Genomic DNA, 135,505 nt, shown 5'->3' on the forward strand with positions numbered 1-135,505 from the left:
ACAGTTTCTTCTTTCGTCTCGCTAAGGCTCCAACCTCATCAACCTAGCTAACTACACTAGCAATTTGATCAATTTTGTTTTTCGGCTTATTAGAGGATCTCGAACTCTAAACCCAATGCACTCCTACCCATCACACTTTCCGCCCTAATTCCACTAACCAAAAAAAGCATTTAAGTCGTTTAGTTTTCATTATGATTAAACGCGTAAGATAACCTTTCTGCTCATTTGAGTTGAAAGTTAAAATGTTCACTTCTATTATTTCCATTATACCTTGTTCTATCGGTTATGTTCATAGACAGATTGATTTGCAGTTAGATTTTTGCATGATTTGGGGTTTGTTTAATTCATCAAATATCCCTATTAGAAGCAAGCAAAAAAATTCATATTTGATATTTATTTTCTTGTTAATTTTGGTCAACGGCAAAAAAGTTTGGGTTTTTGACATTTTGTGTGTGTGGCAATGTTGGGGGAGCTGAAGGAATGATTGCCTTTTGGATGGGGGATACAGCTAGACTTGGTAAATGGATGTGTTTGTGTTGTTTTCGTGTCATATCCGTTATTTAATAGATCGTGCTGTGTCAAGCTTATTAACTTAACAAGTTTTTAATAATTGATCCGATAACGACTTGGCATTCTTAAATAATTCTAAAAGAAATAAAGCAAAAGCCACCCACCAAAAAGAACAAAAACAAAAGGAATTTAACTTCTATGTATTTTTTTTTTTTTTGGTGAACAGATTCATTCATTCGAGCCCAAACCATTTGCCTTCCACACAAACGGCTTAGAAATGTCTTAAATATTGAATCAATCACAAAAGCAATTACCGATTTTTTTTTTCTGCCAGTTTTTTTGGTTAAATATATAAAAAGGAACTTAGAGAAGGGGCAAAAACCAACTTATGTAAGCATTCGTATGATAAATGGTCCAAAGCTAGTTTACCTATAGAAAAACTCGACAGCTTCTCTCTTCCAATGCCTAAACCCAAACATAAACTAGCAAAGTCAGTACATTCAACGAAATCGTGGAAGAGATACCATCTTTCCAATTTGCCCTCCTCGACGGTCGTACCTTGCGGTGCAAGTGTCCCCTGATATTCAAGCCTCTGCACTTCTTTCCAGCAGAAGTGAGTCCGACAAGTCCCCTGTGGTTGTGAACCGATTGCAGATCCAGTTCGTACGTCCTTGTGTCGTTGTGGATTGCATTGTGGGCAGCTTCAACCAAGATTGCCTCTCATAGTATTTGTATGTTGAATCCTGCAAGGAAGACAGTTAAAAGGGGTAATTTTTGTGTTTATGTGTGCCATCCCCATGTTTTACTATTTCACTCAAATTATTAATATATTCTAGAAGTGTGACATATCAACTATGTCGGTCACTTATATAATAACACATGAATTAGTAGCATCACGTGATAGTGTTTCAATTATACACAAAATTCTTTAGTAAAAGATATCATATAACATCAAATGGTTGATAGTGATAAACGAGAGACTTCTCAGTTCTCAAAACTACATATGTGCATGTCCAAAAACTCAAATTCAATGCAAACAATTTTCTAGGTTAAACAATTACCCTAACTTATGTCATTCAGAAGTCAAGGGTACCAAGCACTCACATTAAGTTTCTAATTTTCTGTATTTAATATATAAAATGGAAAATGTGGTCTCATGGCCTATCCCAAACTGTAAAGGCTGCTCCAGAAGACGATAGGATGTGAAGATTAATCGATATGCGATGTTAACATTTGAAATGTACAAGCATTGGTTGCCTGCTCCGTTCAGTTTAGGGACTGATCAATGTCCCCCGTCACATATATCACAACAAGCCATCATAATTTTGTCGACAAACCTTAAAATTAGAAGATAATACAGCATGTATATAATTAATATATGAATGCAATCAAGTTAATCAGCTTGTTGTGATTACCTCGTTAACCCAGTAAGAACCTTGAGACCGCCTAGTTTCCGGCCAGCCAGCTACTCTGCAACCGTGCACTTGCTCCGTTGTTATTTCAATTGAGTGACGCCCTGGTTTGAGGGTTTACTATACACAATACCCTTAAAAACTGGTCTCTTACGTCCACCGCGTCTCACACGCACACGGTAAACAACATAGCCTGCAAAGAGGTAAACTTTAGTCACAAAGTCTGAAGCACATCGGGTATAATTCCCAACCGAGCAGTTGGGGGATAAAGAATACCGTTATCTTCCACCATTAACATGCAAAATAATGGACCATCTATCCTATTTCTTGATTTTTCGTATAACTGTGTCTGTATTACAGAAGAAGAATACCCTAAATACTCAAGAACGCTTAACCAATCTTATAAGTTCAATTAAACAAAACACTTAAGAGTAATTGGAGAAAAAAAAACACTTGTTCGATAATTGACTGTGAAATAGTTTTGGTACCCTTCTTCTATTGAAAAAAAGGAATGGTGCTTTTCAAAAGCATATATGAGGTTTGAAGCGTCTTTAAGTGTAATATTATCGAGGGCAAAAACTCTAATTATTTCCGACGACTTCTACCAAAAACGAAAATAAAATAATTCTAACGACAACAATATCCAGCAAAATCAGTCCATACATGGACTAAAACGCTAAAACACTAAAACACATCACATTCGAAACTAAAGCAACAGGAAACAAAATAAAATATTCCACACAAAACGAGCAAAAATAACATCTTCAAATCTTACTTTTCACTTTCATGGGTTGGGGAGAAATGCAACGGAAAGCAAAAGATTCATATATTTTGTTAGGAAATATTTTTGTTCGTCACTCTCAAGTGATGTTGATGCTCACCACATTTATTACTATTAAATAAGTTTAAATTTTGAGATCTGTGTTGTGGATGGACACAAATCTCAAAATTTAAACTCATTCAACGTAATAAATAAGGTGGTGAGCAAAAATGCACCCATTTTCTTAACTTTGCCGAGTTTTTCTCATTAGCCACAACCAGTAACATCATTAATTAACCATATACAACCTTCAGATTGAAAATCAACAAGTTTGTCAATTGTCAGTCATTTTGATCATTCCGTAAAAAATCTCCATTAAATTGAGGGTCATTTTGTCAATCAACCCCTCTACTTGCTTTTTCATTTAACGGAGATTTTTCACGGAATGACTAAAATGATTAATGGTGGACAAACTCAGGGATTACCTCCACCGATTTCAATGTTAAAGATCAAAATAAATAGTTATGTCAATCTCATGAACTATTTTGACAAAAAAAAAAAAAAAACTTTTATTTTTAAAACCAATAGAAAACTATTACGACACCTAAACAATCTCAAGCGATATTCTAAACTATTGAAATCTAATAGAGAACTCGGATAAAGAGTGATGAGATGTACGTGGCTTTTCAAGTGAAAATTGCATAGTTGGACCTCAACTATTTGGTAATTACCGTTCGAGTTGTGTTTTCGGTTCTACTTGTTGCCAAAAGATTCGGGTGGTAATGAAAAAAGTAATTACTAAAATTAAACAAAAATCATAGGTAAAGCAAGGGTAAAGTTGTGTAGTTACTTATTCGACTCTCGCAATGTGGGGGGTCTTGTTGTCTTGGATTCCCCCTTTAAACAAAAAACATAGGTCGTATCCATAAATCCCCATTTGCAGGCAACCTGAAAATGTACCAGCACTGGAAGACCATAACAAAGCACGGTTTGAAACATAAAATGCCTAACAATGCAGAGGATTGGAAAACTTCACCAGCCAGTCATCCAATGGGGATATACAACGTGATGTCGTCGGATTTAGGGTGAAGCCTTGTGGGTTCGAATAACCACCACACTCAAGAGGACCACAACGGAGAGCATGAACGATGTTTTCAGCTTGTCCACAAAGCGATTGCTGGCTTCTGCTTTCACATTTCCACTGCTTGGAGGTTGAAATAAATCGCCCATGACCTTCGTAATTTTCTCGATTGCTTCCATGACTTTTGCCATAGTGTTTTGAAAGATCCACTTCACAATGTTTGTTGCTTTATCGTTGTTATCATCGGAATTCTCTTGTGGACTATCAGAGCTATTGTCTTTATCTGCGTCTATGATGAAAAATTCACGTCGAAACCAGCATTAGTCATGACTACATTCATCCAACTTGTGAAACACGTATGAACATACATTCATAAGAAACAGATGCAACGAACACCAGGAAAACAACACGTAAAAGAGGCATCTACGAATAACAAAAGACGCTCGTGAACACAATATGAGACTCGTGGAATCTTATTGTAATGTTAGAATGTTATAATTACAACCCTAAATTCAATTACTGATACTCGTTACTGAAATTCATATCACACCAACCTGCATAGGAAGACTCCCGGAGCTCCCACACCACCTCATTGTTCATCACAGCATCCCAAACCGCTGTATCAGATGACAATGCGATCACCATTCTCTGCACAAGAAAATACCCTTATGACATAATTCTAAAAAGAGGAAATTTCCATATTATGGCTTGTCTAATTTAATACCATACCAAACATACCCCTATGACCAAATTGCCACCAGAGTTATTTAACTTTTCAAAAAAGCCAAAAGCCAAAAGCCGGATAATCTCTTTATTTTTTATTTTAAACAAAAAATAACCCAATAATTAAAAAGATAACAAATGAATTACTAACTCACGTACTAAAAACAAGAAATTGTTTAAGCAAGAAAATGCAAAAATAAATAAATAAATAAATTACGGACAGCAATAAAGAAAGAAAACAAAGTTGAAAGCTGAAGGCTGAGAGAGCTTACATTGTACTCACTCAGCAGAGTCTGCGCCCGACGAGTTTCTTGACCGTCATCGTCGTCGCCGCCGACGCCGCTGCACCGATTCGCAGCTCAAAAATGTCAAATGAAAAACTAATAATGATATCAACTTTGACAAAAAATGAAATCAAATGGGAATTGGAGGGTGAAATTATGAGAGTTACGGAGTGGAGCAGTTGGTTCGCTGTTCTTGCGAGGTTGGGCTTTGGGAATGAACCCATGCTGGAAAGAAGAAGAGCAATTATTTCAGGTCTGGATGGAGTTACGGTGGAATTGAACAAGAAATTTGATGAGAGAGAAAGTGCTGGATGTTACCTTTCTGCGACGGGCGGAAGGATCGTTGCTATCCATGGCTTTTTCGACGGAGAAGAAGGACGAAAAAAATAAGGCGGGTGTCGAACCGAGTTCGTTTTCGAAGATGATAGACGAAATTTACCACGCTGCCATCCGGCAACGTTTCTGGAGATAGATAATTACATATATACGTGCTCCTAATGCTTGAATAACTTAACTAAATTTGGTAGGAATCCACTAATAAAATTGGATAAAGAGACTTGAAAATGTTTTATTCGTGTCTTTGTAGCGTTATGTTTGTAACGCTAATAAAAAGTCCTTAATGCATCAGTATACTACTCAATTCGTCAAATTTCGCCCAATATACTTGTAATAACAGGCTTTGTGACATTATTTTTTATTTTTGAACAAACGATATTATCTACATGGGAGGGGTGGACTTAGTCTTACAATAGACTAACAATAAAGTGAGTCCAATTTGTTTTTGACAAGAATCGAACCAAAGAAATAAGACCTCTCACTTACAAGTGAAAGTAATACTACTAGACCATAGTACTAAGTGACGGCTTTGTGACACTATTAATAATCAACTAATCTTAGGATTGGTTATAATCCTAAATGGATAGCGTATTAATATCAGATGGTCTTAAGTTCGGTAGACATCCAAATGAACAAGCTTATCATGATAGTCTTACGTTCGATTAACACCCCAATGAATAAGTGCATTAAATACAAGAATTTCCCAAGTTCCTTATAAACGTCACTTTCGTTAAGGAAAGCATTACAGCTGCCTCTCTTATGGGTTGGTTTTACAGACCCTTCACAGTTCAAGCAGATCCAGTTGATCCTGCAAGGAACACAGTTAAAAGGGGTAATATTCCCGTTTATATATATATATATATATCTCGATGTTACTATTTCACTCAAAATGATTAATATATCTAAAAAGTGTGGCATATCAACTATATCGCCTACTTATATAATAATACATGAATTAGTTGCATCACGTGATAACGTTTCAGGTACACGCAAAATTCTTTAGTAAAAGATATCGTATAACATCAACCACTTGAACGGTGATAAATCAGAGATACTTCTCAATTCTCAAAACTATGTGGATGTCCAAAAACTCAAATTCAATGCAAAAATTTTTCTAGGTTAAACAATTGCCCTAATGAAAGTTCTTGGATGGTACCAATCTAACTTAGGGGTGAATACGTTCAAGCTTATAGTGTGACAGCCCGTCCCAAAAATATTACAACGTACGTGTGAAAAGACAAAATTGCCCCTAGTTTGATTTCTTTACGTTTATTGGTTGTTTTTGAGTTTGGTTGGCATGTTGTAGGCCACACACACCTTCCCACACACCACAACCTTTCCTCCTGTTTCTCTGCGCCTGTCCCGAGCCCCATTCCCTTCCCATTTCCTTTGAAACGTACGGACACACCCACACACCCATCGAACCTTCACAGATCGTGGAATCTAAGCACATATTCAGACTCGTGAGGCTGGTAGGAGTCCAACCATGCCCATTTCAGGTAAGAACACCTTCGTTTTCACGTCGATTACACGATGTCCGATTTGAGGTACTGTTCATGCACACGTGATTTCTCACGTTTTAGGGAATTTCAAGCTTGTAGGTAGCTTGGTGAGGTCCCTAGGAGGCTCGGGGTGGTTCGTTTGATGGTTTTGGACGTCGGGATCACTAGTTTCGAAGTTGGCCGGAGTTGGGTTGATTTTTCAGGTGAGATTTTGTGGATTTTAGCCCTTGAAAGTGGTATGATTGTGTTCCTCTAGTTCTAAGCTTCATTTTGGTACCAATTTTGGGAAATTTGGATGAAAAACGAAGAAGATATTAACGTTTGAAAAATTCCCGATTTTCCGGCGTCGGCGACGGCGCCGGAGGCTCGCCGGAGAAGACGACGGAATATTTCGTCCAGTCTGACGGAATATTCCTGACCCCGTTGACGGAAACCGTTAGGGATAACGAAATATTCCCTCACGGCGTCAGTTGATGCCGTTAGCGTGCCAGGCACGTGCCTGCGCGTGGCCGGCGCGTGGAGCGCGTGCGGGGTGAAAAATTATTTTAAAAATATGGGGATGTTCCTGAGGTTGAGTAGATCACGTTGGTGTATTCATACACCCCATTTGAGCATTGTATGAGAAGTTATTTATAAAGGTTGGTTATGTGCTTTAAAATTAACGTTTCTATAGTTGTTTCGCATATAGGTGAGACGTATCCCGAGGACGAGCGTGGTCACTCGAGGCAGGGGGGTTACGACCCTTCCACTTACTGGTGAGTGGGCTTTTGGTTTTCCGTATATACCTATATACTTATATTTTCCCAGAAAATTGATTTGAATTGTCATTTGCCATATGCCATGCATTAGATTATCGTTATTTATGCATTGTTAGTTGCATTATTAGTTATATATATACATATGCATATTGGGTGCTGCGGACGCACAGGTAAGTGCCAGGTAAGTGTTATTCATGTTTACATTTAGTAGCGATTCGAGATGCTTAGAGAGCTCATAACCTGCACCCCCGGTGTTAGTGCTCCCGCCCAGAGTAGGGCACAGTCCTTCACGTGTTGTTCACCTCCCGCACCACACGCTCAGCTTGGATCCAAGTTAGGTGCACAGTCCTGTCGTACAGACCACTTTAGGTGGTTCCGACTCGTAGGTGACCCGCGATTATTCGCACAGCCTTTACGTGATCGTAGCACTAGAGCGTTTATATGTATTACACCCAGGCCTGTCGTACAGACCACTTTAGGTGGTTCCGACTCGTGGGCAGGTTTAGTTAGTTATTGAGATTCGAGCTCTAGATTCAGCCGTACAGGTCACGTTAGGTGACTCCGGCTGCCAGACTATATGATATTGATATGATTTTTACCTGAGCACTTGCATTTCATTGTGAGATTTGACATGACATATTCTTAAGCATGATTGGTATATATATATATATGTACATATGTTTATTTTCTGGGAAGTATACAGGTTTTACGCCGAGGGGTTAGAACTTATTTGTTAAATGGTTTTTGAAAAGCTTTGTTTTTGCCCACTCACGCTTTTGTTTTGCGCCCCTCCAGGTTCTAGCTGTCTAGTAGGTTTGGTGGTTTCCCAGAGGGCTTTCCCGGCATTTCTGACAGACGATCACCAGCGTAGGGCCACCTTCGGGTGTACTGTTGTCGCGTCATTTTCATTTGGACTGCTTAGGCGTTATGCTCTGAACTTGTGTCTCACTTACGCTAGCACTTATTTCTTTTACCTTTTGTATGCTAGTTTTTATTTATTCGTACTTGTTACCTTACTATTTTTATTAGCTTCCGCACTGTGCACATGGTTACGTCACTTCCACGTGACGGCCAGCGTGCCCTGATCTCGATCGGGGTGTGTCATATAGTCTAATTCAAAATGTAGTTTAAATTAACCAGTTATGTAGACTAAATCCTACACATTAATATTTAGTAGAAACATAGAGAGTGGACATACATGTAAAATTCAACGAGGCAAAACTCACCACTGAGAAAATCTTAGGCTACCAAGCCTTGATACACTAAGATGAATGAATGCAAAAAAAAAAAACTTATAAAACTCATCTTAATACATCCATAACTAGAAGGTAGTTTTGTCTCCACGCCTTGGCTACTCGATTTTTCCAGTCTTTGAGTGAAAGTGGAACGACATTAATGCGGTCGTCGATCAGATTCTCCTCGAACTTTCCAGGATACTACCGCCCCCATCATACATAATGAATACAACCAAATAAAAACTCCCCCTAGCTAAAATAACCTCTCCCCCTTATTGTCTCAGGAAGGGCCAAAGAAGGAACAAACACTAGTCATCTTTGTCGACTGAATCTTCATTTTGGTTGTATTCATAACATCGGACGGCTTCCTCCTCCCTAACGCTGACCGGTAGTATCCTATTATATTTCAAAACACTAAAACACATCACATTCAAAACTAAAGCAATGACGAAACAAAAATAATAATTCCATGAACACGAGCAAAATAACATCTTCATTTCTTAGGTTTCACTTTCATGGGTTGGGGAGAAATGCAACGGAAAGCACAAAATTCATATGTTTTCTTAACTTTGCCAAGTTTTTCTCATCAGCAAAAACCAGTAGCATCATTAATCAATCAAGTACAGTACCCATTGTCTGTGGAGAGACCGATCTCCTCCGTCCTCTCCCGTTTCTTCTACTAAAACTTGGACGTTTATTTAGGTTTTCGGAACAAGCTAGGGTTTTATAATATTTTCCATTGGTTCTGCCGTTTTCTGTACATGCATTGCCAACTTGGGCCTCCCTAGTGGTGAATTTTAGGCCGAACTTGTGCAAAATTTTCTGGGTTCTAATTGGTTGGGCCATTGGGAACAAAAAGTTTTCACAACCAAAAAAAAGTCAGAAAATTAGGGTTAGAGAAGATAAAGAGAGAGGAGAGTGAGAGAGAGATGGAGAATAGAGTCGGAGAGAGAGTGAGAAGAGAAAGAAGACGAACAGTGAAGATGAAAGTTAATGAATTTATGACTATTTGATTTTCGGTTGAACGTACATGATGTAAGGAATCTGGATGGAAGAAATTCGGAGAGAATCTTATTCTAAGAATTTGAAACCAAGATATAGTAAAATGAAGAAGATGTCTTAACTAACAAAATAATCCACCACTTGGTTCAATATTTCTAGGGACTCTATTTGTTCCGATATAATAAAGACTAGAACTTTGAGTTCATTGTTCACTACCCTAATCGACCGGCCAGGTTCACACATGTTATAAATAAAGTATTTTTATTTGGGTTAACGTTAAGTACATAACAACAGAAAATAATGAATGATATACATCCAAGCAAAGGAATAAACTTTCGCCAAAAATAAAAGCAAACGAATAAACAACAGAAAGATAAGGGGAAGCCACCTCCCTCAAGGAACCAACGTGGAGCCTTCTTTTGTTAACAAGAAGTTTGTGACGCCAATGGAACACCGGACCATTTTATATACCTATCCACATCCTGGCCTCGAGAATATCAACAGAACAGGAGTCAGAGGCAGACAAGCAAAGGAATCCACTGAATCCTGGCTCCCCCTAGGTTTACGTAACGTAGAAGGAAGACACAGATACATAGTCTGAGAACTAAAAAAGGAGAAGAAAAAAAACCTAAAAGTTGTGTGTCAATGATGTTTGGTGGGAGAAGCATGGGCGGAGGAGGTGGAGGAGGAAGCATGTTTAAGGCTGTGAGTAGGGCAGCAGTCACCAGAACTATTGCTGGTGGCCCACCAATTCAAGAACCCCTATCTTCTTCTTCCAGTTCTACTGCTGCTAATACCACCACCACAAATACTACCGCCACCTCCACTTCCAGGCACAACCAGAAGCCCAGTTCTTCCCACAACCTCTCTCTCTCCTCACCCACTTCTCCTTTTTCCTCATGCAATATTCCTCTGGCTTCCAATTGTGGGACACCCAGTTGGCCTTCTTCCCCTCGCTTTGATGATTTTGATTGGGTGACTGTGGATAATGGGGTTAGCAGTGAGGATGATGAGAGGCTTTCACATGGGTTTATGGATGATTTTGTTCTTGGACCTGTTCCTTCCAAGCATGAAGTTCACAATGCTGTCTCTGCCCTTCAACAGTAAGCAACTCAATACTCTTTGTCTCTGATAAATAAAACCCTTTGTGTATGTGTTTTATACAGTATACGCGAGTTAGGCCAGTTCGTTAAGGAAGTCTTTATTGCCTGGGGCACTCGAATTCAAATTTTCCTGCCCGTGCTTGTAAATTAGTTTAATTTATCATCGCGTCATAAAAAAACTTATGGCGGCAGCTGTGGGTCAGGCTTGTTGGCGAGGGCAGGTGTGCATGACCTATCGCATTCGAATTTAAATCCGTAATTTAGATTAGTTTATCAACTTGTCAAATAAAAAAATGATTAATTAGCTGCCTAGTGTTGTAGTTTACACTAATCATGCCCTGTTTGATGAAATGGTTTAGGGTTCTCAGTCCTTTCATCAGGGATAAGTTTGGTTCTGAGTCAGACAGAGATGTGGATGATCAAATTACAAGTCCTTCTGCTGGGTTTGTGCACCCAGCACCTTCAGCTGGGTCAGAATTAGATTGGATGGAGCCGTCTGCCTATCTTTGTAATAATTCAAAAATGTTGCAGTCTCACGGTGTTGAGAGAGTTTATGATGCTTTCCATCTCTTGCAGACTGAGTCTTCTGTGCAGGTTCTTTCTTTAATATCTTTCGTTTTTGTTTCTCATAAATTTCTGAATTTTGGTTTGAAGAGTGCATGTAAACTAAAGGAATTAAGACCGTTGATTCTGTTTGATAAATTATTTTCACATTTTATCTTGCCGAGGATGAAATTTTTAGAATTATGTCATAAGGGTATTTTCTTGTGCAGAGAATGGTGATGGCATTGTCATCTGATACAGCGGTTTGGGATGCTGTGATGAACAATGAGGTGGTGCGCGAGCTCCGGGAGTCCTTCTATGCAGGTTGGTGTGATATGAATATAAGGAGTATCATTGATTGACTTATAGGTTCTAATTATAACAGTTTAATATTCCAATAGGATTTCACAAGTGCCAGATTGTCTTCACAAACGTCATTTGTTAATCGTAGATGCCTCTTTTACGTGTTGTTTTCCTGGCGTTAGTTGCCTCTGTTTCTTATGAATGTATGTTCGTGCGTGTTTCAGTGATGAAATAAGGTGAAGTTTATAAGCTTAAGAGCAATAAGCTTGAAATTTATAGCTTGTAATAGTTGAGAGATGAAATACCTTGTCAATGCTCACAAGTTCGATGAACGCAGTCATGACTAATGCTGGTTTCGACATGAATTTTTCATCATATACGCAGATGAAGACAATAGCTCCGAGAGTCCACAAGAGAATTCCAATGATAACAACGATAAAGCTACAAACATTGTGAAGTGGATCTTTCAAAATACTATGGCAAAAGTCATGGAAGCAATCGAGAAAATTACAAAGGTCATGGGCGGCTTCTTTCAACCTCCAAGCAGTAAAAACGCGAAAGCAGAAGCCAGCAATCGCTTTGAGGACAAGCTGAAAACATCATTCATGCTCTCCGTTGTGGTCCTGTTGATTGTGGTGGTTACTCGAACCCACAAGGCTTAACCCTAAATCCGACGACATCACGTTGTACATCCCCATTGGATGACTTGCTGCTGAAGTTTTCCAATCCTCTGCATTGTTAGGCAGTTTATGTTTCAAACTGTGCTTTGTTATGGTCTTCCAGTGCTGGTACATTTGCAGGTTGCCTGTAATATGGGGATTTATGGATATTACCTATGATTTTTGTTTAATATTGTTAAATTTACCCTTTTTTCAGAGATTCAGTTGATTTTTTCATTGCCACCCCAATCTCTTGGCAACAATTACAACCGAAAACACAACTCGAATGGTAATTACCAAATGGTTGAGGTCCAACCACGCAATTTTCACTTCAAAGGCCAAGAACATCTGATCACTCTTTATCTGAGTTCGAATTTCCTACCCGGTAAAATTTTAGAATACCGTTTGGGAATTGTTATTCGCACTCTGCAAATCTAACTGTGCACTCCAAACTTTCTATATTAAAAAATATACTCTTATGATGAGTGCACAACAACTGTGTGAGTTTATTTTACACAGCTGGTCCCAAGCCAGGATGAGGAGAGGACGTTAGGTAGTCGATAAGCGGCCCTCCGTTTTCACGTCAAATCTCTATGACACTAAAAGACTTTGTTGTTGTTGTTGTTGTTGTTGTTGTAACCACATGGATTCAGTTAAAAAAAAGATAGTTATCCTTGAAAGAGATGGATTAACTAAAAAAAATTGCGAAGATAAAAACAGTTTAACCACATGGATTCAGTAAAATTGTTTAACCAGATGAATTTTCTAGCTACAACCGCTTACACAACCTCAGTAACTCTAGCATCATATTTACTCTCAAGATTTTCCTCTACATATCTACCATTTCAGCTTTCTCATGTGCATAATTCCCCCATTTCCACCTCAATATGCACATGATTTTGGTGACATCCCTGCATTCAATCGATGCTAATCACATTTAGGAGGGAATCCACATCAGGAGTTACAACAGCTCGCTGGCGCAGCTCTCCAAGAACGATGCATTTCTTCTCTGCAGTGTTGGCTACCACAACATCTTGAGCAGACACGCTGTCTGAACCAGGTGAAACCTGCGTATCGTAAGCACATAAATGAACATTATGTTCTCATAGTACTTGAATCTAGCTTGGACTCAGTTGGAGGTGAAATCTAATGACAAACTACTCTGTGCCGGACAGATGACACGAAATCATCATTCTATGGATTGTGAAACAGTAAGAGTAAGTGGTAAGTAAACCGAACGTCATTGAACTTGATAACGAAATGATTTAACATATATATAACCAACAAAAATGATAAGAAGTTTCTATAATCGTGCTTTCTTTCAGTTTAAGGAAAGTTAATGGCTGTGACTTACATCATAGAGGGTATCTCCTAGCCTCAACTTGATTGCTCCGCTCTTATAAACCAGCATTTTACCCATAAATCCGGCTGGCAACTCTTCGAAACTACCTTCCTTCTTTGGAGCACCTGAGCTCTCCAGCGATGTTGAGCTTCCAACTTTCTCTTTGCCCCTTGCAGTAGCTGATGGCTTTGACGTCAATGGCAAAATGGAAGGAAGTTGAACGAATAACAACTTCGCTTTCACTTTTTCCTCCTGTCAAGTAAAATTTAGCAACATCCCATCAAATATATCACTCTGTTTAGTGTTTAACATTGTTGCGTCAGAAATAAGTTACTAATCTAATACGCACCAGCAGCCCTAGTTTTGAAGCAGGATTTATCGTGCTCTCATCATACTCTTTTTCAGCATCCTCCCCGAATTCGTTCGCATTAAGGATTTCTAAAAGCAAAACAAAAGGTCTATGAATTACAAGACGACTATAAACAAAAAGTGCCATCAATTGCGTAAGGAAAACCCTCGGTTTTCCAGCTTTCAGAAAGAATACCTGGGTCTCCAGAGTTGGGTTGCCTGAGAGGGAGAGTAGTAGGATAGTATGTATTCTCATAATCCTGTAGAAGCACCAGAGACGCGTTTGTGAGAGAGCGATACAGAGAGATAGAATGACATAGAGACAGATATATGGCGCACGTTCTTACCCAACATTCTCTATCATTTTTCTTGACAATCTGAAATGGTTCTGCATCAATAGCATCTTCCATAGTTATATCCGTTTCAGCTTCATTAGAGGCTGAAGGAAAAGTAAAGAGACTTTGCTCATCATCAGAGCCTTTGAGAACTAAGCTGCCGCTTTTGCTACTATCGGCATCCTTTGCAGCTCCAAATGTTCTGATAGAAGTTGAGGATGCATCCGCTGCTCCAGGACCAAACGCAACTTGCACGGAGGCTGAAGATTGAACAGCAAACATGAACGGAAAGCAAACCCAGGATAATCTAAAGAAAACAAGTAACGTGCAAGCAAAGTTAACGAGAAATTACATTTCTTTTCGAGTTTACCTCCCCGTCTTCTCTCCTGTAAATGCAACAACAGAAATCAATCATCTGAGCAGCTAATGCTTATACAAAACTGATAGAAATCAATCATCTGCGCGTGTTCTTACACTAAGCCCATAACCCTTTTGAAAACAGACACCATACGAAAGAGTAATTCCAGGTTATACACTTGAGAACCACATTTCAGCTGTGCACAAATTGGCAAAACAGACATTGTGAATTATGTTCCGTTTCTAAACTACTCCATATACGGGGGACGGTGACTCAAACTTGAGAGTAAGGAGGATTCGAACTTAAGATGCAAAGAGGACGGGCACACTTTTTTCGCTAATTTGCCGAACCCACATGTGCAATCCATCGCATTTTCCGACAAATGAAAAATGAAACTTTGAAAGTCTAAACTCTAAACCGCAAACCCCAAAAGAGGAAATTTCAGCATTATGGATTTGTCTAATTTAATACCATACCAAACACACCCTATGATCAAATTGTTAGGACTTCACCTAACTTTTCAAAAAAGCCAAAAGCCGCTTAATCGGTTTTTTATTTAATTAATAAAAAACCCCCAATACTTAAAAAGAAATAACAAATGAATAAATAATTCACATACAAAAAACATAAGAAATTGTTTAAGCAAGAAAATGAAAGAAAAAAAAAAGGGACTGCAATAAAGAGAGGAAAAAAAAGTTGAAAGACGAGAGAGATTTACTTTGTACTCACTTAGCAGAGTCTGGGCCCGACGAGTTTCTTGACCGTCATCGTCGTCGGCGTCGGCGTCGCTGCATCGATTCGCAGCACAAAAATGTCAAATGAAAACTAATAATCTTATGAATTTTGACGGAAAACGAAATTAAAAGGGAATTGGATGGTGAAATTATGAGAGTTACGGAGTGGGAACAGTTGGTTCACGGTTCTTGCGAGGTTGGGCTTTGGGAATGAACCTACGCTGGAAAGAAGAAGAGCAAGAATTTCAGATCTGGATAGAGTTATGGTGAAATTGAACAAGAAATTTGATGAGAGAGAAAAAGCTGGATGTTACCTTTCTGCGACGGGCGGAGGGATCGTCGTTATCCATGGCTTTCTCGACGGAGAAGAAGAACGGAAAAAATGAAAATTGGGGAAAAAAAATTGCAGACAGCTGGTGTCGAACCGAGGTCGCTTGCGAGGAGGAAGCCAGATGGAATTTACAACGCTGCTATCCGGAAGAGTTTATAGGAGCACTAAAATAATGAGATATACCACGTTCCCAATGCTTGGACAACTCAAGTCTCTTCTAGTAACAGGGTTTGCAATGTTTAATACATTAGCTTTTGATGTAAACATCTCTGCTCGAATTTAATAAAATTCTTACCTTGAAAAAAAAAAAAAAAAAAAATCTTCAATTTGGTTATAATCCAAAATAGATAAGCACATTACGATTAGATGGTTTCAAATCCGACAAACATTCAATTAGATATGCGTATTACGATTAGAGGGTCTTAAGTTACGCAGAAATCCAAATAAATATGCATATCACGATTAGATGGTCTTAAATTCGATAGCACACTTCCCAAATGGATAAGGGAGTTTTAACGAAAAACTCATGATACTGTTCACTTTAACGAAAAACCACATTTTTACATTAAAAAGTCAATCTTGGTATTATTCACTTTACCCTTTATTTTGTCATTATCATTAAAATTCAAAATTTTCAAATCATTTTCATTAGCTTTCTTAATAGATAATAGTATCACGATCATCAAATCCTCAGTTCAATTAACAACCAAATGAAAAAATGCATCAAATACCATAATTCCCCAATTTCCCCATGCACCGAATACTAATCGGAAATCTCCCACGCCATAAATTGGAATAGTTTTAGAATATCACATGTACCAAAAATCGTCTCATATGTTATGCAACCATACGTACCAATGGTAATCGCATTGATTAAAATTAAATTCCAATTGCAACTAGCTATTTAATTTTAACGGTTGTATCGTTAACACATCGTGTCCAATCTCAATCGTCATATCGATAAGAGCTTTCAAGTTTTTGCACATATCAATGAACTAGTTCTTGAACGGCCCGTCCAATATCAGTTAGGTCTTTTAGATTTCAATTTTTGTGCTCGAGATAGAGGCATCCTACACTGAGCGTATACCGCTTCCGACTAACCGGCACTTCATTCACATACCGTTTCCTGCAAAACCTATCTACATTACCAATATAGGAAGGCCTAAACATAGCATCAGTCAAAAATGGGAGGGCCAATTCAACAGAGCACGCAATGAAATAACGAAACGAGGTCCGAACGAACAAGTAAAAGCCACAAACTGTTAGAAACTGGTTAAAATTGGTGCAATTGTAAAATATCTGCATACACAATCACAATTGGACTATTCAGTGACAGCCCTAAACCAGCAACAAGAGAGAACACAGGTTCTTCTCCTCTTTCCCAAATCAAAGCTCAAACCTAGGAAGAACGATTTGAACTCGAAATCTAGCGGCTTCATCCATGAGGATCCGTCAAACCTAGTAACACCAACCACTTTGAAGAAATTAGATAACGAAATACCTCTGTAAGTCGTAAAAAGTAAATGCTCACCACCTAGTATATATACACAATTGCGTTTGCATAGAGAACAAGGGCCTACACGATCCTTACTTTTCTTGTGCCGCGAGTACATACTATATAGTGAAAGGAAAGGTTGCTACTACTACTGTGTTCGCATTGAGCACAACTGAACTTCAATGCATAAATTAGCCTGAAAAACAACCAAGTCCGAGCTCATCTGCAGACAGGGTTAGTGAATTGCCGCTGACGGGAGATGTGGTCGCTACAATAAAATGGATTAGCAGTATCTCATACCAAATTACCAACAAAACAACTCTCCAAACAACGAAAGAATAAAACCTTCTTCCCACTCCCTCTAGGCTCTAACCAACAAACTAGGACTCCAGGCAAAAGTTCGGGACCAAAATTTCTGCATGCTGCTGGTTAGTTGAAATGTACCAAAAACCAATTTAAAGACCAACACACGCATTCTGGCACATATACATACAAATGTGTAATTGCTGTCACTCTTGAGACAAAAATTACACATGTGTAGATGAGAAGGGCAAGCCTTGTATAGAGAAAAACTCGAAAGCAATAAAAAAAAATACCCAGCAATCCAAAAACACAAAAATTAAGGGAACACCTCATGCCTTAAAACTGCTGAGTAAAAGAAATAATTAAGAATCTAACCCACCATAGAAATAGAGTTATTTTCTCATCCAACGCCTGCAAATAGCCAATCATGTTCACGGGTTATAACGTTAGGCAATGGTCAACAACTCTCTCCAGCCCAAGTGCACCCTTGTATTCAAACTTAATACAAAATATACAATCCAACTTATGCCCAAATCCTCATCGAGATAGTTCAATAAGATTGTTTTTACAAACAGCTGCTACCATCAACTATTCTATCCGCCAACATTCATCCCAAAACCAACACAATTTCATTTTTTCCTGAAACTCTCTTCTACTTGCAACAATTTGTACCATATTCGTACTCGCCCAAATGGTCCACTTTCTACCTCAACAAATCATTGCAACACTCAAGATTTCATAATTTAGGTTATGACCAGGGGTTAGTTTTACTAAGATGCCAATACAAGTGTAAAATTTATGGAAGTGGCCAAATACACCACCAAAACTCTGGATATTCAAAAAAAAAAAAAAAAAGAGATAACCAATACATGAATGATTTCTTTTACCTGCCAAAGGAAAACTAGAAAAGGACATCAATATCCCATTGTATTATACAGAAACACAGATAAGCAAAAACATAACAACATTATCTTCCACCTACCAAGAATGCCTCGAGTTGCAAGGCATGATTACCTTTTTAAAATGGAACGATAACGCATCACTGAAGCAGCGTCAGAACCATGGCAGGCAGAAAAGCTTAGGGTCCTTAAGGTTAAAACTTGTTTACAATAAAAACTAGAAAGGCAAAACAGTTAGGCCAATCAACAAAACTAGTTATGCAACCCAATATAACATCACAAAACATTAGTACCAAATAGCGTACGTTCAGAAGAAATTTGAACAAGGAGAAATTAGTAACTAGAATTTGTAGGAGAGATAAGTAACAAGAAAAATAAAAAAATTAAGTCCAACATAAGCACCCAAAATAATATGAATAATACTGTTTAAGATGACTTCTCCAACATGAAACGATCAACGGAAGTTCCAGCCCACGTCTCTGCAAAGGTCATAACATTACAGCAAGGTTAAAGATGTGAGTCCCAAACTTCAACAAAGTCATGGCAAGAGGTAAGAAATCAGTTCACAAGAGCTCCAAGAAACATCAGTCCTGTCAAAAATTTTACATAATGGCAATGAAGAAGGGTCAAGTACTGCAAAAACCAGATATAAATGACTTATGCAGCACAATATATAGAAAAATCAGATATGAGTGTCCCTCAAGCATAAGAATGGAAACTATAAATGTAATCCTAGCCATGTGACTTTGAAGACCATCCCTGCACAACAAGCTTTTTGGGTGATTCAATTAAACACAGAAATGCACAATCTGCTTCATTTCCATCCAGAGGGGATGGAAGCAAGGGCTTGTGTTAGTGTCCATCACGCCTTATAGTACAAACCAGTGCCATAATTCCAGAAAAAGAGAACCATAGGAAAAATTGTACAAGAGCCAGGATAGATATCCAGAACTTTCCTGGGGAATCATATACTTACAACAATGGTATGATCATCTGTTGCTGTAATCAACCTTCATAAATACAAAAGACCGAGTGAAGTCCCAGCGTAAAATAAAAAGTGGAAATTTATAAAGTAAATTAATAAACAGTACCCATCATTCACCCACCCCAATAAAAAGTGAGAAACTCAAAGCTCACTCACATAACCAGGAGGGAGCAAGAGAGACTAATTGAGTTAAAATTCTTGTAAGTAATGGACTCTATAGTTGAAGTGCTGGATATTTATTTCTATATTTTGACACAGGTTAGTATTTTTGTACATATGAAAAACCCCGGCCAGTTCAAATGGATAAAAAATCAAAGCAACACAACAACTAGGCATCCAAAAATACCAAAACATAATTTGTATAACCAGGACTAAAGCAAAAATGTGCAATGCATACCTATCAGCTTGGATTTTCATTTCATTTCTGCCATGAACTTCTCATACTCTGCATCTGCACCATAAGTTGTCTTTTCCGCAGAAGAAGCAGGAGGGTGAACTGGAGCACTCGTGGCCCATGGAACGTTACCAATGTTCTGAGATTGGTCTGCAGTTGATCCAGGTACAGGGCCGGGGGGAGGTGGAGGTGGTGGAACTGCATTGTAGTAAGATGAGTAACCATATGAAGCAGCAGGATAAGTGTGTTGGCCGTTTGGTGGCATTGGTGCTGAGGAGCCACCATACAGATTAGTTTGTAGAGATTGGGTAGAGACATTGTGTTCAGATTGAACTCCTGGAGGGGGATAACTGTGTTGTGCTTCACTTGAAGTCATTGGTTGAGGTGGTGCACCAGGGGGAGGAGGGTATCGTGCACCATAAGGAGACATATGTTGACCCGGCATGGGAGGAGGATACATGGTTGAACCCGGGGGAGGTGGTGGCGGCGGAGCATAAGGAGCATAAGGAGGAGGAACAGGGGGTCCCCATGGAACAGGAGTACCCGCATAGCTAGTAGGTGGTGCATTCCCAAGAGGACCACTGGGGGTAAACTGCTGGGATGGAAAGGAAGCAACAGGCTGGGGAACGGGGTATGTGGGCATTGCCGATGCTGGAGGTCCAACAGGCTGCGGAGGCTTGCCGGCAACTCTGACAGCAATGGTTCGCTGCTCTAGGCGATAACCATTCATGCTTGCAATTGCATTATTAGCCATTTGAACATCTCCATACTTCACAAAACCATAACCCTTACTCGCTCCGGTAACCCGGTCCCTGATAACTTTGGCCATCACAATATCACCAAACGCTGAAAACAATCGGATTAAACCATCGTCATCAAGGGTAGGCGGCAAGTATCCAATGTACAAGTTTGTCTCGTCATAGTCCTTGACCGGCTTGACTCCAGTTGATCCCAAGCCTGGATGTGATGATGCACTGCTAGTGCTGCTAGTACTGTTAGCCCAAGGAGGATTGCTTGATGTACTATTGCCAGGGCCAAGTGCCAACGTAGCGGTCTGCTTAGTTGCGGATTCAGGAACTGTCCCCCCCAACTCAGCCAAGAAGTTCTGATACTCATCATCCATTTTCTTCCCAGTTGTACCCTTCACTGGGCAATCAATGGTTGGATGCCCACCATCACCACATATCTTACAAAGAACATCGCTCTTGAAGGTCGAAGTACGTGATGGACAAGCATACTGACGGTGCCCCGGCTCACCACACAACCTACAATACTCCTCATCCCTTATTGTCCCATTCAATGCCGCAAGTTCCCTAAGTTGTTGCCTCTTATGCTCATTCAACACCTCATCAACAGGCTGCAAGAGTTTCTCCACCATCCCAGCCGCAGCATCAAGAGCGTCTTGTGTATCTGCCTCAACCAAAACATGCAAGTCCTCGTTCTCGGAAGGGTCAGGTTTCAAATCCCTCTTCTGTTGCGACCTGCCTTCTTTCACCGAACCTTTACCCCTAATGACAATTTTTGCACCAGTTTCTTTCTCCATCCTCTTCTGCGTATTACCTCTTGGCCCAATGATAAGTCCGATAAAATTGTATCCGGGATATTCCTTCATCGGTATGTAAAGCTTCTTATGAAGCTTGGGTGGCCTGTAATCGGCCGGGGGCTTAAATGCCGGGTTCCTCTTAATAATCTGAGCAATAATTTCCTGCCTCTCTTTGTTCAACCTTTCACGGGCACGGAACTCTCTAGTATTAATCCTAATTCCCATGTTATCATATATAGGTTCCGGCGAAGGAGACCTAGCCCCTTCGGGACGATCATCTAAGGGCAAACCCGAAGACAGCATTCGACTAATCTCAAGCAACCTACTATTCAAAGCTTGAATTTCTGGATCAAACTCAATACCTCCCATGAAATCCGGCAGCTGAATCGCCTTCGGCTCCTCATCCGCCCACCGCGACTTCCTCTTCCTCGTCCCACAGCCCGTCTCCCCACCACCACTCTGATTCTCCGACTCGGGCTGAGGATCCCACCGGCTGCGGCGGCGTCGCCTGCTGGTCGTCTCCTCCTCCCCGCCCGAGCCATCCCTTTCGTTGCCGCTATTGGTGTTGGTCAATCCGTTTTCCGACAACAGCGGCTTCGTAATAGCAAGCTTCTTGCAGGCGTCAGTCGAATTACCGTTCTCAGTAGCGGCCTGGGGATTTAGGAAGGGGTTTTGAGCATCGGAAGGTGGGGTTTCAGTGGGCGGCGGTTGAGGCGGGCCATTCGAATCTGAGGCTAGGGTTTCAGCAGGAGGAGGGGAATGAGGATCTAGGGATTCGATTGGAGGAGGAGGGTTAGGGTTTGATGGAAGAGCAGCCTCCATGGATTTGAGATTGGAGAAGCTTCGAGTGCTAGAGGGAGTCCAGAGAGAGATGCGTGTTTGCTCCCGAAGACGAAAAGTTTTTGTTTGGTAAAAAGAAAGCGGGACGACGAGTCTCCGAATATTTATAGTAGGATGGGCCCATAGCAAATGGTGGCAAAACTAACGACCTAGGCCCAGCCCAACTCTATATACACACCTATCCAATTAAAAGTTTAAAATCAAACTTATAAAATAACTAAATAATTTTATAATTTTCATGTACAAAACGAAGTTGACAAATAAAGGACTTCTAACTCAAGTAATTAAACGTCTTCGCTTCTGAACTCGATATCCTTTGTTCAAGTTCCTCGCTTTCGATATTGCTTGATAAATAGGATCGAAAATGTTGCAGTAACGCATTAGGTAAGCAAGAGAAATTCTTCTACACAGGTGAGACCATGGATGGACTTAAGTGATGCAAAAATATAGTTAGTGTCTTACTTTTGTTAGTATGCGTGGGCGAACACACATGTTGAACACCATAATTTAGAGGAACCATACTAAAGAATTCGTCGCAATCAAAAAAATGGTTATTTGTCAAAAAAGGCTATGAAGTTACATTGTGACAATAAATCTGCAAGGAAGATAGCAGATAACCTGGTAAACATAATCGAACAAACCATGAAAGTTGATCGATATTTTGTTAAGGAAAATCTTGACATGAAGGTTGCGTATATACCGTTTGTTAATTCAGAGGGGCAGCTAGCTGATGTTCTTTCTCATGGAGTATCTAGTAAAGTTTTCAAAGAATCAATTATCAAGTTGGGCATGTATGATATGTATGCACCAATTTGATGGGTGTTGATTTTAGCCTCAATTTCTAAATATTCTAAGAGTCCTATTTTAGGTAGGATTTCGATTTATGTACCTATATATTGTAAACCCTAAAAAATAAATAAAATAACAAAGTATTCAACGTGTTTATTTTCTTATGTGGTTTCCTTGTTTCTGCTGGTGCGCGGTCGCGCAGAGAAGAAATGAGGGCTCTTTTACTCTCTCTCTTCCACCGAGCAGCCAGAAACAGTAACCCTTCTTTCTCTTTCTTTTGCATGTGAGGGTCTACAAGAGCATCAAATTGGTACAAATAAAAGGTACCTGTAGTATTTTTGTTTATATTTTCTTTATTTGCCGCAGCCTGGCCAAAGGGCATCTTTTCCTTTTTGTTTCCTTTCTTTTTCCATTTTTTTTTTTTAGTCTTTTGGCCCCTTCAAAAGTCAAAAAGGAGAGAACTCAACTACCTTATTTTTCTTTTTCTTTTCCTTTATTGATGGTGTTCTGACACACAAAAACAAGTCATGACTTTTTTTTTGGAAAGAAGCTCGTTACAAATGTATTCCTTCTAATTCATCAAATTTGAAAATCTGAATCATTAAAATTTGATTCAATGAGTACAAACAGAATTTTACTTTAAAAATTATAATAACTTTAACCGTTAGATCAAATTTCAATAATAACTTTAACCGTTAGATCTAATTCATCAAATTTAACCGTTGAATACAAAATCACAACAAACTTATCTTTGAACTATTCAAACTAAAACCCGACCTAGCAATCTTATCCTATGAAGAATTTGTTTTGGAGCTGAGTTTCTGATAAGATTGACTCGGTCTAACAACTGGTTCAGTGGTGCATGATTGAGTTTGTGTTATGATGTTGACTAAAGGTAGAAGAAGACGTGTGGGCGCCACTTAAGTCTTCATCTCTGCGTTGCGAAATAGTTTGGTTTGTTGACAGTGACAGACACCACACCGAGCTTCCCCTCAGCTTCGTAGAAAATACTAAACATTGTCCTGCCTTGCAACCAAGAATGTTAAGAGCTTAAAGGAAAATGGGTTGAAGCCAAACCATCTCAGTAAGCTGCAATTCTAATTAGCTTCTATGATTTTGCAGAAGCTGTTGTTATGCTTGAGCCACCAAAATCAAACTCACATAACAGAATTAACAAAATTAGGGCAAATATGGAACGAATTATGAGTTTTATAGAGTAAAATGACAAATTTTGAGCTTCAACGGACAAAATAGGATCAAAATCAAGTTCAAGTGGAGCGAATCTGCGAGTAAAGTGACGACTTCTGATAGTGAAGATAAAATCTAGTTTTAAGGAGCGTAGCTAAAAATAAGCCTAAGGTTATCCTTGATTTATGAAGTAAACGAAAATGACCTATACAAATACAAATGAAAGAATTTGGAATGTTTAATGAACAAAATCGACGTTGTGAATCTTTCTCAGTTTTTACGGAAGCATTTCTACCAAATTTCTTTCCGTTTATTAGCTTGGCCGGCAAGTCAAATTGTCGGTTTATACTTGCTGGTTTCCTTGGCCTTTCCTGTGTGGTAACTGGTTCCGTGTGGGGCATGATTCAGTTTAGGTTATGACGTTGACAAAGGTAGAAGAAGACTTGTGGGCACCATTTAGGTCCATCTCCGCGTTGCGAAATAGTTTGGCTTGTTGACAGTGACAGAAACCGCACCAAGCTTCTCCTAAGCTTCGTAGAAAAAACTAAACACTGTCCTGCCTTGCAACCAAGAAAGTTAAGAGCTTAAAAAAAAAAGGGTTGAAGCCAAACCATCCCAAGAAGCTGCAATTCTAATTAGCTTCTCTGATTTTCTGTCGAAGGTAACATGGCAGAAGCTGTTGTTATTTTCGTTCTGGGAAGGGTTGCTGATGTACTTGCTGAAATCCAACTTCCCAAAGATGTTCGCCCGGAAATCCTGCGGTTGAGAGATGAGCTGAAGCGGATGTTGTGCTTTTTAAAAGATGCAGATGCAAAGCAAGAAGACGATTTGCAGGTGCGCAATTGGGTTTCTGATGTCAGAAATCTTGCTTATGATGCTGAAGACCTCATTGACACATACATCCTCAAAGTTGAGTCCTACAAGTACAAGAAATGGAACTTTGTTAAGAGATATGCTTCCACTCTCAAGGCCCGTTCCAAGATTGGGAAAGACCTTGTATTTCTCCGCACAAGAATCTCTGACATTTCCATCAGCCACGAAGCATACGGCATAAGAAGTACTGGTGAAGGAACGAGTCATGCCAATGAAGGACTACTGAAGCTGCGGCGATCAACTCCTCGTGGCCAGGATAAGGATATTGTTGGTCTGGAGGAAGATATAGCAACTCTGGTGGCACTACTTGTCTCGGAGGATCAGTGGCGTGCAATTTCAATAGTAGGCATGGGTGGTATCGGTAAGACCACTTGTGCTAAGGAAGTTTATAATCATGCTGACATTCAAACTTGTTTTGATTGCCGTGCTTGGGTCTATATATCCCAACAGTTCAGAACAAGAGACGTACTGCAGAGCATTATAAAACAAGTTTCAACAAGAACAGAAGACACGGCGAAGTTGGGAGAAGACGAGTTGGAAGAAATGCTCTATAAACTTTTGGAAGGGAGACGCTATCTGATTGTTTTAGATGATATATGGAGCACCAGCGCTTTTGACAGTCTTGCAAAGGCCTTCCCAAACAATCACAGTGGAAGTAAATTATTTCTTACAACTCGCAACAACAATGTCGCTTTGCATGCCGATGCCCAGAGCCCTCCCCATGAACTGCGATTTCGTAGCAAAGAGGACAGTTGGAAGTTGTTATGCCGGAAAGCATTCACTGAAAGTATTGAGAGAATGTGTCCTCCACAATTGGAGGAAATTGGAAAGGAAATTGTGGCGAAATGTGCTGGTCTACCGCTAGCCATCGTTGTATTGGGGGGCATGCTTTCAAGGAAAAGAAGGTTGAGTGAATGGCAAAGGGTTCTGAACTCCATCCGCGCACTGTTAGCCCGTGGTCCTAATGCTGTATCGGCAATACTAGCTTTAAGCTATTATGACTTGCCTTATTACCTTAAATTTTGTTTTCTCTACTTGGGGTTATTTCCTGAAGACTACTTATTCTCTGCACGTAAACTTTTTCGGCTATGGATTGCAGAGGGCTTGATCCCATATTACGATGGAAGGATGGAGGACCTTGCAGAGGAATATCTGAATGAGCTGATTGATAGAAACATGGTTCAAGCAGCAAGGTTGAGTGCAAATGATAGGGTGAAACACTGCCGATTGCACGACTTAATGCGAGACCTCTGTATCTCAAGGGCTAAGTCAGTGGAATTTCTTTACATTCATTCGAATCTGAAGTACAGTATCTTTAGGCCATTACATTGCTCTGACTCTCGAGCCCGTCATCATGCTATCTACTCCGGCTTTTGTTCCTCCCTGGATGAGTCAACTCCAAACCTCCGATCGCTCCTCTTCTTTAAGGTTGGACAAATTGGATGTGAAATTTCACTTTCCCCTGTCTGCAGAAGTTTTAAACTCCTTAGAGTCCTGGAATTAGAAGATGTGAAGTCATGGGGAATTCCAAGAGCAATCGGAGAAATGATCCATTTGAAGTACTTGGGGTTAAGGCATTGCTCTATAGAGTCACTTCCAGAAGAAATAGGATGGTTGTCCAACTTGCAGACTCTTGATATTCTTGAAAATGTTAAGATTAGTATGGTTCCTGATGTGTTATGGAAGATGAAAAGCTTACGCCATCTCTACATGTATCTTCATGCATTCACTGGCAAGTTGCGAATTGACACTCTCCAACACCTCCAGACTTTGGCAGGCATAAATGTTGATAGTTTGAGAGGAATAAACTCCGCCAATTTAATTAGTCTTCGGAAGTTGAGCTTGACTGGAAGCTTCATCACAAACAGGGCAGAGATTTTTGGTTCCTTAGCCAATCTTCTGAACCTCCACTCCTTGTCCTTAGAGTCTATAGATAATTTTTTTCCATCACTCTCTGCACTTTCTTGTCTTCGCTGTGTCATTAAGTTGCATCTGAGCGGAGGGATAAGAAAGCTACCTAACACACATGAATTCCCTCCAAATCTCAACCAGTTGATCTTGCATCAATCCCGTCTTGAAAACAATCCTTTGGAGATACTTGAGAAGCTGCCTTATCTATTTGTTCTTAGACTAAAACATTCTTCTTACCGTGGAAAAAAACTGAAATTTTCTGCCAACGGCTTTCCTCAACTCGAGTATCTAGAGCTTGAATTCTTGGATTCTTTGGAAGAGTTGGAAGTTGTAGAAAGTGCAATGCCGAAGCTGAGGAGTTTGCAAATCACCTACTGCCAGAAGTTACGGATGCTCCCTGAAGAAATTAAGTCCTTAACTACTCTCCAAGAGTTGGTGTTCGAAGGAATGCCAAGAAGATTCATAGATAGGCTGCAAGGAGAAGACCATCACAAAGTCCAGCATGTTCCCTCTATCATAAAGTCATAATCGTGCTATATGTCGACACCAGGTTCATCTTCATCATCTTTTATCTTTCTGCAGAAGACTAATAACTTATGACTAGTGAACAAATTTTCTGACCTTTAAACAAATTTCCTGACCTTTATTTTTTCGTCAGGTTAAAAAAAGTTCTGATTATGTTCTGCATAGGTTTCTCCCAGAAAGAGCTTCGATCATGTGTTCCACTCATTCTATTTTGCGGCGGATTAGGGGAGGGGTGACACGGTAATGTTGATTGTACAACAGAAGATAATCTAGTGCATGCTGCGTCTGTCTGCAACAAGAAGCTGCAGGAGTCCAAATATGGTCACGTATAGCTTGCTTTAAGCTCAAGAAACATTCAAGATTGATTGTAATTCTAGCCATAACTAATTTCATTTTCTGATTTTTATTCAATTTGAATATCCATATATGCCTTGTATAATGCACATATCAAGATATCGTAGTGTTTGTCACGAAATTAGATGCCAATGAATTTTCCAATAATTTTATATGCTTATCAAAGTAGCCTCTTTTTTCTTAGAAAGATGTTGAAACTGTAACAAAAGAAAGAAAGTGACAGTTTTCTAGAAAAGTTCACTGTATTATCTTGATGCCGTGTGAAACTATTTTCGTGGCCTTTCCGTGTCCTTTCGTTGCTCTTTCATTAGTTCATATTTTGATGTCGACAAAGAAGAAAGCAAGTTGACAGTGATAGACTACACCAAGCTTCCTCTAAGTTTTCTGGAAAAGAAAAAAAAACCTAGACCTGCAATGCCAAGACTTTGTGGGAACTGGGTTGAAGCAAAATCATCCGAATAATTAGTTGTCGGTTTTGTTTTAGCTTTGTTATGATTTTTCTGTTAGAATATGAGTGTGATTCACACGGTGTAGTTATTTCAAATTAGTACAAAGAAGTCTAAGTTTGTTATGAGAGTGAATCCAGTTTTGGTTTGAATTAGAATTCTGCTTGGGACTTGAGTTTAGTACTCATGATTGTATAAGGATTTAGTTTCATATTCCTTGTAGGATTGTTATAGGTGGTCCGGAACTTGTAGTATAAAGCCACAACCCCTACTCTCACAGAGGATACGCTCTTCTTGTTCCAATTGCCTATAATTTGGAAAGTATTGTGGGAGAATTTTGTGTGCAGATTTACATGGCTTCTACATCCATGACCATGTCTGCACGTATGTATTGATTAGTATGTTTCATGTTTTACTTGATCATTGTTTATATAGTTCGAGATATGTGGTTTACTTGATTGATCCTTGTGTTCTTGGTGGTTGTGTCAAATCTTTTATTCAAGTTTATACTAATATTTTCTGTTGAACCTAACACGGCAGAAACTGCTGTTGGTTTTGTTTTAGAAAGGGTAGCTGATGTACTTGCCAAAATCGAACTTCCCAAGGATGTTCGCCCCCAAATGCAGCGGTTGAGAGACAAGCTCAAGCTGATGCAGTGCTTCTTAAAAGATGCCGTTGCAGAGCGTGAAGATGATCTGCAGATGCACAATTGGGTTTCTGATATCAGAAACGCTGCTTATGACGCTGAAGACCTCATTTAACTTAATTTCCTTGGCCTTCCTTGTGTGGTAACTGGTGTAAAACTGTAGAACTCCAGGGTTTTCAGCTTAGTTGCACACCCATATAATGATGGGTTGCAGTATATTTATACACATCAATTTCAGATTACAAGTAGGGTTTTGAATACCCTATTTACACGGAGAACTTTGAATTCAAAATACAAAAATCACAATAAACTTATCTTTGAACTATTCAAACTAAAACTTGACCTAGCAATCTTATCCTATGAATAGTTTGTTTCGGAGCTGATTTTCTGATAAGATTGACTCGGTTTAACATCCCCCCGCAAGCTGACAGGTCGAGCAACCTTTGGAAGCTTGGAAACTAACAATTTGAAACGTGAAAAAGATAGACGCTTTGTGAATAGATCAGCAATTTGGTCTTGGGAACAAATAAAATGAACCAAAAGTTGTCCGCGTACCACCTTTTCTTGTACATAATGGTAGTCCACTTCCAAGTGTTTTGTTTGTGCGTGGAAAACAAGATTGGAAGCCAAAGCAATCGATGAAACATTGTCACACCATATATGCGGCCGATGAAGATAAATATGAAGATCTTGAAACAAGCTACCTACCATGATAACTCAGCTGCAGTATAAGCAAGTTGCCTATACTCGGCCTCTGTACTGGACCTTGAAATAGTTTTTTGTTTCTTTGAACTCCACGAAATCAAATTTGTTCCCAAATAGATATAGAAACCACCAATTGAATGACGAGTATCTGGATTTCCCGCATAATCAGCATCAGAGAAAGCATTTAAGCGAACATGGCTAGGTTTATAGACAAGACCATGATCATACGTGGCCTTTAAATAATGCAAGATCCTCTTAACCACCATCCAATGTGTAGTCCAAGGCATATGCATGAACTGGCAAACCTAGTTCACAGCATAAGAAAGATCGGGCCTGGTGATCGTCAAGTATTGTAACGCTCCAACAACCGTCCGATATTGTTCTGGATTTGAATAAGGTTCACCATCATACTGACTTAGCTTATGTCCCGTAGGCACATGAGTGGAAATAGGTTTCACATCAGTAAACTTTGTGCACTCCAGCAGATCTAATGCATATTTGGACTGTTTAAGATGCATATTCTGCCTAGAATAAGTGACCTCGACACCCACAAAATAACTTAAAGGACCTAAGTCCTTCATAGAAAACAAAGTGCCGAGTGTGATCAACCATTGCATTTGTTTATCATTATTGCCTGTAAGTAGAATATCATCCACGTATATAAGTAAGATCAAGTAAACTCCTCGTTGATTAAACACAAACAATGAATAATCACATAACGATTCTTCAAACCCAAGTTGAAGGAGAAAATCCGAGAATCTTCGAAACCAGGCTCGGGGAGCCTGTTTTAAACCATACAAACTCCGTTACAATTTACACACATAATTGGGATACTGTTGATCAAGAAAACCAGGCGGTTGTTTCATATACACATCCTCAACCAAATAGCCATGCAAGAACGCATTTTGTACATCTAACTGTCACACACTCCACTTCTTTGATTCGGCAAGATTCAAAACAAGTCGAATGGTGCTATGTTTCACAACTGGACTAAACGTTTCATTATAATCCACTCTGGATTGTTGATGATAACCATTAGCCACAAGTCGAGCCTTGTGTCGTTCGAGAGAACCATCTGCACGTCTATTGATTTTAAACACCTATTTGTTGGGCAGAGGTTTCATCCCAGTACGACAAGGGACAAAAGTCCACGTTCCACACCTTTGCAAAGCACTGAATTCTTGTGCCATTGCTGCCCTCCATTCAGGATATTTAACAGCCTGACTAAAACAAGAAGGCTCAACAAATTTAGAGTCAGTTATTACATACAAAGCATACTTTGAATTTGGCTTTTGGATCCCAAATTTTGACTTAGTCGTCATTGAGTGTGGAAAAGTAATCTCTCGTGTGGAAGATGACATGGTAGGTAATGTTGATGGATTAGATGGACTCTGAGAACATCTAATGGAGGGAACGTGAACCAAGTCTTGCTCATTGGTGGGACCTAATGTGGAACTAGGTTGAGAAGTCCTATTTAAACTAGGGTTAGGAGTTATAAGTGAATGAGGATTAAGGTCTAAATTCGAAACAGGTTATGGAGGAGCAAAAACTGGCGTGATATGCGGCTAGACATTAGAAACCAAGGTTGACTCAGGTTATTGATTTATGCTAGGGTGAGACACAACATGATTTGGTGAAGATATGGAAGGTCCAAGGATGGTGAGGATGTTGTGTTTAAAATCAAGTCAGAAGTCAGGAGAGTACTTGTAGTAGTGACGTTTTCCTTGGGAGATGCAAGTTCCTTGAAAGGAAAGGAATCCTCATCGAATAAGACATGGCGAGACAAATAAATTCGTCTCGTGGATAAGTCCAAGAACTTGTATCCTTCATGATTTAGTGAGTATCCTAAGAAAACACATGGTTTGGACTTGGGTTGGAGTTTATGCCGTGTATAAGGTGTTAACAATGGAAAACATTTTGAACCAAACACTTTAAATGCCTCATATTTTGGATTTTTTTGAAACAATTTTTCGTATGGAGACACATTAGATAAAACCTTCGTTGGAAGCTGATTTATAATATAAATAGTTGTTGAACATGCATCGAACCAAAATTTTTGAGGCATATGAGCATGAGAAAGCATTATAACACTTGTTTCAACTATATGACGATGCTTTCGTTCGGCAATCCCATTTTGTTCAGGATGTTTTGGGCACGAAAAACATTGAGAGATCCATGTTTAGCAAGAAAGGTTTTGAAATCACGACTCATGTATTCACCACCTTCATCACATTGAAGAGCTTTAATAGGTTTGTTAAACATTTTTTTAACATGTGTTTTAAACGTCACAAAAATTCCAAACACTTCAGATTTATTTTTCATGGGAAAAATCTGGGAATATCGTGGATGACAAACAACAAATAATAACGAAAACCTTCATTAGAAATAATAGGTGAACTCCAAACATCAGAATGCAAAAGTTGCAATGGACAATGAGACATGGACATAGACTTGCTAAATGGTAGTTTAGTGCTTTTGCCCAATGGACAAGAATCACAAAACGTTGCATTACGAGTACTATGTGATGGTACTTAGTTATTTGCAATCAAGAACCTAATAATTGACGAAACAGGATGACCAAGACGTAAATGCCACTTTTGAGGTGAGACTCTAACACCAACACACACTGAAATAGGATAGTTGGACAATCCACCGCCACCAGGAAATGGGTACAATCCATTCTCACATCTCCCTCGGAAAAGCATCTTTCGGGTTTTGAGGTCCTTAACAAGAAAGAAATGAGGAAAGATTGGTATGTAGCAATGGTTGTCTAGGGTGAATCTATGTGCTAATATGATATTTGTGGATACATATGGATAATGTAAAATGTCATGGAGGTTAAATGAGCAAGACTTAGTTGAAATTTGATTTGAACCAGAATGTGCAATGGAAGGTCCAGAGTCATTACCTATTCCACCAATATTTTCATTACCGTTGTATTATTTTGGATTGACAAGATTCTGGAGATCGGAGGTGACATGAGCATTGGCACCTGTGTCAAGAAGCCAATTTCCATTATTGGATGTCATTTAAGAAGACGCCATGGCAGCAAAATGATTGGTTGAGATGTGTCCTTCATAAGCTGTTTTCATTCGCTGGTAACAATTAAGAGCAGGATAGCCAGGTTTGCCACAAATTCGACATTTGATGCGTTCTCCAGTATTGCACCAGCCACCACTACCTGCAGACGCACCACCACGTTGATTGTTGTTATTGCTGTTAACCGAAGTCAATCTGCAGTTTCATCAACTCCATGATTTGATGAGTTTGTTTAATTTGAAAGTGTTATCTGATTACCACTCCTTGTTTGTAGGAGATATGGTTTAGATTTTCTGTTTTGTATTTTTGAATTTCAAATCCCCTTGTAATTAGGGTTTTCAAACCCTCTGATGTAATCATGAACAGCTTAAAAATACAAAGCATCTCATAGTTAAATGGGTATGCAAACAAAGTGAAAAACCTGTGTTCTTAAGTTTTATATGGTCTTTAAAGCTTTTTTTGTCAAACGACAAAGATCCTAACCTGATATTCTTTCCATCATCGCTTCCATGGCTGAAAACAATGTCCCTGCTACCAACCCTAACCCCCAAACCACCACCTTTCAACCTTTTTCCATTGTCATCAATATCAAACTTGATAAAACCAACTACCAACTGTGGTTGGCTCAAATTCTCCCTATTTTAAAAAGCCGGGACTTGATGGGGTATGTTGATGGCACCTTGGTGTGTCCCCCAAAACATGTTGCTGGTTTGACAACCGTGAATCCTGCGTACACAACGTGGGTGCAACAGGATCAAATGATCCTCAGCTGGATTAATGGATCTCTGACTGCATCTGTCTTGTCTGTGGTGGCAAGCAAAAAAACTGCTCGAGCTACTTGGGAAGCTCTGGAGCCAAGGTATGCATCCACGTCCCAAAATCGTATTTTGTTTCTCCGAAATGAATTGTTGCAGACCAAAAAAGGTGATCTATCTGTTGCGGATTACCTTGATCGCATGAATGTGATTGCTGACAATCTTGCTCTTGCTGGGCAACCTGTGAGTGATGACGAACTGGTCCAGATTGTGTTGAATAATCTTGGACCAGCGTATGAGATGACTGTGAGCGCTGCACAAGCTCGTGACAACCCTATCACTTATCCTGCCCTTGAATCATTGTTGCTGACAACAGAAAGGAGACTGGTGGAACACAATGTCCCGTTGGTTGAAGGAGCCACTGTCAATGCCTTCGTGGCTTCTCTAGGACGTAGGGGTGGTCGTTCTCATAGTGGTGGATGTGGGAGCTACTCAAACCGTGGTGGTGCTCAACGAGGTCCTAATCCTTGCCATTACAATGTTTCGCAGAATAACCAAGGTACTGGCGAAAGGTTTGTTTCTTGTGGTGATAGAATTGTGTGTCAAATATGTGACAAACCAGGTCAGCCTACGTTGGATTGCTACCAACGCATGAACACTGCTTTTGAAGGATGAATTCCGGCCAAACGACTCTCAGCAATGACTTCTTCACCTATTACTCTTAACAAACAGCAGAATGGTTCTTGGCTCCTCGACACAGGAGCCAATGCACACATTACTCCTGACATTCAGAATCTAGCAAATCCCAAAGAGTATCACGGGAATGAAGGAGTAGGAGTTGTAGGTAATCACACAGGTATCTCAATTGCACATTATGGTTCAAGTCAACTTAATACTAAATCTTGCTCATTTGTTTTACGTGACATTCTTCATTGCCCAACTGTATCCACTAATATCCTTTCTGCTCATCAGTTTACCCTAGATAATGATTGTTACTTACTCATTTTTCCCCATGTTTTCCTTGTTAAGGACCTCAAGACACGGAAGACGCTTTTCCAAGGGAGATGTGAGAATGGGTTGTACCCATTTCCAAATGGCAGTGGCTGTCTCAAGCATTCTGTTACTGCATGTGTGGGAGTTCGAGTGTCGGTTCAAAAGTGGCATGCACGTCTTGGCCATCCTGCAAAACCAATAATAAAGTGTTTAATTTCAAATAAATTGGTACCAATTCATGGTACCTCTGATGTATGCTTTTGTGAGTCATGTCCTCTAGGTAAAAGTACTAAATTACCTTTCCAATTGTCCGAGTCTAGGTCTCAATTTCCTTTGCAACTTGTTCATTCAGATGTGTGATGTTCTCCAATTCGTTCTAACGAAGGTTTTCGTTATTATTTGTTGTTTGTGGATGATTATTCGCGATATTCATGGATTTTTCCTATGAAACAAAAATCTGAAGTCTTTGCAATATTTGTGAAATTTAAAGCCAAAGTTGAAAATATGTTTAATCAATCCATAAAAACTCTTCAATGTGATGAAGGTGGTGAATATAAGAATCATTATTTCCAAAGGTTTCTTGATATTCATGGTATTTCCCACCGTTTTTCTTGCCCTAAACATCCTGAAGAAAATGGTTTAGCTGAACGAAAACATCGACATATTGTCGAAATTGCCATGGTTATGCTTGCTCAATCTTTCATGTCAACTACGTTTTGGTTTGATGCATGCTCAACTGCCACATATCTAATAAACCAATTACCTACTCGTGTATTATTTGATACATCTCCGTTTGAGAAATTATTTCAAAGAAAACCCAATTATGAGTTTTTGAAGGTTTTTGGTTGCCGTTGCTTTCCATGGTTAACACCATACACGCAAAATAAGTTACAACCAAAATCAAAGTCATGTATTTTTCTTGGATATTCTTTGAACCATCAAGGATACAGATGCTTGGACATGACCACAAGACGAGTTTATTTGTCTCGCCATGTTCTATTCGACGAGGACTCCTTCCCTTTTAAGGGACTCACATCTCCTTCTGACAGTGTCGACGTACAAGGTAACAACTTTTTACCTCATATATTACTTAACTTTCCGTTACCCACTACCCCTCCAGAGAATCCTACTTTCACTACTATTGATCCACTCCCACAAATCCCTTCTGCCCCGAGCCTTGCACCAGCCATAGAATCCTATCCTGATGTAACTTCTCCGCAACATACACCATCCACGGTTGAAACCGTCTCCCAGCTCAATCCACCTTTAGAACCTAACCTGCCTATAAGACCATCACTACCATCACATGAGCAAGTTTTAGTAAATAAGCATCTTGTGCAACCTACTGTTCCTAGTGATACTGGACATTCTATGACTACACGCTCTAAATCAGGGGTTCTAAAACCAAATCCAAATCCAAAATATGCTATGCATGCTACACTTGATAACTCTATTGTTGAGCCTACATGTTTCAGTCAGGCAGTCAAACAGGCGTGGAGGAAAGCTATGGCGCAGGAGTTTAATGCACTACAAAGAAGTGGAACTTAGAGCTTAGTTTTGTACAATTCTACAATGAATATGCTACCAAACAAATGGGTGTTTAAAATTAAACGTCGCGCTGATGGCACTATTGAGCGTTATAAAGCTCGATTAGTGGCAAATAGATTTCATCAGAAAGCTGGTGTGGATTACACCGAGACTTTCAGCCTTGTGGTCAAGCATAGCACCATTCGACTTGTGTTAAGTCTTGCTGTGTCAAAGAAGTGGCCTGTACGCCAACTTGACGTGCAGAATGCGTTTCTGCATGGATACTTGAATGAACATGTTTACATGAGACAACCATCAGGCTTCATTAACAACCAGTTTCCTCATCATGTCTGTAAGCTACATCGATCTCTTTACGGTCTCAAACAAGCACCTAGGGCTTGGTTTCAACGGTTCTCTGATTTCTTGTTTCAACTAGGGTTCGAGGAATCTACGTGTGATTACAGCCTTTTTGTGTGTTGACAAACAAGGTGTATATATTATTTTGTTAATTTATGTCGACGACATTCTTATCACAGGGAACAATCCACGACAGATGGCTCATTTGATTTAGAAACTTGGTAGTTTGTTTCTAATGAAAGATTTGGGACCGCTCAGTTATTTCTTAGGCATTGAAGTAAAGTATAATGGTGATGCCATGCATCTTTGTCAGTCTAAATATGCACTGGATCTCCTCACTCGCACAAAATTCACAGATGCCAAACCTATTTCTACCCATGTGTCGTCTGGTTAGAAACTGAGTGCTCATATTGGCGATCCTTACGTCAATCCAGAAATGTATCGCAGTGTTGTAGGGGCGCTCCAATACCTCACAATCACACGACTTGATCTGTCCTACGCTGTGAATCAAGTGTGCCAGTTTATGCATTCTCCGAAAAACACCCACTGGATGGCAGTCAAGAGAATTCTTCGGTATCTAAAGGCTACGTATAATCATGGCTTACTGTACCAACCAGGAATTGCTATGCTGACAGCTTATTCGGATGCAGATTACACTGGCAACCCTGATACTCGTCATTCTACGGGTGGTTTCTGTGTTTATTTGGGTTCTAACCTTGTATCCTGGAGTTCAAAGAAGCAGAAGACAGTTTCACGCTCGAGTGCAGAAGCGGAGTATCGGTAATTAGCTTATACTGCTGCAGAATTATCCTAGTTAAGTTCTCTCTATAAAGATCTTCATTTAAATTTCGTTCCACCAACCATTTGGTGTGACAACATTTCTTCAATTGCCCTGGCGACCAATCCAGTCTTCCATTCGCGCACTAAACATCTGGAGGTCGACTACCATTATGTTCGTGAGAAGGTGGTTCGTAAGCAGCTCGTGGTAAGTTATGTGTGTTCCCAAGACCAGCTTGCTGACATTTTTACTAAAGGCCTATCTTCTTCACGATTTAAGTTTCTTATCTCCAAGCTTCCAGTTGTTTCCCCACCTGTTCGCTTGCGGAGGGCTGTTAACCGAAGTCAATCTGCAGTTTCATCAACTCCATGATTTGAGGAGTTTGTTTAGTTTGAAAGTGTTATCTGATTACCACTCATTGTTTGTAGGAGATAGGGTTTAGATTTTCTGTTTTGTATTTTTGAATTTCAAATCCCCTTGTAATTAGGGTTTTCAAACCCTCTGATGTAATCATAAACAGCTTATAAATACAAAGCATCCCATAGTTAAATGGGTATGCAAACAAAGTGAAAAACCTGTGTTCTTAAGTTTTATAATTGCAAGGGATAAAACCTCGTTGATTGCCATTGTTGATGGCACCACCACGATTGGACGGAGAGCCTCCACGTCCATTTCCACGAGAGCGACTACCACGGCCTCGTGAAGCTACAAAAGCATTAATTAGAGCAGATTCAATAGGCACAGCTTGCTCCGTCATCCTTCTCTCCGTTGTCAACAGAAGAGCTTCAAGTGTGGGATAAGTGATTGGAGTATCACGAGCCTGTGCTGCATTCACAGTCATCTCAAACGCAGGACCAAGATTATTCAAAATAATTTAAACCAGTTCATCATCACTTACTGATTGTCCGGCCAGAGCAAGGTTGTCGGCGATCGCATTCATACGATCCAAGTAGTCAACTACAGAGAGATCACCCTTCTTCATCTACAGCAGTTCAGTACGTAGAAACAAAATTTGATTCTGGGAAGTTGACGCATACCTCTGCTTAAGTGCTTCCCAGGTTGCACGACAGTTGTGTTTGCTTGCTACTATTGACAAAATAGAAGCAGTGAGGGAGCCATTGATCCAATTGAGGATCATCTGATCATGTTGAATCCAAGTTGTGTATGCTGGGTTAACCGCAGTGCTACCAGCCAGGTTCTTAGGGGGACAAACAATGGAGCCATCAACGTAACCCATTAGGTCACAGCTCTTGAGGACAGGCAAAATCTGGGCCAGCCACAGGGGATAATTCGAACAGTCAAGCTTGATATTAACAACACTGGCCATTGTGGAAGAAAAAAAGGTGAAGGAAGTATTAGCAGCTTGGAGGGGGGAAGGATTGGTTTGAGTGGTGCAGTTGGTGTTGTTGTTTTCAGCCATGGAAGCGACGATGGGTCGGAAATAAAATTGGATCATTTGTCGTCAGGGCTCAATACCATGTAAAACTTTAGAACTCTAGGGTTTTCAGCTTAGTTGCACACCCATATAATGATGGGTTGTAGTATATTTATACACATAAATTTCAGATTACAAGTAGGGTTTTTGAATACCCTATTTACACGGAGAACTTTGAATTCAAAATACAAAATCACAACAAACTTATCTTTGAACTATTCAAACTAAAACCCGACCTAGCAATCTTATCCTATGAAGAATTTGTTTTGGAGCTGAGTTTCTGATAAGATTGACTCGGTCTAACAACTGGTTCAGTGGTGCATGATTGAGTTTGTGTTATGATGTTGACTAAAGGTAGAAGAAGACGTGTGGGCGCCACTTAAGTCTTCATCTCTGCGTTGCGAAATAGTTTGGTTTGTTGACAGTGACAGACACCACACCAAGCTTCTCCTAAGCTTTGTAGAAAATACTAAACATTGTCCTGCCTTGCAACCAAGAATGTTAAGAGCTTAAAAGGAAAATGGGTTGAAGCCAGACCATCCCAACAAGCTCCAATTCTTATTAGCTTCTCTGGTTTTCTGTCAAAAGTGACATGGCAGAAGCTTTTGTTATTTTTGTTCTGGGAAGGGTTGCTGATGTACTTGCTGAAATCCAACTTCCCAAGGATGTTCGCCCGGAAATCCTGCGGCTGAGACGTGAGCTGAAGCGGATGCAGTGCTTTTTAAAATATGCAGATGCAAAGCAAGAAGACGATTTGCAGGTGCGCAATTGGGTTTCTAATGTCAGAAATCTTGCTTATGACGCTGAAGACCTCATTGACACATACATCCTCAAAGTTGAGTCCTACAAGTACAAGAAATGGAACTTTGTTAAGAGATATTATTCCACTCTCAAGGCCCGTTCCAAGATTGGGAAAGACCTTGTATTTCTCCGCACAAGAATCTCTGACGTTTCCATCAGCCACGAAGCATGCGGCATAAAAAGTATTGGTGACGGAATGAGTCATGCCAATGAAGGGCTACTGAAGCTGCGGCGATCAACTCCTCGTGGTCAGGATAAGGATATTGTTGGTCTGGAGGAAGATATAGCAACTCTGGTGGCACGACTTGTCACGGAGGATCAGTGGCGAGTAATTTCAATGGTAGGCATGGGTGGTATCGGTAAGACCACTTGTGCTAAGGAAGTCTATAATCATGCTGACATTCAAACTTGTTTTGATTGCCGTGCTTGGGTCTATATATCCCAACAGTTCAGAACAAGAGATGTACTGCAGAGCATTATAAAACAAGTTTCAACGAGAACAAAAGACATGGCGAAGTTGGGAAAAGACGAGTTGGAAGAAATGCTCTATAAACTTTTGGAAGGGAGACGCTATCTGATTGTTTTAGATGATATATGGAGCACCAGCGCTTTTGACAGTCTTGCAAAGGCCTTCCCAAACAATCACAGTGGAAGTAAATTATTTCTTACAACTCGCAACAACAACGTCGCTTTGCATGCCGATGCCCAGAGCCTTCCCCATGAACTGCGATTTTGTAGCAAAGAGGACAGTTGGAAGTTGTTATGCCGAAAAGCATTCACTGAAAGTATTGATAGAGTGTGTCCTCCACTGTTGGAGGAAATCGGACAGGAAATTGTGGCGAAATGTGCTGGTCTACCGCTAGCCATCGTTGTATTGGGGGGCATGCTTTCAAAGAAAAGATGGCTGAGTGAATGGCAAGGTGTTCTGAACTCCATCCGCACACTGTTAGCTCGTGATCCGAATGCTGTATCGGCAATACTAGCTTTAAGCTACTATGACTTGCCTTATTACCTTAAATTTTGTTTTCTCTACTTGGGGTTATTTCCCGAGGACTACTTATTCTCTGCACGTAAACTTTTTCGGCTATGGATTGCAGAGGGCTTGATCCCATATTACGATGGAAAGATGGAGGACCTTGCAGAGGAATATCTGAATGAGCTGATTGATAGAAACATGGTTCAAGCAGCAAGGTTGAGTGCAAATGGTAGGGTGAAACACTGCCGATTGCACGACTTAATGCGAGACCTCTGTATCTCAAGGGCTAAGTCAGTGGAATTTCTTTATATTCATTCGAATCTGAAGTACAATATCTTCAGCCCATTTCCATGTTCTCACTCTCGAGCCCGTCATCATGCTATCTACTCCGGCTTTTCTTCCTCCCCGGATGAGTCAACTCCAAACCTCCGATCGCTCCTCTTCTTTAAGGTTGAACAAATTGAATGTGGAATTTCTCTTTCTGATGTCTGCAGAAATTTTAAACTCCTTAGAGTCCTGGAATTAGAAGATATGAAGTTAAGGAGAATTCCAAGCGCAATCGGAGAAATGATCCATTTGAAGTACTTGGGGTTAAGGCATTGCTCTATAGAGTCACTTCCAGAAGAAATAGGATGGTTGTCCAACTTGCAGACTCTTGATATTCTTGAAAATGTCAAGATTAGGAGGGTTCCTGATGTGTTATGGAAGATGAAAAGCTTACGCCATCTCTACATGTATCTTCATCCATTCACTGGCAAGTTGCGAATTGACACTCTCCAACACCTCCAGACTTTGGCAGGCATAAATGTTGATAGTTTTAGAGGAATAAACTCCGCCAATTTAATCAGTCTTCGGAAGTTGAGCTTGACTGGAAGCTTCAATTCAAACAGTGCAGAGATTTTTGGTTCCTTAGCCAATCTTCTGAACCTCCACTCCTTGTCCTTAAAGTCTATGGATACTTTGTTTCCATCACTTTCTGCACTTTCTCCTCTTCGCTGTGTCATTAAGTTGCATCTGAGAGGAGGGATAAGAAAGCTACCTAACACACATGAATTCCCTCCAAATCTCAACCAGTTGATCTTGCATCAATCCCGTCTTGAAAGCAATCCTATGGAGATACTTGAGAAGCTGCCTTATCTATTTGTCCTTAGACTAAAACCTTTTTCTTACCATGGAAAGAAACTGAAGTTCTCTGCCAACGGCTTTCCTCAACTCGAGTATCTAGATCTTGAATTCTTGGAATCTTTGGAAGAGTTGGAAGTTGAAGAAAGTGCAATGCCAAAGCTTAGGAGTTTGCAGATCACCGACTGCCAGCAGTTACGGATGCTCCCCGAAGAAATCAAGTCCATAACTACTCTCCAAGAGTTGGTGTTCAAAGGGATGCCAAGAAGATTCATAGATAGGCTGCAAGGAGAAGACCATCACAAAGTCCAGCATGTTCCCTCTATCATAAAGTCATAATCGTGCAATTTGTCGGCATCAGGTTCATATTCATCATCTTTTATCTTTCTGCAGAAGACTAATAACTTATGACCAGTGAACAAATTTTCTGACCTTTATTTTTTCTGCATAGCTTTCTCCCAGAAGAGCTTGGATCATGTGTTCCACTCGTTCTATGATTTGGGGCAGGGTGGGGGAGGGGTGACGCGGTGACTGTTGAGTATACAACAGAAGATAAACTAGTGCAGACTGCGTCTGTCTGCAACAAGAAGCTGCAGGAGTCGAATGATGGTCGCGTATAGCTTGCTTTAAGCTCAAGAAACATTCAAGATTGATTGTAATTCTAGCCATTCTTAATTTCATTTTCTGATTTTTATTCAATTTGAATATCCATATATGCCTTGTATAATTCACATATCAAGATATCATAGTGTTTGTCACGAAATTAGATGCCAATGAATTTTCCAATAATTTTATATGCTTATCAAAGTAGGCTCTTTTTTCTTAGAAAGATGTTGGAACTGTAACAAAAGATGGTGACAGTTTTCTAGAAAAGTTCACTGTATTATCTTGATGCCGTGTGAAACTATTTTTGTGGCCTTTCCGTGTCCTTTCGCTGCTCTTTCATTAGTTCATATTTCGATGTCGACAAAGAAGAAAGCAAGTTTACAGTGATAGACTACACCAAGCTTCCTCTAAGTTTCCTGGAAATGCCAAGACTTAGTGGGAACTGGGTTGAAGCAAAATCATCCGAATAATTAGTTGTCGGTTTTGTTTTAGCTTTGTTATGATTTTTCTGTTGAACCTAACACAGCAGAAACTGTTGTTGGTTTTGTTTTAGAAAGGGTAGCTGATGTACTTGCTAAAATCGAACTTCCCAAGGATGTTCGCCCCCAAATGCAGGTGTTGAGATACAAGCTCAAGCTGATGCAGTGCTTCTTAAAAATGCCGACGCAAAGCATGAAGATGATCTGCAGGTGCACAATTGGGTTTCTGATATCAGAAACGCTGCTTATGACGCTGAAGACCTCATCGACACATACATTCTCAAGATCGAGGCCTACAAGAGATGGGAATTTGTTAAGAGATACGTGTTCACTCTCAAGGCGCTTACTCTCAAGGTGCGCTCCAAGATTGGGAAAGGTCTTGCAGCTATCCGCACAAGAATCTCTGATATTTCCATCAGCCGCGAAGCATATGGCATTAAAACAATTGGAGAGGGAGCAAATTGATGCAGCAGGAACTCGAAGAAAGAAGATGGAAATTAAGAAACACAAACTACCAAGCTCTGTTTAGTCTATGAATACCCGGAACAAAGGCAAATGTCTGTTGAATTCTCGGAATGCCCAGACTAAGAGTAAGAAGAGAGAGAACTCTTCGTTTTGAATTTTGATTCATGACATCAACTGAGAGACGAGATACAAAACCAACCGTTACCACAAGAATCCCCACCAAATCTCAATCAGTCGATCTTGTATCATTCTTGTCTTAACAACAATCCTATGGAAAGAAACTGAAATTCTCTGCCAACGGTTTGCTCCAAGTCGAGCTTTTGGAGCTGGAATTATTGGAAAATTTTGGAAGAGTTAGAAGTTGAAGAAAGTGCAATGCCAAAGTTTAGAAGTTTGCAAATCACCAACCATAAGTGGTTACGGAAGCTCCCTAAAGGTATGAAGTATGTAACTGCTCTCCAAGTGTTGGAGCTCAAAGGGATGTCAGGAAGAGTCGTAGATCATCCGCAAGGACAATACCATCACAAAATCCATCATGTTCCCTCTATCATAAAGTCGTGATCGTCCTGCAATCTGCTGGCACCAGGTTCATCTTCATCTTTCTGCCATGGACTAATCAGTACTGTAGTTTCTAACGTTTTCATTCTTCACCAGCTTCAATCAAATTCTGAATGTGTTCTGCACCCGTTTGTGCTGAAACAGTTTGAATCATGCGTTCCGCTCGCGTGTTAAGGCGAGGAGGGAAGATGAGGAAACATTCGACAAGAACAAACTTTGTACTTGTACGTTCAAACTTGTTAAGGTCAATGTTCTGCTGTAGCAAAGCAATGTTGATCATTTGATGCTTAGCTTAGTTTCCACTGTTCTTGTTAAGTCCAATATTTTCACCAAAAACACTCACATCTAAACGAACTCTATGTTGAGAGAGCTTATCCTTTTGGACTCACTTCCAAAGTTCCAAGTTGCCAACTCAACTAGGCACTAGCCAGCCCTTACCCGGGAAAGTCTCTTGTTTCCTTTCCTTAATCTTACCACAATGACAAGATTGGGGTTAATTGCTTCTTAATTTCAATTAGTTTTAAGGGGAAACTTGATATAAGTCCAATTTTTTGAGCCAATTGTAGGAATAGTCCAGTTTATTAAAATAAGTCCAATTTGTTATATTTAATTATTTAATTATCAATAGTTATCTGTTCCATGATAAGATTTATTATAAAAATCAAATTTCTTCCCAATTATCTCTTTGCTTATTTCTTTTTATTTATCTTTTTGTTATTTCTCGTTCTTCCTCCTACTTTAAACCCCATTTATAGATTTTATTTTTAATTTTTATAATCAACCTATATCACAGGTTAATTATATTTATCTACCTATATGACAGATTCTTTTTTTATAATCAACCTGTCACAGATTAATGTGTCTTACTTGTAGGTATGTTATGTTTATTCTACATTTTAATTAGGTTTCATATCTCACGTATAGGTATTATATACATTCATATATTTGTTACTTGAGTTAGAGTATAATGTTTTGTAGATAAATTTATGTTAGTATATTAGCTTTTTTGTTATAAGATATTAAATATATTCTTTTGGAGTTGGAAAATGCATAATATTAGATGATTTTAATTGATTTTTAATATTTTTAGAAAATATAAAATGAGTATAAAAGAAATAAAAACAAATAATTAGATAACTGGACTCACTCCTAAAAACACTCTACATTTTTTGACCTAGATCTAAAAGCCCCTAGTTTTAAATCATTTTCCCTCCTAATTCTCAATCACATAAATTGTAGGAGCTTAAAGATAGTATTTGAATTCAATAATAATACAACGCAATGTACTATTGTTTAAAAAAAAAAAAACGTAGGATCCTACCAGTAATAATATTGCAACACACAATACACCATCACGTTAACGAATTCTTAAAGTATGACCTGATAACGACATGATTCGTTAGCAGATTGACTTGAAACTGTTATTTTCGTATCAAATTAACAGATCGTGCAAGAAATTGTCATACTTATTTTCAATTAATAAAATTAGAATAATTACCATCCACCACCAAGAATCCCAACAATAAAAACTTCACCAATTTAATAAAAAGGCCACCTTTTGATTTTCACACTTTGGACAAAAACCACCACTATACGTGCCCAAAGCGGCACATCAGCTGTTTCCGCCAAAAAACCTAATATTTTGGACTATAATGCAAAATCCCTAATAATCATGTATACCGAGATACAATTATTTCTATACACGCCAATTTCCTACAATTATAAAGTAGCCTTATAAAGTATATCCCATATATATTTAGCTCCTGCTGCAAGATTGATCCAACGGTCCAAAATCAACCCTCCAAAGAAGTGCCAGGAGTTCCCACGGCCAAAGCCATCAACCACTTCTCTTCCTTCCACGTGGAAGCAGGAGAGGCACACCAATCATCACCGTTTCTTGCATTTCCGTCGTCCTCCTCCTTCACCATCTGTGTATTATTTCCCCACAATTAAATGAAACAAAATTTGATTGATTAGATTTAATTACATAATTAAGACTGAGGAGATGACTAATGGAGAAGGGGGTGAGAGGCGTACAAGTGGCAGATGGTGGTGGTGCCTTCTGTGGTAGGTGGCGACAGTCCTGGTAGCCTCGCAGCTGGTTTGCGGGTTAGGGTTTGGTGTTGCAGCTGTAGGGAGCTCGTTGAGGTTTAAGAGTAGGGTTTTACTGATGGTGATGGTAGTGGAACTCTGAGTTTGCTGTGGGGCCAGGACGGGTGGAGGAGCGAAAATCGGAGGGGCAGAGGGTATTGTGGTCACATTGCACAATGTGGTGGTGGTCACTGGACCACGCTCTGCTACCGGCTTCACAGGTGGAGTGGTGGGGCTGATGAGGTGGCGGGAGGCGGAGGTGGTGGATGAGGGTGGGGTGGGGACAATAAGGGGGTCATGTGGTGGGGCCAGAACCTGGGAAGAAGGACTAGGAATATTGGTGGGGCTGCCCATGTCTGGCCAGAGAAAGCTGCCTTGTGGCTTGCATATCCTGAACCCACTCCTCAGCCTTTTTATTTTTGCCGCCTTGTCCTCCGCCGCCGCAACCGCCATGTCTCCGCCGCTTAGTTTATCTTCTTCTTTCTTCTCACGGGCTGATGTTGTTTCAAATGGCGGTGGTGCTCCTGAAATTGTGATTGCACCTTCCTTCCTTAATTCAAACATCCTGATTTTCTCCTGCATTAACATTTAAACCTCCATAAATCAATGGATTACAATGCTATATGCAATTAAGACAGACATATTTAAGGTGATTAGGGGGCAATTAATTACCTTAATTCCGGACAAAGATTGAGTAAACTCCACCATTTGTTCTTCTTTTTTGGTCACAAACTCCATTGTTTCTTCATCCATTTTAGCTATCTTCTTTTCTAGGTCTGCACAAGCCTCCTGCAAAATTAATAAACCCCATCAAACACTAATTAGGCAACTTAATCAAGATTAAGCAACCATAATAAAAAATTAATCATCAACAAATTACAACCTTAATCTGGATTAACGAACCATCACGATCCAAGTCAACACCGGTCAAACAAGAATTTGAAGCGGGCGCCATAGCCAAACCGGCATTCCCTTGCTGCCTGGACTCCTCCATCTCCCTGAAAAAATCCAGAGAGAGTATCACTAACAGTTTTACCAATAAATTAATCACAGATTAATACCATGATTAAGATACTAAAAACGCGATTAATTACCTTCTAATCTTGTCAATTTCTTCACGGAGCTCCTTAATCTCTCTTGCACAAGTGGGGTCCTGGGTGGGGCTATCGCCGGGCTTCCACCCCGACGGCGGGGTCCAGTAGGGATCTTGAACCCCAGCTTCCTTTCGGATGTGGACCATATCAGCACTCTCCAGCCAATACTCCATGGCCCCATCAGCGTTGTGCCGCCGCCTAAACCTCTCGGTCCCCCCAGGCGCCACCTTGCCCGCCATGTGTTTGAGTAAATGATCCAGCAAACCCGTGTCCCCAATCAGCCTCCGAGCCTCCGCTCTCAGCGCCGGCCTCCGTATTGGGTTCCCAATCGCCGCCCCTTTCTCCTTCATCACCTTCAACATGTTCTCCTCCGCCAGCTTGTACCTGCAAAAATCCCAAAAGAACCCACGTTTATCAAAACCAAAAATCTTACAAAAACAAATCGACCCAGTTAAATATTATTAACCTATTAATAAAAACCCAATTAATGATATGATTATCTTAATCTCACCTTCCTGCGGACCATCTTGCTACAGTGTGTTTAACTTTAGCCAATTTTCTGCTGCTGCCATCAGGAACTGCTACAATCTGGTTATTCTGCTTCGGACATTTTGCTCTGGATTTTGATCGCTTCGGGGTCGGAGCTTTGATCTTTCTCTTGTTATCAGGGCGCTTCCGCTTCCGATTCCGGAGGTTCATCTTCCATGGCAGAACAGGAGGAAGATGAGCTTCTTCCTCTGTCTCCTCGCCTTCTTCTTCGTCACCGTCCTCCAGCTCCATTACCTCCTTTTCCTTCTCTGAATCTTCAGAGCCAGAGCTCGGCGACGACTCGTGCCTGCGAAGGTAGCGAATCTGCCGCCGCTTGCCCCACTGCACCATTCCGGCGAATGTGAGCTCAGACCAACACGGGCCCTTCCCAGAAACCACGCTACTATCCATGGCTCCGCCGCCGCCGATTGCTGGGCTCGACGACGAGCTTCTCGGGTGATTCTTCAACGGAGGTCGAACGGCCCAGAAGCTCCAAATTTTGCTCTGATCAACCATCTCCTGAGGTGGGATTCTCCGGTAAAGTACCTCTGACGCCATATCCGGCGACATCACGTACTTCTCGTCGAGCGCCGGAATCTGCTTGGCATCTGGTTTTGGGAACCCATTTTCGTTGATGTGAGTGCGGAGAGAGTGAAGGCTCGGAAACCGCACTGCCACTTTAAACGCACCCTTTGCACTCACCTGTATACAAATCAAACAACCCCAAATCAAAACCCCATTTGATTGAAACCCCAGAAAAATCTGAAAAAGATGAACGAGATTCAACAGCAATGGCGAAAATTATCAGTGGGTTTTATGTGTATGAAAATATGAAATAGTACCATGACGATCCGTACGTCCTTGAGCTGCTCCGGTACGGTTCTTTCATGGAGCTTCGATTGGTCGATTTGGTAGAAACATCCGACTTTAATGTGCTCGATAGCATCTGCAAAATAACCAGATCAGAAATAACCACATCAGAGAAAAAAAATGAAACGAAACGGAAATTTTCAGAAAAATAAGAAGGAAGACGAAGAGATGAAAAAGGTGTTTGACAAAAGTACGTACCGAGCGAAGAAACTGGGGAGGAAGAAGGAGAAGCAGAAGCAGGGGAGGGCAGAGCACGTCGGGCCAAAAAAGTGCTTTTGCTTTCTGGCTTTTTTTGAACTTGCTTATTCCCCAAGTACTTCCTCATCTTCTCTTAGAAAAACGAGAAAAAACTCACTCTTTTCACACTCCCATACAAATCACCACTCGGTTCAAAACCCCAGCTTCGACCAAAAACACACACACTATTCACCGCAGTGGATATATATATTGCCGTGGTATTGACCGTTTTACCCAAACAACCGTCTAGAATTTACCGTTGGGTAAATTTGATTCTTCATTTGTTTTGTAATCTCATAGTTACAGAGATGCTGCGGACGAGTCGACGTCGTTTGCCTCTGCTGAGTTTTGCGTTCTGCTGCATGAACGCGATAACCTCGCGCACGGCGGATTCTTCACGCGCGTTTGTCTTGGCGCGTGGGAGACCAGAATAGCAGTGAGTTTGGAATGAGAAGGGTTTTGATTGGGTGGGTTACTGAGTTTTTAATGTGGGACGTTGGATGTGTTTTTAGTTTGTTGAAGTTGGGATTCTTAGGCCGTTGGATGTGGTCTGGGTGACGTTGGGTTTGGCGCGTTGGGGGTTTGATGGGACGGAAGTTGTTAGCGGGAGAGTAACGGAATGGGGGGAGAGAGAGAGAGAGAGAGAGGGAGGATTGTTCTTCAGTTGGTCTTCTCTCAGGGCACAACTCTCGGTAGACGGTGAAAACTATCAAGCTAAGTATGGTTGGGGTAGAAGAATTTTCGGTGAAGCGGTGAAATGCGTAGAGATTGGAAATAACATCATAATATTTTATGTTGTAATGTCATATAGTAGACAATTATAAAATAGGGATCTGCCACATTAAAATTTGTCACATGTCGAAAGTTCGTCCTTTTATATTAATAGAGGCTAAAGTTTAACGTTCCTTCAAGCCAAGAACAAAAAAAAATAGTGACTAGCTTAAAATGCACCAAATAATACAACTTAGTTTTTACGTTGGAAAAAGTGAATAAACGATAATAACACCATTTTTTCAGAACGTTAGCACATGCACGAAGAGAGCTTCTGTGGGACAAAATTGCTATCCGTATATTTTCTTTCTACTCTCAAATATCAATCGGTCTGATTTGTCTAACTCTCAAATATCTGTATATTTCCTTTCTGCTCTCAAAATTGCTATCCGTATATTTTTCTTCTTGTTCTTGAAATATAGTTTGAGAATATGGTAGCAATGGTTCTTTAATTTTAATCTAATTGAAGCGTTGGCTTCTCAATAAAAATTCGTGACCGTTATTCCTTAACTCATCAAAACGTACAACTATGGTCATTTTCGTTAATTTCGTCAGAACTTTCGTTAAACTAGAACATGGTGGAATGACCATTGTTATAATTGGATTGAAGTTAAGAAACCATTTTTCTAATTGGGTTAAAGTTGAGGGACCATTACTCTAATTGAGTTAAAGGTAAGGGATCATTGCTAAGAAAAAAATTATTTTGTTTTTCATATTTGCTCCTTGATTTAGCCTCACGTGTGTGGCACCTGACTCATTTTAACGATAGTTTTGACGGACTTGACGAAAGGACTATAGATGTATGTTTTGAATAGTTAGGGATCAATAATCATGAATTTTTAGTTGACAAGTCATTGCTTTAATTTACTCAAAGTTGAAAGACGTTGCTACAATAAGAGCAAGTCCACCGTTGTGGACTGCTCGGGGGACAATGGACCAAACAGGGCTGGATAGCCCGGCTGCAAGCCTCCAGCGTTGGGAGCTCGAGGGACTGGGCAGGCCCGAGCAACAGGCCCGTGAGGAATCGCCAGCCCGTGAGCCCGAGGTGGACCTGACGCAGGGCTGACGTCAGGCTGGCGTCAGTTTCTTTTTTAATTTTTTTCTGTCAGGCGCGTGCACCTCACCCGCGCGTGGGGGCGCATCAGCAGACAAGTTTCAGACCACAGAGGCCCGCGGAGCAGTCAGCCTCAGTTACCGTTGGGAAGCCACGTGGCTTCCCACGGTGCGTTCGATCTGAACAGCTCTTTAACTTGGACCGTTTGATCTCAACGGTAATAAAAATAAAAAAAAGCTTATTTAATATCAACCGTTCGATCTGAGATCAACGGTCGATATTAAATAGGCTTTATAAATAAATAAATAAAAGAAAAAATAATTTTAAAATTAAGAAAAGTTACCATTGTGACACGTGGCACAATTTGGAGTGTTGGAATTCAAATTTTTTTATATCCAACGGCAGAGATTAATTAGTTGAATAAAAATTAAAAAAAAAATTGTAAAAAATCCGAAAAAAAAAATGTTTTTACTTTTCTATAAATACCTTCTCATTATAATATACCTTACACCACGATTAAAAATCTTATCCGAAATTACAAATAAAATTATTTTGTATTATTTAATAATACTTCGGATAATGACACGTGGCGCAACAAGAACAATTAAAAATCTTATCCGAAATTACAATTAAAATTATTTTGTATTATTTTATAAATAAATAAAATACTAATATTTTATTGTCTATTGCTAGGGCTATTGAAGTGCAACGGTGGAGATGCAAAAGGCAATTACTGTTCACCAGGTGAATAGCATAGTGTATTGCCTGGGGGAAGGTTTCACACGCTGGAGTTGCTCTAAAGGTGAAAGTGATTTTTTAGGCAAAAAAAAATGTCTTTAACGTTAAAAGTAAACAGTACCAATAACATTTAAGACTCTATTTTCTATGTAGTTTAGAGAGTGATTCACATTCTACACAAATGATTGGGCCCAAAAGAATAAACCCGGGCAAGTGGCGTTTCTTCATCTGGCCGCTATCTCAGACTAGATGCTTCCAATTAGATTCCAGAAGCATGGTTTAACTTTACCCATTTCTTAATCACAAGTCCACCGGCCTGTTTCCAGTTGCTGTCAGCTCCAAACTCTACACATTTTCCACAGATTTCCAGCAACAATTTGAGCAATTGTTCAGCTTTTAGGACCCAGAAATCATCAGTAGCGGTAGTAGTTAGAGCAGTCGACACTGAAGTGGCAGCAGCGGCAGTAAAGATGGTCAAAGCCATTCGAGTCCATGAACTTGGCGGTCCTGAGGTCTCTCTCTCTCTATATATATATATGTATATATATATATATATATATATATGAATCGGAATTCTGGGTTGTGCTTTAATTTGTATGATAAAACAGAATTAGTCCAATTTAATTATGAAGCCCGAGTTGTTTATATTGTATTATATATTCGACTCATTGAATTTGAGAGTTGCTTTTATTTTGTTTTATAATTTATTTGGAAGTGATCATGCTGGTTGATTAGAGCCATATCAAGTGTTTTTCTTATATAATCGATCACATAAGCCGACAATTGGACCCGAAAAACGATGTGGGGTTGGTTTGGTAGTGCATTTAAAATGACTGACAGTAATTTTAGAGAAAATATTTTTGGATTTCAAAATCACTTGAAGTGCTTCCTTTGATACTGATTAGTCGATATCCATTTTGTTAAATTTCTGCTTTTTTTTTGTTGTTAGGCAGTATTAATTTATGGTTAACTTCTGTTAGGCAGTATTAATTTATGCTTAACTTCTGTTAGGCAGAATCCGATATCCATTTCGTTAAATTTTTGCTCTGGTTCTTAGTTTATGCCAACACCAATATGGTCATTTTGCTTATGTTTATCATGTAATGATGTTAGGTGTTGAAATGGGAAGATGTGGAAGTAGAGGAGCCAAAGGAGGGTGAGATTCGTGTGAAGAACAAGGCTATCGGGCTTAATTTCATCGATGTATACTTCCGCAAAGGCATTTACAAGGCTCCTACGCTTCCCTACACCCCAGGTTTTGCTTCATTTCTCGCCAATTTTTGGCCTATGTTCTCTTCCGAAATTTGATTTTCTTAACTGTTCCCCACAGATAGATTTATTGTGTGTTTACATCTAAAACTCTATTGGGTGCTGGAAATGGAGTTGTCCTATTTATTTACAAATCAAAACTGACTTCAGGTGTCGAGGCTTGCGGAGTTGTGACGGCTGTGGGACCTGGACTAACAGGCAGGCAAGTTGGAGATATAGTAGCATATGCTGGTCAGCCAATGGGCTCATATGCGGAAGAGCAGATCCTTCCTGCTAACAGAGCTGTGCCTGTTCCTGCTTCCATTGATCCTACAGTCGCAGCATCCCTCTTGCTTAAGGGTATGACAACTCAGTTTCTAGTACGCCGTTGTTTCAAGGTAGTTTTATACATATGTACCCGCATCTGCTCTTTTTAATCTTTCTTGAAATTAAATGTGGCTTTGCAGAATGTTTTTATAGAGCTATCTGTTTCGTACACTTTTCATTGTTCTTGTCAAGGTGAATATTTGTTACTATTAGTACTGGTCAGTGCCAACATATGTAAATGTAGTTGTGATACAGGTTGAACCTGGACACACAGTCCTTGTTCATGCAGCAGCTGGTGGAGTCGGATCCCTTCTATGCCAGTGGGCTAGTGCCCTTGGTGCCACTGTCATTGGAACTGTCTCAACTAAAGAGAAGGCAGCTCAAGCCAAGGAGGATGGATGCCACCATGTCATAATCTATAAGGAAGAGGACTTTGTCGCTCGTGTGAAAGAAATAACATCCGACAATGGGGTTGAAGTTGTTTACGATTCTGTTGGGAAGGATACGTTTGAGGTTAGTTATACATTTCCTATCTCCGTAACCATATGATGATCGATTTAAATGTTGTAAAAGCTCAACTCCTCAACTCCAAAATCGACATCATCTTATAGATAATTAGTGATTTGGACTACGAATTCTTATCTGGAGGCATTGTTTTCAGGGATCACTGGCGGTCTTAAAACTTCGGGGATACATGGTGAGTTTTGGGCAGTCATCAGGCGTGCCTGATCCAGTTTCATTACCGGCTCTTCAAGCGAAATCACTCTTCTTGACAAGGCCTGGCCTCTTTCATTACACCGTTACGCAAGACGAATTGTTAGAGACTGCAGGAGATGTGTTTGCTAATGTTGCATCGGGTGTACTGCGGGTTCGAGTGAATCACACCTACCCGTTATCTGAAGCAGCACGGGCACACGCAGACCTCGAGAACAGGAGAACATCTGGATCTGTTGTGCTTATCCCCTAGCTCTGAAGCGAATGTATACCTGTTGTGGTATGTGTATGTGTGAAAAACCTGCGAATAAGGAACGTAACGTCGTTTTCGGTTCCGAAACTTTGTATGCCTGTTGTGCTAAAGAGACTTGGATGTATTGAACCTTGACAATAAAAAGGGGTGATTTATATGAACAAAACTTGGTACTGTACGAATTGAGAACTTCATTTTTATTCCTTGCTGCATATGGTATGGCAATTTTGAGCTAAAACTTCCGAACATCATTTGTAAACTCTTTTAGGTCCAGTTAAAGAACTGCAGTCGTATTTAAATCTTGACATATTGCATAACAATAAGCTTTTCATTAATATTAATTCTTAGAATCCGATATTCTAAATCACTCTAATATATGGAGACGGAAATTTGAACTTGAATATCAGATCCAATAACATCAAACCAGGCCTCTATTCACCAACCTAGTCCCTTTTCCCTTTCATGCCATCCAAATAGAGATTTTAATTTTGATTTAAAACAATTTTCATTTTCTTTTCCAATTTTTCTTTTTTGTCTTACTCAAGATTGATACAATTTTGGTAAAGTTTGTAAAATCTGTTTCTTTTTCTCTTTTAACACGTGATCCGATTAAATAGACAATTTGACCACACACATTTTTTTTTTTTTACGAAAAATTATCATTGACACTCCAAAATAGTTATCTTGCACTCGTTTTCGTCGAAAAAATGCCAGATGACCAGAGTTTGCACACAACACCCACTGACTGCTGCATGGCGCTTTTCACCAATACCGTCCGATGCGGAGGCCTCCTTTAAATCAACACAGATCACCATCTCCCTCTTCAAATTAATCGCGACTAAAATTAATGTAGACATGCAACACTATCAAATTATGTAATTTATTTGACATTTTCACTTGTCGAAAATTAATTTATTTTTCACCAAATTTGCAATTGTAAAATTTGGGGTTATCTCGTGTAAATCGAACATGCAGCATCGCCTAACTAGGTTTTATTTTTTATTATTTTTTTTTAAATTATTTATTTTATTTATATATATATATATTTTTTTTCCCTTCGTCGTCTTCATGGAAATTAAGAAGATGATACAATAGATCCTCTTTCATAGCTTTCAATTTCGATTCGGGAAATAATATTCTTTTCTCCTTCTGCAAGCTCATTGTTTTTTTTTTTTTTTTTGGTTTCTTAATTCTCTTTAATTTATTCAATATAAATACTAAAAATAAACATAAATGTGTATACGAAGAAAAAAATACGATGAGAAAATTAGTTCCCTTGGTTATGCTTGTAACGTTATGATTAATAAATTTCGATTCGGGAAATAATATTCTTTTCTCCTTTTGCACGCTCATTGTCTTTTTTTATTTCTTAATTCTTTTTAATTTATTCAATATAAATACTAAAAATAAACATAAGTGCGTATACGGAGAAAAAATGTAGTGAGAAAATTAGTTCCCTTGGTTATGCTTGTAACGTTATGATTAATAAGTAGCCGATTGAAGATTTCTTTGTGGACCAACAAGACTGGCAAAATTGACCACATTTTTCTAATTTTATTATAGAGAGATAGAATTGTTATCAGCACTTGGAAATAGTCGTTATACACTCTCAATCCTTTATTTGTTCTATTAGGAAGGAGTGTCGACAACCATTTTGGAGTGCGATAACAACCCATGTTTTAGTACAACCAGATTGGTTAATGAAAATTGACCAAAGATCTATATGTGGCACCGGGTTTCCACCCAACTGGAATTACATCTTTGGCCAACAAAGTCTCATCTGAATATAGAGATGTCAACCTTATCGACAGTGGAGGATGTAATTCTGCCCCGGCATCAAGCTTCCACACTGCACCCCAGGATCGCTGCATGGCTCGCCATTCGCCTCCACCATCCGATGTCGAAGTTTCCTTCACCTCAACGCCGGCAAGATCACCATCTCCGTCTTCGAATTCAATCACAGCCGCCAAGTAGTTTGGGTTTGATCCTTGATCCACGTGGAATGTGAGTGTTTGTCCTGAATAATCACATGCCACACTGGCCATGGGAAAAACGTAGAATACATGCATATCAAAGTCTATGCAAAATCCATATTGTATTTTAATTTTCATCAAATTTGCAAGTGTAAAATTACGGTTTATACCGTGCGAATTGAATCTGCAAAACTCCGGCATCGCGTAGTTTTTCTTGTTGGCCGGGAAGTGCCATAGCGCCGAATGCGGTACCGCTAAGGTCGAAATGTGCCGGTTCGGAGGCGCGAGGCCCTCCGGGGCAAAAGTCGGTAATGACCACCCTCACCGGTTTGCCAGAACAAGATGGATGGTTGGTACATTTTACCTGAAAAAAAAAGTTATTTTCATATTAGTTTTGAATCAATAAGGAAATGTTGTTATGGACAATTTTGTTAACATTGACTTGTCTTCTCCAACTTTGATATGATACGATTCCTCTTAATTGGTAGCTTGTGCTGTTTTCTTTTTGGGCTATGTTGGCTTTTTGGCTTCCACTTCTCATATAGGTTTGTGCCACTTTTTGGTTTGAGAGTGTTTAGGTTTCATGTCCTTGCTTTTTTTTTTTTTTTTTTTGGTATCTTTATTGTTTTGTTTCTAGAGAGGTAATGTTTATGTCCTCTTCTTTTTCATGTATTATGAAGGATTAGATTTATATCTTCTGACTATGTGTAACTTTCTTTTCATTATCAATAAAAAAGTTCTCGTACGGTCGATTTTTTTAAATAAAAAAACAAGAATATTAATTTTGAAGAATATATATGCCTATATATATACGTCCAAACACTGAAGTTTTATTATGTCATAAAATGTCAGTCCTTCACATGAAAGGAATATAAGTTCTACGTGTCTTAGAAAGGAAAAAATTCAAACATAATATGAATTAAGGTGGGATCCGGCTTCTCTGCCCTCTCAGTTCTCATCCACTCTCATCTCTTTCTATTTTGTACGATCACGGTTAAACCACATCAGTATTTTATATTGATTTTTTTATAGAGATAATAAAACAAAAAGCAATAATGATATAAAATGTTGACATGCTTAATCATGACCGCACAAATAAGAGGGGATGAGAGTGTATGAGAACTGGAAGGGCAGAGAAGCCAGGTCCATTAAGGAGAGTTGTGAGTCAGTTAGTCATAAACTAAAGTAATTAAAAAATTGCTTTGTAACAAGATGACAATAATTAATTAGTTTAGAGTATACAGTATACCTGATAGCAAGCTCCACATTCTTTGCCTGATTTGTACAGAGAAGGGCCTATACTAGTAGTCATGGAAGAGAACGGAGCTTGTGACACTAAATTTCCATACCCACAAGCCCCTCCTGCATAAGTTAGCATATCTGTTAAACATCGATTATAATTAAGTAAACAATACCATTATCTGTATACCAAAAATTACAAAACATGTACGCATTGGTCATGCATTATACCGTCACTTCCGGCGCCATCGGGACTGCCATACCAAGTAGCTCCGGCAGGGGACCAATCGGTGGCAGCGGCTGACAAGTTTAAGTGCTTTCGATTAACGGCGAAGCAGATATTAAAGCAGCAAAAAAGAGCGATTAAGTTCAAAAGGGTTGTTAAACCAGGCAATGGCAGATGGAGGGTGGCCATGGCTAAGTGCTTAGCTTGTTTAGAGTGTGCTTTGTAGCGTTACTAGAGTGACGTGGAGTTAAATAGATATTGCCACCGTTACTAGCTTTAGTCGAACGACGTGGGAAGCATGCATGTGTGTGAATATAACTAGGCTGACACACGGCATTCTCGCTGTGAAAACCATGGGCTCCAAGGCTGGTTTTCTGAATCTGTGCGCCCTCGAGTTCCTATAAATTAAGGCTTCTTAGAATTGGCTGAGTTGAAATGAGAGATAACCTCTCAGAGGCCAATGAAGATGAGTGGCAGGGAGAGCGATCTTGCAAACTATGTTCATCTTCTTCATAAAATTAAGAAGACGACATAATACAAGCTCTCTCGCGGATCACTCATTTTTGTTGTTTCTGAGAGTCTCTCCCTTTTCCCTTTCATGCCATCCAAATAGAGATTTTGATTTTGATTTTAAACAATTTTCATTTTCATTTTATTTTCCAATTTTTGTTTTTTGACGTCTTACTCAAGATTGATGCAATTTTGGTAATGTTTGTAAAATCTATTTCTTTTTCTCTTTTAACACGTGATCCGATTAAATAGACAATTTGACCACACCTTTTTTAATATTTTTTACGAAAAATTGTCATTAGCACTCAAAACTTGCACTCGTTTTTGTCAGAAAAGTGCCAGATGACCAGAGTTTGCACACAACACCCATTGACTGCTGCATGGCGCTATTCACCAACACCGTTCGATGTGGAGGCCTCCTTTAAATCAACGTAGACCACCATCTCCCTCTTCAAATTAATCGCAACTAAAATTAATGTAGACATGCAACACTATCAAATTATGTAATTTATTTGACTTTTTCACTTGTCGAAAAGTAATTATTTTTTTTCACCAAATTTGCAATTGTAAAATTTGGGGTTATCTCGCCTAACTAGTTTTTTTTTTTTTTTCTTCGTCGTCTTCATGGAAATTAAGAAGATGATACAATATATCCTCTCTCATGCCTTTCAATTTTGATTCGGGAAATGATATGTTTTTTTCTCCTTCTGCACGCTCATTGTTTTTTTTTTTTTTTAATTTTTTTTAATTTATTCAATATAAATACTAAAAATAAACATAAGTGTGTATACGGAGAAAAAAATACGGTGAGAAAATTAGTTCCCTTGGTTATGCTTGTAACATTATGATTAATAAATTTCGATTCGGGAAATAATATTCTTTTCTCTTTCTGCGTGTTCATTGTTCTTTTTTTTTTGTTTCTTAATTCTCTTTAATTTATTCAATATAAATACTAAAAATAAACATAAGTGCGTATCGGAGAAAAAATGCAGTGAGAAAATTAGTTCCCTTGGTTATGCTTGTAACGTTATGATTAATAAGTAGCCGATTGGAGATTTCTTTGTGGACCGACAAGACCCGCAAAATTGACTGCATTTTTCTAATTTTATTATAGAGATATTGAATTGTTATCAGCACTCGGAAATAGTCGTTACACACTTCTCAATCCTTTCTTCCTTCTATTAGGAAGGAGTGTTGGGATTTTGGAGTGCGATAACAACCCATGTTTTAGTACAACCAGATTGGTTAATGAAAATTGACCAAAGATCTGTAAGTGGCACCGGGTTTCCACCCAACTGGAATTACATCCTTGGCCAACAAAGTCTCATCTGAATACAGAGATGTCAACCTTATCGACAGTGGAGGATGTAATTCTGCCCCGGCATCAAGCTTCCACACTGCACCCCATGATTGCTGCATGGCTCGCCATTCGCCTCCACCGTTCGATGACGAAGTTTCCTTCACCTCAACGCCGGCAAGATCACCATCTCCGTCTTCGAATTCAATCACAGCCGCGAAGTAGTTTGGGTTTGATCCTTGATCCACGTGGAATGCGATTGTTTGTCCTGAATAATCACATGCCACACTGGCCATGGGAAAAACGTAGAATACATGCATATCAGAATCCATGCAAATTCCATATTATATTTTAATTTTCATCAAATTTGCAAGTGTAAAATTATGGTTTATACCGTGCGAATTGAATCTGCAAAACTCCGGCATCGCGTAGTTTTTCTTGTTGGCCGGGAAGTGCCATAGCGCCGAATGCGGTACCGCTAAGGTCGAAATGTGCCGGTTCGGAGGCGCAAGGCCCTCCGGGGCAAAAGTCGGTAATGACCACCCTCACCGGTTTGCCAGAACAAGCTGGATGGTTGGTACATTTTACCTGAAAAAAAAAAGTTATCTTCATATTAGTTTTGAATCAGGAAGGAAATGTTGCTACGGACAATTTTATTAACATTGACTTGTCTTTTCCAACTTCTGATATGACAGGATTCCTCTTAATTTGTAGCTTGTGCTGTTTTCTTTTCGGGCTATGTTGGCTTTTTGGCTTCCACTTCTCATATAGGTTTGTCTCACTTTTTTTTCACCTCAACCTTATGATGTTGCTCAAGTTGTTTTACACGTTTCGACATTTAGGTTTGGTTTTAGAGGGGTTAGGTTTTATGTCCCTTTTTTATTTATTTTTATTTTTATTTTTTATTTTTTTATTGTTTCGTTTCTACAGGGGTAATATTTATGTCTCCTTTTTCATGTATTATGGAGAGTTAGATTTATATCTCCTGACTAGGTGTAACTTTCTTTTCATTATCAATAAAAAAAATTCTTGTACTGTTGATTTTTTGCCCTTCCAGTTTTCATACACTTTCATATCTTTCTATTTTGTGCGGTCACGGTTAAGTCACATAAATATTTTATATTGATTTTTTTTATAGCGATAATAAGACAAAAAACAATAGTGATATAAAATGTTGACGTGATTTAACCATTACCATACAAATAAGAGGGAATGAGAGTTTATGAGAGCTGAGAGGGCAGAGAAGTTGTCAGTCAGTTAGTCATAAACTAAAGTAGTTAAAAAATTGCTTTGTAACAAGATAACAATAATTAATTAGTTTAGAGTATACAGTATACCTGATAGCAAGCTCCACATTCTTTGCCTGATTTGTACAGAGAAGGGCCTATACTAGTAATCATGGAAGAGAACGGAGCTTGTGACACTAAATTTCCATACCCACAAGCCCCTCCTGCATAAGTTAGCATATCTGTTAAACGTCGATTATAATTAAGTAAACAATACCATTATCTGTATACCAAAAATTACAAAACATGTACGCATTGGTCATGCATTATACCGTCACTTCCGGCGCCATCGGGACTGCCATACCAAGTAGCTCCGGCAGGGGACCAATCGGTGGCAGCGGCTGACAAGTTTAAGTGCTTTCGATTAACGGCGAAGCAGATATTAAAGCAGCAAAAAAGAGTGACTAAGTTCAAAAGGGTTGTTAAACCAGGCAATGGCAGATGGAGGGTGACCATGGCTAAGTGCTTAGCTTGTTTAGAGTGTGCTTTGCAGTGTTACAACTTTGGATTTTATAGAGAAAACTCTTGTTCCCTGTTGCCATCAATCCACGTTCATATTTTTTTATTTTATAATTGGTGTTGTAGACTTGTGGTGAAGTAACATGGTTTTTTTTCATACATGGTCGACTAAATTTGTTTGCTACCCAAAAGTTTAGCGGGAGGGGGGGGCTACCCTATCCCAGGGCCGAAGGATACCACACGTCCCTTTGAGGACATACAAAAGGGATCTTAACTGTTTTTTAAATTTTTATAGATCGCTCACCAATAGGAGGTCTTAGCCCTTTTTTTTTCCCTAAATTTGACACATACTAAAGGACAATATTTTGAAATTCTGATCTTTTATTGACAGCAAAAGCATAATTATGGAAATTAACCATAGACTAAACTACATGTTTTTCAACATTGTCTCTTGACAATGTTAACCAGAGTTGATTTTGTTAAAGTACTGCAGGCCAATATTCCACAATCTGGTCTTTTATACTCAGCATTACCTCATATCTGTGATTGGAATTTGCATGTGCTCTAGTCTTTCCCTTAAAAAAGTTTTCTACTTAATTCATCATCATCCACAATATCAGGCACAAACTGGGGATTTAAAGATAATGACACCCCCTAATCCGAATTTTTCAGGTTGATACTTGAAATGACCCAAATACTCAAGTATACATCTGACACCTGAAAGGTGATGAAGCCATAATTGAATGTGAGGTGTATAAGAATAGTTACGTAGGATGTTTTTTCTCTCTGTATAAACAAAACTTACTTAATTTATGCTGCATTGGTACTTTTGCTCAAACACTATATATGCTATGCATTAAGGAATATTCAACTCCGCTCACATGCGCCACTGCCCCACCCCAGCATAAAAATATAAAAACATGATTTTCATTCATGAAAAACTTTCAAGGGGGGATTTTCATAACATAAACCCAGAAACATGGGTTGAGCATGTCTGGTGGTAGTTCAATTTATTGACTTTACTAAGCAAATATTCTTCAAACAAATTACTCTTTTTTCCACAGTCCAAACTGAAGCTCGAGCTCCAAATGTTATATACAATCAAGTTGCAGTTTGTTCTTGACAAATTTGCATGGCTTATTATTTTGGTAATTATATATACCGATAGATGTATTAGGGCTTATCAGCATGCTGTAAAATAATCAACTCGAAAAGAAAGAGTCGGTGGAGAAAGGGCCCTCTTTGATCTTTGGATTTTAACACATTTTTCTAATTTTCTGTTACATCATGCATGCACAGAACGTTCCCATGGATTCAGCCGTTGATGGCGGTTATTGGTCGTTACATCAATCCATGCATGACTCTTGCAATCTTCTGAGATGCCTTTTTCACAACAAAGATTTTAAAAATTAAATATTTCAACGTCAACATTAGGATCTGACAATTTTTTGCACGACTTGTTAATCAGAATAAAATGACAGGTTTCAAGTCAATCTGTTGAAGAGTCAAATTGTTATCGAGTTACTGTCAAGAACTGATTAACATGTTGCTGTAATTTATTACATGACCTATTAAGACGACACGACTCGTTAACGAGTTGAGTCGATATCAGGTCATTTATTAAGAACCCGTAAAAATAATAAGTTTGATACGATACGATCTATTAAGATAGCGGATATAATTTAAAAACAATACGAACACGATAAATACGACTCACTTGCCCAGTTATATACTAATTGGAGATTACGGACCACGTACGTTTCATACAGGTGGACATCATTAAATTCAACTATAATTAATAAGACTAGGGATGCTATAATTTTGTAATCAAGCCCACGGCCTAGTGAGTATGTTAATGCATGGAAGTTTTCCAATAATCTAACTGAGAAGGAAATCTCACCCACCGAATCTAATAATTTTGGGTGTCATGTAGAATGCTATGGAGATGGACGATCCTACTTTACATTATCTTGCCCCTGCTAAAACTTTTGGAAAAAACAGAAGGTGAACAAAATAAGAGCAGAGTGGCAGGAGATTTATTTAGTGTTCGATTTATAGGATTTCGTATTTATAATAGGAATTGCTAATATGATAAATTACTTGGTAAAGATTATTTCTACAAAACATTAATTAAAACTAAAGTTATTTAGTCAGTCAAGGGTAACAATCAGATGGACAATTCGTAATGCTGTTCCAAATCTGTCTATTTGTTTTTGTAGAGTTTTGATGATTAAATGATCTCATATTTTATTTATTTTTTATATAAATGATCTTTATAGAATGATTTTTAATATTAACAATTTCGATTATTTCAAAGTTTCATGAATTGGGCACAAAATATTTTGAGGAGGAATTCCCAAAAAGGCAAAGGAAATTAGGAAAAGACTAATCAAGTTAGTTGGGGCCAATTGAAGCTTTTGGTTTTGTTAAAGAAGACCCAAATTAAATATCATTAGTGTTTGAACTTTTTTATTTCTGCCCTACCTTTTGTTTTTCTTGCAATACCTTTTGAACTTTATATGAGAAAATACTTGGCTCCTTATTTTTTTATCAGACAAATTGCTGTTTGATTTGACTCATAAACTTATGCTTTTTTTATGAAAATTATTATTAATACTCTAAAAATTTAATTTTACACTTTAAACATTGTATATTTAAAAAGAAAAATACTCTTATGAGAGATATAAAATTAAATTTCTTGAGCGTCAATAATGATTTTTTATATTTTATTTTAGAAGGTAAATTTTGCATGAAGTGTTATTTACAAATAAAAAGAAGGGAACTTTAACAAAAAACTCATGGTACTGTTCACTTTAACGAAAAACCACATTTTTACACTAAAAAATCAATCTTGGTATTTTTCGTTTTACCCTTTATTTTGTCCATATCGTTAAAACTTAAAGTTTTCAAACCCTTTTCATTAGCTTTCCTCAAAAAAAAATGAGACCGTTACATGCAAAGAAGCAAACGATGTCATTTTCTACGTGATTGTTTGTTGTTACTGTTTTTGCTGTTGAGAAATGCTAAGGAAACTCTCAAAAGTGGGACTCTCTATAGATTTTCTATCATCTCATATTTTTTAGTATAATATTTTGTAATGTTGGCACGAGAATTGACGTTAAACTGTTAAGAGACAAAGAGACTATCAATATTCCCACTTCGCATTTTGCATCTCTCTTTTCTGTTTGATTGTGGTTCCTATTCTGTTTTATATTTTCTTCTTCTTTGGGCCGTTTAGGCTTGCTTATGGATTTGGATTGTATTTGGCAGTATTTAGCTTCTGCATTTTATAGGCTTTTTAGCCCATATTGGCCCACTACTTGCTAGTTGCTGTTGGGGTGTTTGGGTTTGTTTCCACAGTTTTGCGCCTTGATTCATGTTAATCCACAAATTGATATCCACCTGCGCAGGAGAGACCCTGACGGTCAATCTAGCACCCAGGTTGTGGTGCTATCCTGCTACCATGGGAGGCATTATTTTTGGCTACGATGTTGGAATTTCAGGCCAGTCATCATAATATTCATATATTTGAGACCACCGTGTTGTACTACTAATGAACTCATCATCCCATATATAACACGTGAATTAATAACACTACGTAAACAATCATCAGACTTGAAACGTTTAGCCAAATATTGTTGACAAAATTTATTAGCTAATGCAAGTACTAATCCTGATTAATTCGTGAAGGTGGAGTGAATTCAATGATGGAGCCATTTCAAAAGAAATCCTTCCCGGAGCACTAAGATGAAGGAAGACACCAAAACCAGCAACTACTGCAAATTTGATGGCCAACTTTTTTTTCCACGGTTACAACCTCACTAGACGGCTTTGAAGCCTCCTTCTTTGCCTCTGCACTCACTGGAGCTTGCGGCCGCAAGACTTTGATCCTCATGGCTGGTATACTTACATATTATGTAACACAGGTTTTAGGGTAATGTTCTTCCATTGGCATGGCACGTTATTTTGTGCATGTAAGCGGCATTCTACCTAATCATAATTCTAAATTATCATGATGACAATATAACATTTTATTTGAATTTTGATTTTCGTTGTTTGTCAACTCAAACTCCTCTTCTGAAACTAGTAGTTTCTTCAACTTAACAGAGATTTTCCACAGAATTACCAAAATTGTTGATGGTGGACAATCTCAGAGATTACTTATATCGATTTTAAATTTCAGGAACTAAAGTGAAAAGTTATGTCAATTTCGTAAACCATTTTAACTAAAACCGTAAAAATATAAAAGGTTTTACTCCAATAATTGTGCTTATGTCCCAAATGCTTATTTTATGAGTACATTTTTCTAACTTTTTAGCCTTATCTAAAGAAGTAGTACTCTCTTAACTTTCTTCAGAGTTCAGACAAATGCTTATGGTCCTGCCTGAATTTGTAAAATAATATATAGTGATTGCAACCACTGCCTACATATTCCACACAAAGTCCAAAACCATTTGCTGAATATCCCATAAATTATCCGATGCATATTTCAATGCTGATCTCATTCTCTATATACCAGTCAAGTAAGACTGCCCTTGCACAAGTGGTTGGGCAACAAATTCGTTCCCGTAAATTACAGTAGTTTTGAATATCGTATTGTCGGAAAAGAGTGTAAAACATTCTCTCTTTACACATCCATTTTCTTTTTACAAATTTATTAAACTTTGTACTCTTATCTTCCTATATTTTTGTGAGTGAGGTTGGAAGAAGCAATGGCAGTTGGGTTAGCAGTAGCAGGCGAAGCTGGTCAATACAACGGGAGGATGACGCCGTTCGTCATCCTCTCTTGCATGATGGCAGCCACAGGAGGTGTTATTTTCGGCTACGACATTGGAATTTCGGGCGGCGTGACATCAATGGAGCCATTTCTGAAAAAATTCTTCCCTGAGGTAAACACGAAGATGAAATTGGACACCAAAATCAGCAACTACTGTAAATTCGACAGCGAATTGTTGACCTCCTTCACATCCTCACTCTACATAGCTGGTCTTGTAGCTTCCCTTTTTGCCAGTTTGGTCACGAGGGCCTACGGCCGCAAGCCCTCAATCCTTGCCGGTGGAGCTGCGTTCCTCGCCGGCTCAGCTCTAAACGGTGCAGCTATGAACATCTACATGCTCATCCTCGGCCGTGTGTTGCTTGGAGTTGGTGTTGGTTTTGGAAATCAGGTAGTACATTTTGCCCGCTAACATTAATCATCTAAGCATACCCTTTTCGATGTTTTTCATTTTCCGTGTTACTTGTTGCGTAATCTATGTGTTGTGTTGTGCAGGCTGTTCCTTTGTACCTTTCGGAAATGGCACCACCAAAATACAGAGGAGCAATTAACAATGGCTTCCAATTTAGCGTCGGCATTGGCGCATTATCAGCTAACCTCATCAACTACGGCACTGAGAAGATCAAAGGCGGTTGGGGATGGCGAATCTCCCTAGCCTTGGCTGCAGTCCCCGCCTCAGTGCTAACACTCGGTGCATTTTTCCTTCCGGAAACACCCAACAGCCTAATCCAGCGCAGCGCGGACCACCAAACAGCCAAGCTAATGCTGCAACGCATCAGAGGGGTCGATGATGTCCAAGTGGAACTCGATGATCTGATCAAAGCAAACAACATATCGAAAAACATGAAACACCCTTTCAAGAAAATCCTGGAGAGAAAGTATAGGCCTCAGCTTGTGATGGCAATGGCCATACCATTTTTTCAGCAAGTGACAGGGATCAATGTCATAGCCTTTTATGCCCCAATACTTTTTCGAACAATTGGGTTGGGAGAAAGCGCTTCGCTCTTGTCCTCTGTCATGACTGGCGTGGTTGGTACAATCTCAACATTCGTATCTATGCTTATCGTAGACAAATTCGGGCGAAGAGCGTTGTTTTTAGCTGGGGGGATTCAAATGTTGGTGTCACAAATTATGGTGGGAGGTGTAATGGCAGCTCAGCTTGGTGATCACGGCGGAGTGAGCAAAGGGTATGCCTATTTAGTGCTGGTTTTGATATGCATTTATGTAGCAGGATTCGGGTGGTCGTGGGGACCTCTCGGATGGTTGGTTCCGAGTGAGATTTTCCCCTTGGAAATTCGGTCGGCGGGACAAAGTATCAATGTGGTGGTGAACTTTTTGTTCACTTTCATTGTTGCTCAAACTTTTCTAGCCATGCTCTGCCACTTCAAGGCCGGGATTTTCTTCTTTTTCGGGGGTTGGGGGGTGGTGATGACGTTGTTCGTGTACTTGTTTTTGCCGGAGACGAAGAACGTGCCGATTGAGAAGATGGAGATAGTGTGGCAGGAGCATTGGTTTTGGAGGAGGATTGTGGGGGATTTTAGCAAGGACACCAAGATGGAAGCTCCTTGATGTACTTATAATGATACATGGTTATTTTTTCTAATACATGTTTATGTTTTTTTTTTTTTTTTTTTTTTTTAAGTTCAAAAAAACTAAAGTTTGTTGCTTAAGTCAACCAGTTTAGTGATCCGACCCAACATGACAAAAATCTTAATGGGTCAGGACCGCATATTGAATTAAGTTTAATACTTTATCAAGTGAGTCAGTTAAAACACAATTTGTTTATTCAGTGGATCGGCCTAAACACAGCCCAAGTCCACATAAATCAACTTAAAATTAGTCAGGTTAACCCTTTTGACACCTCTAGTAATACGTAATAATTTCTCGAAGGTTTAGTAAACACAATAAGAGTTTGTTTGGAAGTGTTTTAAAATAATTGAAAACGCTTTAGAGAAAATATTATTAGATTTCAAAACATTTCAAGTGTTTCTTGTTAAATGCACTAGTTATGTGCTTCTTGTAGTGAGTACTTTAAGTGCTTCATTAAAAACGTTTTCGATCAGTTTAAAAGCACTTTCAGACAAAGTAGATGACGTAGTAGAATTTGTTACGTGTGTCACACCTACATCCAAATGTAAAATAATCAATTATTTTTCTATTGTTAGAATATTCAATTATAGTTTTGATAAATATGCAAGTGGCAGACCATATAATAACAGAGTGGGCCCCACTAATATAGGCATGCCACACACTCTTTGATTTAAAAGTTGAAAATTAAGGATTAAGGGCGGGGCCCACTGGGGAGGTTAATGTTAATCACAGTCTTAACTTTAAAGTTTAAGCCAAAACAAAGTGCTAATCTCAGTCTGCGCACGCAACGGTTATGTCAGTTGAAGAACCTAGTCCGCGTATTCACAAATTAGCGCCCACGTGGCGTCATATCATTCGCCCGTCAACCCTACTGGGCCCCACCGATGGCAGACGGGTGTCGCATTTTGGATTCCCAAATTGGACTACTTTCCCTCTCCTACGTCTCTCTCTCTCTGTAAAAAGAAGGGATTTTTCTATTTTTCAATTTTGTTTTTCGCGTTTCAGCTTCTTCGCTTCCAGCTTCCGTGATCAGCAAGCCCCAAAGAGGTAATATCTTCTTGAATTTCACTAGTTAAAATTAGGGTTTTTGTTTGTTTTTAATTATTCGAAACTAATTTTCATTCAACTGTTGCTGTATTAGTACTATTTTTCTTTTCAATTTGTAATTAAAAATTTGATCAAGTTGCGATGGATTTTGATTTGGCCAACTGGGTTTTGAGAATTTGATAAAATTTGATGAAAAAGGAATAATCTTTAGACAGATTACAACAACAACAAAGCCTTGTCCCACTAAGTGGGTCGGAAATCCCAAAACGTCACTGCGCTCGGTTTAGATAGATTACAATGGTAGATAACTGATTATTGGAGCTGATTGGCTTAGTTTGGATTATAAATTTTTAATCTTAAGTTGAATTGTTTTGTATTTGGGAATGATGGGGGGAGGGGATTTGACCTTCTTTCATTTTCTCACCAACCAAACAGTGGACATTGAAACATTTATTGTTTAAGTTGATTGATTGGATTGGAGAAGGGAAACTTTGATGATTTATTGTTTAAGTTGAATTTCGAATTTGTGTTGGTAAATGAATTCAAGAGGCTGCTACCTGTGAAATCAAAGCCGGTTTCTTTCTTATATGTATACCTTAGTTTTTCTTAACGCAAGAGCAAAGCCGTTGCGATCTTGTTCCCTTCAAAACAGGCTAAACTGGTCTTTGCCTTTATAATTTGACTCTGGTATCTGCAACTGCTACAATGCCTTCCGACATCTCACCCCGGTGGAAAGAAAAGACTACCGAGTTCTTTTCTTCCTCAGGTACCTTTTGACTGCACCGTTTTTTCTTGTTTAATCCTTTTATAAGAAAAACATTTGTGTTTGACTGTAGCCAACTGTGTTTTAATGCAGGGGTGAAGATTAAAGAAGCTGGACATTCGGCTGGAACATTTGTTGAAGAGGTCACTAAAGATGCAAAAGTGAATGTTGCTGATGTGGCAGAACGAGTTGGGTCAATGTTCAAAAGTCGATGGGCACTTCTTCAGCAACCAGCTACAAGACATGCTGTTCAGGAACGTCTTATAGTTGCTGCTGCAACAACTGGTACATTTTTTAGGAAGGGCTTATCAGAGACAAAGGAAAAGGTTTCTGTGGGGAAGATAAAAGTTGAAGAGGTAGACTTTCTAGAACTGTGTCTGGGATATATCAGTAGTCACTTTCTTCAAATACTTCATTTTATCACTGCTAAGGGTGTTTTGTAAACACGCCTAGTGATGCAGCTCAAGTACGGAAACTAAATACAAGAGTCTAAAAAGATGAAAATAAAAGTAAAATCTTGCAGGAAATACAGAAGTGAAACTTGAAACTAACTTAGAGTGAACATATTATGCTAATTTTCTGTTTCTTTAACCCTAACGGTGAATGCCATTGACAATCTAATCATGTGCCTAGAGCATGACTTTTAAGTTGGGATCGTAACTGACATATTCGAGATGGTTTTTTTTTCTTTCAGGTGGCAAAGAAGACTGCCCAAAAGAGCAAAACTATATTGAGTGACATTGAAAGATGGCAGAAGGTATGGGATTTATAAAACAGTTGTTACCTTTCTTTTCTTCTTTGTTATACATATTTTAAAAGTCTAATCTTGTTTTTTTTTTTTTTTTTTCAATTTTCAGGGTGTTGCAAGCACTGATGGTAAGTTTCTTGAATTTTCTACTCCCTCCATATACGTTTTTGCCTAACGTTATTACTTGTAATATTTGGAAAAAAAAAAAAAAAATCTGTGAGATTTACAGTGTTAAACTTGATGGAACTGAGATACAGTACTACTGTTAGTTTCGAAGGCTATAGTGTAGATTGTTGATTTTGTGGCTTGTTTGGCTGTCCGGCTGCTTCTTCTTCAATCGCACGTCTGGTTTTTCTCTGGAATCAACAAACAAGGAAATATACAATATTAGTTGTAGGATATGAGATAGTGGGAAGCAGTTAATAGTATACTGGTGGTCGAAGTTGGGATTGAGGAAACTTTGGAAGCTTTGTTTCTTTGACTTCTGATTACATTACACATGACCTTCTGGCACACGGGGTTCCCCCTAAAATTTATTTGTATATGTAGCTGTAAGGTGAAATTTGTAGCGGAGAATTTATTGAAAAGGACTCAGGTTTTTATTAGTTGGCATTATTTGAAACATGGTGAAATGCTGGATCATCTGTATCTCCCTAATTTGGTGGTTTGCGTGTCAAGATTAAACCGTATCAGAATGGTGGTTTCTTTTAATCTTCGGTTAAATGGTGAATGGTGATAGTTACTTAAAATTTTTATTTTCAGTTTTTGGAGTTCCGATTGAAGTTACTGTGCAACGGCAACAATCTAGTAGGCCTATTCCTCAAATTTTGGTCAGATGTGCAGATTATCTCATATCATCAGGTACTCCATAGTCTACACTTCTCTAATTTGTACACTTCTGGTGCATGTATGATACACATATATTACTTTGATTTCCATTTCATGTATGATTAACTTGTTCGTGATTATTTTTGACTTCTAGGACTCAATACACCATATCTGTTTAAAGGCGAGGGAGATAAAAAAGTCATTCAACAACTAGTTTCACTGTACAACCAAGGTATCTGAAGTGTGTATGTTTTCTTTTCATTTATTTCTCTGAAACACAGTTTTCTTAGAACAACACTAATCTAGTGTTGTAATATCAGATTCAAATGCATCATTACCAGAGGGTGTAAGTCCAATTGACGTAGCGTCTCTAGTCAAATGTTACCTAGCTACCCTTCCTGAGCCACTAACCACATTTGAGCTTTATAATGAGATCAAAGGTGCTCGTTCCAGCATACGTGCGATGAGAAACATGCTCAGGAGGCTGCCTACAGTCAACTACACAACCCTAGAATTTGTCACTGCATTACTGCTACGCGTTAGCCAGAAGTCAGTTCTTAACAAGGTAGGAAGCATCCCTTTCTCTCTCTCTCTCTCTCTCTCTCTGTTGTATCCATGGCGGGTTGTTCGTAGCTGAATCTTTGATAAGCTTGTTTAAATAGTTGTTAACTGTACACAGATGAACATCCAAAGTCTCGCAATGGAGATGGCCCCTGTTATAATTTGGCAAAAGGGTAGGACACCAGACCTATATAGGAAATATTGGAATCAACCATCAAAAGGTCCTTCCAGGAAGAACTTGGATCCAGAGCCTACATATTCTGCGTGGGACATGCTTTCCGGTGAGGGGTTCTCCATTACCAACCTATTTCTATTTTATAGCAATTTACGAACTAAACGGGTGTTATATTGTTGGTTTTTCGAAAGAAGTTATTCAGTTCTTTTCCGTGTTACTTTTCCTTTATTGTGGATTCAGATGAAGGTGATGATGTAGATGATTCCATCCCCTTGGATGATGGTGTGCCCATGGACCTTGGCGCTATTGAGGTCGTCCAGTGCCTCATGGAACATCACAATGCAATTTTCACAGATGCTAATGAAACAATCTGGAGATGAAACGAATTCCTTGGGCAGTCCAACTCCAACTCCAACTGACGATGTTTCGAGACTGAAGCCAGATCTGGCTGAGACGATGATTACAAGTACAAGAAGTTATGACCTTTGCCAGTCCTAAGAAAGTTCAAACTTTTTTCCGAGTTGGAGCATGGTAGACCACTTGCAAGGGGAGATGAAGCTACTATCTCATTACATACACTTGCTACTATGAGTGCTTGGTTTGCAGCAGTGAAAAAGCTTGGATTTAATACCGAATTGGACCGTTATGATTGGTTTTGGCATTGTTTTCTTAGTTTGGTTTGAGTTACTGCATCACCATGATTGTGTAAATTCCTTAATAAGATCAGTTAAGACTGAGTTTATGGTGGACTCAGGTTGCAGTACAGACTAGGTCTATGTTGGATTGGCATATTGTATAAAGAAGCGATTTTCATGATGTTCAACAATTAAACAGAATGTTTATTAAAGAAGTTCAAATCTTCGTTTCTAGTGTATCAAACAATCAGTTGTGTCCCAGAATTCATACCAAATAACAGCTACACAAGACTCCCAGAAATTCATTAACTCCAACGAGCTTGTAAGAGTTCGAGATAATCAAGCATCTCGGGTGGGAAATCATCGAAGAAAATGTCAGGAGTCGAAACGTCTTTAAGCCATCACTCACACGCTCACCAACTTGATCCGCCGCAGGAACCATATGTCCGAACAGGCCTGAAAAAACTGGTATGATCTCGCTTTCCTTTGCCACCCAAATGTACGGCATCCGCCGTACTTAGGCCCCTCTTAGCTAGTTACCTTGAGCATTCTCCCCCATTCCAAGAGGTGGGAGATCGCCTGCCCGAGCACGTCCAGCAAGTTCGGAACATTAGTGGTCCCGGTCAATTTCCTGAGCAAAGCATGCACGCAGAAGTCTACAAATTTCATTCTTATAAATAGAAAAAGTAAGTTTTCATTAAAAAAAAAAAAAAAAAAAAAGTGAGAGAGAGATAACTTTACTAGAGAAAGAACCGGAATAGGTGCAATGTATCACACTATTTATTTTTATAACTGTATCTCACAAATGCTGGTAAAGAGAGGGAAGAGATATTGATATTATTACTTCCACTCTTCTATCTTTTGTTTGTAATAAGATTACAAACATACCTCTATATATAGGCGTTTCGACACAATGTTACTGGTACTTTTCATACCAAAATCAAATTTGGATTGCCTTATCATATAATTACTTATGTGGCATTCACACTAAAATTTCACAACACACTCGACTAATTTCCCTTACAATTTTTTGCACAACATGAAACGCAACCAATCAGTATTTGGAATGCATATTTGCACATATAGAGATTTTTCAGTGTAATCAGTACACAAGGTGGTACATCACATGTCATTATACAAATTGTGGGATATATGTATTAAAAAGTTAATAACTTAAAAAATATAATTTCTCACAACTTCTATAAAACACGTGATGTATCATCCCTATTCCCGTCACAATAAAAAAAATTCTTTTACACAATAAAAATTCTCTTGCACAATAGAGCGTGAACACCCTTGAAAAGGACAGCTATGCCCCTATAATTGATTTGACAAAGTTGGCCAATGGTTAGGCCACAGGGACCAAATGTGTATTTGAACTAAGGGCTGGTTTGGTATTGCTGTGCTTTGAAAAAAAGTTGCTTCTGCTGTGCTGTGAGAATAAGCCGCTGTGAAATAAAGCAGCAGAGTGTTTGGTAAACTTTTTTGTAAAAGTGCTTTTGAAAAAAAAAAACAGAATTAGAGTGTTTGGTAAACTTTTATGTAAAACAGATGTGAAAAAAAGCCAGTTTTTCAAAGCTAGGTTTTGCAGCTTCTTGTTTTTGGCTTTTTTTCATCCAAAACTGTGAAAAAAAGCTAAAGCTGAGTGTTTACCAAACACAAAAACAGCTCCCAGCTTTTTTTTATAGCAGCTTTTTTTAGAATCACCTCAGTACCAAACCAGGTCTAAGACACCTGTTAGTCAAACTCGTACGCAGCAGCTCCAAAGATAACAGAGCAGCAATCATTGTCCCCTTCCATGGCTGCCAACCGTCTGAGCTCTCTACCAATCTTGATCCTTACATTTTCACTGCTTTCCTTGGTAATTTAGTACACACGAGATCATAAATTTTAGTTATATTTTTACTCTTTATTCTCCTCCAATTGGTTCCTGAAATTTGTATCTTTTTCATGTAATTCAAATTTCCCCTGCATTTTCTGAGGAATCAAACAGCTGGGTACTTTGGTTCTTTCATTACGTGCATGATTGGGTGGTATAATTTGATTAAAGATCGTGTTTTTATTGATGGGTTATCAGGTCAAAGGCCAGGAAGCTTCGGCTTCAGGGCAGTACCCTGTGGTGGTGAGCACATGGCCCTTCGTAGAGGCTGTCAGAGCAGCATGGAGGGCTGTGGATAATGGTTTCTCCGCCGTGGATGCCGTCGTTGAGGGTTGCTCGGCTTGCGAGGAGCTCAGATGTGATGGTACAGGTAGTTTTTGGATTCTTGGATTTAGTTGATTTTATCTTCATGTAAGAAACAATGTTGTCAGGAATTGATGGTTGGATTATCTGTATGAATTTGATTTGGTAGTCAGTGTTTGTGTGGATTGGAATTACACATTAGGAAGGGAGGGAGACAATTTTTTGAGTCGAAAGTTCATGTTATAGAAGATGAAGATGGCAAATAAATTGTTGACCAACCATGGTTTAATTGTTAGGATCTTAGTTCTTGGGTGTGCTTGGAAAACCAGGACAAATAGTTTCTTACCGATGGCAGTCGTATTATGTAGCATATGTCAATATCACTTCTCATGAGAATGGAAACCTCAAATCATATTAGAGAGTATGTATGAATTGAGTTTTCAAAGGATGTAATCATAACCGAAAGTAACTTTTGCTTTCCTTGTATGGTAAAACTTTCTCCTGAATTATGTAATTAATTTTGTGATTTCTCATTTAGAATGTTGATTAGAATGTTGATGGGTTTGATAGCTACTATATGAAAGTATAATATATGATGTTGTTGGGACAGTTGGGCCTGGTGGGAGTCCAGATGAGAACGGAGAAACTACAATCGATGCTCTGGTCATGGATGGGGTAAGTTGCATTCACGCGCTCTGTCCGTCTCAATTGTTGCTCTTGCTATTGCAGCATTTTGTACTGCTTGCTTTGATAATGAGTATCTATTATTTGTTTGCTAAGGACATGCGTAGGTGACGATGGAGGTTGGAGCTGTTGCTGCCATGAGGTATGTAAGGGAAGGAATCAAAGCTGCTAGGTTAGTGATGCAGTATACCGAACACACTTTGCTTGTCGGAGAGAAGGCGTCAGCCTTTGCAATTTCAATGGGTCTTCCAGGACCAACAAACCTTAGTTCATCAGAATCCATTGAGAAGTGGACCAAATGGAAAGAAAACGACTGCCAGCCTAATTTTTGGAAAGATGTCGTACCTGCTAATAGTTGTGGCCCTTATCATGCAAAGGATTCTCTAGGTCTTTCTCATGGGCTGTGTTCCAAAACCACTAATATTAACCCAAGATCATCTCCCATTGGTCGTCACAACCACGACACCATATCAATGGCAGTTTTTGATAAAGTAGGCTGACATTCTTAGTAAAGGTTCTTTGAATACTTTGATTTCACCGATTTACCTACATTTTCTTGTCTAGATGGGGAAAATTGCTGTTGGTTAACATTCTTAGTAAAGTCTCTGTGAATACTTTGATTTCACTGATTTACCTACGGTTTCTTGTCTAGATGGGGAAAATTGCCGTTGGTACCTCGACAAATGGAGCCACATTTAAGATCCCAGGGAGGTAAGTTATAGTCTTTTTGGTAGAGCTCATAGAGATTTTAGAGAACATAGGGTTAGCTTAATCAAAAATGATGAAATGACAAATTTATCTCCCCATTCCACTAAGGACATTGCTTTCTTAACTACAGGGTGGGTGATGGGCCAATTGCTGGATCTTCTGCATATGCTGATGATGAAGTTGGTGCTTGTGGTGCAACCGGAGATGGTGACGTCATGATGCGTTTCCTTCCATGGTAATTGAAAAAACATCCATTACTCAGTTATTGGTCATCTTTGGTCCTGGTCCTATTTGGGTTCTTTTTTGGAGCAAATAATAATATTGCTGAAGGATGTCAGTTCCAGTCAACAATTACAAATCTTAGCTTTTGAAATTAGGTTTTGCTCCATTGAAGCCATAACTATTATGCTCAACGTCTTTCCTCGTGGGGGGTGATGAAGTTATGAATTGACTTGCATATTCTTAAACCCTTAATAATTAAGCAAACCATGCCTGTTGGAGGTTTGTTATAAACTGTTACCGTGGCTCGAGTTTTGAACATAATACACCAGTACGATGCATTGTATTTGCAGCTCCAGTTTATTTGGATGCTAAAACTACTTAAATGGATCTTTGTAGGTAGAACCACGCGATATAAAGATGCGTTATGTATGTGTCGAGCAGGCTTTGTTTTATGTTCTGCCATGTGTATTTAGCCCCCAGTTTGCTCCTGTACTGAATCTGTTCAACTTCTGTTTAATGACTGACAATCTAGTTTAAATGATTGAATTACAGTTATCAAGTTGTGGAGAGTATGAGATTAGGGATGGAACCTAAACTCGCTGCCAAGGATGCGATGTCACGAATAGCGAGAAAATTCCCTGGTTTTGTTGGAGCTGTTTTCGCCATCAATAAGAAGGGCGTGCATGCCGGTGCTTGCCACGGATGGACATTTCAGTACTCAGTGAGAAGCCCGGAGATGGACGATGTCAAGGTTTACACGGTGCTACCGTGACAAGGCTCCGCTTGTCAACAGCAGTCCTGTTATTTCACCATTTTATTGTCTACGAAATCTGTTGCATTAGAGAATGAAAACAACATATGCTGTTGCATGCTATTGAATATACTCCACTTGATTGTAATTTAGCGTCACATCTTTTAGCCAGGAATGCGCTGTAGCATTATGACATTGCGCCAAATTCCACCTCCGCCAACGAACCCGATCACCGGTTGTTTTTTTTTTAATTCCACCTGAAAATTCTTCCGTTTTCTCGGCCTTCAACTTCAATATCCACTCGTACAATTCAAACCTCATTGAATGGAAGGAGATGTAGATTGCTGTATTGAACCAGATGAATCTCTCCCTCTCCCTCACGCACAGTTCGACGGTGGAGCCACGGCGGTGGCTTTGAACTGCAGCCTCAACTTGGACCGCGTCGGAGAAGTCCTTCTGTCCTCCAACTCAGATGGGTTGTTTTGGAAATCGCTCGAGCCGTTCGATAATGTAATTTAATTTCTCTCCTCTTCTTTCCCTTTTGTTTCTGACTTTAAATTGATTTATTTGATAGTAAAGTTTCTGTCTTCAGATGCTAGAAAATGCCTTTCGGGTCGTCATGAATCTGAGGTTTGTTCTGTAGGAGAAATTTTTCCAAGTGCCGGGAACACCATGTATCATGGTGTTCCCTCACACATTAGGATTTAGTTTTATTTATTTATTGAAATATAAAATTGAAGGATATTCAAGATGTCAAATCCTAATGTGTGAGGGAACACCATGTGTCATGGTGTTCCCGGCACTTGGAAAAATTTATCGTTCTGTAGCACCACCCCTTGCTCATATCCAGGAGAAACAAAATGGTCCATATCAAAGGGAAATTTTATTAGCATTGGTGCTGCAGTAATTTCCAATAGAAATGAAAGAGCACCTGACGGTTTGGTGGCCGATGCACACCTTTCAGACGGTTTCATGCGTCTCAATATTGAACAAAGACTGCTCTCCTGCTCTCCATCTATGGTAATAATTTATAGCCCCCATCTAAATTCACATTCCTTCCTTCTCCCCTGAGAATTAAGGCACATTCGATGCTGTATCAATCTTTTGACGGCCAAATGATTTTTATGATACATTTGAACGGCTTCCATAAGTAACATGGCAGTCCCAAGTCGTCTATTTGTTTAGTCTTCTCAAGTGTTCGTCTATGGAGGTTTCGAATCCAAGTTCTTAAGCATCTTTCTATAGTGTCCGGACGAAAATGTCCCTGCTTTTTTTTGCTTAATTTGCCGTTTTGCTATGTGCTTTTCTGTTTGCCTTTTCTCTCTTTGCTTTTCTGTTTTCTCTTTGCTTATCTCCGTCTTCATCTCGCTCTCTTCGTGTTGGATCCTTCGGTTGTCTGGAGACAATAAGAAGTACAAGGGGATGCACTTGGCTCCCACTTTTGAGTTTACTTCCATGAGCAGGTTCTCAAAAACGGGCAACTGGTCAGATTAAGAAAAACATTTTTTTTCTTAATTTGGTGCGAAGTTTGAATTTTAAATTCTGAGTTGGATTTAGTTCTTCGTTTAATTTGATGGTTTGAATTAAATGGAAGAAGTTAGCTTTCATTAATGCATAAATTATTGATTAAGATGCTAATTTTGCAGGTATTAACAAACCAGTTCAAGTTGTGCACTGGCTTAAGCACGGTGGAGGCTGAGAATGTTGATGAGGTTGTGATTGTGGATGCTGACATGATTATCCGCAAGCAGATTGTTCCTTAAGAACTTGGTGCTGAGAAAAGCAAGGCTCTTGCATCATATTATGGGTATATTACTACTGCACCTTTTTTCCGTTCATATAAATGATACTTGATATTGGTTAATCAGATTATATCCGGCAAGAGCATTATGAATGTCATGTAATTACCTATGATGCGTGTAGGCAATCTATATATTGTTAAATATGTGATACTAATCATTTTCTTTGTTTATTAGAGATTGAAGATGTAAGTGCACTAAACTGAAAGCTCAAATATTGCATAACATAAGGAACACCCGAACACATGGTACAATTTGACACATTTTCGAGATTTTCTACATTTTCAACAATGTTTCAATCGCAACGCGCAGGTACAATTTGCTAGTAAGATTTGAAGGCCGAGGTGAAGGGTCATAATTTTGTGGGTATTAAAACTTCTAATTCAAAAAAAAAAAAAAAAAAGAATAAGTTATGAGGTATTGATGTTTTACCAGTTTGTGGGGATTGAAATAAGTTTCGTTTATGAGTAATCTAGCTTCTACCTATTCGGACCTTTTTAGTAATTTCAATAGTCAACATGCCTTAATTTAGTTAGCTTAGTCCAATATTATTTCCCAAACGAGCCTCACTATAGTGACGTGTTTGACATGCTAATGTGGTGTATCAAACGCATTCCAATTGTAACACATATATCGAGTGTAGTGGTACAAGAAGGGTAGAATAATGAAGTAGGATTCTCCCTTAACTTTCTTGAGGTGTAGTTCAAATATTACTTGATTCGAACAGAAATATGCAAATCATACAAATATTAGTTCATTTGAGCCACAAGCAAACTAGCTAAAACACAACACAACAGGCACATGAAAATCTTTGGTGAAAAAAAGTAGCCACACATAAAATATGGGGCAACTTTTGCTCACCATCCTTAAGTGATGGTGATGTTCACCATCTTATTTATCATCATTGGATGAATTTAAATTCTGATATTTATTTCTATCCACCGTATAGATGTCAAAATTTAAACTCGTATGATAACAATAGATTAGATGGTGAGCAAAACTATTTCCCGTTAAATATAGTCATGCACTATATAACAAACCAACAAAAAAAGAAGATAGAAACAAACCCAAGCACCCACACAAACTTAAGCACCGATCAACAAGAAGACAAATCAAACTTTGGGCTCGGGCGAGTCGGGGGGGTGTTGGCCATGATCACGAACCTTAACGATGAAGAAACCTAGCGCATGGCCGGCCACGGCGGCAATGAGGATTCCGATATTGAATGACATGACAGAGAGCATGACCAGGTAAGCCAAACCGGTGCGAAAGGTGTGGACGCCGGTTTGACCGAGAAGGGATAGGTAGGGTTTGGCTGCCGGTCTGTGTTTGGGCAAAACGGACAATAGCTCGACGGCGACAGCGAGGAGGAAGATGAAGAAGAGAGCCAAGATGTACATGCTGAGGTTGTTGTTAGGCCACTTGGGGAAGAGGATGATGACATCTTTGCCCCATGTGAGGCTGCTGCTTATCATCATGGTACCATAAGTTGTGTTCGTCAGGTCGCCCTTGGGCGGAGGAGACATATTTGGCATGTCGTCCATTTCTCTCTCTAGAGAGAGAGAGAGAGAGAGAGAGGTTTGAGATTTTGAGGTTGGATTACTTCGGATGAATCTGGTTTTGACGGCAATGGAAGGTGATTTTTTCTTCTTGATTTTAGTTTATATTATATAAATGGAGGAGCTGGAAAGCAACGAGGTTGGGGGTCATGACGACCGAGATTTGAGAGATGGCCTTTTTATTTTACTCTGGCTTTTGTTTGTTTCATATGGCTTTTAATGTAATTTTACAATTTCCACAGTTCCACTATATTAATTTTTTCAAGATATTCTGTAACTTGCGTTGTCATACTAAATATAAAACTTTGAACAAGTTTATTTTAATGTGATAGATGACAGATGTGAGTTAGGTCAGTTGATTATATAATGTATCTATCTTTACACACTTGAGCTCAAATCCCATTTCTCAATAAATTAGTATTGTTAGAACATCAATTTTTCAAAACCAAAAAATATATAATGTTTTGTTCAGATCCACGGTCCGAGAATAAATCATATATCTAGGCCAAGACCATTATTTTGGTCCATTAAATTTATATTGGAGAAGGAAATAAAAAGATTCAAATTCGATGGTGCTTAGAAAGTGGAGTGGAGGAGTGGGCATTAGTGGAATCTAGTAACTTACTCGTCTTTGGTATTTCAGGATAGGAGTCTAGGAGAGGTATACTAGTCCGTACACCATATCTGACTATACTGCCACCAATTTATTGCTAAAAAGCATCCTAATTCCTATCAACGACTACGCGCGTGGCTAAAACGCCCGTGATTATTTTTATTTTTCAAATATTATCCATATTAAGAAGAAAAATATGAACTTAGCCTTATAATGAGTTAACAATAATACAGTTTAAATTCATTTTTAACGAAAATCGAACTCCAAACCGTTCATTTTAATGCTCAAATTTAGTCGTTCATTTTTTGGGTATTCAATATGCTTTGTTACATTGTAGAAAAATTGCAAATTGTTGAGTTGAGGGCATGCGAACAAACCCAATCATCCACAATGTTATAACTATCACATTGTCACATAGTATTATAATGTGTGTTAATTGTTACATTGATACTCTACAAAAAAAAAAAAGTAAGGTTGATAATTTTCTAACTTAGAATATATTAACAACACATGATACGCGCACACACATATATATATATATATATATCTGTTTGGGCCCAAAATATTAGGATTGGGCCGAGCAGCAGGATGTGCTCGGCCCAAGGTAATAACACATGCTATGGGCCAAATAATGAGACTCGGACCAGCTGGCAGGGTCGGCCAGATCCTATCTTAAGTAGTCCAGATAAACGAGGAAAGGTCGAGGAAATCCTGATGCAACCAGGATTCTCGACCGGCAAGGGGTAAAACCTCAAAAGTAGGAGAATTCAGAATCCCAATAGGACTGGGATTGTTTGAGTTAAAGGTGAGATGGGACAAGGACTCCCAATCCAAATCAGAATGGGAATCAAGGAGCGAGGTGCTATAAATACAAGAAATTACGCAATAGAAGAGACCCTTCAACATCAGCATACAATTGCCCTGCGCAAATTCTCTCAAACACCTTGAGATTTTTTCCTTTTCTTTTCCCGCCGACACACCTTCAGTTTGGATAAACAGCACTGTGGAATCAACCGGTGAGCACCTTCAGTTTGGATAAACAGCACTGCTGCCGCAGAATCAGCCGACCGAGACACACCTTCAGTTTGGATAAACAGCACTGCGTAGAGGTCGACCGATTATCTATCTAAGTCTCGGCCGAGGAAGGTTTTCGAACCTTTGTTGGTAGAGGTCATCTTACTAAGCCATTTCGGCATAGTTGGGTGTTACGAATTGCCCTGCTCGGCGCATTGGAGGCCGAGTGAGTTTATGATTGGATACTCACAAATAAGTTTCAGGGTTCGGCATTCCGACGGCCGAACTACGTTTACCATCAAGACATACATCACATTCGAATACCTGTGCCCGTATAGTTTGGTCTCAATTCGGCGTGCTTATACTCTTACGAATATAATCACAGTGGCCGAATCAGGCTTCGACGAGTTGTGAACTCCGTAGAATTAGTAGCCTTGTCTTCAGGCTATAGAATCCAGAGACCGAGAGCGTTCCTTCCTCGGTCGCAATCGCAAGATACAGAAGTCAACAGCGCGCTCAACGCGACCACATAAAATTCTACTCCTCGGCCTAGCTCGGCCGACGAGTTGGCACGCCCTGCATTCAACCGAAGGACATTAGTTAGCTCATTAGTTATTCGGCCTGCGCGCCACGTAGGTTCTGTAATTTTTGTAGTCAACAATATCATAACATGAGCAAAATTATAATACAACATATTGATATGACTGTCACGCTGAAAAATCTCTCACGTTAAGAATTATGTGCATCGCCCATTCCATGCTGGGAGAATTTTGTATCAATATGTAGCTGAAAATGGTCGAAGTTGATATCTTGTTTGATTCTAAACAAAATCATGATCATGTAAAACTGTAAAAAAGCTGCACTAAATGCGATGCATACGTGAACAGTACTTGTCCCCTGGATAGTAATTGTATTAGTGGAGCGTATTTGCTCTGAGTTCAATGCAGACGTGGTCAATGGTGCGAAGATAATGGAAGGAAGACTTGGTTGAAGCCAAAGTCTTTGCCTGACCCTTACGTTGGGTTATTGAATCAAAGTCTTTTCCAATGACCCTTTCGGTGGATTATTGAACCAAAGTCTTTTCCATGACCCTTGCGTCGGGTTATGGCGACGACCCAAAGTCTCTTCTTTGGATTTCTTATATATTTTCATTCTTTTCTATTTTATGCAGTCATGGTTAAGCTACATCAATATTTTATATTGATTTTTTTATAAAGATAATAAGACAAAAAGTAATAGTAATGTAAAATGTTAACGTGACTTAACCGTGATCGCACAAATAGAAGAGGATAGAAGTGTACAGGAAGTGGGAGGACAGAGAAGCCATGTGCAATGCTGAAAAAAAATATATATATATATATATATATATATATATATATATATATAAAGTTGTATTAATTGGTCGTAACTCGATCATTTTTCACTTCAATTTTCCAGCTCCCATTAACGTTTGCTTACAATGTCTACGCCTGGGGAGTAAGCAACCTCTCCTCATCTCTCTGGATATGGATATCTGTAATTTTTTTTTTCTTCATGAAAACACGCTCATTTTGTTAAATAAATATAGGATTAGACGAGATTAGCTTATCGTCGAAGCTTGTTAAATGAATTCCTCCCCATGATATTGCAGATACTATCGATCTCTGCCGCCGGTGAGCAAGACGTATGGAGTGGGATGTTTTATGTTTGCAGCTGCCTTGTACTTCCAGCTTTATAATCCTTGGAACATAGCCCTTGATTATGGCCTTGTCATAAAACGTTTCCAGGTAAATCAAAATCTAATCTTCTCTAATTAGTTGCTCACCTTCCTTGCCAACAAGATTATGTAAGATTCATATACGTACATGCGGAAAGAAAGATCGAACATATTTGATTTTTTTTCTTCGTTCAAAGAATTATGATATCTAGGATTTGGCTACCATATTTACATGTTTTTTTTGTTTTACTAATGAATCATGATGATTGAAGGTTTGGAGGCTTGTTACCAATTTCTTCTTCCTCGGACCCTTTTCCTTCCCGTTTGCTTGCGATCTTATACTGATGTGAGTAAAGATGTGACTTTTCGCATTAAGATTAGGGTGATACTTGGGTAGTGGGTACTCACTAGTGAGTGTTCACTTTTTTTATTTTATCTGATAATATTATTAGAAAGTGAGTCATAGAGTGCGTTTGTTGCACTATACTAGCTTTAGGAATTAAACTAGATTAACTTAGAATATACTAAATTGGATTGACTAAGTGAAACATTTGGTGCATTGTCGGACTAAGAAGCAGCATAATGAAAATATAACTAATTGTTATTCCTAGTCCTTAATCTTCTGCAAAGCAAACGCAACCTAGCAAAATTTCTGATAATCAAACTTAACAAAACAGAGTAAGCATCCAGATTCCAGACAGCAATTGTTTCCTAATCAATTTCAATTTCAAGAAACATTTTGGAATTGTGACAAAATTGCCCACGAAAACAAATTTAAAACCCTAAAAATCCAATAATTTTATAGAAATCTACCCAATTCAGACACAGACACTTTGAACACAATGATTAATAATTTAGGGGGTGGGGGGAGGGCAAGAAACGTAACCTTTCTAAAGCCAAACCTAAGGTCTAAACCTACAAAACAGAGTGAGCACATGGTTAAGAGAAAAAAAATGTGAGACAAACTTGTTATACACATTAAGTAAATTGAAAAGTAACTACATATTCTTACTAATAAAGCTTAAGCCTCGCCCTAAAAATAAATATTTTATTCTCTAAGCCAAAAATGTTCTCTAAAGTAGTGTGTAGACAACCCTAATACACTGCTACACTATATTTATAGTCTTTATTCCTTATCCTGCCTAAACAATGTCTTCTAATAAATTTGGAAGTCTAATTAAAATAATAAATAAAGGTTTTCTATTCAAAGTGATATTCATACTGCAGAGAAGACCCTTTTTTGATCGACCAAATCAACTCCGATTTGGTCTCAAAAGGTCTCTTTTTAAAGCTTGACATGTCCTCTTCAAATCTTAGAAGGAACCAATATGTCATCTTGACCTTCAAAATGCCTAAAACGTTCAGAAATGTCAATTTGGAAAAACTACAGTCAGCCTTCTTTTATTCGCCACAAACAAACGACAGGGAATCAAAATTTGAAATTTTGATATAATCATCTGAAAAGACTCGCGAATCTATCCCAATTGGAATTACTCCAAAATTCCTTTGTTTGATCCCATCTTGGCCAAATTGCATGTCCCATGGTTGAAATATAGAGCAAAGTATCAAAATTGTATCAAAATATTAAATAAATTATAACTAAGAAGGTAAAATATAGATAAATATGGACTCATCACTAGTCCCATAATGTAACAAGCACGGAATTACACTAATATTTAGTCTAGTCTAGTCCAGTAAAAACTAATAAGGGCAAACAAATACTCTCATAAAGTATTCACTAGTGAAGACCCAAGTATTATTCTTAATACTTGAATACTCACTAGCGAATACCTAAATATTATCCCTAAACATATATCAGTTGGACCATTTCGTCCAATATCTTGTTCATATAACTAATTGACTAAGCTTTTATTTATTATTATTTTTATATAATTCCATTGGAATAGAGCAAGATATGGTGTTGCATTGGAGAGAGGACCGTTTGACAAGAGAACGGCAGACTTTATGTGGATGCTTATGTTTGGAGCTCTCTCACTTTTGGTAAGCCGTACATAATTTCTAATCTAATTTGTGTCGCAAAGTATTCTGAATATATCGAAAAATTATTGTTGTACTATAGTTTTTGTTGTTGCATAGACTAACGTGAAAGAACGATATTCCTAAGATGATTTTCTTTCTTAAGGCTATGGCTGCAGTTCCATATTTATGGTCTCCGTTTATGGGAACTTCTGTGGTTTTCATGATCGTCTATGTATGGTCTCGTGAGTTCCCAAATTCACGTGTCAACATAGCTGGTGTTGTGACCTTTAAGGTACTTTTCTCCCCGTTGGGTACGAGTGTTCTCTCTTTCTATCCCATTATGCGATTGTATCTCCGAAAAATATTTCCACTTAAGTGCTTTAAGAAGTTTTTTTAGAATGCGCTTATATGACCATTTTTAAATTATTTTTCTTATCAAAGTAGTCATAAAAACGCTTTAATCCTTCCAGAAACAGTCCTCCCACCTTTTTTAAACCATGGCAATTTAATTCGGCCTAGCATATTGACCATGTTGTGTGTATATGCAGGGGTTCTATCTTCCTTACGCACTGCTGACTCTGGATTTGATGTTTGGAGTTCCCTTGAAGCCAGATATTATGGGGATGGTTGCAGGTCATCTCTATTACTTTTTAACTGTGCTTCATCCTCTTTCTGGTGGAAAATTCACTCTCAAGACTCCTCTCTGGGTGTATCCTTTGCCGTGCACATACACATATTGCATTTCATTAGTCTTGAGATTTATTAACAACAACAACAACAACAAAGTTTTATCTCACTAAATGAAGTCCGCTGTATGAGTCCTAAAATACTATTGAGATCGATTTTGGCGTTCTACGATTCATACAATCAATCGCACTTAGTGGAATAAAGCTTTGTTGTTTTTTTTTTCTAGCACCGTTTTTTCTGTACATATGTTTAGACCTTAATCATGGATTACCAGACACAAATTAGTAGCCTTCTGGGGTCAGGGAATCCAAGTCAATTCCCCAGTGGAGCGCAATCCACAAGCCGGAGTTGCATTCCGAGGAAGAAGCTTTCGACTCAACGGGAGTACTGGAACAAGCAGCCCAGTGCAGCCACAAACAAGCAGCGGGACTACTACCACCACACAGCAGGCTGATGGAGTTGCTTTCCGTGGGACAGGCCGGCGCCTCAACGATCCTTAAGTAGCTAGTTCGCTATGATCAGTCATCAGATACCGTTATTACAAGAGGTTTGTGGTTGAGACACAGCAGTGGGTATGCTAGAGCATTCCATTTGGTAGACAATGGTGCAGATTTCTTATGGACAAGTAGAAATGTAGCAAATTGTCATAATTTTACAGTGGTTCAGAATATTATTGCCTATATTTCTTCATTGAAGTTACTCAACCAAGGACTGCGTCAACTTGGCGGTGACCAAAAACGCTTTCAAATAAAGAAAACTTGTTTACAACACATTTGACAAGAATTTTGAAAGTACTTTTCGTGTTTTCTGAGTAAGCATCTGCCCTGTGTAAATTGAGTTATCGATTTTGTTGACAACAACCAAATGACGTTACCACCTCATCAAACTTTCGATTTCCACTGCCTTGATATCTGTTTCAAACCATAAGTTCATTTATTTATTTTGCTTACCAAATTGTCCTTCCCCTTATCAACAAATCTAGGGGGTTAAATCATATTCAAGCTCGTTAGGGAAACATTTTTAAATGATTGAAAACGTTTTTAAAAAAAATATATATTTTTGAAATAAATCATAAGGAAAAATGAAAGTTAATTTTGAAAAAAATATTCAAAGTGCTTCCTGCAAGAAGCGCTTCAACTGCTTTTGAGACCTAAAAGCATTTCTCTAAAAGTGCTTTCACTTCACTCATTTAAGAGCATTTTCAAACGAGCCCTCAGCCAAGCTTCCATTGTTTTTTTTCTTTTTTTCTTTTGGTCAAATGATAGATTTTATTAGATTAAACGTTAGATTAGCCATCGACAGGGTTTAAACCCATGCCGTCCTGCAAGGGTTCAACACCTTTCTACCACTGTAATAAATGACCACTTGCTCATCCAAGCTTCCATTTAGAAAGTCAATTTTTACATCCATTTGATGTAATTCAATATTAAAATGAGTTGTCAATGCCTTTATGATCCTAAAAGATTCTTTTGCAAATACTAAAAAGAAAGTTTCAACTAATCTACTTCCTCCGTTTGATTGAATCCATTAGCGATAAGTTGAGTTTTACGTCTCTCTCAACCCTGCCTTGCGAGCACGTTTTGTTTTAAAAACCCATTTTTTTATTTATTTTAACTGGTTGTGTCTTATAGAAACATTATAAATCTTACACCCTAACTTTTCAACATACAAGATTTTAACCTACTTTTGAACAGAGAAATCCAAATATCAATCAAAGAAAACATGACTACCTATATATATTGTTAGAATTCCTTTATCCCACATCGGCCAGAAGGCTTGAGAATAAGCCTTTTAAATAGAATTACCCCACTCTAACTATCACCGATGCCTTTTGTATTAAAACCCCACACTTGAAGGATTGAGCAGGTGGCCAAGTGGGGACAGTACCGGTGTTGTTGAAGTGGGCCCATGGCCCGTCTACCTAAAATTTAAACTGGTATCAGAGTCAGGGGACAGGCTTGTACATCCATGTGAACGGGAACGAGTGAGCCCCAACTTGGCTCCATGTAGGCCAAGAGATGCCACGTGAATGGGTGGGTCCCCATTGGCCCTGCGCGAACGGGTGAGCCCTGGCTTGGCTCCACGTGGTTGCCGATGTGTGGAACTTCACGTGTGACCCATAAAATAAGGTCTCACGTGCGGAGGAGTGTTAGAATTCCTCTGTCCCACATCGGCCATAAGGCTTGAGAACAAGCCCTTTAAATAGAATTACCCCACTATAACTATCACCGAGACCTTTTGTATTAAAACCCCACACCTAACAGATTGAGCAGATGGCCAAGTAAGGACAGTATCGGTGTTGTTAGAGTGGGCCCATGACCCGTCTATCTGAAATTTAACATATATAAATATATAGAGAAGACAAAAAACCTAGTGATCACCTGCCAACAAAAAGCAATAGAAAATAGGTTATATCAAAGATGGTGTGGAAGTGTTATTTCTTTCTGAGAGTCTTTCTCTCTTTTGAGAGTATTTCTCACCTCTTTATGTGAGTTTTTCATTGTCGGTGTTTCTCCCTTGCCACCGGCCCAAGGTCTGGCAAGGGTTGGTGGCAGTCATTTACTTCATTCTTTGTTCTTCTTCCTTCTTCCTCCCTTAATCCGCTTCTCTCTTCCCTCCTCTCGGATTTCCTTCCACTTCTATGTCTCTCATCTCTCCTTCTTCCTCTGTTTTCCCAATTCCTTTTAGTCTCACTTCGGGTTGGATTCTTCCTTCCTTGTTGCTTCCTCTTTCCCAGTCTGCAACATCTTCTCTTCACAGAACTCGGTTGTGTTTTCTTTGGAAGGTGTGCAGAGTTTTTACTTGGGTGTACACATCACCACCTTTCGTTTGCTTGCCTTTATTGGCACTGTTGTCGGTCGATTTTCCACTAGCTTTTTTCTTTGACTAGTTTCGATCAGCATGTGGGTTGTTGCAGGTTAGAGGAATTTGGCTGCTAGTTGTCGGTTCGAGGCACTGGTTTGTGCTGGCGTGGATGCTCTGCGGTGTTAAAGCATTAGTTTTCTTCACACCTGGGGTTTTGGTTGGTCGGCGTGTTGGACGGCTTGCGTTGGTGGCTTTCGACATTGCCAGCATAGGAAGAGACTGCAAGGTTCTAGGAAGTTCTGTGGCTTTATCTGTGTGTGTCCGAGGGGCTCTTTTGTGTGTACTGTTTAGGGGTGGAAAAAATTCCCGAAAATCCCAAACCGAACCGAAAAAATCCCGATCCCAAACCAAAAATTTCCCAAACCGAAATTCCCGAAATTTTGGTATGGGATTTGGGATTGGCTTCTCAATATTTCGGGAATCCCATACCAAACCGAAATTATATATTATTAATTTATACATATATATTATATATTATTCTTTTATAATTGATGCCAGTAGTTTCTAATTCATGCTCTGCAACCTGGAATGTCTTACACCTTGCATATTTTTCATGTTCTGTTTGATATTCATTTGGATTTTATTATTGCTGCTGTCATGGCTAATGATTTTAGAAGGTTTGATTCTTTTGTCTCTTAATAGATTGTCAAAAGGGTTTAATTAATTTGAATTTTGACTCTGATAAAAACAATCAAGCATGCCAATATTTGATTAAATGGTAGTGTGAATGAAATGACATTCCTAGTTCATGAATGTGTTCTTAAATTATATATTTGAAGAATAATTCATACTTTCATATTTTAATTTGGGATTCCCGATTTGTCCCGAAATCCCGAAAATATTTCGGGATTCCCGAAATTTGGGATTCCCGAAATTTTGGTTTGGGATTGATCTTCAAATTCCCGTCCCAAAAGATTTTGGTTTGGAATTTGGGATACTAATTTCGGTTCGGTATCCCATACCGAACCACCCCTAGTACTGTTCAGGTTCACTATTTGTTTTGTACTTAAGTAGTTTGTGGACCTCTTTTTATGTTTGTTTGGCCTTGTGCCCTAGAAGATGATGTCTAGTTTTCCCAAAAAAAAAAAAAAAAGTTGGTGTGAAGAACACATGACTATTCTACACATTGGTGAAGCTACAGAGGGACAAGGAGGGGTGGCCGCCCCTCCCCTCGTCAGAAGTGAAGCCCATGAGCCACGGTCCACCCCTCTGCTCCCGTCAGAAAGCCTACAAGTTGTCATTCGTGAAGCCCCTTCCTAGTTGGAAAGCACATTAGGCGAGACTAGGAGGGAGGGATTAAACAGAGCTATTTAAATCTGGGTGGGGCTGGGTGGGGTTAAGTGGGCGTATACGAAGAAGCCAGAAGTTGAAAGTTCTTTTGCACAGTCAATCGTGCTCGAGGAAGACAATGAGGTCTCAACAACCATTTTAATTCCACGGTTTATTAAGATGGTCCCACCATCTTCTTAATCGCTGCACATTTCTTTTAAATAGTCCCCCATCTTCTATTTATTACTTTTTATATCCCTTTATTTTTCTCTTTCTTAACCTAAATATCATTTTCCCCCTCTTTTTAACCCAATATCACTTTTTATTTCTTTTAAGATCACACCATATATTTTGTACCTACAACTCTCACCTTTTTAAAAAATAACGTTTTAGTTGATGTTTAAATATAATTTTGTTAAAAAAGTGTTTAAATTTAATTAATTTATATAATATATTATAAATTTACCTAAATCCGTCTAATCTGCCTAGATCTTGCCTACTCACAATATTCTAACCTATCGCCCGATTAGCGCTAGCATCTTTTAGAATCTTGTTTTACAATCCCACTTTCTAATTCTTTGCCTTCTGTGTGCCCAGATTGGCTGTAGTCTGCAGCATTCAATCAACCAACAACAGCCTTACAGCTACTTTCCATTCCATTCCAAGTGAAAAGCCAACATAATCGATTTGATACTTATGAGTGGTTGGAGTAAAATATAGCAAGAGATGCTTCATTTTGCCGTTATTACTATATTTTCAAATGAAAACGGGAGATGCTGGCAGTGATGTCTTCACTGAAAAGGGTTTTTAATGTAAATTGTTTGTATTGATAAATTATGGACGATATTACTATATAAACAGATTTGGTTGTTTCCCTTTTTTTGAACTTTGTATTCTTTTAAATTTACCCCTCCCCCTACTAATTTCTAGCTTCGCCACTACATGCATGGGAAAGGAACTGCCAGATCAAAAGCTTCAGACCAGCTTAATTTTGTTCTTTTTGAACTCACTGTGTATGTCAACCATGGTAATTGTTGGTCTTCGCGATCAATTTTTCTAGGTTTTAATTTTTAATTATAATTTGTACATATATAATTCTGCTCCAACTTGTGTGAAGGTTTTACTGTTTTTTTTTTCTTCTAATAATCCCACAGCTCAACTACTTATAGGAGAATTAGACAAAGAAAATGGAGCCCATGTACAGGAGGCGATTTGTCCCGAGTGAAAAGAAACGACTTTGACTTAAAAGCCAAAAATGGCACGTTTTCATGCTGTATATGGTTGAATTTTTAAAATCTAACAAATAGCCTGGTTTTTTTTTTTTTTTTTTTTTGAAGAATTGAGTTCGGTTTTACCAAGTTTTTCATTTGTTTCAAATACTCTAATTTTTTTTAAAAATCTATTTTCAAGTATTTTTTAAAACTTTATCTATCTCGGTCTTATAGTCTGTATCTTCTAATTGAAAAATTTGCAGGTCTTCAATTCACTTGTCCAAATCACCATAATTAATTTTTTCTCATCTTACTTTCAATTGTGGTCATTCTTATTTTACTTCGGATGCTCTTCTTAATCTATCATTTTAATGGAAAGAAATGATCATTATTAATTAATTTGTATAATCCCCAAAATATTGGAGTCCAAATTTGGATGTAAAATCAACAAATTTTCTCTTAGCTGGAAAATAATTTTAAATTTTAATACTCATATTCTAGAAACTCATGGGGTAAGCATACATGCCACCAAAAATCACTTGAGAAAAACAAATACAAACCACTCACTTTGGGCTTAATACTCATAATTTAGACTTCATCTTGGCTTTTAAATTTTAATACTCATTTTCTAGAAACTCATGGAGTAAACATGCATGCCACCAAAAATCACTTAAGAAAAACGAATACAAACCACTCACTTTGGGCTAAATACTCATAATTTAGACTTCACCTCCGCTTTCAAAATTTTCTCTAGTTTTTCTGATACTTCCATAAAAATATTGACCATACCAAAGAAAATTTAAACATTAAATGAAAATAACTCTGAATTTTAATACTCATATTGGAGTAAACATGTCACCAAAGCATCACTTCAGAAAAATGAATGTAAACCACTCACTTTGGGCTTGATTGGATGTTCAAAATTCTAATTAAGAGCATGCATTCAGAGACATTATACATACACATGCAAAGTATCTTATGAAATCTCGTCCAGTTTCCAGGAAATAACCAGTCACGTTCTATGCACCAGCTGCTAATAAATCAACCAACTATGTGTAATATAAAAGGACTTTAACATGCTTATGTCTCTATCTCCTCGTGATGTCTGATAGTCACAGAATCACAGGCCAACAACCAAAGTAGGACCCCTAATAACTAATTTCTAATTAGCAAATAAATAGTAGAAAATGAAATCCCATGGTGGTTTACGAAGCATCGAATTTGCTCTTATCCTTAAGCTTTTTGGGAAGAGTCCAAACGTGGTGGATTTTCAGACTCTTCCCTGAAGCAGTCCAAGATCACAACTTTATTTCTTCTCGAGCTGAAATTAATACAGGGTTAGAAACGAGTGAAAAAAAAAATGTCCAAAAATCCATGTGGAAAACAAAGCAACCTTCTTCAATTGTACCTCTTAAGAGCATTTCCACCCCTTTGTTTTGGGCAAGAGTAATTGTCCAGAACACCTTCAACGGGGCTAGAATAAGGAGAGCAAGTGGTGGCCTAGCCATGCTCACTCAAATGCCCATGCAATTTAAATCTTGTCTTGCGTCATCAGGCAAGGTTGACGTCTGCCGATGAAGCTTGCAACGGTGGGTTCCGTTGCAACAGCTCCAACGAAAGAGTCCAACGGCTTGATGACGTGGTGCATGAGAGCAGTTGGATTTTTAACAGCCTGATCTTGACCGTTGGATAAGGAGTTACTAATATTTTAGGTGTTTCTTTAAATTAATTATTAGGTCTGATTTTCCACAATTGATAGATACAAAATCAAGTTTACATTGCTTTGAAAACAAATATAGACTGAAAAGTCGTACCAGAAACAAGGTTCCTCAAGTTGGTCCTTTTTTATTTATTTGATTAAAAAAATCCAATAGATAATTATATTTCTTTTTTGTAGCTTTCAGAAATACCGTATAAAAAATGCTTCACGAGTCATGCCAAAGTTAGGCTCTGAAATTTTTAGAGGCGAGACAAATTTAAGTTTTGGTTGCATTTGTGAGGTCATCTGCTTCTGACCAGCAAAAATTCCAATTCTGCAACTTGTGGTTGAATGTTAACATGTTTTTGCAGAGAGAAACATAAATGGGGCTCTTTTCTCAATAGGAGTTCAGAGGGGTTCAGAAAGTGCTTAAAAGTTTGAGTCTTGAAGCTCGCCACCTGGTATGCTGTTCTTCTTTTGTTTTCTGTGCTTTGTTTTTCTGGGTTTTCGAATTTGTGTCGTTCTATGAACTTTTGAGTGGCAGCTAATTGAATATTTGTTGGGAAATGATTTTCGCATACTTTTTCATTGTCTTGAGTTTTTATGCTCTATTTTTTTGTTTTTTTTTGCTCACCTTTTGTTATTTTTAGATATTGAATTGAATAAAGCAAGAACATGTGTGCCTTGAAGAAGAAGAAGAAAAAAGCGTGCGAAAATCATTTTTCTTTCGAAATTTTTGTTCTTTTTCGTAGTTTGAGGATTGTTTTTCGAAAATTCACTTTTGGGTCTGCAATTCAACTTCTCTCTCCAATTTACTCCTATTTACTTCATTTTTTTATACTAATTGTTGTATTAGAAATGCTAAGTTATTTACTTATGCTTCTACTTGTTACAGAGGATTTCCAGTGTCACAGAGGAGTGGTAGAGCAATGGATGGGAGTGAAATTACTGGAGAAGGTGTAAATTTCTCACCTCCTCCATCAGTTGTTGGCATTGCTATCAGTGGGGACAAAAATAGCAAATACATAGTTAGGTGGGCTCTGGATAAGTTTGTTCCGGAGGGAAATGTTTCCTTCAAGTTGATTCATGTCCGGCCAAGGATCACCGGAGTTCCAACACCAAGTAAGCTTTGCTTCTTCGGGTTTGTGTGTCGCGAAACAAGTGAATCTTATGTCTTGAACAATTTTCTTTGTCTATGGTGTTTATAAATTCTTGTTTTTGTTGTGATTGTAGTGGGAAGTCGGATTCCTATTTCGCAAGTGCGAGAGGACGTAGTAGCTGCTTATAGAAAGGAAATGGAGTGGCAGGCAAGCGAAAAGCTTGCTCCATACAAGAAAATGTGTGCTTCTAGGAAGGTAAAACTTTCTTGGTCTTTGAAGTTTGATGGTAAGAAAATCGGAGGTGACAAAATCGTAATCCGCTATATTTTGAATGCAGGTGCAAGTAGATGTTGTACTAGTTGAATCGGATGACGTTGCAAATGCAATAGCAGAAGAGGTTGCTAAGTCTGCTATATGCAATCTCGTCTTAGGTGCCCCATCTCGTGGCATTTTTAAAAGGTATTTTGTTGAAATGCAGCCAGATAGATTAACACATGTTGGACCTTTCTAATCATTTGTTAGTTATTCAGATTTCTTCTTGTTTCTTTGGTCCCCGAGCATATATGATTTGGTTATAAAACTTTCAGGTTGTCGTTATAAATCACATGTCGGGTGGTCTGTGTGCCTTAAGTTGGAGTCTGTAGAACTTATAAGGTTGAGTTACTTCGTTAACTGAGGTTTGTGCGCGTTAAAGGGGATGAAATTTCTCACAGACAGCCTTAGTATGTTCACCCTTTGCGAACTTAAAAGCTAATAGAGAGAGGATACAAGTTTGGATAAAGAATTTGTGCTAGTTATCCGATAAATCAATCAATAGGTTCTGGATGGGTTTGCATTGAACTTCTGGTGAAGAAAAGATCCATGAGGCACACGTCCACCTACACACACACACACACTCAAAAGCAAACTAATAATACTAATGAGGAATACAGAGAACCATCCATGTATCTTCTTTGTATTTTGTGAGCAATTGTGTCAGAATTGCTTTGTGAGTGATCATGTTAACAATTAATGCTCTTAGGAAACAAAACGGACTCTCCTCAAAAATCTCAGCCTGCACTCCAAGATTTTGCACCGTGTATGCTGTTTCAAAAGGAAAGTTGTCATCAGTACGCGCATCTGATGCTGAGTCAGTTGAAAGCGTCAAAGATGACAACAGTGACACGTGTTCTGTCAGCAGTTCTTCGAGTTACACGTCTAGTTCACAGACGGGTAAGGCACATGACTAAGGTTGAATGTCATCTTCATATGTAGTGTGCTAATGGTGCTACCTATGCAAGTAGATGATTATTTAAATCCAGTCTTCTGTTTTCCAGGCACAGATCGCGGCTCGGTTAGTTCAAACTTTCATTTCCGTTCTCCTTCTTTGCCAATACAGCGGTTTCAAGCTCTTACAAATATCAACCAGACCCTGCTTAGTAAAAAGAACAATTCAAATGACACCATCCATTCTAGATGCCATTCTCAGGATCTTGGAAGCTTTGTTACAGATTGCCATTCATGGACTTCAGATCAAGCGTCCACCTCAGACGCGGTTACAAACTATTCACCGGAGAGCCAGGTAGCACTTCCTGACTTCTTTTGACTTGGTTAGATGGTGCTTCTCAATGAATTATGCAGAAAAAGACATTGTTGGAAGTTCATATATGAGATGTGGTTTATGAATTACATTGTGGGTAGTACTCTTTGATTTCAACAGTATGAGAGTTGTATGTTTTTCAGTAGTGATTGAATTGATCAATTTCCACACATCGCAGGCGACTATCAACCTGGAGTTAGAAAAGCTAAGAATTGAACTCAGACATGTCAAAGGAATGTATGCAGTGGCTCAAAGTGAGACTATGGATGCTTCTAGGAAGGTAGGCATTCTTATCCTCGTTGACAGCAAAAACTTCATGGGTCTTAATATCTTTAATTTGGATAGTTAGAAATTTTCCTTTTTGATATTCAGATAAACAATTTAAATGCACGCCGGTTGGAGGAAGCAGTAAGGCTCAAGGAGATAAATTCTATGGAGGAGAAAGCGATAGTATCTGCAACACAAGAAAAGGAGAAGTACGAATCTGCTAAGAGGGAAGCTGATTACATGAGAGAATGTGTCGTAAGAGAAGTTGCACAAAGGAGAGAAGCAGAGATGAAAGCCATGCATGATGCCAAGGAGAAAGAAAAACTTGAACAAGCACTTGTAGGTCCTGTGCAACAATACCAGAAGTTTTCATGGGATGAGATTGTTACTTCCACCTCATCTTTCTCTGAGGATCTCAAGATTGGAATGGGAGCGTACGGAACTGTTTATAAGGGCAGCTTTCATCATACAACTGCAGCAGTGAAAATCCTTCACTCTATAGAGAATCGCCAAACTAAGCAATTCCAGCAGGAGGTAAGTGAAAATCATGACATAACGCAGTAAACTAATTATCCTTCCTGCATGTACTGAACACTATCATACATTTCATTTTGGCTTGCAGCTTGAGATCTTGAGCAAAATCCGCCATCCCCATTTACTTCTCCTTCTCGGTGCATGTCCTGATCACAGTTGTCTAGTCTACGAGTACATGGAAAATGGTAGCTTGGAGGACAGGTTGCTGCAGAAAAACGGTACACCACCTATTCCTTGGTTTGAGAGGTTCCGAATTGCTTGGGAGGTCGCCTCAACTCTCGTCTTTCTTCACAGCACAAAGCCAAAACCAATCATCCATCGTGATCTGAAACCAGCAAATATCTTGCTTGATCATAACCTTGTGAGCAAGATTGGCGACGTTGGCCTTGCCACAATGCTTAATTCAGATCCTTCTATGTCCAGTATATACAACGACACAGGGCCTGTTGGCACTCTCTCTTACATAGACCCCGAGTATCAAAGGACAGGAATAATCTCTCCACAATCGGATGTTTATGCTTTCGGAATGGTGATCTTGCAGTTGCTTACTGCAAAACCAGCAAGAGCTATAACACATCTGGTAGAAACAGCTGTTAAGGATAAAAATTTGACGGATGTTTTGGACCCTAAAGCAGGTCATTGGCCAATGGAAGAGACAAGGCAGTTGGCTGAATTGGGATTGAGCTGCGCAGAGCTTCGACGCAGAGACAGACCTGACTTGAAAGAACAAGTAGTTCCTCTACTTGAGAGATTGAAAGAGGTTGCTGAGACAGCGAAAAATTCAGCTTCTGTGGTTCAATGCCTACCTCCTAACCACTTCATCTGTCCAATTCTTAAGGTACGCATAATCGTTGGCAGTTCAGTGTCAAATTCTTACTGTTAAACACCACATTAGCGAGTATCGACGTGTGACAGAATACATTGTTTTTTATGACTTATTCCACCAAGTAATCTGTATGCCATGTTCTTTTGTTACAGGATGTGATGGATGAGCCTTGTGTGGCCGCAGATGGATACACTTACGACCGCAAAGCGATCGAGAAATGGCTCGAAGAGAACGATAACTCGCCGATGACAAATTTGCCATTGCCAAACAAGAATGTTATACTAAACTATACTCTTCTTTCTGCAATTATGGAGTGGAAGACCAGAAAACAATAGCATGTTCCTTTGTTTATTGTTATTTTTGAGGGTAACACTGATGGGTAGTTTATTGCGAGGCTGGCATTAGGTGGCGTTCAGCGTTAAATATTTTGTAAGTAGTTGAATTCGTCCATGGTTTCAAATTTCAATGGAGTTTCTGTTTTATCCAATAAAAAAAATAAATATTAAGATTCAAGAACCGAAGGCTAAAAAGTATTTTATTGGCGACACAAAGAAACAAATTGTCAGGATTGGCGTGCTAATTATGCGATGTCATATGAGAAAGTCAAAACACGTTGGATGTGTGGTTGTAGGTCTCTCTTCAAAATTGCGGCAAAAGTGTTGGGACCGGAGGATGTGGTTCTCTGTCATACCAATATGCCACGTGTCATTCCATGTACGTGACCAAATTATTTTTTTGTTTGGTTTGGTACTATGGTCTAAATTGGCAAAGGGTTTATAAAGCACAAGATCTTGTGCAAATAGTGACAATTTCATTGAAGTAGTGAAATAGTGATCATATGGGGTATATGAAAAACGAGTAAATCATTCATTTATACTATAACATTTTAACACGTAAATTGATTAATAATATTATGTAATATCGTGACTGTTATACTATCAAAATTTTGCTTTGTCCTGAAGAGTACCCACATTCTCATAAATATTATCACAATAACATATTGTGTCAATAATACAATGTTAAGTGAAAAGAAGCTTTTGTATTATTTTTTAAATTTTTACTATTATTAAAAAAAGAGTTCAAAACTATTAGAGCAATTCAGGAAAGGAAAAGTTTCGAACTTGGAACGCATAGGTAAAAACCCAATACCCTATCCACTAAAATATCACGATAATAACATATCCCTACCTGCAATTATTATTATTATTTTAGATGGTCATAATAATGTCATCTCTCACAGTCGGACCCAGAGCAACTTATACCCACCCGCCACCCGCCACCCACCCATGTACTCTTAGAGCAACTCCAGCGTTGAAGCCCTCCCCCCTGGCAATACACTATTCAATCCACCTAATGAACAGTAATTGCCCTTAATGAACAGTAAGTAGCCCTGGCAATAGATTTTGCATCTCCACCGTTACACTTCTATAGCCCGGGCAATAGGCAATAAAATATTAGTATTTTTTTTATTTATAAAATTAATACAAAATAATTTTAAATGTAATATCGGATAAGATTTTTAATCGTTCTCGTTGCGCCACGTGTCATTATCCTAAGTATTATTAAATAATACAAAATAAATAATTATAATACAATTATTGGTGATGGATTTCTGATAAGATTATTAACCAATCACGTCGCGCCACGTGTCATAATCGGTTCACAATCTTTGAGGATAGATTTCCATCAGATTTTAAACGAATGACGGCATGCCACGTGTCATAATCTGTTAACAATCTTTGATGATAGATTTCCATCAGATTTTTAACGAATGACGGCATGCCACGTGGCATTATGCAGAACCTAATCCTTTCTGAATCCTCTATATAATCCACCTTTTGGTATGTTTATGTTATTTTATTTGGTGTGTTTTATTATTTGGTATGTTTATGTAATTTTTTTATGTTTATGTTTATGTAATTCTTAGTATGTTTATGTTTATGTTTATGTAATTCTTAGTATGTTTATTTAGTATGTTTATGTTTATGTAATTCTTATACAAGGACTTTTAATTAGAACGATGGTCATGGTCATGGACTTTTAACAACATAAATAACTTACCAAATTAAATAACTTACCAAATTGTTGTGAAGGTAGATGATAATGAGAAGGTATTTATAGAAAAGTAAAAACAATTTTTTTTACAATTTTTTTCAGATTTTTCAGATATTTTTTTGAATTTTTTTGCATTTTTTACACTTTTTTTTAATTTTTATTCAATTAATTAATCTCTGCAGTTGGATATAAAAAAATTTGAATTCCAACGCTCCAGATTGTGCCACGTGTCACAACGGTAACTTTTCAGATTTTTTAAACTATTATTTCATTTATTTTTTAATTTTTAAAGCATTTTAATATCCACCGTTGATCTCAGATCGAACGGTGGATATTAAATCTGACAGTTTTATTTTTTTTTACCGTTGAGATCTAACGGTCCACATTAAGTGACCGTTAGGATCTAACGTACCGTGGGAAGCCACGTGGCTTCCCAACGGTAACTGACAAAACATTTTTTTTTTTCTGATTATTGTGTCGGGACGCGCCCCCACGCGCGGGTGGGGTGCACGCGCCTGACACAAAAAAAATAAAATAATACGCTGACGCCACCCTGGCGTCAGCCTTGCGTCACTCCCACCTCGGGCTCAAGGGCTGGCAATCCCTCACGGGCCTGGCCCTCGGGCCTCCCCCATCCCCCGGCCTGCCTCACGCTGGACGCCATCCACCGGCCCTCGGGCCTTTGTTCTGGAGACAGTCCCCCGAGCAATATGCTACGGTGGGAATGCTCTTATGGCAGCTAGAGATCATATAATTAAATTCGGATCCTCTTTGTGAATATTTCAGAGATTTATGAATCATATCCGTTTATCGTATATTATGCAGTCAAAAATCATTTTGAATATTTTTATTTAAAATTAAATATAAATAGTACCTAATAAAAACTGACAGCACGATTTATGATAAATGAACACGATTTACAAATCTTTAAAATCCTCGCAAAAGATTCGAAGATGAACCTGCTGATAATTAAGGAATGAACAAGCAGCGAACGTGGGGAAGAGAAAGTGACAATCCAATTGCATTTAATTTGATGTGATGAAACGAAAGAAGTTTCCAATTTTCAAATCTTAGAACAGTTCAAGTTAAATTATTTTAGGACAAGTTGGCAGGCCTGTTAACGTACGAATGCACCATCGACATTGCTGATGTTATATAAAGAACATGTCACATTTTTGTAGCCACAATGTTATTAACGCATTACTGATGAGATTGAGATATAAAATATCCATTTTCAATGAAAAAAATAAGATGTATGTTACATAACCGAGCTACGAAGTGTAAATTGTTAGGTCATAAAAGGTGCGATCTTAAACTAATAAGGTTTTTGGTTTTGCAGGGTCGGGAAAATGAACATTTATCGTATGCAGTTTTACTTTTGCTTTCCAAAAAAACTATTTCTATGACTCAAACCTGTGAACCTTTGGATTTAGAAATGAGCAAATTTGGATTTAGAAATGAGCAAATGTTTACTGCTCACCTTTGATTAAAGGTTCCTTCTTTTATAATGTGTGCTCGACAATATGAAGGCTAGGTGGACCATATGGAATCCTTTGTCTGAAGCTGCTCATGCTTAGCAATAAAGAAATATGCAATCTGACTAACTAAATCACCAACTTCTCATCCTTAATTTGTCTGATGGCTGAAATGTGATTTCTCCGTAAACTGAAGTTTCCAACTTTTTGAGGTAGGACAAGATATGGATCAGTTCCGACGAAAGAAAGATAAAGAAAATTAAATGTTTTGGCGTTTAGAGCACATCTATATTTTTACTATACATGTCTATGTCAATATGGTCATTGTTGTTGGCATGGCCATCAATCACGCAAATTTTACAAAATACAGATATCTTGAAATCAGGGGAAACTTAATTACACCCGAAATGTTAATGTGACGATAACTCAAGTCAACGTCAACCAAGCACTTCCATGAGTTCAATTGTTTTACACGACAGTGCGTTATTGGCTCGAAATAACGTAATAGTGCCATCCTAGGTGTAGTTGCTACTTATCCTACCCAAACAATGCTCATAGTGTTCAGTTTCTTCCGATATCTTCAAGCTTCCACAGAACTTTCTTGGTGTTTGGTCTAAGCGTTGGAGAAGGAGCACAACATGCCATAGCAAGCTGAAAGAATTTGAGAATCTGTTCTCTAGTGACCGGGATTTCACCGTCGCCGACGCCGACGCCGCTATTGAGAAGCAAATCTGGATGGAATAAGTCATGGATTTTATGTCCAAGCACTGCATTTCTCATGAAATTTGGCAAACTAAAATCCTCGTCGGGTGTAGTTGGATTTTGATTAATTGGTTCCTTCCCTGTGAGCAATTCAAGCAGTACAACCCCAAGACTGTATATATCAGTCTCTTCATTCGCATCCCGCATTTTTATCAGCTCAGGTGCTTTGTAGCCTTCGGATGCTGAGACTTCAAGCATTTCCTGGCCAGCAGTTGGATTCAACAGAAGATGCAAGCTGAAATCCGAGATGAAAGGGCGATAATGGCGGTCCAAGAGTATGTTTTTCGACTTGAGATTGCCGTGAATTATTGGCTTTTCGAAGCCAGTGTGAAGGTGATCCAAGCCTTTGGCTATACCAATTGAGATCCTATAGATTATGGGCCATCTGTGAGAGTCAGGGTTGCTTTCTGCCATTGAAAACAAAGGTTTGTCTATCAGTTTATAGTTAAATGGGAACTAAAAATATACAGGCAAAGACAACTTCTAAGAGGAAATCTCCAAAATTTGGCAATGATAAGAACATATGGAGATGTCACTGCAGTGGTATCCCAACTAAATCACGCAATGTCACATGGAGAAAGTTTAAACGATTTACAGCTTGGAATCCCGCTACAATGACATCCCGATGTAGGAAAGTTTCTTTCCGACAGGCAATATATATGAATTATGAAGGAAAGAATCCAAATATGGTTGTAGAACACGCACAAAGGAGATCAAATTTATGCAGACAAAAACAGAATAGTTAAAAGCAGAACATGGAAATCAATGTGCAGAACAGATTTTTCAAGCCTAAACTTTTTGATTTGATTTTTTTGAAATACAATGACAAAGACCCAATTGAGTAAAAACTCTAGTTTCCTAATAAAACCAAACAAAAAAAGGGATTCAAGTTTCTTTCCCATCACATTCTTGGCATTTTCTGGGCAACCAAACAGAACAAAAGCAAAAACAGACCAAACAAGGCAAGAGAAATTAGAATCATCACCTCTCACAAATTGAGCCAGATTGCCGCGCCAATAAAACGGATGAATCAGAAGCTTCTCACCTCTCGGCCCTGCATAAAATCCCAAAAGAGGCACCAAATTATGATGCCTTACGGACCCCAAATGCCGAACAACTTCACCAAAATCTTCAACTTTTGCAGTGCAAACAGGCCTCATAAACCTCAGCAACTTTACTGAGTTGCTGCTCTGCAACAAAGCCTTATACAGCGTGCCATAGTTCGATTTTCCGATCACTTCCCCCGGAGCATCGAGAATGTCACAGACTGTGAGGTCCTCCCCATCCTGAAAAGTCACCAGCTCCTCCTCTGCCTCCACAACTTCCTCTTGCTTCTGCTCTGTTTTTTCCACATCTTTTTGCTCACCTTTTCCAGTTTTCTTGCAGCAAAAGTAGATGAAAAGCAGGAAAAACACCAAAGTTGTCGATGAAGTCAGTGCAACAATCAAAGTTAGTATCTGGGTTCTGTTCATTGTGTCAAAAAATGCAATTTCTTCATGTGAAATATTGGAGGAAACCCCAACTGAGAGATCTGGCTTTGATGTGGTGAGTTGAGAAAGTCATGAACATATTGCAGGTGTGGATAGTTTTCATGGAGAAAGACTTGAATGCAAGTAGGAGTAGAAGACAAGGAAGTTGAGATGGGATTGCCTTTTTAGTTGAGAGTGTGTGGAATCCAAGACTTTCGGGAATTATGAGGGGGGAAATAATCTTTTTATTTACTGGGAAAACAGAATTTAGAGAATTTAGAGAGAGAGAGAGAGAGAGAGAGAGAGAGAGGTGATGGTGTTGGAGAAGGGGAGAGATGAGAAGATGAGCTGTATGGCAGAAAACTTGGAAGACGGATCTAAGGCATGTGATGTTGCATCTGTTTTGAGTGTTGTATTTGTGCTTTGAGTGTGTGAAAGATCACTTTGGCCACCAAACCAATATTCCTCATGTCATTTGTGCATGGACCTTATCTCTTTTTTCTGACTGATATGCCAATGGAAGGAAGGAATAGTGAGATTTGGAAGTTGGAGACAAAAAGTGATTACCTTCGTAGAAAGTGGTATTTTTTCTTTCTTTTCTTAAAGCAAATGACGCGCACTTAAAGTGTTTAAAAGCGTTATATCTGTGTACATTTAAAATTTTGTGTTCTGAAGCAGAATTAGTTTAGTATCGTTTAAATAATATTAAAAAGTTGATGCCTTAATTGTATTTGATAAATAAATTTTTTTTTTTTAAATCATGGATCTAAAACAGTAGAAGGGAGAAGCAGCTCAAGCCATGCTTTTACCGGAAGTGTTTTTCTTTCATTAGAGACAGGTGAACAATATCAATTAATGAAACTTTCATACTAACAATCCTACCCTCAATGCTTTTTTTTTTTTGGGTTAAACGCACTTTAAGCACTATAGTTTAGCAAACACTTATATTTTTCTTTCACAACGATTTATTTCCACACTACAACAGAAATAATTTAAAAGAAAAAAAACACAGTAACCCCAAACTAGTCCGCAAATAATTATACTTAAAAGAAGGTAAAAAATAACCATATCTGCATCTGAACCTTTGCGTTCGATTTTATTACATCACACGTTGTAAAATTGGATTTGATCATTAAAGAAGTGAAGGGGGTCAAGGAAGGAGCGATGTCACATCAACTATGCTGTGGAGTTCCTGTCATTTTATTATAAAAACCAAGGGGACATCTACGACTTTCATAAATTTGTAGCTGCAAAGTCGTTACAAAATACGCGCATCTTAATTTCCCTTACTTTGGAAGCAATTTTTTTTTACATTTTGTTCATATTTAATCAATAAGTTACAAGGTTATTGTCGTTTATCAAACTATTGGCAGAGTAAGAAATTGGAGACCATTTTCAGATCCAAATTTGTTCAATTATTATGAATCAATATGTTAAAAAAGAAAAACAATGTTGACGCATGACCTAGATTAGATGTACTTCGTTTGCTCGGTTGAGCAAAAGTTTGCTTTTGAATTTATTTTGCGTTTACAACAAAACAATGAAATAACAACGGAAAAATTGCTTTTTTGTAATCATTACAAGTTTGAGTCGTAAAAACAGTTTTGTTGCAAATTAAGAGCGATAGATATTTTCCCTCTCCTTCGACTCTTGCAAAGAGAAAGCTTTGTTTGCTTAGGTTGTCCTTTAGGAAGGAAATTCTATGATTTTTGGTACCACAAGGTCAATCTATTTTAAATATTGGACTATGACGCTACAGTAACTACAATATGTTCTATGTGAGTTGCTTTACGTGTGTGGCTTAACATTTATAATGGGCAGAATTATTATTCAACAAGAAAAAATGTCCCCAATTTTCTTATTTTAAAATGGAGATCGGTTGGTGGCTTTGGAAGGCAATTCATCATTTTGAGGACGAGAAAGACTTATAAAGGCGTTTCAGCCTTTTGCTGACCATCATCGTGTGATTCACCAATGACAGAAATTGAACTCGAGACGTGACGTGTGAAATACGGGCTTGAATTTTATCCTCAATCATTAGAAAATTGTCTTGTTGACAAAATTTTAAATTTCTAGTTGCAATTACTAAATACAAATTAGTGTTTCTTCATAATTAATTTGTAATTATGAAGGTTAAGTGGCGGTTGGAGGAGACAGTTGCAAATTAATAAGTGGCGGTTGGAGGCAATTTGTTAATTTACGGCGGGGATTGATGAGTTGTTTGGTGGCCCTCATCAGTCATCAATGTGGTGTTTTTGGGCCCACCTTCTCTTTATCAAAATCAAACGCGTAGGACCGGATCTCCCCACCGCGTGAGGCATGATGCTTTGGGGCCATGTCAAACGAAGTGTAGTCACTACAGACACGTGTGCTCCATTTACTGGATCTTAATTAATTTAATAATGTGCTTAAATTCTCTCAGGAGTGAGTTCGGTTTTATTCAATTTAATTTTTTTTGTCAAAATTGAAAATCAAACTAAAATTATTATTCTGCTCAGTTTAGTTTTTGTAATTTTTATTTTCTTTTGGTTCGGCTTTTTTTTGTTCTGTATGGTTTTTTTTCTCAAATTATTTTTCCTTTTAACCTATAAATTGAAGAGAAAATGAAGGAAAAAAATAATAATCTAGAGATAGGACTTTAATATATTTGAGCCTAACGTTGAGTTTCGCTGACTTTGGATTAAAATTAGACTAATGGTTAACTTGAAATTAAGCTTGAAAAATGAATATTGAGCATAAGTAAATAAAAAATATTAATTTATATCTCAGCTGATTCGATTTTCTTTTCAATCGGTTTTTTTTTTTTTTTTTTTTTTTTCCGGTTGTGGTTCAGTTTTCTATCACCTTTTTTTTCGGTTTTCCGAGCTCACCCCAGTTTGTTGGGACAAGATGAGTATTTGTTTTGCCAACACAACATCAACTTACCCTATATTAATAGGGAATTGTTATTATCATTCCAAAACTTTCATTTGGTACTCTAAACTTCTTATAATTAGAAAGACAAATACATTTGTGAGGAGTGTAAAATAAAATTTTTGAAGTGTTAAAAACAGTTCTCTATTAATAATACACCCAAAGATGGCCCCAAAAACTTAAGTCCAAGGTATAAGAGAAAAATATTATTCTCAACCTAATTAATCTGATTTGAAAGTCAATTTTAGACGGCACTAAATATGACCCTAACCCTCAGCCAGTATGGCCTTCAATGCTCAGACATTGACTGACTCAATGGACAGCAATTGGTCACAACATTTTTCCCCTCACACAAAAAGTTAGGGTTTGGGGCACCAAAATATACGAGAAAATTGGAGTAATCATCCTTTAATTTTGGCCAAATTGAAGCTTTGGTCCTTGAATTGAAAATTCTTGACTATTGGTTCCTAAACTTATTATGCTATGAAGCAATGATCATTTTGACTAACTCCACAAGACCCACCTAAATTAAAGGGTTTTGAAGGGACCAAAAATAGATAGAAGTTCTAACGGAGTTAGCAAAAAAGGATCATTGCTCCACATTTTAACAAGTTCAGGAACCAAGACTCACAAACCTTTAGTTCAGGAACGAAGCTCCAATCGGACTAAAATTCAGGGACCATCGCTCCAATTATCTCCCAAACATATAAATTAATAATACAACAAAGTACTCACACAAGTGGTCCAGTACAATTCCAAGCAGCCAAAGAGCTCCATTACAATTTTCTCTCTGAAATGGGATTCCAATATATATGATGCAGTTTGATATGAACAACTCACTGTTTTATGTGTGTGTGTGTGGCATCATGAATTAAATCGGTACAAGCTGCACAACAATTATACGACAGCTTCATTTGCATAAATCGGTTCGATAGTTTTGAAACGAATGATGCCTACCCTATCATGGAATATAATACATAGGATTCGGAAGCTTGAACGAGCGGAGGGAGACTGAGGTACCCAGTAAATCACTCCACTGGTCCCCGGAATTCCCAAGTATTCTATATCCCTCCTTTTCCATCTCACCCCTCTTCTCGGACTTGTAAATCGTCGCCAGTTTCTCGCGGTCATCAGCGGACCTGCACAGTATGAAAAACATAGGATTCAGAATTTCAGATGATCATTACTAAGCTGGTACAAGGACCTAAAGCACAATCACCTAAAGTCAAAAGCTTTATGGTAGCATATATAACGAGCATTGTCTTAAAATGAAAGCCTCGAGTTTACGCTCTATGTTCAAATGATTTCGAGAACAAAGGGAAGAGAGGAGAGAATAACGGTGATCATAAAAAAAATTGGCGGATGATGAGCTTGTATACCCGACTGAAAGCTTTACATTTTTACTTCCATCCTTATTTTATTCAGACATGATCATCAAACAACACTGAGATGAAAAGCACATGATGCCATGATATTTTACAGATTTAGGAAAAGGGAACCAAACATTTAACCGGAAAGCAGGATGAAATCATCAAAACAGTGCACCAACCACCCCTAACAAAGCCACTGGGTCTAATTATCAAACAAAAATCAAAATAATTAAAGCCATTGTTTCATCTAGGTAATACATTAGGCCTGTAGGGGAGGTGTGTCCTTAATATCGATGTGTGACTAATGTATATGCATATGCGCAGGACATAACTAAAAACCAAATCATATTTTCATCTGATTGAAACAACATTCTTCCATTTCAATTATTTCTAATTCTAAGCAAGTAATTATGCAGGAAAGTTACAGCAACTAGACAGGTAATCTAACTTTTCTTCGAATTTACAACGATTACTTATGCTAAGACAGTCAAATGCAATAGATATATGGACACTTAAACTAGTCAGGCAATGCAGTAAAACAATTCAGTTCCATATCAATTCATAAAAGACATTCGTACTCACCTCAAAATAAGCTTATGCCAATCTCGAAACCCTGCATTGTTCAGATTCTCAACGGTAACCTTCCTTTTCCCTTCAGTGCGCCCCGTGAGCAAGAAGACCTTAAAACCCAAACTCAAGACCTCTTCATAGAGTTTCAAGCTGGACTTTACGGCAGGCGCCATGGCCTTCTCAACCCACTTATCAAACTCCACATTATCAAAAACCTCCAAGCTACAAAATTACACACAATATCCACATCAGCACATAAATATATTGTCATCAAAAAACGAAAGAACTCAAACCAACAAATGATGATAAAATTCAATGAAATTTAGAAAACAGGATTCTGGTTATACTTTTCAAACAACATGAACATTTCCAGTTGATAGATTTCTAGATATTATCTGCGTTACAAGTTCCTACATTCCAATTTTCTTCCGAATACTTGGCTATAAAACCGCCGTCTGCAACTCTTGATACAAATTTTCATGACAAAAATTCTCATTCAACTAATTCACTTAGATAACTAGAAGGGTCCGTTTCATTGAAATTCTACTATTATTAAGTTCCAAGCAATCAAAATTCAATAATTTGCTACACAATCCAATAATCCAAACAAAATTTAAATTTCTCAAGGGAAGTCGAAGAATCATACCCGTAACCATGGTCAGCATAATAGGGAAGATTAGAGAGCAACGTGTCATCAATGTCGAAAATCCACACATCCTTTCCATCACCATTCAACTCAACACTCTTGGCGTAAAGCCCAGCCTCCTTAGACACCCTTTCGAGATCGAACCCGTAAGCCCGACCCGTCAAGTAATCCTTGACATACTCCGCACACTCCTCCGGGATTGTTTTCCAGGGATTGACATTGTTTGCTTCCACAGAAAATCTCCAGCTGGCGCAGTGTAATCTGATCTCATCCTCCAATTCCTTGGACTGGGTCTCGGTGATTTCTTGGTATTCAAGGATCAACGGCCGCGGCAGGAGGTGGGAGTCGAAGGTCTCGTGAGAAAACGCGACGGAAAGCAGGGAAAAAAGAAGAAAAATTTTCAAACACTTCATGGTGGTCGGAGGAGAAAGACTGCGAATTTGGGTGAATTTGAAGAAATCAAATTCTGGGTATTGGAGAAGATTGAAGAAGATTTTGTGGTTATATCTGAAAATCGGTGGAGGGAATGTCGGGAAAGCGAAATCTGAAAGAAAAGGAAAACGAAATCTGAAAGAAAAGGAAAACGTGTTTCTTTAGTGCGCGAAGGAGAAACCCCTAATGGAATAGTAACCTCTGAGGTTTAGGTTTAAAGAGGACAACTTGGAGGGTGTGGCGTGCGAGTGAAGTCAATATAGAGAGAGAAAGAGGAGAGAGAGAGGAACTGAACTGAAACAAGAAGATTTGAAAGTTGGGGTTTTTACAGAGGTTGACGGAAGAGCCCTGAGACGTAGCACGTAAGCATATAGAATATATGAAGGGAAGAAAGATGCTCACATATTCTGGGAAATGTGGGACCCAGCCAATGGGTAGCAGGGGGCAAATTTTGACATTTAATATAAGAGTAAGCCCATTAATAATCAGGCCCTAAGCCCATTAATAATTAGGCCTCTAAGCCCATTAATAATCAGGCTCCGAAGTCTGTGTGATATATGAAGGAAAAGCCCAAACCCAAAAACAGACCTTCAGGTCAATGTTTTAATAAGGCTAAAATGTAATGTCGCTTTTACCCTACTAATTACATAAAATGCAAAAGGTGTTTCTTGACATTTCGTAGCTTAGTTGTGCTATTTATCACAAGAAATTTTTTGGTGTACCTAGATCACCGCTATTGTGTAGTAACACTACATAATCCTAATTGGAAAAGCAGAAAAATTGGTTTTCTCACGTGTTTGACAAACTAGAGCAAAAACGCCATAGCCTCTCCCTTTGTAGAACTTGCTTGAAAATGCTTTTAAAACGATTGAAAACGCATTTAGAGAATGTTTTTGAATTCCAAAAGCACTTGAAGTAGGGTTTTCAAGATTCACTTGAGTTTTTACTAAGAATTGGTTTCAAAAATATTTTCATCAAATTCTTTCAATCATTTTAAAAGCACTTACAAACGAACTTGTAATCTCCATCTTATTGAATCACGGTTTCAAGAATAAAAAATATAAAAATAACAATAAAAACAAAATTAAAGTTAATTTTGATAATTGCACAAATATTTTATTTTGATCGTCTTTTACAAGTCCATGATTGGTGTAAAGTTTCCTTCCAAACAACGGGAACTTGAAAGTGAGTAGCTGGGTTCTCACTTGGATGCCTCCGATTTCGGTTTCTCGCCCTTCAGCGGAGTAAACATGAAATTACCAGAAAACATAGCTTCCTTGTCTGCACATCCAAATTACAACGTTATATCTTGCGAAGAGATGGAGAGTTCTTGTGCAATCTCAACAGAACCGAATGCGGAACAGGAAACACAAAGAACAAACAAGGGATACCTGTTAAGGACAGGCAAGAAAGTTCCCGGCGAATGTATCTTGCCATAGCCTGCATGTACACAAACTTTCATTCTAACTCTATGCATCATATAAGAGAGTTATTAGTTAATGCTAAAAGCCGTTGAAAGTTTGCCAGTCAAGGAAGAGAACATGCCTGGACTGCTCGTGATGCATCTCCAGTTGGTTGTGATGAACCATCGTCAGAAAAGACATTCCTGCAACATCGGTGCAGAAGGTTAATACGTATCCCATGATTAAATGTATGACAATTTTTATGTTGGGGCTAGGGAGGGCTGATGATGTATATATTATTAAAGGTGGGTGAACAATGGACCGAGCTTGGTAAAGATTTACCTCCATATCACATTTTGCAGATCATCAAGTTTAGCCTCCGGAAGCACGGCAGCATCATAAGCAACAATATTTCCATAGAATATCTTCTCCAAGTCCTTCATCCATCTAGTCAGTAGTAAGTTGACCTAAGATTTCAAGGGTAAATTAATCAAACAGCATGCTTAACGGTAAATCCTATGCTCTAATATACTGCACCAATGAACCTAATGCTGAAGTCTCAAATATTATTAGCCTCCTAGTATGTTGACTGAGCCAAGTATTTGGAAAATGTGCATAGAAGCACAAGTGTGTAACGTCAAAGATGTTAAACAGTCTCAGATATAGCTATTTATACATGTATGTATTTGAGAATTGAGCAGGCCAAACAAAGCATCTATTTTTGGTATTCATGTGCTTGAAAAAGAACCTGCAGATTCTAAGAGATAAATAAACAAATAACATTATCTGCGCATCAAGTGTCGACGGACCAATTTCATAACTGAGAAGAAGTTCTTCAAGTCATAGAAAGTGTAAGCAACCTCAGGCTTAATGGTAGGACACCCTAAAAATGATAAACACATATGGTATGGCAAGCATGTTCTCATAACTTCTTATGCCAAAAGCACAATAATTCAAACCTATGGTCATTGAGCCATAATACATAAAGAAAAGTTATTATCAACAGCTTATTGAGTTCTTTTCAAAGACAGATGAACTACATTTGAGGGTATCTAGAAATAACCTCATAAAAGCCAACTAAAGTGTCGTATTAAGTTCAAAGCAGAATATTTAAGTTTAACATAAGGGAACATACCCCAGCCTTAGACACCCTAAGTTCCACATCATGATTGTAAATCTCATATATGTGTTGCCCGAATTCAACACCATCCTTTCCCTCTTCTTTCAACCGGCGTAAGCAAAGCCACATATGAAGTACAAGTAGAGAGAACGTTGTCTTAAAGGTTTTCTCCAAATTGAATACTGCATATTTAGGGGAAAAGTTTAGTTCCTACACAAAGCTATGTAACTGATGTTATTTCAAGTAAAATTTCTTAACACATATAGACAGTTTCCTGGGCCAAAAAAAATAGAAAAATTATCATCTCCTACAGAAGGTGAGAATAATTTAGAAATGTATAAGATAAAATGGTTGATTCTTTTAAATTAAATGATGTGGAGGTGTTACTGCACAAACGCAGAAAACCCAATACGTCCTTTTTTGGCTACATAGAAATGTTTCCACAAAATACAGCCCATTCCCCCCTCAACCTTATGCTCATGTGAAAATTCCCCCACCCCATGTAATCATAAACGACTGGGAGAAAATAAATTGCGATGAAAAAATGACCTTCATAGATGCCCGGCTTATCAACTTGTGAAACAATTCGCTTATACACGACATTAGCCCCTCGAATAGACTTGCTTTGTTTGCTATAAAACAGCAACATCCTAAGAATTGCACGCTTAAAGCTCCCATATTGTGGCTCATCAATTCTCAATGGGGAGTCCGGGGCCAAAGCCAATGAGGAGGGCTTAGACCAAAACAATTTGTCCAAATTTACCTGTCCAACGTTGTTACACAAAGTCTCAACAATGAACAAAACAATAAATATATGCACACATAACCGCAGAAACACGGTCACAAGAAAACAGGTACGCCATTTAATGATTTAATTTCAGGATACTCTATGCCCATTAACAAGAAAACCAGCAAACCCGATTCAAATTACAACCAATAATTACTTAAATCAGAAAGCTTGATTACTAAAACCAAAAGGGTAGCTTCAAATCGTACCACTGGCTCGGCAGGTAGAGGTTTTTCCACAGTAAAAGCCGTATCGGGAGCAACTGCAGCAGCCCTGGCATAGGTTTGGCGCGAAACAACATAGAATTCGTTTCTGAGATTCAGGTTCTGCTGCGTACCCAGCCTCGAGAGCTGAGCAACAGCTCTGCTCCATCTCGGCAGCATCTCGAGCTCCCTATTCAAAGCATTCACAGAGACATTTCTTCAAACAAGTACAGGGCACAACAACACCGTACAGATATTCATCTTAAACACATTAATCGACCTAAACAACCAGAAATCCAGGATCAATATTTTCCCGCTTTCATTTATTTTCTCGGCAACCAAACAGAAAACAAACACAAATCAGTATTGAAAATCAGTTGACAAGGAAATGTGCAGGTACCTTAGATTGAAATTCCAAAGGTTTTGAGTTGCAGTTGATGGAAATGCTTGAGAGTTTTGTGATTCCAAAACCCTACAGAGGAGTGCGCGAATGAGAAACGGACCGGGAAGGAGGAGCGCGCGTAGTAAAAAAAACTAACGGGAGCGACTGCGTAGGCGTGGAAGTCCGGCAAACCCCATGTTCTCTTGCCCTTTTTTTCCTCAACTAATTAGAAAGGGCTTATGTTGTTGAAGGCCTGTATCGGATTCCATCGAATAAGCCCAATGGGCCGAACATGGTCTCTACATTTCCAAACTCTGATAGTACATCCACGACGTCTCTATATACTAACTTATGCGTTTACTAACACGTTAAATTCAATAATTTAACACCCCCTACCTGACAGAACCCTACAAAGTTTCGAGGAGTGGGGGAATTGGACTAAGGCAGTAAAGCACACAATGAATATGTCATAATAATTTTGTATCGTCATCCACACGAGTCATCTCACTTATAAATAAAGAAATATAAACCGTAACATTAAGCAAGAGTTGTAAAAAGAACATTTATCTGGTCATTTTTATAAAGAAAAACTAAGAGCTTAAAAACTTTAAATTTTAACGATAAGAACAAAATAGAGTAAAATTAATAGTACCAGGATTAACTTTTTAATGTAAAAATATTATTTTTCGTTACAATAAAAAGTACCGTAGTTTTTTGTTAAAACTCTATTTTTATAAACTATGGACTGTTACGAATTTCAATTACCGTTCTGGGCTTTAATACCACATGTTCTGTCAAAGCCATGTATTATCTTGTTTTTCTTACTCGTAAATGACCAGATGCTGACTACAAAAATGAGGAGAAAGACCTACAAAGATTTGGAAAAAGACTTCAAGAAAGACGTGGTACTTGAAGCTAATGAAAGAGTTGGTGCAAAACCAAGCACAGAATTCCACTTAGTGGATATAGCTTCGTTGTTGTGGTTGCGAACAGAATTGCAAAGGAGCAAATACGAACTTTGAAAACTATATGCAAATAAAACTACAAAATTTAAACGCCCAACTTAGGGGCTGCGTCTGTGTACACAACACCACCCTCTATGAAACGAAGGTAAACATTTCGGGCGCTGTCCGAACCATTCCGTAAACCAAAACGATCAAAATTTTTGCAGTTCCGCTAGGACCACACATAAACCAATCCCTAAGACGAGGGAGCCTGCGTTGCCGTCATTAACAGAGCAAAACGACCACTGGGATACAGAAAAGCTCGGCCAACGTCAGCGGATGAATTGCATTCACAGGTACTCTCTGAGGCTTTCACCACTCATGGTCTCCATATCCTTGAGAATCGACTGCGCAAGAGACTTAACAGGGAGCTCCACATCCTCGAGCAGTTCTCCCAAGATCGGAATGGTCTCGGGCAGGAATACCAGATATTCTTCTCTCAGATGCTCCAATAGATACTTAACAATTCTCAGGCCCAAAATTCGGGTCCGTACCTTGTCACTGCGTGTCTGCATCAGCACCTGGATTCACAATGTAAAAGTGTAAGAACACAAAGACAAACATGCAGGAAGAGAAGCTTAATCTTTGAACTAAAAGAGAGAAAATCGAAGAAAAGGCTGGAAAAACCGCGTGTTCGGCTATTTTAAGAAACCTATGTAAAGTCGAACTTCTTCATATGAATCTGGACTGTGACAAAGACAAGAACAAAGTAGAGATTTGTGTACATAAGCGTAAAATATCATGAAAAAGAAAATCACCTCATAATTCAAGGGCTTCCATAAAAGGTCACTTCCTGCAGTCACAGCCATTTGACCAATACAAACCACCAATAAATTATCAACTTCCTCCACGGATGGTATGTCTGGATGCTCTTCTAGAGACGATGGTGGTTCAGCGACGAGCTGTGAAACAATGGGTTTCAGTAGAACCTGCAAATTCAAGCAGCTTTAACAAATAACAGAAATAATGGCATAACATAATGAATCTTCCAAATTCTAAAAGGCAATGTGTCTTCAAGAACCTATCTTTCATTCCAAGGTCGAGAAGAGGCTAAAGAAAATATAGAAGGTTGGTTCCAAGAACTCAGATGAAATTTTTTTCACAAGGTAGAAGACCAAGAACACATACAAAGTTTATATAGACAACATCATCGCTGAAGAAACATAAAAAGGTTCCCTCCATCCATTTAAGATTCTTCACGTCGTGACCAACTGAATATCTTTAATTTTGAGAAATAATTTCGAAAAAAAATATCTTTAATTACAGGTTCCCTCCATTAAAATCTCCCTTTTTCCACCTCTTGTCTCTCCTGACTTGTAGGGCTCAACGGCATCCAATATAAACAAAGAAATTATACACATTACTTATCCCTGGATACAATATTTGAAAATAAAAGATGGACTGACCTGAAAATTTGAAGAGTCCAAAAACTTCAGGCTTCCAGTATCATAGAGAAAACACTTGTGTAAAGACGATAACACCAAAGCCCTGAGATGCCAGTTGCCAAGCAATATACTGTTGTCCTTCCCTTCCTGAATTTTAGCCTTCTTTTTTCGTGTTGAACCAGAAGTATTCACATCTCCAGCAACAGTAAGGTAACGCACACAACCCTCCACCAAGTATTTGAAGTAAGGAACAAAAAGAGATCTGCAGTTTAAAATAATGAAATTAACATAAAATAAATTATGAATTCACTTGAATTATCAGTCTCTGAATAAGGAAATCAAACAAAATAAGACTTAAAAAAAGGTGATGCAATGATCAATCCTAAGATGCAGCAAGTTAGATCATCAGAGACCAGCTGAATCCATTTAATACCATTTTTTACTCACAAGAACGCACAAAGTTTAATGTGAAGAAATAACTATTATTTGTTGCAGTCAAGCATCACATATTCAACCCAATCTCTGAAATCAAGGGCCCCAATCGTAAACCAAATTCACAGACAGGCACCAGAGACACACACACACACACACAAAACACAGAAGGGCAATCAAATCACTACAAGTAACTTCTGGTAACTGTAAGCACAGACAGGAAGAACTGACTCACCGATGGTTCTCAACAAGTTTATTTACCAGACCATAGAAAGATATAGCCCTAGGTATATTTCCCACACTTGCAATATCTTCCACATCTGACTCTGCCCAATCAATACTCCTAATGAAAAGAGGCTTGAACAGGCTCTCAGTGAGTTTCATAGTGAGAGCAATCATTGCATTGAACACAATCTTCTCTACATCATCAATTTTCTGAACAGATGCAGGATGTTGGCGACGTAGATCAAGAGCAAGCAAGCAGAGGTCAAAAATCTTAGCATGGTAACCACTAACAGATGATCTATCCATTCTACCAATCATGTTTTCCAGCATTCCAAAATAAACTGCTAAGCTCGAATCACCAGACTCAACCGTACTAGAGTATATTTTCAGCAAGGGCGGTAGGGCAAGTCGAACCTGGATAAGATAACCGGAATTGATATTACGTGAGATGACATAATAAGGGGAAAACCCATTTTCCTATAAGCAATAATACAATAAAAACATTGTTCAGATGCTTACAGGGATATTCTCAGTGATGAGCCTTCGAACTGAGTCAGCTTTCATTTTCAGTTTCGGATCAGACCCTGACGCATAATCAAGATCAAGCACCATAATTCTTGTAATTTCTTCAAGATAGGGGTTCAAGAAACCTCCTAGCTTAACTACAACAGCTTCCAAAGTGACTAGAATAGATAAAATAAGAGATTCCTTTGGTATTTGTAACGCAATATCCGTGCCACCCACACCAGATATGGTTTTCATATCTGAAGATAAAAATATTTTGCGAGAAATCCTAATCAAGTTTTCCATTATGTGAGGAAGCTCAGATAGTGCCCTGTGCCCGAGTACATTAATCAAAGCACCAGTTGCTTGAAGGCAGCTAGAGGACACTGCCAAGTCGTGCATACTGATATTTTTTGTTACATATGGTAGACACTCAATGAAGATGGAATGATTAGAAGAAAACCTATGGGCCAGAACTTCTAGAGCCAAAGCCGCTGCCACCTTCAAGGAGACTTCCACATCATCTGATGAATCATCAACTAACTGAACAATTTTCAAACACATACTGTGAAACGATTCAAGAGAATTCTCGTCCAGATGCTGCCACCGATCACTGGAAATGGATTTATGTTTTTGCTTTGGTCGGACCATGTCATGCTCCCTAACTGTTTCACACAAGAGTCCAAGTGCCTGCCCAAAAATTGAACTTAACGTGAAAAAAAAATATACTCCCTATCATAATGCAAATTGAATAATTGATATTACAAGGCACTTGTAAGCAAAGAAAATATTAATAGACCAAGGAACCACTATTCGACTGCTAACTATATCATGAGATGATTACACATTGGGTGCAGGACAGGGTCATGAGTATCTGCTTTTCAGCCAGTTGTTTCAAGGTTTTCTTGCTACAAAAATCGTTATCAAGTATCCAGTTCTTGCACTATGATTTAGTCTTTTACTTTTTACACTTTCAGGCCAAATCATTTTTTACAAATTTCCAATTTTGTCAACCTAACTTAAAGCAGAAACAAGAAGTGCTAAAATATCCAATCACACAAATTGGTGTTTAACTCAGTTGTCAATGATATCTCACACTTCAGTTAAATTGAACTATGGCATATTACAGTAATTGATACTTAGCAGCCTCCAAATCCTACTCAGGTTTTCAAATACATATACAGATACACATAAATACGTATGCATGCTTATAGACATTTATAAGTCCTAGAAGTAGAATACAATAAGTACCTTCTTTGCCACATTTTTATCTGTATGGCCAAGCAACTTAGTGATACCACTGAAGTGTGTCTGGGGCATCATGACCACTGTAATAGTCCTTAATACAGCATGCATGCACTCCTTCAACTCTTTCCTAACAGAAACATGGATACTCCTTTTCTTCCTTGTTGCATCCACAAGTTGCTGGATAGAGACAACCTGCTCCATGAGCTCTTCCAGCGTAGCCTGCATATTTTAGCAGAAAACAGTCACTCAACCTTAACGAAGGACATACCAAAACATAGATATCAACTAATTTCTAAGGAAAAAAATATTAATAACAATAAGGAAGATATTTGTTGATCAATTTAACAGATCCCATCATTATTAATTAGCCTATGTAAATTAACATTCTTATTATATTGAACTCTTTTTTGTGAAAAATCAGTACCTGAATTTTTTCTGAATCTTCCCTTGATGCAAGCTTGAAGGCAAATTCTGGATCTTGCAATTTGTTTAAGGTGAATCGCATAGCAATTAACAATTCGATAAACAGTTCTTGAGACTGAATACCAGCTCCTATTTGTTTAAGCATCAAAACCAAAGGGGGAAGCCATATCATGCATGAATATTGCTCACATATTTGAAGACCCAGAGAATATTCCCACTCTCTCTGTAATGAAGCTGTGGAGCTATCTGAAGTATGCATGCTCTCAAAGCAAAATAATCCTTTTCGTGTAACCAATGAACGGAAGAGAAGGACAAGTAATGAAGCCAAACTATTTGCCTCTCCCAAGGTCCTGCATATGAACATACAACATAAGCGGAACCTAAAAAGGTAAAATAAGATGAATTTCAATAATGTTTAAACCAACAGTACCTCAGTAGGTATACAATGATCGATAGCCTTCTATGCTCGGCAACTTCAGGCAATACATTGATAAAAATCTGAAGAGCCAATGAAATCACAACATAGTTACAAACATTAACCCCCATTGCAAGTTGCTAGCTTCACCATTGAAAACAGTAAAAAATTACCTGGAGCAATTTGTCATTGTTGCCTGACCCAGATGACCAGCATGGAACAACTGTAGATATAAGATCCTCAAACACACGCTGTGAATGGCTGTCAATCTACACAATAAAATATAAACCATGACTATTCTACACAGTGAGAGAGTAGAACTCAGGCCAGAAGTTGACAGTGCAAGGCACAACATTAGCTAGTTAAAAACAGTAAAGTATATCAACAAACCTGTGTGACTGCTGCTTCACCAATAACAGTAAAAATATCCAGTATATGCTCCAAAACTTTTTCCGGAATAATCTTTGTGATAGATGAAATCAGTGAAAATACATGGTTGCGAGTAACTCCATCTTTTGCAGAATGGGCGCATTCAACCAACATTTTGACATCAATCTCATGTAATATGTCATCCTGCCACAAAATTAAAGGATACAAAATTAAAGAAATGCAAACTACTAAACTCTATAAAAATATGGTACGGTCAGCATCTCTGAAAAACAAATTCAAATTCCAAATATCGCAGCATACCCCCAATGAAACTGAATGTGTTAGAGAAGAACAAATATCTTCTAGGATTATCAGCAATGTCTGTTGTATGGAACTTATTGTGCTTGACAAAGAGTCAGAATTGCTAGAAGGGACTTGAATACACTTTTCATCCTGGTCAAGAACACCGTCTACCCACTCATCAGAAAATGTTTTGGAAAGAAGTTTAAATAGTGACCCCAAAAGAGAATCCCTACAACAAACAAATTGAAAGCAATTAGTCTAAAAAAGGTATCAAAGCCTCACTTTCTAGTTTGTTAAAAACAGTGGTAGCATAAGAAAGTACCAACCTGTTCTCTATGTCTTTCTTAAATAGCAAAACTTCAAGGAGGGATCCAAGGAGAGAGAGCGCATTTTCTCCATTACATGACAAATCATGGGACTGGCTGGACTTCGGATGACCTACTAATTTCATTTTCTTCTTTCCATGCACTGTACCAGTTCTGTCTTTAACTATGTAATCAAGTGTCCGAATGATAGTAGAGCAGGTAATCTGATACATCCAAACGTATGCAAATGAGCTGTATGCTATGCACAATGGTTCAATGAACTAAACATAAATCAACTCCAAGAAAAAGTACCCAATCTCAATCACAGACTTGCTGAATGTTCAAAAAATATATTAGTTATCTCTAGCATCACATTTTTCAGGCAAAACTAGCTAGTCTGACAACATATGAAGCAAAGCAAAACCAAATAGCACAAAATTAACCCGAAAAAGAAAAAGAAAAAAGGAGATAGAGGCAGAGAAGGAAGAACAAACATTTAACCGCAGCAGCGCCGCTCTAGTTTCGTTTTGAATATCACCATTAGCATTCCGAAATAAAGAAAGAAGTCTTCGAAACAGAAGGTCCTGCACAATACAAAAAAATGATGACAAATTTAGCCTATCTGGATTTGCTATCTCCAATTCATGGACAAATCTCTATGCTTCAGTGAAGTGACAAATAAGAACAGTTTAACAATTCACAGGATGTCAATGTTCAGTGGCTACGTCTGGAGATAAGGGAATTCAGGGAAAAACAATGAGAACTAACATAGGTGTCACATGTTTGTAATTTACCCTTGTTAGTGACCTACAGACGAATCTTTACTTCAAATTCATACTTTTGAATATAAAAAAACACATTAACAAATTATCAAAAGAGCTCATTGATGTTGCCCAAGCAACATACATCATACATGCATAATTCTTCAAAAACAGAAAAGTTAACCTGTATTTCTGTCTCTAGCCCACTGTATATTTGACCGTTAAGCTTCTGCAGAACAGTTAGACAAGGCTGTATAACAGCAGGGTCTTCTGGAGCCAAACCATCCAACTAGAATAGCAAAAAGTAATGTCAACACATGTAAGGTTAAAGGATTTAACATTGATGACCAGGATGCACAACAATCTAGTTGATAGTTTCTCACCTTCAAAGCCTCCAACAAATGATCCTCTGAAACATGCTTATCCGATGAAGAAGGCATAGCACAACTCTAGAATAGGAAGAAGCCAAGTTTCTCATTACAGAGTAAAAGTAAGATGAAGTATGTGTGCATAAAGTCAAACAATACTTTGAGAACATCGTTGACTTACCTCCAGTAGATGGCATAGTATCTGAACTTCAGTTTTTGACAAACTACGGCTGGAGACACAATCTTGACTGTGTCTCTTCAAAAGCAGTGATAAAAATGACTTCATCTCTCTATCATGTAAAATGGCATTGCCCATTCCTTTAAGCAAAGATAAAATTGAAAGCTGACAGAAACAATCAACTCCATTAATTCCTATGTAGCTGATGGTAATTTTGAAAAACAATAGTAATAATAACAAAAAGCATTTAGAAGAAGAGCAGGATTTGGAAGGTAACAGCAGATCAAAAACAACCTTTGCATAATCAGGCAGTTTCAGGGCGGAATTTAAAATGAAAGCAAGAATCTTCTCTCTTGTAGATTGATCAACCCTACAAAAAACTCCGTGTTAAAGTTAACAATCAAATGTATTATTATCATGCTCGACAATGAACTTTAGAGCATATTAACCGCATCACCAACATAACAAAGCGAACATTTTCATAAGAAATGCAACCGTGGAAGAAATTAATTGAAGACAAATTTCTTCAACAGCCAAGTTAGAAGCAACAAACCAAGGCTCATCCTAGATGAATGTGTAAGATGAAATAGTGATACAAAGGCAAAAATAACAACACTATATCACCTTAGCTCAATATTCTTTGGTGACATGAAGCTCTCGTAGGATGGGCTGAGCGAAGAGGCCAAAAGGGAAGGAAGAAAGTTTTTGTCTGATAAGATGAGTCTTTTTTGCTGAACCACCAAGTCCAAAAGCTTACCAAGAAAATGTATCCAAGTTGCATGGTTTCCTGGCATTTTACAAGCTCAGTTAGGCACTTATAAAAACAAAATGGACAAGGGTAAAAAGTATTTATTCCAAGTAATACCATTTTTCTTGCTCGAAGAGTCAACATGAGCCCAAAGTGTGAGTAACCCCTCAATACAGCTCATGGCAGCATTTCTTATATCCTGGAAGAAGGGCACAAACCGAGAATAAATCCCAGCAAACGAAGTTTACTGCCTGTGCTTATAGCATAATGAAACGCAGAACATAATAAAAACACTTGACAGGGAAGTAAACAGCTAACCAATTAACCGTTTTACTCCAAATAGTTTCATCTAGTCAGCCAAGGGAAAATACAATAAGAAAAGAGAAAAGACCGCCAAGGTACCTGATTATAACTATCCAATGGAACAAGAACAGATGGAAATTCCGCAAGAAGTTGGATTGGCAATCTAACTTCTGGTTGACGACAGATATATGTAAAACAATTAAGACTCTCAACTTGGACCGCAACTGGAACATCTGTAAAGTGAATCACACAATATGTCAATTCAAGATGATCCTTGAGCAAAGAAATACGGAGTAACAATAATGCCAAAGAATCAAAAGCTCCAAAAGAAGGAAAGCAAAAGAAAGTCACAGAAGATATATCGAAAGGTAGCAATTCACCTTCTTCTGTGAAAAACTTGGGCAAGAAGCAAACAGCAGAGACCTTGCACTTTGTGACAAGGTAATGGCGGTGTTCTTTGAAAACTTTCTTAAATTTAGAAACTGAAAAAAAGACAAACAAGTCCCTAAGCCAGCTAACCCACTTCTTATCATCATCCTGCAATAATTAAAAAAACATATATCACATTTAGTAGAGATAACAACACAAATAGATACAGATGTGATCCCCATGTCCATTGTTTTACAAGAGGTATCCATGACCACTTAACGTACTAGTCTCAAGAAGCAGACCACATAAGGAATCACTTACCACGGAGACATTTGCAGGCATCACGGACAAAAATGCCTTCATTAACTTCCAAACTAGGCATAGGAGAATATTTGCATTTAATGATTTCAAATTGGAATCAAGCTTATCAAGGAACGTTCTGCAATCCCAATTTAGCAACTCTGTATCGAACTACAAAAATATGGAACAACAAAGCTCATCAGCATCAATGTAAGATTTGGAAGTTGAAATTTCAGGCTAGCTCCAGAGAGTTTTTCTCATACCTCCTCTATAGAGCTATCACCTACAGACTCAAATGCTTCCCATTCGGTCTTTAGTGCAGGAAACCCAATTTTGAAAAGGGCCAAAGTTTCATCAGATTCTGACGCATAAAGAACAAAACTAGAATCAATTTCTTTAAGTGCCAAAACAGAAAGGGGAGAGGAAGACAAGAACAACAGGGACAGACATTGATATAGAAGATACACAAACCAGCAATTATGCTAAAAGAATAGAAGTACAAAAAGTAGGGAGAAGTCATTTCAGAATTCAATTGGCAATACATATATTCACAAGTGAAAACACAGAAAAAGGGTTCAAAACTCCACCGCAAGAGAAAAATTGATTGATTGATTCCTGATATAGAATGGAAAAAGAGAACTTACCGTTCTTCTGAATAACAAGTGTCTGCATCATCACCAAGAAAAAAAGTGTCCTTGACGGCTCGAAGGCATTAGCATTATTAATAAGCCACGGCATAAATTCTTCAGGGTGCAACAAGAACTTGCTGGCCAGACCAGTAATGGTGTCCATGTTAATTGAGGACAGCCTTCCTGGTTGTGATGCCTATATTCAGGTTTACAACTTCAGAGTTACTCATTTCACATGGATTGCACTTACCACTACCAGATAACCATGCATAACTCAAAAATAAAAACGAAGTAATCAAAATAGAAATAGAGACTACACTCCATACACAAGCACACAGCTTTCTAAAAGCTTATTTAACATTTTACCCAACTCATGGTAAATTGAAGAAAAGAATTGAAGAGAGCAAACATGGTGGAGCTAACAACGAGATGACTTACAATTGCTGTACTGGAAGCTGCGCCAGCAAGATTCTCAAAAAGTGGCCATTTTACCTCCTTAGCTAATTCCAAAGCTTTCAAATTTAACCTTTGTGTCTGTACACGGTGAAACATGAATCTTTTAATAAAATTTCAACTTGTCGGTGCAAGAACTGGAGAAATGGAGAATGGTAGATTAAATTTGATGTCTTAGACAAAAAGGAAACAACCTTAGGCAGAACAAGGAGTAGAGGAAATATCATGGCAGCAAGTATATTGCAATGGTCAACATTATCATGGATATCAGAGCTAGCATTATTCAGGCACAAAACAGCAACATCACATGCTAGACTGGTGTTCTCCAACGAACCTGCAAGAAAAAAAGATTGAAAATTAGACATGTGCATGCCAGCGTAAGGGAAACTCAACATGAGAGAATAAAATATGGAGGGAAAGCATTCAATTAATAGTTACTCACTTGATATCAGAATACTAAAACATCTTTTAAGAACATTATCCAGTGCTTCAACAAGATTGGAAGAATTTATTATAGTGGACAATTTCTCTACAGACAGAGCCGCCCGCACAACAGTAAGATCATCATCATGAAGCTGTCGCAATATGGCATCTTGGATGGTTACAAAACTCTGGCACACAGAAAAATAAAATCATGAACTAAGCCAGGACGATTTGACACTGAAAGTAACAGAATGCTTATGCATATGCATGAATATCAAACACCCCCCTCCCCCAGCACTTCCCCCTCTCTTCTTGCACACAAACACTTCCAGTTTTAAGTGTTGAACACTTTAATTATATCAACCACGAAAAGAGAAAAGGAAAACGTGCCCATTAATTAGTAAGCAAATCCAACCAGATTTATATTATACCAAAAAAATACTAAACAAAACAACAAAATTAAATAAATTTAATTACGTAATAAAAACTACTTCAAAACTACCAAAAGACCTTAGTTATGTGAAAACAATAACCCAGAAATCACAAGCATTGGGAAATTGCAAATAGCATCTCCATCAAGAAAAACTAACAAAACATTAAATTTGGATACATTTGCAACTTGGTTGATGCAGCATTAGTAAAATTGAACAATATCTTCTTCAGATTTTGCAACCACAAAACTACCTGTGGATTAGTAGCCTTGGCTTCCAGGACAACTGATGTGCCCAATGCAGACAGTACACGGCGACGAACATCAGCCTAGGCCACATTACAAAAATACACAATAGCACAAGCTTACATCAGGATATTGCTTCCACAACTTCTTGACAGCATACACATTCATACATAGAAATAGAAATGTGATGATACCAAGAATACCTTTGGATGATGCAACCCAAACCAAATTTTTGATTCCGAAAAAGCCAGTGACGTGTCCAAGTTACCATCCAACATTTTACCCAAAGTTTCATATACTGAGCCCCCTTTCTTCGTTTGCACATTCTTTTCCTGTCCAAGAAGTCAAATCAGAATACCCTGAACAAGAACAAAGAAAGCATGCATGGGTATAGAGAGAGCGAAGGTCGGAAACATACATCAAGAAATTTCTGAACCGCTCCCTGTAGTTCAGATGGATATTTCTTGCTAAGAACAATTAAGATTTTCTTCACCCAGCTTCCTAGAAGGCAACCAAAAATTATGATGAGAAATGCATAGGAAACAGTTAAAAATAGTTTGCACAGAAGAATGTTTACACAACAGCTCCATAATCATATGACAAGAAAAGCAAGTGCGGTCATAAGAATGGGCACATTAAACAATAACTTTCAAAAAGAGAGCAGAACAAGAATGCCTGTAAAGATATAACATGAATAAAAATTTTAAAAATAAAAATAAAAAACTTAAAACAAAAATACCTGATATTGATGATGTTGAATTTGTTATTTTCTGTGAATTTTGCAAGCAGGATGATAAGACCTTAGCAACTACATGTTGAACAAAACTCTTGGAAGGAATTGTCTCTAATACCGAGATCAAAGCAAGCTGACATGATTCATTAGACGAACTGCAAATAAATGATCAAAGTTGAATGAAACAGGAAGGAGAATTGAAATGTCTACAATAATAAGTGAAAATTAAACTGGATTCTAACCTGTAATCAACCAGAGAATCCAAAAGCACCAAAATGAATCTATCAATATTGAACTCGTTAAACAGTCCCAAAAGTATTCCAGCGATATCCCTTCAAAATTAAAGTAGAAAATAACCTTAGAGAACATGAAACTAATTGCAGAAGGTATTAAACTTTATGGAAGTTTATTGGAACCAAGAACTACCTAATGCCCATAAAAATCTCCAAACTCTTGATTGGGAACATATCCACAGCTTGCAACTGAAAAAATTCATGGAAACATATAAGTACAAGAAATTTAAGAAAATATATACATACAAGCAGAAAACCATATTACTAATCAGGGAAATTCAGTAACTCTTATAAAACGACTCTTAACTGAAGGATTTTCATTTTTCTTTAAAACAATTAAGAAAGAGGGTTATAGGAAGATCACTGGATTAAGGGACAATGACCACAACCCAACCAAAAAGATGATCTATTATAAAGACGTCAGCCAGTATTCAAGGAGAAATGACACAGTAAAATTCAGGAATAATGCTACAATCTACTGCATATCAGAACAAAGCAGTACCTGAACAAGGTTGATCAAAGTCATAAGTGATAAGCGAAACAACTGAAGATCAGCCGACTCTTTTGCCTCCTCTCGAGCAATTTCAGCAATTGACCTGATCAAACTCTTCACAAGCTTGGGAGATAATGTAACTTTACTTGCTAGCAAACCAACAATCATCAGGGCTCCGGCCTACAAAATGAATTTATAATTTAAACTTCATAGCTGAAAAAGAAAACAAAAATCACAGAGGCAGCCCAGAGCAAGACGAACGGAACATGGTAACGTGGCAAAGTAATCCAAGTTCAGCCCATCCTTCAATATTTTGTGCTTTCCTATTCCTTGTATGTGTCTAGAAAGCATACTATAATCTTCTTCTATTTTTGGTACAGTTTTAACAAATGCACAATGGTTTCAGGAGCTGCTAAAATCTCCAAAATGAAAATTTGTGGAGCCTCACCTTATTTTCTGGATGTCCTTTTGTGCCTGACTCAAGTCCAGAAGCAACAAGCGGTAGGATTCTCTTCACAACATCACTGTCAACGGATGTAGCAGAACCCAAAACCTCGATAACAACTGCCATGCAAAATTTTATCACGGTCCTTGAAGGGCGATACTTCTTTGATGGGGATGCCTGTAGGATAACAGTCATTAAAAAGAACTCCTTTTTTATAAAAAAGAATCATGACAATAACGCAATCAAACAACCAATTAGAGTTGCAAACACTCACATAGTTGCATAAAATCTCCAAAACCCCCTTATCACGGATACATTGCTGGACTATAACGTTTCTAGGTGGTGGTGCACCAGAAGCTTTTACGCCGTCCAGAAATTTCCATTTACTATTTCTGAATCACAATGAAATATCAAGTCAATTCTGTTAACTTCAGCAAATGACGAACAATGTAGAAGAATTATAACTTACAAACCTCAAGTTAATCAACTGAACTATTCGAACAAAAATGTGGGTGTCATGGTATGGCAAACCACACAAAATTAATTCCTCAAAGTTGTAGACATGAATCCTGAAATTCCCAGATACAACATGAGATGATAATTTCCCATAAATTATTTGAAAAAGGAAATAAAGACAATTGACATGAACACCTACTTGTATCTGCGTATCAAGTACTCAAGTGTCTTGATTGATGATGACAGCTCAAAGTGTCCTGAGAGTAACCGTAAGTACGAACTAATCGAAGCATTAATCCGATTATTGTCCTCAATGCCCATCAACTCTCTATCCAAATCTTTGCTTTTTTGGCTGAACAAGTCATTCTTATAGATTCTAAATCGCTCGTCAACGCTTACAAGGACCTCCAGACCTGAAAATAGAGACATAATTCAATTTTAAGAACTAATTTAGCGGAAAAAATAGAAACTGAACTCTAAATTAAGTTGCTTGCCTTGACTCCTACAAAAATTGAATCCAAAACGCACACTAACAGGCCAATTTATAGACATTACTAGCTCACTTCAATAGCGAGCATCAGCGATTTTCCCTCTTATATTTTCTCGAGAAACAAACAGCAAAAAAAGAAAAAAAAAGAAGAGTGACCTTGGAGTGCTATGGAGAAAATGGTGTGGACATCGATATCGGCGGCCTCTTTGGCGTCGAAGAGAATGGAAGGGCGGGTGAACGGCTTCTTGCTGGACCCCGACGGCTCCGTGTCGGCTTGTATCACGGATTTTATGGCTTCTAGCTGAGCAGCAATCGAGGTCGCCATGTCTCTCTCTCTCCTTTCTTTCTCTCTCTAGAAGCTGATGAATACTTAGTCAATGGAGTTCTGTATGGAATATTCGTACGGCTCCAGAGGTTTTAGGGTTTTGGTTTGGGGACGGTGACTGACTCTCAGAGGCGCCTCTGGAGGGTTTAGGGTTTTTGTTCTTTTTAAAGTTTGCGGGTGATGGTGGCGGTTAATGCGTTCACTTGCAGGAACTGTGAAAACGGTGTTTTTATTTGCACCCGCTATTTATGCTCTTCCAACCCAATTAACGTTGAGCTTCCCATTCTGCCCCTTTAAGAAAAACCGCCGGACTTCCCCTCCCTCTGACGTGGCATTGGATTGCCGCCCCATCCTCGCATCTCCGGTCATGAAAAAATTTTTCAGTGTGGTTGAAACGCGATCTGATGCACTTCTCGAACAATTTTTCAGCATACTGAAAAATTGGGTGCTTCTAATTTCGATTTGTCACCTAAGCATTTATGAAACTTCTATTTTCTATTTTTCATAATAAAATTGATTAGCAAATTTAGTTCGAATTAGGTGTCAATGGTAAATCAGATCACTCCGAGCAAATGTTCGTATTAGCTCGACACCTAATTTGTACTAAACCAGCTAATTGATTTATTACTGAAAATAGGTGTCGAGCCGAACCGATCGCTCGCTGGTCTGATTTACCCTTGACAGTAGTTTCCTGCCCAAAACAAAGGGCCGGCCAAGCGCCGAAGCCGCAAAAAAATTAAAATACCACTTTGGGCCGACTGATTTTAGTCTCGGCCCATCTCTCATCTTTCGTTCGAAATTCAAACCAAAATCCCCCAACATTCGCAGATCTAAACCCACTCCACCAAAAAATCTCCAGCAACAGCAACCACCGCCGCCGCCGCCGCCACAGCGACCACCGCAGTACTTCATTTCGCAGCTTGTATGAAAGCCTACAATTGAAATATAAGGTAGCAGGGAGTGCTGTGCTCCGGAAATTTTGATCTGAATGTGAATGGAGTTTACAGAGGCTTACAAGCAGACCGGTCCTTGTTGCTTCTCGCCTAATGCTCGCTACATTGCCGTCGCCGTCGACTACCGCCTTGTCATTCGCGACACTCTTTCCTTTAAGGTTTTCTATTATCATTTTGCTTTTTGAATTTAGTAAATTTATTTCCTGCTCTGTTTGGTTGCCGAGAAAATGCCAGGAAAATGAAGTTCCATATGTCCTAATTCGTTCATTTTTTATCTCTCTGCATTTACAAAATCAACCATATGGTGCGCAATTGAGCTGGCTCGATTGGGTACATTTACATAGTTAAATTTCTGTAGATCTCAGCCGTTGCATTTAGCTGTTGACTAACAAGATGTAGTGTTGTAGCTTCAGTATGATGTAATCTGTTTGATTGCTGAGAAATTTGAATAGAAGTTAGATTTTGTTCTTCATTTATAGCAGAACTTAATTTAATGCCGATGATCTGATCAGGGATCACAACAGTCTCAGTATGTGTTTTTCGCCATGCGATTCAAAGCAAATGTTGGACCGCTATGTATTCATGAAATTTGAATGATCTTAAAGTAGTGTTTAGGAGCTTGTGCAACAGCGATAGTGGAAATCATGAAATATTGTTTTGTCAGAGAAAAACTTGAAACTTGAGTGAGTTCATGAGGCATGTTTTCCTTCAGGCTCTCTACAAGTAAATATTTGAAAATCCGAGGATATTTATTTCCATGTTTCTTACACATAGAGAGTTTATATAGACCGATGATTTCAACCGTAATTTGAGGTAAACTAATCCATAGAGTAATGCTCCATTCTGATCTGTTTACTCTTTTACCGTGGGAAAAATTGTACGGTGGGGTTCATAAGCAGTTATAAGGTTTTGGACTTTGTGGAGGCAAAGTTTTACCTTCAAGGGTTTGAACACACACAATAGGAAAAAATGGTTGAAACAGGTTTCTGCACTCTTCACATGCAGTGATGTTTTGCAACAATTTATATCTGACTTCAAATTTGAATTGCTGAACTCCATTTCGTTTATCTAGAAAGTAAGTTGTCTGATATATAATTATATGCCATTTCTAATGCAGGTTGTGCAGTTGTTTTCATGTTTGGATAAGATAAGCTATATCGAATGGGCGCTTGATTCTGAATACATTCTTTGTGGTCTATATAAAAGACCAATGATACAAGCATGGTCACTGGCCCAACCTGAATGGACATGCAAGATAGATGAAGGTCCTGCCGGTATTGCCTATGCTAGGTGGAGCCCAGATAGCCGTCACATAATTACCACATCAGACTTCCAACTGCGGTTAACAGTTTGGTCGCTGTTAAACACAGCATGTGTACATGTGCAATGGCCAAAGCATCCTTCCAAGGGAGTTTCTTTTACCAAAGATGGGCAATTTGCTGCAATTTGCACAAGGCGTGATTGCAAGGACTATATTAATCTTCTATCCTGTCATACATGGGAAATAATGGGTGTATTTGCTGTGGACACATTGGACTTGGCCGATATTGAATGGTCACCAGATGACAGTGCAATCGTGATATGGGATTCTCCTCTAGAATATAAGGTTAGAACTTCATTTCTTTTGTCTTTGTTAAGGCACAAAGATTTGCGGTAGTTATATCATGGTTTAGTTTGTAAAAGCTCATGGTGTGGTTTGATACAGGTTCTAATATACTCACCAGATGGGAGGTGCCTATATAAGTATCAAGCATACGAAAGTGCATTGGGCGTAAAAAGTGTTTCATGGTCTCCATGTGGCCAGTTTCTAGCAGTGGGTAGTTATGACCAGATGTTGCGGGTTTTGAATCACTTGACTTGGAAGACTTTTGCTGAATTTATGCATCTATCTACTGTCCGTGCTCCCTGCTGTGCTGCCGTGTTTAAGGTTATTGCTTGTTAATATTTGAGATAGGCAGATATCATGTTCTTTTAGTTTATTGGAAGATTTCTCACCCCCTTAATGTCTAAATGCCAGGAAGTAGATGAGCCACTGCTACTTGATATGTCTGAGCTAAGTATAAGTGATGATTTTGCAGAAGGCAATAATGGTAAGCACGATGTTGCCATGTTGGTACGGTTCTTTTTAACTTATAAAAGGTGATCAGAGTATGCAAATAATGTGCTGTACTATTTGTCTGCATGCACTAGCCTTCTACATTCTTCTTGAGTGTAGCACAGTGGCCTGTCTTTTTCATGATAGATAAATTACCCAGGGAATCACGGATCCTTCTGTTAATATGCAAGACTTATTTGATTTGATCCCCTTTTCTTTTCCCTCCGTGATTTTTGTTTCATTTCAAGTAGATGAAGGACACATCAGAGTCAGATACGAAGTTACAGAAATGCCCATCAATTTGCCTTTTCAGAAGCCTCCTGTAGACAAGCCTAACCCCAAACAGGGAATTGGTAAGCCCTTGCTCCCTCTTGTACTGTCTGATGCAAATGAATACAAAGTTTGTAAACAGTCAAATATGAAGACAATCAAACTGGTTTATGTTCTAGCCACTTTACATTAGATAGGAGAAGATGCACTTAGACGACCTAGCCGTCAGATAACGTTAAATGTCCTCAACTGAGGCCATCAGATGTGACAGAATCCCTTGGCAGCGGTGTCAGCTGCCTTTATTCATTGACTTCGCGTAACGATATTTTTATCCATTGAATTATTTTAACCGGTTGGAGGATAGATGATCTTGATGTGGGGGGTACTATCAGCCTTATAGGTAGCAAATTTCTTCCATCGATGAACGGGGTTTGGTACACTGTATAATGCACCTTCCACGTATTGGTGAGGGATTTTGTTTGAGTAATGGTCTTAGTATCCTTAGGTGGTGCCTCAAAATTGTTCAGGATTTCATTGTATGACATATGGCTAAAGCTATGAGGTTTTGCTGCAGGTCTAATGTCATGGAGCAACAATAGCCAATATATCTGTACCCGCAATGATAGCATGCCAAGCATTCTCTGGATATGGGACATACGCCATCTTGAACTCGCTGCTATCTTGGTGCAGAAAGATCCTATTCGTGCAGCAGTTTGGGATCCTACGTGCACTCGTCTTGTTGTTTGCACAGGAAGTTCTCATCTGTACATGTGGACTCCTGGTGGTGCCTACTGTGTGAGCATCCCGCCGCAACCACAGTTTAGCATAGTTGATCTAAAATGGAATTCAGATGGAAGCTGTCTTCTCCTGAAGGATAAAGAGTTGTTTTGCTGCGCTGCTGTTGCCGTTCTTCCTGAATCGAGTGAATATAGCTCGGATGATTGAGGCAGTTAGCAATTTTCCAGAGTTTGTTGTAAAAATTTGTAGAATGTACAATTAAGCAGTTTTCCTTGCTCCCCCTGTGTACTGTGTTAATGTAGCATTGGGATGTTCCATTTGTTCCAGTTGGAACATCCAACAGTGTGATTAAATTGGTGCCCCTTCCCTCGTATTTGTTTTTCCTTTCAGAGGATTAGTACTAGTACCCATTGGATGTCACCAATGACAGTGTGCTAAATCAATCAAACGTTGCCTTATATTTTAACCTTTTCATTTAACGATGCTCAATAGGTTTGGGATACTAACACAAGTGCATCTTAATTATCGTTAGTGCGCATATGAAATTGACTTGACTTTGACTCGCTAAACCCGCATGACGAATCTCAAAATATGATTTTTGTAGAGTTTACGTACTGTCAATCTGTCATAGTGGCATTGTTCGTAGCCCAACCCAAATTACTACAATATTGCTACGTGTTTCAACTTTTTACACATGACAACGATCAATTAGTTTAGAATACTACGACAATAATGTTTCGATTATGGTTAAATTTATCTTCTTCTTTTTTTTCTTCTTTTTTTTTTTTTTAGTTGAGGAATTTATTTTTGCCTAGCTAATAATAACATTTACCCGTCATTATGAAAATGGACAGTATTGAAAATTATGTTGGCTTGACATGAATGCAATCGTCTTGGGTGGTAGGGCATGCTACAACGGATCGCATCATATATAAGATAAGTCCATACACGTGGTGCCAAGGCATTTGGATGATCATTGATTAACGATTGAGTAAACTATCGTTTACCCGTTTGACTTTGTCAACTATTATTTCAATTCAGATTTACCTCTTAACTATATTTTGAGAAATGTTAAGGAAACTCTCTCAAAAGTGGAACTCTCTCTGAGTCTTTATGAACTACTATTTGTTTTGAACCAATGACTCTCGTCATATGAAAGAGATATTCTAACTACTAAGTCAAGTAGGTCAAGTTGAGTCAAGTCAGAAAAAACATACCCATATAAGAGAAAGCCACACAACCTGAATTCTCCTCACTATACAGGAGCCAACTCATGTTTTTAGCACAACATTTTATAATGTTGGCATGGGAATTAAGAGTCCAAATTTAAGAGTATCGTTAGCATTTCTCTTCTCCTTTTTTTTTTTTTGTAAACAACCCCTTAAACTATTTGAATCAGTTAATTAACCCTTCATCGCCAAATTCGATGAGCTTCATCCACTTTACCATCAAGTGAGAATCACGTGCTAGTCACTTGGCAGTATTTGACTGCAAAGAAGGAAATTTCACCGAATCTGACGATAAAGAGCTAATTAGGTAATTTTAAATAGTTCATCAAATTAATTTACTACAAAAATAATTCAACAGGACAACTTCAACTAATATAATAATTCAGAAAGTCAAATCGCAATTTACTCCAATAATTCTAATGGTGAACAACTGATGTTGCATGTCATTTTCCTGGTTAGTTGGAGGAGGAGGAGGTTAAGTGCAGAACTTTGAAATACCACGTTTTACACAAAAAATTGGGATCTGAAATTCCAATGCTAGTGGACCAAATTGTAGTTTCAAGCAAGGTCAAAACTATTGCCATGTCAGCCTAGCTAACCTAGCTCCCTTCCCTGTCTTTGTTTATCCAACAAAAAAAAACATTAAGAATGTCCGACCATGTTATTCGTAAAACTATATAATTTTTGATGTTCTAATTCCTCCGGCATCAATTCTGCTCATAACATGTATAGTATAAGTATCATAAACAAAAAGTCGTACCGATATTTCTCTACCATCCACAAAGCAAAAAATGTTGAGTCATGCTTGTTTCTGATTTGCACATGCTAGGAGTGGGGGAAGGGAGAGTCAACTTCAACTTGTAGAAAATTGAGATTCAACAAAGAAAATGACTTATGTACATGTTATTTACTTTTATGTTTTACTTTATTTAATTGTCTAGAAAGTAAATAAAAATAAGTTTTAACGAAACACTTACAGTACTGTTCATTTTTAACGAAAATGATATTTTTCTTCTAAAAAGTTACTTCTGGTACTATTTTTTTTATTTATCAAATCACTCATGATACCATTTACTTACAACACATTTTTGTTATTTTGATTAAAACTCAAAATTTTCAAGCATTTTTCATTAGTTTTTCTTAAATAAAATCGTGGATATATGAAGATTACTTCCTTTAACAATAGCAATAATTCTTAATATTTTTTTTTTATTATAAAAGTGGAAAGCTATCAAAGATTTGAAACTCCCAATACGAGTTCGACCTTTGACTACGCATTTGTTGGGGTCACGACTCTATTTTAGCTTATCATTTAACATGGGGGATCAATGTACGATATCCATCATGTAACACCAGGCTGTATAAATAAGATTAACATATTATCAATTGTAACGTTATAACAGTTACATTTAATATATATATATATATGTATGTATGGGAAGTCTTTAAAGGAAGGGATCACCATTTTTTCATAAAAATGAGGATTAGTTATGGGGCCCACACGACATTGAATTTTAACAAACCATCTATTTTTTCAAGTTGCACCTCATAGATCATCATTGCAAAATATTAGTCAAATTGGAAATATTTAAAACATCTAATTTCAAAAAAATTAACGAATACTTTATTATATAAGAAACAATGAAATTTTATCTTGATAATTAAATAAGCAAATGATTTTGGATTGAATTGAAGTTTTGTAAGGATGAACGAATCGAGACTTACAAATTAGACGGTTGAAATCGTTGAAGTTCAATGTGGAGTGGGTCTCACACCTAGTCCCTATTTTTGGAAAAAAAAAAAATTCATTTGCATAAAGGGCCTGTATATGTATGTAAAAGATATTATCCTTTTTTTATATAAAATAAAATGATCAGACGATGCCTTCATCACAACAATCCACATCTTCGCATATCGGGAAGACTCGTAAAAGCATTTCAGTCTCACCCTAACTGATGCATTAACACCAGAACTTCAACAAAAAACATATTATGTGTAATACATATATGAAATTTGTCTTTAACCACTGAAACATCATGTAATAGTTCTCATTATCCACACCAGCAGTCATGGCCATATTCGAATGTCGGCCTTGTAAAATAATTTTACAAAGAACAAGCAAATCCATGGTCGTACATTATTGTCAGCAAATTACAACCGACACATTACACTATCCAAAGCCCCCAACTTCCAAAGCGCCAAATCTTGCCTCGCCCGCGTGCCAGCCGACCTTTAATTCTCCCGCAACAACGCGTTCCCGAATCTTAATGATACCGTCTGCTATTATTGTATGATAAAAATATTCATTTTAGACTCTGGTGTTATGAATTTGCTTATCCCCTCAAAATTAATCCGATGAAAATTTGAACCCCAAAATTGACGCTGGTGCATCTGCAAACCCCTCTTCCTGCCTCTCTTGCCCACCTAACTCGATTTAATAACGTCATAACGACACTTTAACAACAACAATCTACATATTACAACGGCACAATAACGATACTATAAATAATTCAACAACGCTGTATGACATTGCCGAAGTTTTGTGTATGACCTGATTTTATTGTTATTACAGTATCATTACGACGTCGTATTATTGTTGTTACAATGTCAAATTAAAGTATTGTTATGAAGTCACTAAATTGATTCGAGTCATGTGCAACCCATGCACACACAACTTCTACGCATCAGAGAATTTCAGTATTTTTTTTTTGTTAGTATTATTAGCCTAAGCTCACAAACTCTGTGTGTAGCAATTTTTATGTTTTTGTTTATTTTTGAAAATATATGGGAGAGAGAAGTTAGAGAGATGTAAGAGAAAAAGTGGAGTAGAGAGAAGTTTAGATTTTTATT

General features: G+C 38.4%; 22 protein-coding genes and 2 long non-coding RNA genes across 35 annotated transcripts; 13 read left to right on the plus strand and 11 right to left on the minus strand.

Annotated features, from left to right (window-relative positions):
- Positions 1-878: 878 nt before the first annotated feature.
- On the minus strand, positions 879-4,439 carry LOC103961937. Of its 2 annotated transcripts, XR_007251304.1 has the most exons (4): positions 4,318-4,439; positions 3,533-4,052; positions 1,926-2,115; positions 879-1,253 (listed from the first exon to the last, which is right to left on the minus strand). XR_007251304.1 is itself a non-coding variant. In XM_048565803.1 (2 exons), exons 1-2 carry the CDS (start codon positions 4,406-4,408, stop codon positions 3,763-3,765), a joined length of 381 nt encoding a protein of 126 aa, XP_048421760.1. In that variant the 5' UTR covers positions 4,409-4,439; the 3' UTR covers positions 3,467-3,762. The 2 variants fall into 2 exon arrangements, 1 of the variants encoding a protein (XP_048421760.1); XM_048565803.1 differs by lacking the exons at positions 879-1,253; positions 1,926-2,115 and having other exon boundaries at positions 3,467-4,052.
- A 5,656-nt stretch (positions 4,440-10,095) lies between these two features.
- On the plus strand, positions 10,096-12,431 carry LOC103959809. Its single transcript, XM_009372176.3, has 4 exons — positions 10,096-10,706; positions 11,066-11,300; positions 11,480-11,573; positions 11,937-12,431. Exons 1-4 carry the CDS (start codon positions 10,249-10,251, stop codon positions 12,212-12,214), a joined length of 1,065 nt encoding a protein of 354 aa, XP_009370451.2. The 5' UTR covers positions 10,096-10,248; the 3' UTR covers positions 12,215-12,431.
- Positions 12,432-12,924: 493 nt separating this feature from the next.
- On the minus strand, positions 12,925-15,809 carry LOC103959808. The gene is made up of 9 exons (XM_009372175.3): positions 15,643-15,809; positions 15,491-15,549; positions 15,313-15,382; positions 14,589-14,622; positions 14,249-14,496; positions 14,098-14,161; positions 13,903-13,991; positions 13,566-13,805; positions 12,925-13,278 (listed from the first exon to the last, which is right to left on the minus strand). The coding sequence occupies exons 1-9, from the start codon at positions 15,676-15,678 to the stop codon at positions 13,129-13,131; spliced, it is 990 nt and encodes a 329-aa protein (XP_009370450.2). The 5' UTR covers positions 15,679-15,809; the 3' UTR covers positions 12,925-13,128.
- Positions 15,810-18,590: 2,781 nt separating this feature from the next.
- Positions 18,591-22,190, minus strand: LOC103959807 (splicing factor-like protein 1). Of its 2 annotated transcripts, none has more exons than XM_009372174.3 (2): positions 19,739-22,190; positions 18,591-18,835 (listed from the first exon to the last, which is right to left on the minus strand). In XM_009372174.3, the coding sequence occupies exon 1, from the start codon at positions 22,098-22,100 to the stop codon at positions 19,755-19,757; it is 2,346 nt and encodes a 781-aa protein (XP_009370449.2). In that variant the 5' UTR covers positions 22,101-22,190; the 3' UTR covers positions 18,591-18,835; positions 19,739-19,754. The 2 variants fall into 2 exon arrangements, with proteins under 2 accessions (XP_009370449.2, XP_009370447.2); XM_009372172.3 differs by having other exon boundaries at positions 18,591-18,946.
- Positions 22,191-24,540: 2,350 nt separating this feature from the next.
- On the plus strand, positions 24,541-27,890 carry LOC103961932 (disease resistance protein RPP8). 3 transcript variants are annotated; one of them, XM_048565678.1, is made up of 2 exons: positions 24,541-27,429; positions 27,570-27,890. In XM_048565678.1, exon 1 carries the CDS (start codon positions 24,762-24,764, stop codon positions 27,405-27,407), a length of 2,646 nt encoding a protein of 881 aa, XP_048421635.1. In that variant the 5' UTR covers positions 24,541-24,761; the 3' UTR covers positions 27,408-27,429; positions 27,570-27,890. The 3 variants fall into 3 exon arrangements, with proteins under 3 accessions (XP_048421635.1, XP_048421636.1, XP_009372853.2); XM_048565679.1 differs by having other exon boundaries at positions 27,581-27,890; XM_009374578.3 differs by having other exon boundaries at positions 24,548-27,429; positions 27,538-27,890.
- A 10,750-nt stretch (positions 27,891-38,640) lies between these two features.
- LOC103961933 (disease resistance protein RPP8-like) lies at positions 38,641-41,776 on the plus strand. The gene has a single exon (XM_048565680.1). It carries the CDS (start codon positions 39,032-39,034, stop codon positions 41,675-41,677), a length of 2,646 nt encoding a protein of 881 aa, XP_048421637.1. The 5' UTR covers positions 38,641-39,031; the 3' UTR covers positions 41,678-41,776.
- Positions 41,777-41,783: 7 nt separating this feature from the next.
- Positions 41,784-44,059, plus strand: LOC125468918. The gene is made up of 2 exons (XR_007251272.1): positions 41,784-43,474; positions 43,591-44,059. It is a non-coding gene; the product is annotated as an uncharacterized LOC125468918 (long non-coding RNA).
- An 837-nt stretch (positions 44,060-44,896) lies between these two features.
- On the minus strand, positions 44,897-48,447 carry LOC103961986 (protein DYAD-like). Its single transcript, XM_048565086.1, has 8 exons — positions 48,228-48,447; positions 48,002-48,105; positions 47,143-47,861; positions 46,632-47,015; positions 46,421-46,535; positions 46,210-46,326; positions 45,484-46,113; positions 44,897-45,374 (listed from the first exon to the last, which is right to left on the minus strand). Exons 1-8 carry the CDS (start codon positions 48,352-48,354, stop codon positions 45,240-45,242), a joined length of 2,331 nt encoding a protein of 776 aa, XP_048421043.1. The 5' UTR covers positions 48,355-48,447; the 3' UTR covers positions 44,897-45,239.
- A 2,568-nt stretch (positions 48,448-51,015) lies between these two features.
- On the plus strand, positions 51,016-53,549 carry LOC103959805 (quinone oxidoreductase 1). Its single transcript, XM_009372169.3, has 5 exons — positions 51,016-51,341; positions 51,943-52,084; positions 52,249-52,475; positions 52,660-52,917; positions 53,066-53,549. Exons 1-5 carry the CDS (start codon positions 51,300-51,302, stop codon positions 53,369-53,371), a joined length of 975 nt encoding a protein of 324 aa, XP_009370444.2. The 5' UTR covers positions 51,016-51,299; the 3' UTR covers positions 53,372-53,549.
- Positions 53,550-54,029: 480 nt separating this feature from the next.
- On the minus strand, positions 54,030-57,012 carry LOC103961930 (expansin-B15). Its single transcript, XM_009374576.3, has 4 exons — positions 56,815-57,012; positions 56,594-56,706; positions 55,515-55,708; positions 54,030-55,408 (listed from the first exon to the last, which is right to left on the minus strand). Exons 1-4 carry the CDS (start codon positions 56,996-56,998, stop codon positions 55,069-55,071), a joined length of 831 nt encoding a protein of 276 aa, XP_009372851.1. The 5' UTR covers positions 56,999-57,012; the 3' UTR covers positions 54,030-55,068.
- Positions 57,013-58,384: 1,372 nt separating this feature from the next.
- LOC103961929 (expansin-B15-like) lies at positions 58,385-60,395 on the minus strand. The gene is made up of 4 exons (XM_009374574.2): positions 60,175-60,395; positions 59,954-60,066; positions 59,011-59,204; positions 58,385-58,904 (listed from the first exon to the last, which is right to left on the minus strand). The coding sequence occupies exons 1-4, from the start codon at positions 60,356-60,358 to the stop codon at positions 58,565-58,567; spliced, it is 831 nt and encodes a 276-aa protein (XP_009372849.1). The 5' UTR covers positions 60,359-60,395; the 3' UTR covers positions 58,385-58,564.
- A 4,501-nt stretch (positions 60,396-64,896) lies between these two features.
- Positions 64,897-66,762, plus strand: LOC103961928 (hexose carrier protein HEX6). The gene is made up of 2 exons (XM_009374573.3): positions 64,897-65,526; positions 65,631-66,762. Exons 1-2 carry the CDS (start codon positions 65,074-65,076, stop codon positions 66,702-66,704), a joined length of 1,527 nt encoding a protein of 508 aa, XP_009372848.1. The 5' UTR covers positions 64,897-65,073; the 3' UTR covers positions 66,705-66,762.
- Positions 66,763-67,625: 863 nt separating this feature from the next.
- On the plus strand, positions 67,626-71,716 carry LOC103959802 (uncharacterized Rho GTPase-activating protein At5g61530). 2 transcript variants are annotated; one of them, XM_009372166.2, is made up of 10 exons: positions 67,626-67,772; positions 68,425-68,538; positions 68,629-68,891; positions 69,230-69,292; positions 69,393-69,411; positions 70,046-70,144; positions 70,266-70,343; positions 70,432-70,676; positions 70,791-70,953; positions 71,088-71,716. In XM_009372166.2, exons 2-10 carry the CDS (start codon positions 68,478-68,480, stop codon positions 71,225-71,227), a joined length of 1,131 nt encoding a protein of 376 aa, XP_009370441.1. In that variant the 5' UTR covers positions 67,626-67,772; positions 68,425-68,477; the 3' UTR covers positions 71,228-71,716. The 2 variants fall into 2 exon arrangements, with proteins under 2 accessions (XP_009370441.1, XP_009370439.1); XM_009372164.3 differs by having other exon boundaries at positions 67,693-67,772; positions 68,389-68,538.
- Positions 71,717-73,207: 1,491 nt separating this feature from the next.
- Positions 73,208-76,177, plus strand: LOC103961926 (probable isoaspartyl peptidase/L-asparaginase 3). Of its 2 annotated transcripts, XM_009374569.3 has the most exons (7): positions 73,208-73,343; positions 73,560-73,731; positions 74,275-74,339; positions 74,456-74,839; positions 75,001-75,059; positions 75,187-75,291; positions 75,831-76,177. In XM_009374569.3, the coding sequence occupies exons 1-7, from the start codon at positions 73,281-73,283 to the stop codon at positions 76,048-76,050; spliced, it is 1,068 nt and encodes a 355-aa protein (XP_009372844.1). In that variant the 5' UTR covers positions 73,208-73,280; the 3' UTR covers positions 76,051-76,177. The 2 variants fall into 2 exon arrangements, with proteins under 2 accessions (XP_009372844.1, XP_009372845.1); XM_009374570.3 differs by lacking the exon at positions 73,208-73,343 and having other exon boundaries at positions 73,654-73,731; positions 74,445-74,839.
- Positions 76,178-76,329: 152 nt separating this feature from the next.
- On the plus strand, positions 76,330-78,025 carry LOC103959800 (ceramide kinase-like). 5 transcript variants are annotated; one of them, XM_048565544.1, is made up of 2 exons: positions 76,330-76,539; positions 77,676-78,025. In XM_048565544.1, the coding sequence occupies exons 1-2, from the start codon at positions 76,354-76,356 to the stop codon at positions 77,790-77,792; spliced, it is 303 nt and encodes a 100-aa protein (XP_048421501.1). In that variant the 5' UTR covers positions 76,330-76,353; the 3' UTR covers positions 77,793-78,025. The 5 variants fall into 5 exon arrangements, 2 of the variants coding, with proteins under 2 accessions (XP_048421501.1, XP_048421500.1); XM_048565543.1 differs by lacking the exon at positions 76,330-76,539 and adding an exon at positions 76,753-77,049; XR_007251250.1 differs by lacking the exon at positions 76,330-76,539 and adding an exon at positions 77,063-77,548.
- Positions 78,026-78,527: 502 nt separating this feature from the next.
- On the minus strand, positions 78,528-79,565 carry LOC103961924 (copper transporter 2-like). The gene has a single exon (XM_009374568.3). It carries the CDS (start codon positions 79,370-79,372, stop codon positions 78,941-78,943), a length of 432 nt encoding a protein of 143 aa, XP_009372843.1. The 5' UTR covers positions 79,373-79,565; the 3' UTR covers positions 78,528-78,940.
- Positions 79,566-82,344: 2,779 nt separating this feature from the next.
- LOC103959798 (derlin-1.1) lies at positions 82,345-86,067 on the plus strand. Its single transcript, XM_048565040.1, has 7 exons — positions 82,345-82,490; positions 82,645-82,780; positions 82,983-83,056; positions 84,618-84,711; positions 84,854-84,982; positions 85,239-85,399; positions 85,652-86,067. Exons 1-7 carry the CDS (start codon positions 82,474-82,476, stop codon positions 85,875-85,877), a joined length of 837 nt encoding a protein of 278 aa, XP_048420997.1. The 5' UTR covers positions 82,345-82,473; the 3' UTR covers positions 85,878-86,067.
- Positions 86,068-89,223: 3,156 nt separating this feature from the next.
- On the plus strand, positions 89,224-90,601 carry LOC125468989. The gene is made up of 2 exons (XR_007251326.1): positions 89,224-89,655; positions 90,109-90,601. It is a non-coding gene; the product is annotated as an uncharacterized LOC125468989 (long non-coding RNA).
- Positions 90,602-92,602: 2,001 nt separating this feature from the next.
- LOC103961922 (U-box domain-containing protein 35) lies at positions 92,603-97,243 on the plus strand. Its single transcript, XM_009374565.3, has 10 exons — positions 92,603-92,882; positions 93,317-93,543; positions 93,655-93,776; positions 93,859-93,980; positions 94,543-94,733; positions 94,838-95,082; positions 95,279-95,380; positions 95,473-95,901; positions 95,990-96,739; positions 96,880-97,243. Exons 2-10 carry the CDS (start codon positions 93,351-93,353, stop codon positions 97,060-97,062), a joined length of 2,337 nt encoding a protein of 778 aa, XP_009372840.1. The 5' UTR covers positions 92,603-92,882; positions 93,317-93,350; the 3' UTR covers positions 97,063-97,243.
- A 3,322-nt stretch (positions 97,244-100,565) lies between these two features.
- On the minus strand, positions 100,566-103,065 carry LOC103961921 (putative kinase-like protein TMKL1). The gene is made up of 2 exons (XM_009374564.3): positions 102,005-103,065; positions 100,566-101,426 (listed from the first exon to the last, which is right to left on the minus strand). The coding sequence occupies exons 1-2, from the start codon at positions 102,489-102,491 to the stop codon at positions 100,819-100,821; spliced, it is 1,095 nt and encodes a 364-aa protein (XP_009372839.1). The 5' UTR covers positions 102,492-103,065; the 3' UTR covers positions 100,566-100,818.
- A 3,064-nt stretch (positions 103,066-106,129) lies between these two features.
- LOC103961920 (acid phosphatase 1) lies at positions 106,130-108,765 on the minus strand. Its single transcript, XM_009374562.3, has 3 exons — positions 107,988-108,765; positions 107,354-107,563; positions 106,130-106,540 (listed from the first exon to the last, which is right to left on the minus strand). Exons 1-3 carry the CDS (start codon positions 108,398-108,400, stop codon positions 106,363-106,365), a joined length of 801 nt encoding a protein of 266 aa, XP_009372837.1. The 5' UTR covers positions 108,401-108,765; the 3' UTR covers positions 106,130-106,362.
- Positions 108,766-109,492: 727 nt separating this feature from the next.
- Positions 109,493-112,526, minus strand: LOC103961919 (ubiquinol-cytochrome-c reductase complex assembly factor 1-like). Of its 2 annotated transcripts, none has more exons than XM_009374560.3 (8): positions 112,333-112,526; positions 111,939-112,122; positions 111,492-111,705; positions 110,958-111,124; positions 110,165-110,289; positions 109,965-110,025; positions 109,811-109,859; positions 109,493-109,700 (listed from the first exon to the last, which is right to left on the minus strand). In XM_009374560.3, exons 2-8 carry the CDS (start codon positions 112,110-112,112, stop codon positions 109,621-109,623), a joined length of 870 nt encoding a protein of 289 aa, XP_009372835.1. In that variant the 5' UTR covers positions 112,113-112,122; positions 112,333-112,526; the 3' UTR covers positions 109,493-109,620. The 2 variants fall into 2 exon arrangements, with proteins under 2 accessions (XP_009372835.1, XP_009372836.1); XM_009374561.3 differs by having other exon boundaries at positions 111,939-112,212.
- A 733-nt stretch (positions 112,527-113,259) lies between these two features.
- On the minus strand, positions 113,260-127,591 carry LOC103959794 (uncharacterized protein At3g06530). Its single transcript, XM_009372154.3, has 39 exons — positions 127,202-127,591; positions 126,755-126,968; positions 126,573-126,668; positions 126,374-126,491; positions 126,103-126,276; positions 125,664-125,834; positions 125,295-125,350; positions 125,111-125,200; positions 124,875-125,023; positions 124,554-124,636; positions 124,339-124,467; positions 124,144-124,218; positions 123,479-123,647; positions 123,231-123,370; positions 123,022-123,117; positions 122,599-122,779; positions 122,218-122,315; positions 121,976-122,125; positions 121,666-121,822; positions 121,385-121,518; positions 121,100-121,181; positions 120,859-121,021; positions 120,529-120,604; positions 120,238-120,399; positions 120,072-120,137; positions 119,873-119,977; positions 119,422-119,511; positions 118,949-119,151; positions 118,641-118,851; positions 118,341-118,523; positions 118,124-118,219; positions 117,966-118,033; positions 117,537-117,885; positions 117,116-117,331; positions 115,880-116,554; positions 115,371-115,774; positions 114,725-114,965; positions 114,077-114,247; positions 113,260-113,839 (listed from the first exon to the last, which is right to left on the minus strand). Exons 1-39 carry the CDS (start codon positions 127,368-127,370, stop codon positions 113,609-113,611), a joined length of 6,441 nt encoding a protein of 2,146 aa, XP_009370429.2. The 5' UTR covers positions 127,371-127,591; the 3' UTR covers positions 113,260-113,608.
- A 518-nt stretch (positions 127,592-128,109) lies between these two features.
- Positions 128,110-131,900, plus strand: LOC103961916 (WD repeat-containing protein WRAP73). The gene is made up of 6 exons (XM_048565557.1): positions 128,110-128,481; positions 129,441-129,929; positions 130,029-130,250; positions 130,341-130,413; positions 130,670-130,771; positions 131,263-131,900. The coding sequence occupies exons 1-6, from the start codon at positions 128,365-128,367 to the stop codon at positions 131,631-131,633; spliced, it is 1,374 nt and encodes a 457-aa protein (XP_048421514.1). The 5' UTR covers positions 128,110-128,364; the 3' UTR covers positions 131,634-131,900.
- Positions 131,901-135,505: the final 3,605 nt, after the last annotated feature.

Source organism: the organism of the source record quoted next, unplaced genomic scaffold (genome assembly GCF_019419815.1).
Source record: "Pyrus x bretschneideri cultivar Hongxiangsu unplaced genomic scaffold, Pyrus_bretschneideri_v1 Contig4, whole genome shotgun sequence".
In the NCBI taxonomy this organism is placed as follows: Eukaryota; Viridiplantae; Streptophyta; class Magnoliopsida; order Rosales; family Rosaceae; genus Pyrus; species Pyrus x bretschneideri.

Coding starts and splice junctions, on each gene's coding strand:
- LOC103961937 (XM_048565803.1), bottom strand. CDS start 4,408: ATGGTGATCGCATTGTCATCTGATACAGCGGTTTGGGATGCTGTGATG. Junction 4,053..4,317: donor CCGGGAGTCTTCCTATGCAG/GTTGGTGTGATA, acceptor TTTTCATCATAG/ACGCAGATAAAGACAATAGC.
- LOC103959809 (XM_009372176.3), top strand. CDS start 10,249: ATGATGTTTGGTGGGAGAAGCATGGGCGGAGGAGGTGGAGGAGGAAGC. Junction 11,301..11,479: donor AGACTGAGTCTTCTGTGCAG/GTTCTTTCTTTA, acceptor TTTCTTGTGCAG/AGAATGGTGATGGCATTGTC. Junction 11,574..11,936: donor CCGGGAGTCCTTCTATGCAG/GTTGGTGTGATA, acceptor TCATATACGCAG/ATGAAGACAATAGCTCCGAG.
- LOC103959808 (XM_009372175.3), bottom strand. CDS start 15,678: ATGGATAACGACGATCCCTCCGCCCGTCGCAGAAAG. Junction 14,497..14,588: donor AGGTAAACTCGAAAAGAAAT/GTAATTTCTCGT, acceptor TTCAATCTTCAG/CCTCCGTGCAAGTTGCGTTT. Junction 13,992..14,097: donor ACCCAACTCTGGAGACCCAG/GTATTCTTTCTG, acceptor TTTTGCTTTTAG/AAATCCTTAATGCGAACGAA.
- LOC103959807 (XM_009372174.3), bottom strand. CDS start 22,100: ATGGAGGCTGCTCTTCCATCAAACCCTAACCCTCCTCCTCCAATCGAA.
- LOC103961932 (XM_048565678.1), top strand. CDS start 24,762: ATGGCAGAAGCTGTTGTTATTTTCGTTCTGGGAAGGGTTGCTGATGTA.
- LOC103961933 (XM_048565680.1), top strand. CDS start 39,032: ATGGCAGAAGCTTTTGTTATTTTTGTTCTGGGAAGGGTTGCTGATGTA.
- LOC103961986 (XM_048565086.1), bottom strand. CDS start 48,354: ATGAGGAAGTACTTGGGGAATAAGCAAGTTCAAAAAAAGCCAGAAAGC. Junction 47,862..48,001: donor AGGACGTACGGATCGTCATG/GTACTATTTCAT, acceptor ATTTGTATACAG/GTGAGTGCAAAGGGTGCGTT. Junction 46,114..46,209: donor AATCTTTGTCCGGAATTAAG/GTAATTAATTGC, acceptor ATGTTAATGCAG/GAGAAAATCAGGATGTTTGA.
- LOC103959805 (XM_009372169.3), top strand. CDS start 51,300: ATGGTCAAAGCCATTCGAGTCCATGAACTTGGCGGTCCTGAG. Junction 52,476..52,659: donor TAGTACGCCGTTGTTTCAAG/GTAGTTTTATAC, acceptor GTTGTGATACAG/GTTGAACCTGGACACACAGT. Junction 52,918..53,065: donor TTGGGAAGGATACGTTTGAG/GTTAGTTATACA, acceptor CATTGTTTTCAG/GGATCACTGGCGGTCTTAAA.
- LOC103961930 (XM_009374576.3), bottom strand. CDS start 56,998: ATGGCCACCCTCCATCTGCCATTGCCTGGTTTAACAACCCTTTTGAAC. Junction 56,707..56,814: donor CGATGGCGCCGGAAGTGACG/GTATAATGCATG, acceptor TAACTTATGCAG/GAGGGGCTTGTGGGTATGGA. Junction 55,709..56,593: donor AATGTGGAGCTTGCTATCAG/GTATACTGTATA, acceptor TTTTTTTTTCAG/GTAAAATGTACCAACCATCC.
- LOC103961929 (XM_009374574.2), bottom strand. CDS start 60,358: ATGGTCACCCTCCATCTGCCATTGCCTGGTTTAACAACCCTTTTGAAC. Junction 60,067..60,174: donor CGATGGCGCCGGAAGTGACG/GTATAATGCATG, acceptor TAACTTATGCAG/GAGGGGCTTGTGGGTATGGA. Junction 59,205..59,953: donor AATGTGGAGCTTGCTATCAG/GTATACTGTATA, acceptor TTTTTTTTTCAG/GTAAAATGTACCAACCATCC.
- LOC103961928 (XM_009374573.3), top strand. CDS start 65,074: ATGGCAGTTGGGTTAGCAGTAGCAGGCGAAGCTGGTCAATACAACGGG. Junction 65,527..65,630: donor GTGTTGGTTTTGGAAATCAG/GTAGTACATTTT, acceptor TGTGTTGTGCAG/GCTGTTCCTTTGTACCTTTC.
- LOC103959802 (XM_009372166.2), top strand. CDS start 68,478: ATGCCTTCCGACATCTCACCCCGGTGGAAAGAAAAGACTACCGAGTTC. Junction 68,539..68,628: donor CGAGTTCTTTTCTTCCTCAG/GTACCTTTTGAC, acceptor GTTTTAATGCAG/GGGTGAAGATTAAAGAAGCT. Junction 70,677..70,790: donor AGAAGTCAGTTCTTAACAAG/GTAGGAAGCATC, acceptor AACTGTACACAG/ATGAACATCCAAAGTCTCGC.
- LOC103961926 (XM_009374569.3), top strand. CDS start 73,281: ATGGCTGCCAACCGTCTGAGCTCTCTACCAATCTTGATCCTTACATTT. Junction 75,060..75,186: donor ACATTTAAGATCCCAGGGAG/GTAAGTTATAGT, acceptor TCTTAACTACAG/GGTGGGTGATGGGCCAATTG. Junction 75,292..75,830: donor ATGATGCGTTTCCTTCCATG/GTAATTGAAAAA, acceptor ATTGAATTACAG/TTATCAAGTTGTGGAGAGTA.
- LOC103959800 (XM_048565543.1), top strand. CDS start 76,810: ATGTGTCATGGTGTTCCCGGCACTTGGAAAAATTTATCGTTCTGTAGC. Junction 77,050..77,675: donor TCTCCTGCTCTCCATCTATG/GTAATAATTTAT, acceptor CTAATTTTGCAG/GTATTAACAAACCAGTTCAA.
- LOC103961924 (XM_009374568.3), bottom strand. CDS start 79,372: ATGGACGACATGCCAAATATGTCTCCTCCGCCCAAGGGCGACCTGACG.
- LOC103959798 (XM_048565040.1), top strand. Junction 82,781..82,982: donor TTGTCATAAAACGTTTCCAG/GTAAATCAAAAT, acceptor TGATGATTGAAG/GTTTGGAGGCTTGTTACCAA. Junction 84,983..85,238: donor CTGGTGTTGTGACCTTTAAG/GTACTTTTCTCC, acceptor GTGTATATGCAG/GGGTTCTATCTTCCTTACGC.
- LOC103961922 (XM_009374565.3), top strand. CDS start 93,351: ATGGATGGGAGTGAAATTACTGGAGAAGGTGTAAATTTCTCACCTCCT. Junction 94,734..94,837: donor CACGTCTAGTTCACAGACGG/GTAAGGCACATG, acceptor TCTGTTTTCCAG/GCACAGATCGCGGCTCGGTT. Junction 95,902..95,989: donor CTAAGCAATTCCAGCAGGAG/GTAAGTGAAAAT, acceptor TTTGGCTTGCAG/CTTGAGATCTTGAGCAAAAT.
- LOC103961921 (XM_009374564.3), bottom strand. CDS start 102,491: ATGAACAGAACCCAGATACTAACTTTGATTGTTGCACTGACTTCATCG. Junction 101,427..102,004: donor TCTGGCTCAATTTGTGAGAG/GTGATGATTCTA, acceptor TTTCAATGGCAG/AAAGCAACCCTGACTCTCAC.
- LOC103961920 (XM_009374562.3), bottom strand. CDS start 108,400: ATGAAGTGTTTGAAAATTTTTCTTCTTTTTTCCCTGCTTTCCGTCGCG. Junction 107,564..107,987: donor TATGCTGACCATGGTTACGG/GTATGATTCTTC, acceptor GTAATTTTGTAG/CTTGGAGGTTTTTGATAATG. Junction 106,541..107,353: donor TGGCATAAGCTTATTTTGAG/GTGAGTACGAAT, acceptor CATACTGTGCAG/GTCCGCTGATGACCGCGAGA.
- LOC103961919 (XM_009374560.3), bottom strand. CDS start 112,112: ATGCTGCCGAGATGGAGCAGAGCTGTTGCTCAGCTCTCGAGGCTGGGT. Junction 111,125..111,491: donor TAAGCCGGGCATCTATGAAG/GTCATTTTTTCA, acceptor CTAAATATGCAG/TATTCAATTTGGAGAAAACC. Junction 110,026..110,164: donor CTGCAAAATGTGATATGGAG/GTAAATCTTTAC, acceptor CCGATGTTGCAG/GAATGTCTTTTCTGACGATG.
- LOC103959794 (XM_009372154.3), bottom strand. CDS start 127,370: ATGGCGACCTCGATTGCTGCTCAGCTAGAAGCCATAAAATCCGTGATA. Junction 124,219..124,338: donor TTGGGTTGCATCATCCAAAG/GTATTCTTGGTA, acceptor AATGTGGCCTAG/GCTGATGTTCGTCGCCGTGT. Junction 121,022..121,099: donor CTCTTCGAGCAAGAAAAATG/GTATTACTTGGA, acceptor GTAAAATGCCAG/GAAACCATGCAACTTGGATA.
- LOC103961916 (XM_048565557.1), top strand. CDS start 128,365: ATGGAGTTTACAGAGGCTTACAAGCAGACCGGTCCTTGTTGCTTCTCG. Junction 128,482..129,440: donor GCGACACTCTTTCCTTTAAG/GTTTTCTATTAT, acceptor TTTCTAATGCAG/GTTGTGCAGTTGTTTTCATG. Junction 130,772..131,262: donor TAACCCCAAACAGGGAATTG/GTAAGCCCTTGC, acceptor GTTTTGCTGCAG/GTCTAATGTCATGGAGCAAC.